Source organism: Hylobates moloch, unplaced genomic scaffold (assembly GCF_009828535.3).
Source record: "Hylobates moloch isolate HMO894 unplaced genomic scaffold, HMol_V3 SCAFFOLD_11, whole genome shotgun sequence".
In the NCBI taxonomy this organism is placed as follows: Eukaryota; Metazoa; Chordata; class Mammalia; order Primates; family Hylobatidae; genus Hylobates; species Hylobates moloch.
The window spans coordinates 13,895,187-14,033,633 of NW_026652286.1; the positions used below are offsets into that span (position 1 = coordinate 13,895,187).

The following is a 138,447-nucleotide window of genomic DNA, read 5'->3' on the forward strand; positions in this document are numbered from 1 at the left end:
CTCGAGGTTTGTGGATGCACCAATCGACACTCTGTGTCTGGCTGTTCTGGTGGGGCCTTGGAGAACCTTTGTGTGGATACTCTGTATCTAACTGATCTGATGGGGACGTGGAGGACTTTTATGTCTAGCTCAGGGATGGTAAACGCACCAATCAGCGCCCTGTCAAAACAAACCACTGGGCTCTACCAATCAGCAGGACGTGGGTGGGGCCAGATAAGAGAATAAAAGCAGGCTGCTCGAGCCAGCACTGGCAACTTGCTGGGGGTCCTCTTCCACACTGTGGGAGGTTTGTTCTTTCGCTCTTTGCAGTAAATCTTGCTACTGCTCACTCTTTGGGTCCACGCTGCTTTTATGAGCGTTAACACTCACTGCCAAGGTCTGCAGCTTCACTCCTGAAGCCAGTGAGACCATGAGCCCGCCAGGAGGAACGAACAACTCCAGACGCGCTGCCTTAAGAACTGTAACACTCACTGCGAAGGTCTGCAGCTTCACTCCTGAGCCAGCGAGACCACGAACCCACCAGAAGGAACAAACTCCGAACACATCCGAACGTCAGAAGGAACAAACTCCGGACACGCCGCCTTTAGAACTGTAACACTCACCACGAGGGTCCGCGGCTTCATTCTTGAAGTCAGTGAGACCAAGAACCCACCAATTCCGGACACATCTCGACCTCAGGTAATCCTCCTGCCTCAGCTTCCAAAGTGCTGGAATTACAGGCGTGAGCCACCGAGCCTGGCTTTTTTTTTTTTAAACTAAGCACAGTGCTGGATGTGGTGGCTCACACCTGTAATTCCAGCACTTTGGGAGGCCAAAAAGCCTGCGGATTGCTTGAGCTCAGGAGTTTGAGACCAACCTGGGCAACATGGTGAAACCCCGTCTCTATCAAAAATACAAAAAAAAAAAGTTTGTTCTTGTTTTTGTTTAAGACTAAGCAAAATAAAATAGTTTTCAAATATGGATGATGGCCTGACTCCTAAAGAGGAATCTGGAGTGGGGTAGGGGCAGAGAAAAAGGAGGAATTTTCTCTTAGAAGGCCGCTGCTATCAGTGCGGTAAGCAGTCAGCTTAATCATTTTTTAAAATTTTTATTATTATTATACTTTAAGTTTTAGGATACATGTGCACAACGTGCAGGTTTGTTACATAGGTATACATGTGCCATGTTGGTGTGCTGCACCCATTAACTCGTCATTTAGCATTAGGTATATCTCCTAATGCTATCCCTCCCCTCTCCCCCCACCCCACCGCAGGCCCTGGTGTGTGATGTTCCCCTTCCTGTGTCCATGTGTTCTCATTGTTCAATTCCCACCTGAGTGAGAACATGCGGTGTTTGTTTTTTTGTCCTTGCGATAGTTTGCTGAGAATGATGGTTTTCCAGCTTCATCTATGTCCCTACAGCTTAATCATTTTAAACTGGTTTGTGGGACCAGATTTCTGACGTGAAGCGTGAAGAATTGTGTGCCTGCTTCAGTTGGGGTCTCTTCTAACCAGTTTGTCCTTGCTAACATTGAAGAAATTGAGTCAGCCTTTTCATGCTTTAAGAACCACTTCTTCAGGGGGCTTTCTTATGTCCTGAAGCTCAGAGTGTCCTCATTCTTTACATCTTAGTGACACCAAGATGTGAAGTCAGATGGGCCTGGTTTATAAACAACGGTCCAGTCAGGCATCTGCCTCGATGCTTCAGGCAAGTTATCTGACCTCAGTTTCCTCATCTGTAAAATCTAGTTAATAAAATAACCTACTTGGATAATGTATGTGTAGTGGAAAATAAAAACAGTGTATTAAACCGACTGACTACAGCTACTTCTGCCTTTTAAGGGAGGTAGACACACTTCGTATCAGCGAGGAAATTCATTTTTCCTTTGTGCCTTTCCCCAGAAGTGATAGAGAGTACACATGACACAGAAGCACACAGGGTGGGAGGGAGAGAGAGAGAGAGGACATGTGCATGCACTAGCATGAGATCAGGTAGGTCTGCTATTTAACAGAGCACGGTCATGGTGTTTGGATGTACTGAAGAGGGGCAGCAGTAGAATATATGCATAGAAGCTGGAAAGAGCTGAAGTGCTCCACCCAGCAAAATAAAAGGAATACCTAGTTTTGGCGGTTTCTAGTGGTCAGTAAGTAAGGGAGAAGACAGGGATAACCTGCACGATATTGCGGAAGGCAGAAAGAACTTAAAGGTGTAGGAGAGCCCAGTTATTATTGGTTTACATGCTTATATATGTCAAATCACTTGGAATAATTCTTGGCACCAGTGAGCCCTTAATAAATGGCAACCAGTAGTCTATGAGATAGCAAAGCTATCTCGTTGGCCACATGTAGTATCTCTCCATGGACAAACAGTGTCGTGTGTGTGTGTGTGTGTGTGTGTGTGTGTGTGTGTGTGTGTGTGTGTTGGGAAAAGGAGGTAGATGGCAAACGGGGATGTAATGGGTCCAAATTCTGGCTCCATCAGGTTTATTTCTCTGTTTCTTCAAGTTATTTACTTACTTATTTAGATGGAGTCTCGATCTGTTGCCCAGGCTGGAGAGCAGTGGTGCAATTTCAGCTCACTGCAACCTCTGGCTCCCAAGTTCAAACAATTCTCCTGCCTCAGCCTCCCGAGTAGCTGGGATTACAGGTACGCACCACCATGCATAGCTAATTTTTGTATTTTTGGTAGAGATAGGGTTTTGCCATCTTGGCCAGTCTGATCTTGAACTCCTCACCTCAGGTGATCCTAGCCTCCGAAAGTGCTAGGATTACAGGCATGAGCCACCATGCCTGGCCCTTCATCTTTAAATTGGGGCAAGAAAATGGTACCTTGTCTTACAAGATTTACATGAAGTTTAGATGAAATAGTCTAGGCAATTCATAATCCAGGAATTTAGTTATTCTTCACTAAATATTAGCTCTTAGGAGTGTAGATGGTCCCTGACTTATGATGGTTCCATTTAGAATTTTTCAACTTTGCAGTGGTGTGAAAGCAATACACGTTCAGCAGCAACCATACTTCAAGTACCCATGCAACCATTCTGTTTTTCACTTTTGGTAATGTTAAAATGGAAATGAGATATTCAACACTTTATTATAAAATAGGCTTCATGTTAGATGATATTGCTTAACTGTAGGCTGATGTAGGTGTTCTGAGCATTCTGAGTAGACTAGGCTAAGCTATGATGTTCAGTAGCTTAGATGTACTAAATGCATTTTAAAATTTATTTATTTATTTTGAGATGGAGTCTCCCTCTGTTGCCCAGGCTGGAGTGCAGTGGCACCATCTTGATTCACTGCAAGCTCTGCCTGCTGGGTTCACACCATTCTCCTGCCTCAGCCTCCTGAGTAGCTGAGACTACAGGTCCCCGGCTAATTTTTTTTGTATTTTTAGTAGAGACGGGGTTTCACCGTGTTAGCCAGGATGGTCTCGATTGCCTGACCTCGTGATCCGCCTGCCTCGGCCTTCCAAAGCGCTGGGATTACAAGCCTGAGCCACCGCGCCCGGCCTTAAATGCATTTTTGACTTAGGATATTTTCAACTTAGTTTATCAAGATGTAACCCCATTGTAAGTAAGAAACATTTGCATTCCACAATAATAGTCATATGAAGATGGTATACTGTCCTAAAACAAGGGCTTTGTGGTTTTATTTTTAAATTTTTTACATTTTTAAATGTTTTTGAGATGGAGTCTTGCTATGTCACCCAGGCTCTGGAGTGCAGTGGCATGATCTTGGCTCACTGCAACCTCCGCCTCCAGGGTTCAAGCGATTCTCCTGCCTCAGCCTCCCGAGTAGCTGGGATTATAGGTGCACGCCACCACGCCTGGCTAATTTTTGTATTTTTAGTAGAGACAGGGTTTCGCCATGTTGGCCAGGCTGGTCCCAAACTCCTGACCTCAGGTGATCTGCCTACCTCGGCCTCCTAAAGTACTGGGATTACAGGCATGAGCCACTACACCCAGCCGGTGGTTTTATTTTAAAATTAACACGTGTTGTATGTTTATGGCAGAAAACTTAAAAAGCAGAGCACAGAAAAACAACCACCACTCCAACAAAAAGATCGCAGCTGCTAACGTTTTGGTTTGTGTCTTTTTGTTTTTTTATTCTCCCAAGTATATGTACATCTTTTTCTATCTTTTCAAAATGTGATACTGTTCTACACTGATGTAGGGACCATCCCCACAGGGTCGGTGGGTCTCTCCCCGTGTGCAGAGACAAGAGAGTGTAGAAATAAAGACACGAGACAAAGAGATAAAAGAAAAGGCAGCTGGGCCCGGGGGACTACTACCACCAAGTTGCGGAGACCGGTAGTGGCCCCCAATGCCAGGCTGCACTGATATTTATTGGATACAAGACAAAGGGGCAGGATAAGGAGAGTGAGCCATCTCCAATCATAGGTAAGGCCACATGGGTCACCTGTCCACTGGACAGGGGGCCCTTCCCTGCCTGGCAGCTGAAGCAGAGAGAGAGAGGAGACAGAGAAAAACAACTTACACCATCATTTCTGCTTATTAGAGACTTTTAGTACTTTCACTAATTTGCTACTGCTATGTAGAAGGCAGAGCCAGGTGTATAGGATGGAACATGAAGGCAGACTAGGAGCGTGACTACTGAAGCACAGCATCACAGGGAGACGGTTAGGCCTCTGGATAAGTGCGGGCGAGCCTGACTAATGTCAGGCCCTCCGCAAGAGGTGGAGGAGTAGAGTCTTCTCCAAACTCCCTGGGGGAAAGGGAGACTCCCTTTCCCGGTCTGCTAAGTAGCGGGTGTTTTTCCTTGACACTTAGACCATGGTCTGCCTGGCAACGGGCATCTTCCCAGACGCTGGCGTTACCGCTAGACCAAGGAGCCCTCTGGTGGCCCTGTCTGGGCATAACAGAAGGCTCACAGTCTTGTCTTCTGGTCACTCCTCACTATGTCCCCTCACCTCCTATCTCTGTATGGCCTGGTTTTTCCTAGGTTATGATTCTAGAGCGAGGATTATTATAATATTGGAATAAAGAATAAGTACTACTAATGATTAATGATATTCATATATAATCATATCTAAGATCTATATCTGGCATAACTATTCTTATTTTATATTTTATTATACTGGAACAGCTTGTGCCCTCGGTCTCTTGCCTCGGCACCTGGGTGGCTTGCCGCCCACACAGTATGCTTCCCCCTTCCTGGTTTTTTAAACTTAGCAATAGACTGTGAACCTTTCCCATGGATGAATTGCTTCTTAACATAGATGTTCCATTGAAAGTAGCCATATCCTGGGCCAGTAGATTTGTTACTATTCTTTTCTTCTTTTTTTTATTTTTAGAGACAGAGTCTTGCTCTGTCACCCAGGCTGGAGTGCAGTGGCGCGATCTCGGCTCACTGCAAACTCCGCCTCCCAGGTTCACGCCATTCTCCTGCCTCAGCCTCCCAAGTAGCTGGGACTACAGGCGCCCACCACCACGCCTGGCTGAGTTTTTGTTTTTTTTTTTTTTAGTAGAGACGGGGTTTCACCGTGTTAGCCGGGATGGTCTCGATCTCCTGACCTCGTGATCAACCTGCCTCGGCCTTCCAAAGTGCCGGGATTACAAGCGTGAGCCACCGCGCCTGGCCTCTTTTTTTTTTTTTTTTTTTTAAAGGTGCGGATGCCCATGGCTGTCCAAATCTGTGAAACTGCACACTGCATTTCCTTCTTGGAACATTAGCATGGGCATATTAGCATGTAGCAAGCTCTGCAAAGCTCTTTCGTAAGCAAGCTCCTCGACTTTGATTAGATCAGTGTTTTCCAAACTGATTTAACACTGGAGCCACTTATTCTCATAACTCCTATTAATGTCTCAGGATTCATTTGGGGAAACACTGTTGCAGGTTGAAGCTTCTTTAAGAGGAAGGAGAAGGTCTTGTGCATTTTTGTTGTTTCCACACCGCCTTACAACTGGGTTTTAAAGAAATTATGAAAAATGGGATTGGATTGATGAATTCACTTCTAACCAACAGCCTCACACGTGTGACTTGAGGGCCAAGGTTAGAGGCTGGGGCTGCACTCCGGAGTGCCTCTCGGTGTAAAGCTAATTGGCCCCTTTGGGGGGAGGATGAACCTGTGAACTTGGCCTCGTTAGTGCCGGCACGGAACAGCTGAGTTGGTTTATCTGGTGCCATGAAATTGTTCTCTCACCCAGATTCTCATGCTGTCCTCCAGGTGGCAATGCTGGTTTGTCAGCCTTCTGAGATAGCGCCTGATACTTGGGCCTAGCAAAGATGGAAATGGAAGGGAAGCAGATGCGGATAAGGAATGGAGTTGGGAGTGGAGTGATTATTGAAAATTAGAAGATACGCTGTCAGGTTTGCAGTTGCCATGAAGCTGAAGCACAGCCTCATACATTGGGTGTCCAGACTCAGATTTTAAAGACTCTTGAGGAACCAGTAAGCCACAAGTAACTATTACTAGCATTTATTGAGCACCAACTATGGGGCTTACAACATGCCAGGTCATTTCATTCATTGTTTCTTTTAATGCTCTCAACAGACCTATGAGGGAGGTCTTGGAGGTTGAAATAATGGAGCTGGAAATTGGACCTTGATTCCTAAGGCCTGGTATTGTTTATGAGAGCTTTGCTAGACTGAAATAAGAGGATATTTACCAGGGATGAAACATGCAAAATGTTTATCTATTATCTATCTATCTATCTGTCTGTCTGTCTGTCTATCTGCCTATCTCTCATCTATCTCTCATTTCATTAGTGTAGGATGGGCCTGATAACATTTCATGAAATTAATACTAGGGTTTTTTTTTAAGTTGGTGGCACCTGCTAAATAAATCAGTTACAGTTCTGGACTGCATCCTTTAAATAAAAACACTCAGATCAGGATAGTGGAGATGTTTATTTCCTAGCTCTTCTTTTCATTCTGGTGGTCACTATGCAAGATAAACATGGCCATGCTGAATGATCCCAGAGTGGTCGGCTTAAAGTCTAGTTGTAGCACTGAGTGGTTCTACTCAGTATAACTGTATCTCTATTACACTTGTCACCTAGGAAATGTTGAACTTATTTCCCTAAATGCCTCATTCTCCCAGTGGACCATGCATTTCTTGAGGGAAGAAACCATGGCCTTCATTTCTGCATTCATAGGGCCTAGCAAAGTACCTGGTGCATATTAATAGTAAGTCATTAGTAAAGCTTTTTTTTTTTGAGACAGGGTCTGGCTCTGTGGCCCAGGCTGAAGTGTAGTGGCACAATCTTGGCTCACTGCAACCTCTGTCTGCCAGGTTTAAGAGATCCTCCTGCCTCAGCTTCCCGAGTAGCTGGGACTACAGGCACACACCACCACCCCCAGCTAATTTTTGTACTTTTGGTAGAGACGGGGTTTTGCCATGTTGCCCAGGTTGGTCTCAAACTCCTGAGCTCAAGCGATCTGCCTGCCTTGGCCTCCCAAAGTGCCGGGACTACAGACTGAGCCACCGTACCCAGCCAGCATAGTTTAAATGAATGAGTGAGTAAGTCAGTGAAAGCTGTCTCCTGCAGAAATGTAATCAGAGCATGAACTGATGAAAGAACTGAGGAAGCTTAGTCTAGCCTAGAAGAAAGAAGACCTGAAGGAGCTAGAACTATCGTGCAAGATGTAAAAGGCTGTTACAGGAATGATGTTGAAGTGCAAGTTTGTGCTTCTTCAAGTGGAAGGCCAAGGAAGGCCAGTCTCTTAAACAGGAATCTAACAGCAATGGCCTTTCCGTCTCCTGAACCAGAGGTGGGATGGCCATCAGGTGGGATGTGGGAGAAGGAGTTTCTGCATCGTGTGTCAGGCTGAACAAGAGGCCACTCAGGCTTACGGCGGTCTTGTCACCACTTTGTGCCAGTGCCTAGAATAGTGCTGGCCACGAAGAAGGCACTTGATAAATATTTACTGAAGAAATGAATAAACAGTCTTCTACTAATTGAAGATTCATTCAACTAACATTTATTGAATTTTTCTGTGTGTTAGGTCTGTGCTTGGCTGCAGAGGCTGTTTCAGGTAAAAGGACTCAGTCCTATCCTAAGGGGGAGTGTGTCATCCTGGTTGGAGCACCAGGTGGAGCCAGACTGCCTGGGTTTGAAATCCAGCCCTGCCAATTACTTTGTTATGCCTCAGTTTCCTCAACTATAAAATGGGAGTGAAAATGGCATTCACCCGAAGGAATTATTTCGATAACTAAGTGAATTAACACTTGGCGTTAACCACTCAAATGTTAATGATTATCATGGTACAGACTTTCCAGCAGGGTCACAGGTAAGTTACTATTATGTGATGGATGCTTTGATAGGTGCATCCAGACTGAAATATGTGAGCACCTGGACAGGTTAATAAATAGAAATTTTATCGAATCAATGTGCTATAAATCTTTATTCAGTTTTGGGTTTTTTGTAACAGGGTCTCGCTCTGTCATCTAGGCTGGAGTGCAGTGGTGCCATCATGGCTCACCGCAGACTCAACCTCCTAGACTCAAGCGATCCTCCCACTTCAGCCTCCCAAGTAGCTGGGACCACAGGCATGCACCACCACACCTGGCTAATTTTTAAAATTTTTGTAGAGACAGGGTCTTGCTATGTTGCCCAGGCTGGTCTTGAACTCCTGGGTTCAAGCACTCCTTCCACCTTGGCCTTCTAAAGTGTTGAGATTACAGGCATGAGCCACCACACTTGGCCATTTATTCAGTTTTTATTACAGAAGAGGCTGAGCACTTGCAGAGGCAGGACTGCTGCTCACCCACCAGAGTTTTTTGGTGGTACTTTCCCTTCCTCTATAGCTTTCTAGCATATATGCTAGACATATATATTGTAACATATGTTGGGACCCTGTCAGGAGGGGAGGGTGAAGAAAGGATGCCTGCTGATGTCAACACTCTGCCTGACACTCAAAGTTCTGAGCAATTCCACTCTGGCCCCAAACTCGCATTCCCCACTGGACTAAACAACCACTCCACAGTAAAACAGAGGTGACACCCTTGGAGGGCATGCCCCTTGGGGCACATTACCCCCAACCCTGAGGGACTTATCAGCATATTATTTCTAACCACATAGTGTACTATCCTGAGGGGATTCTAGGAGATACAATTTTTCTAATCTTGTTACACCTCCTGTGATTTTTATTCCCCCTTGTAGATTTCTGCCCCAGATGGTTGATCAGCTGGTTACCCCTTAACCCCTCTCTGCTCATGGGGGCTATACAGAGTGCCCTGAGGTTGGTACCTGGTCCTGAATTGGAGGGTCAGGGAAGACTAAAGGATATGTAGGAGTTAGCTCTGCAAGCAGTTGGCAGGAATGGAATAGCATGTGCAAAGACCTGAGGTCAGTGGAGCATGGCACATTCAGGGGGATGGAAGTAGTTTAGTGTGGCTGGCACATAGGGCATAGGGTGTGTGCATGGGGAGGGAGAATGAAGAAGATGCTGGAGAGATGTGTAGGGTCAAGCTCGTGAGTGGTCATGGAAGTTGTGTTAAGGACTTTAAGCTTGATCCTGAGCCACAGTAGGTATCTCTGAAGGGTTTTAAGGAAGGTGGTGAATGGAACAGGTTTGCATTTTAGAGCACCCCAGCTGGAGAAGGGATCAAGAAGGATGGGTGTGTGTGGCTGCGTGTGCATGTGCGTGTGTGCACACTCCACCGCAAATGTGCTGGGGAAGGGATGGTGTGGTAGGTAGGGCTGGATGCAGGCAGAAGAGTTAGGAGGGTGTTGCAATACCTCCTGCAAGAGATGAGGGGACACTGAACTAAGAAAGCCACAGCATCGTGAATGGAGAGAGTCGTAAACACATTTGGGAAGAATTAACGACCTCTGGCTATGGGCTGGAAGCTGAGGATAATATTTTGGGAGTTCTCTGGTTCTTAACGACAGTATGTGCAAGATACTAGGCCAAAACCAAAGGGACAAAAATGTTACATATGAATGCCTGACCCCTCCTTCTTGACTAGAAGTATTGTACCTACAATTTCTTTCTGTCTTTCTCCTTTTTTTTTTCTTCTTAAAATGTCTCCTTATACAGTAAAGAGCTTGGGTATGAGTCAGGCTGTCATTAACCACAGCAGTAAGGCTTATTATGGTGTGTATTTTTACTTATTTGAACCACATTTATTCAATTGTAAATAGGGAAACTGGGTGTGGTTGTGTGCACCTGTAGTCCTAGCTAATCGAGAGGCTGAGGTGGGAGAATGCTTGAGCCCAGAAGTTAAAGGCTGTAGTGCTCTATAGTTGTGCCTGTGAGTAGTCATTGTACTCCAGCCTGGACAACATAGCGAGACTCCATTTCTAAAAAAAAAAATTAAAAAACTTATCAAGTTGTACACTTTATTTTTTTATTCGAATCGTATACCTTAAATATGTGCAGTTATTGCATGTCAATTACATCTCAATAAAGCTGTTTTATTCATTGATTGATTGATTGATTGAGATGGAGTCTCACTTTGTCACCCAGGATGGAATGCAGTGGCTGACCTTGGCTCACTGAAACCTCTGCCTCCTGGGTTCAATTCATTCTCCTACCACAGCCTCCCAAGTTGCTGGGATTGCAGGTGCCCGCCACCATGCCCAGGTAATTTTTGTATTTTTAGTAGCGATGGGGAGACGGGGATTTGCCATGTTGGACAGGCTGGTCTCAAACTCCTGACATCAGGTGATCCACCCGCCTTGACTTCCTGAAGTGCTGGGATCACAGGCATGAGCCACCGTGCCTGGCCTCAATAAAGCTGTTTTAGAAAATTATAAATGGGGAGAGTCATACCTACCTCATAGCGTTAGGATTATGATTCAGTGTGGGTTTTTCCATTTGGACCCAGACCTGAATTTCTTGCTGATGGAGGATGGGACATGGCACCACCCTGCACCCGTGTACCCAAGCCGAAACCCCATGATTCCCCCTTTACCGCTACCCGCACGTGAATCACTGTCACTTGTTGCTTTGATGGCTGCAGTAGCTTCTTTTTTTTACATTTAATTATTTATTTATCTTTTTTATTTTTTTAATTTTCCACCCCAGAAAATCCTTAATGCACCAGCTTCTTCTATGCCACTCTACTTCCACTTTCCTCCTTCTATGACCCTTTTTCCCTTTCCTCCATAGGGCAGTAAGGTGATCTATTTTGTTGTTTCAGTTCGTTGTTTTTGTTTGTTGTTTGTTTGTTTTTGAGATGGAGTTTTACTCATCGCCCAGGCTGGAGTGTAATGGCACAATCTTGGCTCACTGCAACCTCTGCCTCCTGGGTTCAGGCAATTCTCTTGCCTCAGCCTCCGGAGTAGCTGGGATTACAGGCATGCACCACCATGCCTGAATAATTTTGTATTTTTAGTAAGACACGGTTTTACCATGTTGGCCAAGCTGGTCTCGAACCCCTGACCTCAGGTGATCCACCTGTCTTGGCCTCCAAAGTGCTGGGATTACAGGTGTGAGCCATCGTGCCCTGCCTGGTTGGTTGTTTTTTGTAACAGCTTTATTGAGATATAATTCACGTACTATAAAATGCACCCATTTAAAGCATTCTTGAGTATATTCACAGAGTTGTGCAACCATTACTACTATCTAATTTTATAACATTTTAATCACCCCAAAAAGGAACCCCATACTCATTAGTAGTCACTCCTTATTCCTCCTTCTCCCCAGAAGGAGAGCAACAGCTAATCTATTTTCTCAGTTCTGGCAACAACTAATCTATTTTCTTTCTCTATGGATTTGCCTATTCTGGATATTTCATGTAAATACAATCATACAAAACTGGCTTCTTTCAATTAGCATAATATTTTTAAGGTTCATCTATGTTGTAGCGTGTATCAGGATTCTACTCATTTTCACGCCAAATGATATTACATTGCATGCATGTAATGCATTTTGCTTATCATTCATCAGCTGATGGATCTTTGAGTTTTTTTCTGCTTTTTGGCTCTTATGAATGATGCTGCTATGAACATTTGTATACAATATTTTATATGGACTTAGGTTTTCAGTTGTTTCAGGTGCATACTTAGAAGTGGAATTGCTGGGTCATGTAATAACTCCATGTTTAACATTTTTTATGGGCTGTCACATTGTTTTCCAAAGTGGCTGCATCATTTTACAACCTGCCAGCAACCCACCAATTTCTCCACATCCTTGCCAACACTTGTCATCCTAGTGGATATGAAGGGGTATCATTGTGGTTTTGATTTGCATTTCTTTAATGATTAGTGATGTTGAGCATCTTTTCATGTGCTTATTGGTCATTTTTATCTTTTCTTCAGAGAAATGTCTCTTCATGTCCTTTGCCCATTTAAAAGTTGGGTTGCCTTTTTATTATTGAGTGTAGGAGTTCTTTATATATTCTGGATACAAGTCCCTTATCAGATATATGATTTGCAAATATTATCTCCCATTCTTATGGGTACGTTTTTACTTTCTTGGTAGTGTGCTCTGAAGCACAAACATTTTTAATTTTTTGAGAACTCCAATATATCTTTTTCTTCTTTTGTCACCTATGCTTTGGTGTTGTAGCTAAGAAAAATCACCTGAACCAAGGCCACAAAGATTTATTTCTACATTTTCTTCTAAATATTTTATAGTTTTAGGTCTATTTGTTTACTTGGCTATTACCCGTTCCACTCATTTAAGCCCCATGAGGACCAGGGCCATGTCTATCTTATCGACCTTAATCTGTAACACCTACTATAGTGTCTGGCACATAATAGGTGCTCAGTAAATATTTTTTTAAAGAGCATCGTAAGTGTTTCTTCTGTTCCTAGCCTCCTTTCCACTTTTTGCCAATTCTGTTACCCCCATTTGATGTCACCTTTTGCCTGGATTTTCTTCCATTTCTGTTTTTCATGAAATATGAAACCATGGAGTAGAACATTCATTTTTGCTCTTCTTGGTTTTCTTTTCTTTCCTCTTATTGCTTTTAGCATGTAAAGAGCAGTGTCAGGATTCAGTTCTCCAGCCCACAACAATTTTATTTTTCTTTTCTGAAACCTTTGCAATGGCAGCTCAACATAGAGTTCTCTCGGTCCTGTGTTTTCATATGAGTAAGACTTTCCTCGTCAATGAAGATGCAGGCTCTCTAAGAACAGAAGTTGTCTTCTAACCCAGAGAGTGGTCGGTTGAATTCTGGACAAGTAAATCTCAATAAACACTAGGGGGTTGATCAGCAGCCCTTTTAAAAACCCAATAAGACTCAGGCGTGCTATGCTTAAAAGGTCATAAATTCTGAATCGGTGGATTCTGAAATCGTTAGAACCCTACAGCATACAAAATTTAATTAACCAAGCACTTTTTGTGAGGAAATTTTATTAGAAGTAATCACATAATACTACTGGCCATTATCACATAATATTATTGGCCATTACTTTCAATGGCAAAGACCGCAATTACTTTTGCACCGACCTAAAAATAATATGTATTCTCAAAAATCCTGCAGAACAATTCTTCCACGTACCTCTGTTTAAACAGAGAAACGGGGCCCTTTGTTTGGTAATATCTCTGCACACGTTTCTGCTTCATATCAATTCAGCAGGATTATAATCATAAAAAAGAAACACCCCTTCATCTTAATGTTAAACTCTACTCCCCCTGCTGATAGAAATTCTTTTGATGAAGACCACAGCCGGAAACATGGCTAAAGACCATTTTACCTGAAAGCTCCTCTTCCTGGATTAAATTTTCAGTTTGCCATCTTGCTTAGCATTTATAGATATCCCAATACCTGAGAAGTAAGCTCAAAAGATGATTGAAACTTTTGATCCAAGAAATAACTCACATTTGTTTTGCTTTGCTCTAATCTTCAGAGCTGTGCATCATGCTGACAAGTCCTCGATTTTTAAAAAACATATTTTCCTTTGGGCTTTCCCCCGCTTTCATTGTAGTAATATTTTCTCCTATCTTCCATCTGCTAAAAAAGTAGGTGTAACAGTCTAATCAGCTTTTACCAACTTTTCTGCAAGAACAAGGCAGAAAATATGAAGATATAAATCAAGAAGTGTTAGTATTGTTTATGTAGTGGTGATATATAGTTCCACTGGGCTTCGTGGTTTACGTGGCCACTTTGAAAACACAATGCGCTCAGGCACCAGCGATTTGTTTCTGAGCCCTGTGCTTGGATATTTCTAATAAATATTATTCTGTCTCTGATTTTATGATATCAACAAGACACCAAAGCAATAAAATATTTTTAGACTCCTCATATTAAGTCTATGTTGTCAAACAAAGATAATGACCCTGAACTTCAAGAATGGTAGGCAGACAAAACATTAGGCATAAAATAGCTAAATTTTTATAAATCATAATGATGATGATAGTTTTATGCATGGGACAAGGATGTATATAAACATATTAAGCCATATACTATTTCTTAATAAAGAAATCATAGGTGATTTTAATTTTTTTTTGTTTGCTTATCGGTATTAATTTTTCTCCATGAGTGAATATTACTTTTGAATTTAAGAAAATCTTTTTCTTTTTTTTTTTTTCAGACAGGGTCTCACTCTGGTTCACTAGGCTGAGGTGTAGTGATATGATCACAGGTTATTACAGCCTCAACCTCCTGGGCTCAGGTAATCCTCCCACCTCAGCCCCCTAAGTAGCTGGGACTACAGGCATGTGCCACCACTCCTGGCTAATTTTTTGTATTTTTGGTAGAGACAGGATTTCATAATGTGGCCAGGCTGGTCCTGAACTCTTGGGCTTAAGTGATCTACTTGCCTTGGCCTCCCCAAATGCTGGGATTATGGGTATGAGCCACCATGCCTGACCAAAAAAGATCTTTTTCAAAGAAGAGTACATAGGAAGAGTTGATAGAACTAAAGAAAAATAGAAAAATTAGCATTCTTTAATGGAAAATAGAGTAGTTTCTGAGAAAGTGAAAATCTGATGAACTTCTATTAATTTCTGAGTTCATATTGTCTACATTTTCTGTTAGCTTTGATGAAAGCACGGACTACCTGTTATCTACCTCCATCCTTGTATCTAAGCCAACATATCTACTTGCCAGATACCAAGAGAAGCAAGTAGCAGACTCCCTTCCAGTGGGAAAATAGGTTTCTCATTTGATTCCCAATTGGCTCCCACTCCAATCCTATTTCCACTTGGCTCCTGATTCCTGGCTTTTTCTCCTGTCTAAAACCCTTTGATTACAGGCTCATGTCTGTAATCTCAGCACTTTGGGAGGCCAAGGCAGGAGGATCACTTGAGGTCAGGAGTTTGAGACCAGCCTGGCCAACATGGTGACACCCCGTCTCTACTAAAAATACAAAAATTAGCCGTGAGTGGTGGTGGGCGCCTGCAATCCCAGCTACTCGGGAGGCTGAGGCAGGAGAATTGCTTGAACTTGGGAGGTGGAGATTGCAGTGAGCAGGGATCACACCACTGCACTTCAGCCTGGGCAACAGAGAGAGACTCTGTCACAAACACCCTGTGATTCCCTCATGACACCCTAAAGACTTGGTTTAAAGTTAACCTTCCAGCTCTTAAGAGTGGTGACTTCTCTCAGCTCACAATCCCATGTCCTAGCTGTCATGTCCTCTAGAACCACCCTAAGCCATTTTCCCCTCTTCCTTGTCTCAAGATCATCAAGGAAGACAAGATCAAGAGCCCCCTCTTTATTATCATAACTCACCATCTCTCAGGGCCTCATCTTATGGTGTTACTTGGGAACAGAAGAGCTTATGTGAAGTGGCAGAGAAGGACCCAAAGTTACACAGTTGTAGTGTTGAGAGTAGTGGCTTTGGGTCAAACATCTGGGAGATATTCAAATACATGAATCAGAATGGCCACATCCACTGTTTATGGCTGGTGTTTGTCCTGACTGGTCAGTACCCATACCTTATCGGTTGTTAAGTATTTTGATATTCTCAAGGTAAAGTTTCAGTGTTGTAAATTGACAGTACTTAATGAGACCTGAACTTGAGTATGACTTAGGGCCCGCCATTTACCTTTTCTCTAAGCCTTGGTTTACACTTTGGAAAAATGGAGATTCTAATGCTGCTGTGTCCACGTCAAAGAGTTAGTGTGATGATCCGGTTGTCATAGCGGGTGCAGAAGTTCTCTGTAAACTGTGAGAGACTGTGCACAGGCCAGGGATGATGATAAAAATGATCGATAATGATAGCAATGTTGACGGTGAAGGTCAAGGTAATGGTAATAATAAAGAATATAAAGAAGACAAACTTGGGAACACCATGGACAATTCTTTTTCAGTTCAAGATGCTGCAGACATTGCTCCCTGGCTCCCAATTCACAGTAACACTTAGGCAGAAGCGGATAAACTGGCAGCATCAACCCTCTCTGGTTTACACTCTTGTGGCTCCCAGGTTGTTCACTGGCCTAGTGCTGATAGGCACTTTCCTTTGTCTGTGGGCATTCATTCCATGATTTATTTCACTTCCTAGCTGGGAAACTCTTCTATCATATAATTCCCAATGCCTGGGACAACTCTTGATGTCCATTTAATGATCTGCTAGGAACTAGAGCCAGCAAAATGAAAGTGTGGAATTATCCCACTGGGCTCCACCCCACCACGGCAGAGCCGGAGCTGGATTTTCATGTGCCTCTTTCTGAGATGTGTTCTGTGATTCCAAATCCACTCTGCAAATGTCTTGGGTGAGTTGTTGGTTGTGGCCAGATAGAGTTAATAAGTGGCTCCAGACCGGGTATGGTGGCTCACGCCTATAATCCCAGCACTTTGGGAGGCTGAAGCAGGTGGATCACTTGAGCTCAGGAGTTTGAGACCAGCCTGGCCAACATGGCGAAACTCTGTCTCTACCAAAAATACAAAAATCAGCTGGGTGTGGTGGCAGGTTCCTGTAATTGCAGCTAGTTGGGAGGCTGAGGCAGGAGAATTGCTTGAACCTGGGAGGTGGAGGTTGTGATGAGCCAAGATTGCGCCACTACACTCCAGCTTGGGCAACAGAGGAGTCTCAAAAAAAAAAAAAAAAAAAAAAAAAAAAAAAAAAGGTTGGTTCCATTCCTCTGTTCCTCTCTCCTTCACTTCCTTTCTTGTCCTTGCCTGCCACCCCTCTCCCTTCTCTTTATGAAGACTTTGGGTCTTCATACAGTCATATAGGATGCTTCTGGCTGACCTTGGCAAGATCCCCCCACCCTGACCTTGTAGAAAGGTACAGAAAGCACCATGGAGTCTGTTCCAATAGAGGAAACACGTGCTCACGGGATAATTGGCCCTATAATTCATTCAAAGCAATGGTGGTGTGGCAGAGAGATTTAAATCCTGTGGCCTTGGAGGGCAAAGCACACTCCAGAAAGGTTTCCCTTTCCCTTTGTAAACTGCGAAATAAACGCACTTCCTGCAGAGAAGTTCCCCTCTTTGTGAGGCCTTTGCTGTTCCTACACATACCGTAAATGGACTCTTGGGTTTTCTTCTCACTTTCCCCATGCTTTGGGCTCAGGTCCTAAAAGTTACACAGGGACAAGGTAGTGGGGAGAAGATAAGATGAGCCAAACCTTAAACACTCCTAAAGCCTTCTCATATACAAGGAGAGATCAGGGCCTCAGGGCAGGGTCACGGGTAGGGTGGAGGGGGTCAGTCATTTCCCAGTGGCCTCACGTTCACGAAAGATTTCAAATTTGACTTTATACGTTATCTCTGAATAAGTGTTGGCATATAGTCACAACAATAGAACAACAGACTTTAACCATTAAGTCGGGCGTGGTGGTTCACACCTGTAATCCCAGCACTTCGGGAGGCCAAGACAGGCAGATCACTTGCAGTCAGGAGTTCAAGACCAGCCTGGCCAACATGGTGAAATCCAGTCTCTACTAAAAATACAAAAATTAGCCAGGTGTGGTGGCGCAGGCCTGTGGTCCCAGCTACTCAGGAGGCTGAGGCATGAGCATCACTTGAACTTGGGAGGAGAAGGTTGCAGTGAGCCGAGATTGCCCCTCTGCACTCCAGCCTGGGAAACAGAGCAAGACTCCGTCTCAAAAAAAAAAAAAAAAAAAAGAATTTAACCGTTACAGCATCACAATTTCTGTTTGACCCAGTTTTGGCATTTTCTAATATATAGTTATATACCTAATAATGACACTTTGGTCAATGATGGACAGTGGTAATGGAGCTGAAAAATTCCTATCACCTAGTGATGTCTTGATGATCCTGACCCTGTGTAAGCCTAGGCTAATCATGTATTTGTGTCTTTGTTATTTTTTTAATTTTTAATTTTTTTTATTATACATTTTTTAAGGACAAGGTCTTGCTCTGTTGCCCAGGCTGGAGTACAGTTGTAACATCACAGCTCCCGGCAGCCTTGAACTCCTGGGCTCCAGCGATCTTCCAGCCTCAGCCTTCCAAGCAGGTGGGACTATAGGCAAGCACCACCATGCCCAGCTAACTTTTAAAAAATTTTTGTGGAGCCTGGGTCTCGCTATGTTGCTCAAGTGATCCTCCCTTCTCAGCCTCCCAAGTTACTGGGATTACAGGCATGAGCCACCATGCCCAGCTCTGTGTCTTCATTTTTAACAAAAAAGTTTAAGGCTGGGCGCGGTGGCTCATGCTTGTAATCCCAGCACTTTGGGAGGCCGAGGTGGGCGGATCACGAGGTCAGGAGATCGAGACCATGGTGAAACCCTGTCTCTACTAAAAATACAAAAAATTAGCCGGGCGTGGTGGCGGGCGCCTGTAGTCCCAGCTACTCGGAGAGGCTGAGGCAGGAGAATGGCGTGAACCCGGGAGGCGGAGCTTGCAGTGAGCTGAGATTGCGCCACTGCACTCCAGCCTGGGTGACAGAGTGAGACTCCGTCTCAAAAAAAAAAAAAAAAAAAAGTTTAAAAAGTAAAAAATTTAAAAATAGAAAAAAGCTTATAGAATAAGAACATAAAATATTTTTGTATACCCATACAAATATTTTTGTAAGCTAAATGTTATTATACAAGAGCCAAAAAGTTTACAAAATCTAAAAGTTTATAAAGTAAAAGAGATATAGTAAGCTAAGGTTAATTTATTATTGAAGATAGAAAAGTATTACTATTTTTTATTATTTTATTTTATTTCTTAGAGATGAGATCTCACTATGTTGCCCAGGCTGTTTTCAAATTCCTGAGCTCAAGTGATCCTCCTGCCTTGGTCTCCCAAAGTGCTGGGATTACAGGCATGAGCCACCGTGACTGGCCTAGAGAACAATATTTTTAATAAATTTAGCCTAAGTGCACAGCGTTTATAAAGGTTGCAGTAGTGTACAGTGATGTCCTAGGCCTTCACATTCACTCACTCACTTACCCAGAGCAACTTCTAGTCCTGCAAGCTCCATTTATCCTCAGTGCCCTATACAGGTATACCATTTTTAATCTTTTTTTTTTTTTTTTGAGACACTGTTTCAATCTTGTTGCATGGGCTGAGTAACTGTAATCCTGAGTAACTGGGATTACAGGTGTCTGCCACCATGCCTGGCTAATTTTTTGTATTTTTTTTTTTTTAGTAGAGACAGGGTTTCACCATGTTGGCCAGGCTGGTCTTGAACTCCTGACTTCAGGTGATCCACCCACCTTGGCCTCCTAAAGTGCTGGGATTACAGGTGTGAGCCACCATGCCTGGCCAGGAGAATCTCTTAAGCCTGGGTGTCAGAGGTTGCCGTGAGCCAAGATGGCGCTCAGCCTTTAATCTTTTATACCACATTTCTACTGTACCTTTTCTATGTTTAAATGTGTTTAGATACACAAATACTTACCATTGTGTTACAGTTGCCTACAGTATTCAGTGCAGTAGCATGTTCTACAGGTGTGCAGCCTAGGAGCAATGGGCTATAGCATGTAGCCTAGGTGTGTAGTAGGCTATGCCATCTAGGTTTGTATGAGTATATTCTATGATGTTTAAACAATGATAAAATCGCCTAATGATGCATTTCTTAGAACATATCTCTGTGGTTAAGTGGAGCATGAGTGTACAAGGAACCTCTCTTGACCTCTGAGAGACTCCGGGTATGACAATGAAGCAGCCAGGCTGTATGAGGAGAAGCTGGTTTGGGTGTCCGTTTACAGGAGGAATTATTCTTTGTGGTTGCTATATTTGACCATCTTTACAGTCCTGTGAAGTTGGTACTGTTATCAGACCCATTGCACAGATGAGGAAACTGAGGTGTTCCTCAAGGTCACATAGCTAGAAAGTAGTGAAGTTGGGGTGCAAATCCAGGTTGTTCTCAGCATCTTTCCATCCTTCCATTATTGACAACACAGTCCATCATTTTATGGCTAACCCTACTTGTTGTGGTGCACTGGGCACCTCAGACCATCTTCCCAGGGCCCCCACCTCCTCCCTGGACCCCTCCCTGGGGTATAACTGCAGGAACTCTCAGGAGCTTAGGCTTATGTCTGGGTTAGGATCCTCTAAAATATGCTCCTGAGGGAGTCCAAGGCATCTGATGCCTTCATTGCCCCCGGTGACATCAAGTTTCAGTTAGTCTGACCAGCCTGAGCAAATTTCTTTGTTCTAGTCACCTCTGCTTCCATCAAAAATAACAGGTTGCTGAGAAGTGAACTGCACTCAGAGCAGGCCCTTAAGTTTAAAGAAGCCCTCGTGTTCTGTATTTTGACAGGTCGAGAAATCTGATCCATTTATTTTGAAAACCCAGTAAGCCCAGCCAATATGGGATATTTAGAAAGGCCAGAATTTTGCTTTTGGTCAGAAGGTCAGTGCTGTCATAAAATAACAGCTAAAGGAAGTGAAACAAAACATAGTTTATCGTAGGGCTATAATTCCCAAACATGCTTTAAAAATACATTTTCAGTTAAAATAAAACAAAACAAAAACACAGCATATTGAATTGGCGGAAACTGCCAGCACTCTACACTCTCTTTGTTCAGAGGACTTATTCAATTTTGTATCTCTAGTTCTCAGAGCAGTGACAGGCACATAGTAAATGCTCAATAAATGTTTGATGAATGAGACTCAAAATAGTTTACTTTGCTATTTAATATTTTTTCCCAGGTAGTAGTTTCTCTTGTTCCCAATGGTGGTTAAATCGTCCTTAAGAAAATAACATCTGATTTTAGTGCTCTGGGGTTTTGGAAATGAGTGTCAGGATAAGTAAGTTTGATTCTTCTTGGCACCTTGAATTATGTTATTGATGATACAGATAACAGGGTCGTACGATCAGATTCTCTAAAGATAACGCATTTGACCCTTTCAACCTTGTGAAAGGGGCATGGGAGATGTTATTATTTTTATGTTACCCCCAGGAAGGGTGCATAGGTACAGACCATTACTTAATAGAAAATAACACTCCTGATGTTCAGAAGATGGTGCAAGACCTTCTTTTGTTTTCCCTTTAAGTCACTTTTCAGTCCACATAATGTCCCCTTCTGATGGGTATCCAGGTGTCTCTCTTTTTGAGTCTTCCCTCCCTCTTTTTTTTTTTTAAAAAAAAAAAAAAAAAGAGTCTCACTCTGTCACCCAGGCCAGAGTGCTGTGGTGCAGTCTCAACTCACTGTAACCTCTGCCTCTCAGGTTCAAGCGATTCTCCCGGCTCAGCCTCCTGAGTAGCTGGGACTACAGGTGCCCGCCACCACGCTGGGCTAATTTTTGTACTTTTTGTAGAGACACGGTTTCACCATTTCACTCAGGCTGGTCTTAAACTCTTGGACTCAAGAGATCTACCCACCTTGGCCTCCCAAAGTGCTGGGATTACAGGTGTGAGCCACCATGCCCGGCCTCCCGTCCCTCTTCTCCTACCTCCCACAATCTCCTCAATCCTTTCTACCCCCTCCCTCTGAGCTCCATCCTGGAGAATCACCAGAAGACCCTCAGGGTTCTAAGCATGGCTCCTGGCTTCACCATGGTGGGATGATGGCAGGCCCTAATCCTGCGTCCAAAGATTTGATTCGTATTTAGAGGGAGCAAGTTGACACTGAGACAAGAGCTGACTCTTGGAGTCTTGAGGGAGGCCCAGTTATTAGAGGTTCTTTTCTCTGCCTAAGTTGTGAACCAACTGATAAATAAGAGGAAGAGCCAACTGATGGAGGCAGGGTTTCACCTTAGTAAGAAAGTGGATATTGGAGAATACAGCTTATAGCTACAGGCAAATAGGGCCCCTAACACAGAATCCCAGAATTAGGCATTCTTACCCATGCTGAACTGTGGGAGGCTGCCTTTCATCACGGCAGAACTTGTACCCCAAAGGGAAAGGGAGGAAAAGGCACTCTCTTATGAATGCCCAGTTTCTCCCTCCAAACCCATCAGTCATAAGGTACTTTTCCCATCAAGGGAGGAATGAGTGAAGAGTAGGGAGAGGCTAGGAGTATTACTCTTAGAGATGTCTCTTCCCGTGAGGAATCTTCAAGAAGGGGAGTGAGTGTTTCCCTTTAACATGTCATGTGACTTAGTAGGTAATGCTTAAAATTAAATAATTTTTTTGCATAAAATCAGAATTTCTGGCTTTTTTCACAAAGCCAGAAGGATGTGTCAGCACTGAGCCTGTGCTCCCACGTGGCACCACATCCTGGAGCCGAGTTGCGCCCACCCCTCTCAGCAGGTGTGTGTGATCTCGCTCATCAAGGCCCTATTGTATAGCTCTGGCTCTCTGATTGTGCTTATTTCTATTACCTGTCTGGTCCGTCTCGGCGTTTCGGTTTACTGCCTCTGCTTTAAGTCGAGTGGAGTAGCTACAAGACCAACAGACCTGTCTCTGGCTACTATTGCCCACTCCTACTGATCACTGTCTCATTTTGATGTGTTATTAGCTTAACAAAGTTTCAATGTGTTTATTCTGTCTTACTAGAGTTCTCTTCTATACCATGGACTTTGTGTTGGATAAGATTAAGGAGGTGAAGGAAAAAGAAAATCCTGTTCTACTCGCCTATTAAATAAAGGAAGAAATGGAAGCCGGGAGATTAGGGAACTGATCAAGAAGTACTGCAGAAGGAAGACACCCAAGCGGTCCTTTGCTGTCCTCTCCTGCACTGCAGCAGTGGCCGGTTTTGCTTCGCTGGGCTCCACGGATCCGGAGGAGCAACAGATCTGCACATCTGAATGTGAGTTTCGGAAGCATACTTTGTCTCCTTAGGGTGACAAATTCAGCAGAAGCTCTGGGCTGATTGGACTCACAGCTGAAAAGGAGTGGTAATAACAAGAGGAGGTGTTAAGAACCTGTTTCTATAGCCTGCCTGCCACCACTCCTCTGTTTCTTCTAAATGGGCAAAGGGGTTAATTCAGGGAAGGAGCAGGGCAGTATGAAGCAAGCCAGACCTCCTTCACACATTTCCTCTGTCACCCCACCCACTGTCTGTAGACATACTTGGACCTTCCTCAGAGACTTGGCATAAATCAGAGGGGAAGGTGGTTGCTAGGATAAATGGATGAATGGATAGACGTGTAGACCAATGGACTAATGGTTAATCCCAGAAAGTTTTGCAGTGATATTCTATGTGTTTGCAGCAGAAAACATTTTTTTTTTTTTCTCTTTTGAGGTGGAGTCTTGCTTTGTCACCCAGGCTGAAATGCAGCAGCACAATTTCGGCTCACTGCAACCTCCACCTCCCAGGTTCAAGAGATTCTCCTGCCTTAGCCTCCTAAGCAGCTGGGACTACAGGCATGCACCACAATGCCCGGCTAATTTTTGTATTTTTAGTAGAGGCAGGGTTCCATCATGTTGGCCAGGCTGGTCTGGAACTCCTGACCTCGGGTGATCCACCCGCCCAGCCTCCCAAAGTGCTCGGATTACAGGTGTGAGCCACTGCGGCCAACCCAGAAAACATTTTGATTTGTTCTTAGAATACTACTTTTAACACCTGAGGTTCATATATCAAGGCTGGAAAAAACTTTCTGTCTTCAATAAGAAGGAAGTATTAATACAATGGAGATTAACAGTATGGGTTTAGGGAGTTACTTGCTTCTTTTTAAAAATATGTATAGAACAGCTGAAATGTATCGTCTGCTTCTTTTTAACATCCCTGAGCTTCCATTTCTTCATGTATAAAATAATAATAGTAACTTTCTCAAAGATGGTTGCTATTAGAATTAACTAAAATACTTTTTAGAAAATACCAATAACTCAGTGCCTGGCAGACAGGAAGCACTCAGGAAATGATAACTCTAATTCAGTAGAAAGAATTTTGTTTTGGCTGGGCGTGGTGGCTCATGCCTGGAGGCCGAGGCGTGCGGATCACTTGAGCTCCAGAGTTTGAGACCAGCCTGGGCAACATGGCAAAACCCCGTCTCTACAAAAAATTAGCCAGGCATGGTGGCTCACATCTGTAATCCCAGCTTCTTGGGGGGCTGAGGCAGAAGGATCACCTGAGCCCCAGAGGTCAAGGCTGCAGTGAGCCGAGATCGAGCCACTGCACTCCAGCCTGAGTGACAGAGTGAGATCTTGTCTCAAAAAATATATAAAAAATAAAAATAAAAAAATTCTGTTTTACATTAAGCACTTATTACATGCTTAGCTCTATCACGAGAATTAGTGTGTGGTGGTGGGTACTAACAAAATTTGGGGGGAATGGGCATCTGCAGGGTATGGTGATGAGATAAAATACAAGGACATACTGATGTAATCATAATTAAGCACACTGATGTGCATTCTGGCGGGTGGTTGGAAGAGGAGAGCGCTCCTGTGGCAGGAGCTGTTGAGAAAGGGATTGAGTAGGAGGAAGGAAAGGGGGTGGGGGTGAGGGGATTCCAGGTAAGGAACAACACACCCAAAGGGAGGAAAGCAGGTATGACTGTGTGGTTTGCTGGCCACAGCAAAGGAGGAGATGGATAGAGTTATAGCTGCTTGTCCATTTAAAAAAAGAAATCTAATTTTTAGTTCTTGTGAGTATAGAGTAGGTGTATTTATTTATGGGGCACATAAGATGTTTTGATTCAGGCATGCAGTGCATAATAATTACATCATGGAGAATGGGGTATCCATCCCTTTAAGCATTTATCCTTTGTGATACAAACAATTTAATTAGGTGTTTGTTTGTTTGAGATGGAGTCTCGCTAGGTCACCGAGGCTGGAGTGTAGTGGTGCAATCTCTGCTCACTGCAAGCTCTGCTTCCTGGGCTCAAGCAATTCTCCTGTCTCAGCCTCCCGAGTAGCTGGGACTACAGGCACATGCCGCTATGCCCAGCTAATTTTTTTGTATTTTTAGTAGACGGGGTTTCACCATACTGGTCAGGCTGGTCTCGAACTCCTGACCTCAGGTGATCTACCCACCTCGGCCTCCCAAAGTGCTGGGATTACAGGCATGAGCCACCGGTCCTGGCGTAATTAGTTATTTTTAAATGTATAATCAAGTTATTATTGACTCTAGTCATCCTACTGTGCTATCAGATAGTAGGCCTTATTCATTCTTTCTAAATAATTTTTTTTTGTACCCATTAACCATCCCCACCTCTCCCTAACCACCCCGCCCCCCAACTATCCTTCTCAGGTTCTGGTAACCATCCTGCTACCCTCTATGTCCATGAGTTCAATTGTTTTGATTTTTAGATCCCACAAATAAGTGAGAATATATGATGTTTGTTTTATTGTACTTGGGTTATTTCACGTAACTTGATGACCTCCAGTTTCATCCATGTTGTTACAAATGACAAAATCTCATTCTTTTTTGTTGGTTTGTTTTTGAGACAGAGTCTCACTCTGTCGCTCAGGCTGGAGTACAGCGGCATGATTTCGGCTCACTGCAACCTCTGCCTCCCAGGTTCAAGTGAGTCCCCTGCCACAGCCTCCCGAGTAGCTGGGATTACAGGCATGTGCCACTATGCCTGGCTAATTTCTTGTATTTTTAGTAGAGACAGGGTTTCGCCATGTTGCCCAGATTGGTCTCAAACTCTTGGCCTCAAGTGATCCACTCACCTTGGCCTCCCAGAGTTCTGGGATTATAGGTGTGAGCCACCGTGCCCGGCCTATAGTTTTCATTATAGAGATCTTTCACATCTTTGGTGAATTCCTAGATACTTAATTTTATATGTGGCTGTGGTAAATGGGTTACTTTTAACATTTCTTTTTCAGATTGTTCATTGTTGGCAGACAGAAATGTTACTGATTTTTGTATGTTGGTTTTGTATCCTGCAACTGTACTGAATTTGTTTATCAGTTCTAATTGATTTTTGGTGGAGTCTTTAGTCTGAAAGCCTAAAGACTCCACCAAAAAATCATATATCATATCATTCTGTTGATATGATGTATCACTAATTGATTTGTGTATGCTGAACCATCCTTGCATCCCAGGGATAAATCCCACTTGGTCATGATGAATGATATTTCCAATGTACTGCTGAATTTAGTTTGCTAGTATTTTGTTGAGGATTTTTGCGTGAATATTCATCAGAGATATTGGACTGTCATTTTCTTTTTTTGACATGTCTTTGGTTTTGGTATCAGAGTAATACTGGCCTTGTAGAATGAGTTTGGAAGTAGTCCCTCCTCCTGTATTTTTCAGAATAGTTGGGTAGAACTGGTATTAATTCTTCTTTAAATGGTAGAATTCAGCAGTGAAGTCATTGTAGGCTTTTTTATGGCTTTGATCTCGTTACTTGTTATTGGTCTGTTCAGGCTTTTTTTTTTTTTTTTTTTGAGGTGAAGTCACACTCGGTCATCCAGGCTGGTTGCAGTGGTCGATCTTGGCTCACTGCAACCTCCACCTCTCGGGTTCAAGTGATTCTCTCGCCTCAGCCTCCCAGGAAGCTGGTATTACAGGCTCACACCACCACACCTGGCTAATTTTTGTATTTTTAGTAGAGATGGGGTTTCATTATGTTGGGCAGGCTGGTCTCCAACTCCTGAGCTCAAGTAATCCGCCCACCTTAGCCTCCCAAAGGGCTGGGATTACAGGCATGAGCCTCTGTGCCTGGTCTGTTCAGGCTTTTTATTTATTCCTGGTTTAAATCTTGATAGGTTGTATGTGTCTAGGAATCTGTCCATTTCTTCTACATTTTTCTGTTCAGTTCTTTTTAATCCATATGCAGGAAACTTTTCCTAGGAAGCTGCCTCCTCGCTAGGTGCTTCTGATTGAGTCCTGCCACCTGCTGACATTGTATCTGGCTTAATCACTTAAACCTCTCTGAGCCTCAATTTCTCCTCTGTAAAACAGGAAGAATTCTATCCATTTCATTTGATACTGTGATGCTAATGTGATCGCAAACATGGAGGTCTGTGTAAATCGTAAAGCACTGTACAAATGCAGGTTCCAGTTGTTGATGGCTTCTCAACTACCAGTGGCAGGGAATTGTTTAAAACATGAAGCAAATTATTCCCCTGCTGAAAATCCAGGCCTCTTACTATGGCTTACTAGACCTTATACAACCTGGCCCCAGGCGCCTCCTCTAGCCTCATACTTCTCTCTCCTTTGTTCACCACCTTGCAGTCACACTGGCCTTTCTGTTCTACCAAGGGCTAAGCCATTCCTACTTCAATGCCTTTGCATTGTCTGTTACCTCTCCCAGGAGTCCATGGCTGGCTCCCTGTTTTAATTTAGGCCTCATCTGTGATGCCATCTTCTTAAAGAGCCAGTCCTGGGCCATCTGATCCAAGGTACTGTCTACCCCATCCCAGCCCCCACTCAGCTTGTTTCATTTTCCCCATGGAGTTGATCGCTATCTGAATGTGCCTTGATCATTTGTCATTTACTTGCTCATTAGCCGTTTCCCTCTCCCCACAACATGAGTTCCTTCCGAAAGGATTTAGTGAGTCTTGGTCACTACTCTACCAGTGTATCGAATAGTGTCTATCACCAAGAGGTGATCCCGAAATATTGATTGGGTAAGTTTAACTACAGCCCCCGTCACCTCCCAACACTTTTCAACAAAAGCTAACAAAGTTTCATTTATGCGAAAAATGTTTACAAGTCACCACAGACTTCTAAAATGGGAGAGTTTTGAATTATGTCACACTCAACTCCTGCTACATTTAAGAATCAGGAATCCTGAGTCAGAATATGACCAAGAACGGGCCAACAGAACAAGTTGGCCTGTCCATGGTAACACCAATCAAAGCAAAATGCCTCAAGCTCACCGTTGCAGGGGCAGACAAGGATGGGGCCGTTGGCATTTAAGAGGAATATGGTGGGAGGCAAGTGGGACTCTTAGGGCAACAAAGCCAAGGGGGGTCCAAGGAGGCCTTTGCTGGAATTGGCAGGCAGTGACTGTTTAGTGAGGTAATTTGTGCCTGACTGGCTCTGCCCACAGAGATGTCTGTCGGAGGGAGGTGTTGGCAGATCCACGATGTCCCATGGCTCGGCAAACTGCTGCCACTGCTTAATGAGCCAGTCAGCCATTAAAGTGCCTCCCGTACAATGGCAGCATTTGCAAAGTGAGCAGCTGAAGGAACATTCTGGAGAGCAGAGGAGTTGAGTGTTGACCAAAATCCTCCATGTCCTGCCCACTCCCCCCGGCTCTTTGCCCTTAGCTCCTAATACTCTCCCCTTGTTCACTCTGGCTCCAGCAGGGCTGGTGTCCTTACCTTCCCTCCAACCCACCAAGCCCATACCTATCTCAGGGCCTCTGCACTGGCTGTTCCCTCTGCCTGGAACTCTCTCCCTCAGACGCTTGCCTGGCTGACTTCTTGACTTAATTTATGTTTTTGCTTCAATGTGACCTCCACAGAGCGGCCTTTTTAGCCTCTCTAAAAAGAGCCTGTCTAAAAAGAGTACCTTCCCTCCAGCCACACTCAAGTTTCTTTCCCTCATTTATTTCTCTTCAAATAAACCTGACAGTTTATTGTAATCTATTTGCTTATTTGCTTATAGGTGATCCCCAATCCACCTGCCACTCTGCTACTCTCCACAGTCCAGTGTAAGTTTCTGGAGGGTGGGGACCAGGTTTGTTTGTCCTGCTTAGTGCTGTATGCCCTGAGAACCATGCTTAACTCAGAATATCAATCGCAAGTATCTGTTGAATTTGTTGAACAAATGAACGAATGAATGAATGAGATAAAGTGCAGAGCAGGATGGGCTGGGTAATGGGGGGCACTGAATACCATAAGTGGGTACAAACGGGCAAGGGGCTTTAAGAATTTGTTAGGACCCAGGCACAGCCACATCCCACACTAAATATATATGTATATATACACACACATATATATGTATGTGTGTATATATATGTATATACTTTTCCCTTTAGAAAAAGTAGACAAGATTTTGATAATTGTCATCTTTAAAATTATTTATTACACAAATACTGCATGTTCTCACTTGTAAGTGGCAGCTAAATAATGAGAACACATGGACACAAAGAGGGGAACAACAGACACTGGGGCCTACGTGAGGGTAGAAAGTGGGAGAAGAGAGAGAATCAGAAAAAAAAAATTTATTGGGTGTAGGTCTATTACCTGGGTGACAAAATAATCTGTACAACAAACCCCCGTGACATGAGCTTACCTGTATAACAAACCTGCACGTGTACCCCTGAACCTAAAATAAAAGTTAAAAAATTACTTGCTTACAAATACATTTATTTTACAATTGGCTGGAATGATGCAACAGTCACCATGCACATTCAGAAATTCTTTCAAAGTGATTTAAAAAACCCTGAAATTGCCGGGTGCAGTGGCTCCCTCCTGTAATCCCAGCACTTTGGGAGGCCGAGGTGGGCGGATCATGAGGTCAGGGGTTCGAGACCAGCCTGACCAACATGGTGAAACCCCGTCTCAATTAAAAATACAGAAATTAGCTGGGCGTGATGGCGCGTGCCTGTAATCCCAGCTACTCAGGAGGCTGAGGCAGGGCCTCAGGAGGTGGAGGTTGCAGTGAGCCGAGAACGTGCCACTGCACTCCAGCCTGGGCAACAGAGGGAGACTGTCTCAAAAACAAACAAACAAAACCCTAAAATTATTTTCTATTGAGATGAAATTACAAAGTTTAACAAATTATTTTTTTAAGGCATCATTGGAATATTTATTAATTTCAATTCTTCTTTTCATATTTTGGTATCAGTTAAAACATATTTTTCAGGCCTAAACTTTATCCTGGGACTTAATCCGAAAGAGCATGTAAGCCCTGGGCTTTGTGCCTAAAGCCTCTGGTGACTGAAGGGGCCTGGGGAGGGAGGACCTGCGTTTGGGGAAGATCCTGACTGGTGGTCAGGAGGGTCTGCAGCTATGGGAACCCCTCAAGTGATATCACCTCCACCCAGAGGGAGGAAGCTGGGGGTCTGGCAGTGGGTACTGGCAGCTGGAATGAAGGGAGGGAGGTGAATGCAGAAAAGAGTCCAAAGACAGGGACACTTCCAGTCCAGGAGATAAAGGAACTCTAGGAGAACAAAAGGATGGTTGGTTTCGAATCCAAGGGGGGTGGGGTTGGGGGAAGAGGATAGGTGGGGTTTGGGATATATTAATGCGAAGGACTGGGGTGTCATTTTCCTTATCTGTAAAGGGGATATATGAGGGCTCTCTGGAGAAACAGAACTAATAGAAGATCTGTCTGTCTATCTATCTATCTATCTATCTATCTATCTATCTATCTATCTATCTATCTATCTATCTATCTAGTCTGTCTAATGAATGAGATAAAGGCCTAAAAAGAATACAGGTATATATTAAGGCCTGAACAGAATATATGTAGATACCTATACATATTGAAGGCAGACAGGCAAGCGTTCCCTGTTGCTCTCAGGATGGTCCATCTTTTTGTTCTCATCCGGCCTTCAACTGATTGGATGAGGCACACTCGCATTGGGGAGGGCAATTTGCTTTCCTCAGTCTACCAACTTAAATGTTAATCTCACCTAGAAACACCCTCACAGACACACTCAGAATAATGTTTGACCAAATATCTGAGTACCCTGTAGCCCAGTCAAGTTGACACATAAAGTTTACTCTTGGCTGGGCACGGTGGCTCACGCCTGTAACCCCAACACTTTGGGAGGCCTAGGCGGGCAGATCATGAGGTTAGGAGATCGAGACCATCCTGGCTAACACGGTAAAACCCCATCTCTACTAAAAATACAAAAAAAGTAGCCGGGCGTGGTGGCAGGTGCCTGTAGTCCCAGCTACTCGGGAGGCTGAGGCAGGAGAATGGCATGAACCGGGGAGGTGGAGTTTGCAATGAGCCGAGATCATGCCAAAAAAAAAAAAAAAAAAAAAAAAAAAAAAAAAAAAAAAATTAACTCTCATGAGTGTTGGGGGTTGGGGAGTAATACCACCTATCATGTAGCATTATGAGAATTAACTATGGGTATTAAATACTTAGCACAGCATTTGGTACAAAATGAGGGCTCAACAATTGGTCACTGTGGTTATTAATTTTATTAAAACAGAAATTTCTGGAAGGTGATTCCCCTACTAAGATACGAAAGCATATTTATAGCAGTGCAGTGCCTTTTCTGTGTAAACACAGAATAAATATTTGTTGGATTGTTGAGTTTACAGAAAGTCTTGTCAAAAGTTGAAAAGCTTACATTTTCCTTCCTGGGTTACTGACATTGCTCCGATCATTTATTTGTGTAGGCCACGAGCAAGCCCAGTTCTCACAAGGCCCTAAAAAAAGCACAAGATAATCATTACTTTGGGCCCTCTAGTGCAAACCTCAACTCAGGAAAGCACCAGGCCCAGGGAAAAATGTGGCAAAGTTGTTGAACTCCATGTTTGATTACAGGCCTCTCACAGCTGATAAGATGCAGAGCTTATTCCAGGACTATAGGACTCAAAGAGCAAGATTTTACCCACTATACTTCCTTCCTATGACATAAACTTAGTTTTGTCAGTTCTCTCACCCATCAAACTAGGAGAACAATATCCATCTTTTCCACTTCTTTGAGGGCATTCCGAGGACAAAAAAATTATGCACATGAAGCATTATATAAACTCTGGAGAGCTACATAGTTAAGAGATTCCATTTAGGGTATTATTCTAATCAAGGGCAATGTGGTCGACACATGCATACATTCCTGCATTCACATAACTTTATTAAGCACCTACTATGTGCTGAGGACCATGCTAGGCCCCTAGGCAGTGTGGGGTGGGGGCTGGGGAGTAAACACCCACTCTCTCCTTGGGTGCTTTCTCAGCAAGGCCTTCCCTGCTTCCCACAGTCCTGGATGGGATTCTTAGAAAATCGCTCCTTCAGAACTTTGCTCCCTTTCTTTATAACATTTGATTTGGTTTGTTGTTTTGTACATATTTTACTAATTCTTTAATTAATGTATGTCTCCACCATTTAGATCTTAAGCTCAGCCAGGGCAGGAATCTGCAATCTGCCTGGTTTTGCTCACCATGGTAGCCCCATGCCTACCACAGTGCCTGGCACACAGTAGGAACTCAGACACAAGTTGTTGAATGAATATATGGATGGGTGGATGGATGGATGGATGGATGGATGGATGAACAAATGCTTTCTAAGTGCCCAGGATATAAAAAGCTAGACAAAGTAACTTAAGGCTCAAATATGCGTGATAGTCATGACTGTTCAATATGACTTCGGACCAAGGAATTTGGACTGAAATTCTCATTAGAGAGCAACTAAAAGCCAAAGTCAGCTATTCCCTTTGAACTAGGTATGACAAAGTTGGGACTGGATATTATCTTCTGAAGGAGCTAACTGTTACATGAAGACAAGGGAGTGGGAGGTCTCCTGGGCCCAAATCAAATGCATCAAAGACCATAGTGTCCCTTCCCCAGATCCCAGATGTTCACACAACATGGCCAGAGAGATTAGTACTGGTCTTCCTGTGGCTCCCTGATGTTGCTATCCAGCTGTTATCTGGCCCAACCTGCTGCCAGGCCTTGGGGAGGCTGAGCCACAGCCCTGCCTCAGAGGGGCCCTGTCATCTTTCCATTAAAGCTATCTCCATTACTTCTAGTGACGGAAATGTTCTACCAGCTACAGGGCATTGGGGTGTGCTTAGTCTCCAGAACCACCTCTCATTAATCAGCCACCTCCAACCATTTTGGTGCCATAGGGGCAGAGATTCACCTCCATAACAAAATATATGAAACTTGGAAGGTGTTTCCTGTTAAACGAATGAGTCTTCTGATTTCTTTGATCTCACCCTCCTACCAGACAGAAATTGATAAATGGGGACATGTTCCAATGAGAGTGACCAGCCTCATGGACTGGACTCACAAGCATTCTGGATGGCGACATCTCAGAAGGAATATACCAACTGTCTTGTAATATTTGACGAGTTTCCACACAGAAGCAATGTTAGACCTAAATTTTCTATGGTTCTGGAGAGCACAGCAAAAACTAAATGATGGCTCCAGAGCAACAGCATTTAATTCAAATAAAAGAAGAAATCTCTATCAACCAGAACGATCTGAAAACAAAATGGACTACATAGTTGAGTAGTGAGTCTCCTGTCCAAGCCTTGCCTGAGTATGAGTTGTATATTTCATTCTATTACACATATAATAAGGGACGTTTCATAGGTGGGCTATTCCTGAGGAAGGTCTGGACACTGAGAAGCAGGGAAAAGGGATACTCTAATACAAATAAAAATTAAACATCATTAGTAGCTCACTATGTGGGTAATGAGCACTTCCATGTACCAGCACAACAATCCTGTGCAGTGAGTCCTATAATTACCACCGTGATACAGGCAAGGAGACTGAGATGGAGACAAGTGTGTAACTTGCCCAAGGTTGCACAGCGAGGAGGTGCAGAGCTGGAACTCAAATCTTAGCAGCCAAACTACCACCCATTATGCCAGAGTACCCACTCCATTACCTACTTCCTCTCTACCTCCCCAGTCCCTTCTATTATAGCATAAAACGACTAGAGCTTGAAAAAGATTTCTGGCCAAGAACGGTGGCTCACGCATGTAAATCCCAGCACTTTGGCACTTTGGGAGGTCAAAACAAGAGGATTGCTTGAGCCCAAGAGTTCGAGACTAGCTGGGAGCAACATAATGAAACCTTGTGTCTACAAAATAATAATAATAAAAATGCCGGGCATGGTGGCTCACACCTGTAATCCCAGCTCTCTGGGAGGCCGAGGCAGGTGGATCACTTGAGGTCAGGAGTTCGAGACCAGCCTGGCCAACCTCGTGAAACCTTGTCTTTACTAAAAATACAAAAATTATCTGGGCGTAGTGGCACACACCTTTCGTCCCAGCTACTCAGGAGGTTGAGGCACAAGAATCGCTTGAACCCAGGAGGCGGAGGTTGCAGTGAGCCAAGATCCTGCCACTGCATTCCAGCCTGGGTGACAGAGCAAGACCTTGTCTAAAAAAAAAAAAAAAAAAAAAAAAAAAAAAATTCTACCAAGAAAATTCATCAGAATGGGCCCCAAACTCAGAATAGTAACTAACAATTAAAAAAGACCTAAATCAGGGGAAATGACCATGCTTGAGTACAATTTGCAAATCACCTTGAAAGAGAGAGTATGTCTTCCAGAAAATCAAAAGCCAATTTTAAAACACCCACATCCTCTGGGCCTCTCCCTCCTCCCCAAAGGTTCTTCTGGCCTTACTCAGGCAAAAATCCCTTTGCCTTCATTTGCATTGTTCTTGGGAGGGGGAGAGTGAGCCAGCTCTGAAGTCACTCCTCTGAGAAGAGAGCCAGAATCACACCACAGTCAGCGTGACCAGTGTGACCTCCCTGGGAATTTGGCTGACGCATCCAAAATGAGTCAAATGAATTAATCAACTCTTCCCCTAGAGAATGTGGACACTTGATCCTTCACAAGAAAATGAGGATGCCCCACCCAGTGGCAAGAAATTAGGGCACTAGTTACCAAAAGGAAAATAGAAAAATGGGAAGAATAGTGTTTTAAAGTGCATCTACCTTGTTTGACCCTGAGCCTGGGTGGCAGAGCCAGGTGGGTCTGCCAGGCCACCATCATTTGTCAAACTACATTCACCCTGGACATTCAGGAAGGCCCTAAAACCAAAACAGCATCTCCCAACAGCATCTGGAGGACCACAAAGAATTTCTGTGGGGCTAGGCCATTTTCCCCAGTGTTCCTCTATGCCCTGCAAAGTAGTTGATTATGAGGATCCTAGGCTTTTTTTTTTTTTTTTTTTAAGGGATGGGGGTCTCACTCTGTCTCCAAGGCTGGAGTGCAGTAATGCAATCATAGCTCACTGCAGCCTCAAAATCCTGGGCTCAGGGGACCCTCCTGCCTCAGTCTTCCAAGTAGCTGGACTACAGGTATGCACCACCACGCCTAGCTATTTAAAAAAATTTTTGGAGAGACGGGGTCTCACTATACTGCCCGGGCTGATCTTGAACTCCTGGCCTCAAGGTATCCTCCCACCTCAGCCTCCCAAAATGCTGGGATTGCAGGTGTGAGTCACTGCCCTCTGCCGAGGATCTGAGGTTCGTGAATATCCCAGAGCCCTGATACGATCTAGAGGTCGCACTGTATTAACTTTTTCTAACTCCTTCTTTCTTTGAGCCACCTCATAAAGTGCCTACTTATTTGGGGTTTCCATTCTAGGCTGCGGGGGTCCTACCCAATCCCACATCATCACCTTTCCACCAAGGGATCGGAGGGTGACCTGGATAGTCGTGATTTTTATTTAGCAAGACAGTGAAAATAATTTTCATCTCAATGAAATTTTAAGACCAAGCAGATTGTGCATAGCCCTCCTTGGCCTCCTGGGACCCCAGGCCACTGTGGCCCCGCTAGCAGGGAGGAGAGGATGACTTTGCAACGTAAGGGCTATTCGTCATTAGAACAACAAGGCCAGCAGCAGCACGGCTCTGGCCTTATCGGGGCAGGAGGCCTCGCTGGATTCTATTAATTGCCGAATGCTGTTGGGTTTGGCAGATACAGGAAGCAGTTTACATGGCTACACAGTGCCCTGGCTCACAGTGTCTCTGAAATGGTATTATTGTAGTGGGATAATTGTGATTAGGGACAGTTCCCCGAGGAAGACCAGGCCTTTGATGATTGAGTCACTTCCTCTCTACTCTACTTCAATGTGATAGCGTGGCTCGCCCCACAGACACACACACCCTTTGCTGGCCAGAGAGCCCTGAGTCCCACAGCAGGGTTCCCAAACCAAGAGCCAAGAGCTGCATCAGAGCCAGGATCATTGGAAAAAGGGAAGCAGGCCAGAGACCACCCCCCACCATTTTTTTTTTTTTTAGGTCATGATGACAAACAACATGGTTAGTGATCTCAGTTGTAAATGTGTCCCCAACTTCTGCAGCATGTGCTTTGGAGCTGGAGGAACCAGGCTGTATGTTTACTGGCTGTGTGACTTTGAGAAGTCCATTCTTTGAGCCTCAGTTTCCCCATTTGTAAAGTGAGGATGATAAGAGAATCTACCTCAAATGATCATTGTGGGCGTTAAATGGGATTACTTTAATGTTTGTAAGCACCTGATAAATGGTAACTCTATTATTATTATTGCCATTGTTGTTATTGCCAATAGTTACCGCCCCCAACCCCAAGCAATAATTTCCTGAAGGCTGGATCGAGGTGCCTCCACTTGGTGGAAATGCAGCCACCTCAGAGATGAAGGCTGGGGAGGGATGAAGCTGGCCTGATGAGAAGGCCTGGAGTAGAGCCACATCCCAGTCTCAGCTTCCTTAGGGGCCATTCCCCAGGCCTGAGCTCCCCGGGAATCGGAACCCACATCTCTCTCTCTGCACTTGGCAGGCAGTCTCCAATCCTGCTGGGTGCTACCGTATCACCCACTCTGCCCAAGGGCTTTTTGTTTGTTTATTTGTTTGTTTGTTGAGACAGTTTCACTCTGTCACCCAGGCTGGAGTACAGTGGTGCGATCTTGGCTCACTGCAACCTCCACCTCCGGGGTTCAAGCGATTCTTGTGCCTCAGCCTCCCTAGTAGCTGGGATTACAGGCATGTGCTACCATGCCAGGCTAATTTTTGTATTATTAGTAGAGACAGCATTTCGCCACGTTGGCCAGGCTGGTCTCGAACTCCTGATCTCAAGTGACCCGCCCACCTTGGCCTCTCAAAGTGCTGGGATTATAGGTGTTAGCCACTATACCTGGACTGCCCGGGGGTTTTTATCCAGGACAGCCCCTAATGAGCTTCGCTGAATCATGCGTATTTCAGCCTCAGTCGGGCTTCTGGGAGGAAAACACCCATCTGTGCTCCTGGGTGGGAACAGCATTTGCCTAGACAAAGGACTTTGCCCTATTACTGGAACCCCTGAGTGGGCCGTGCACCTGCCTTGAGGCGTGAATGGGGCTGGGGTGAAGCAGGGTGGGGTTGGCCTGCCTCAGACCCTGCCTTGCAGAGGTTGGAACCAAAGCAGAGTGGATGACAGCATGTGTGAGCTCAGAGTCAAAAGTCTTGGGCTCATACCTGCCACTTACTAGTTGTGTGCTCTTAGGAAAGTCACTTTTCCTCTCAGACCCTTAGTTTCTTCATCTGGTAAATGGGGATAAAAATACCTCTCTCAGAGCATTGTGGTCAGGATGAAATTAGATTTGTATGCAAAACACTTAGTATAGTCACTAGCACATAGAAAATGCTCAATATATGGTAGCAAAAGGAGGTAAGTCTGCCAAAGAGCATGAAATACCACTGACAGGCTCTCAGCCCCAGAGAGGGCAGATCTCAAACTGCCCCAGAAATGCTTCTGGGACCCAATGTGTTTCAGGAACTGTCTGCCAGAACCAGAGTCCCCAGACATTGGGAATACTCAGCAAGCTCTATAAGGGCAGAGACCATGCTGATTTTGTCCTACGACCGGTACCAGTGTATCAGTTCTTATGGCTGCTATAACAAATGACCACAAACTTAGGAGCTTAAAACTGTGCAAGTTGGCTGGGCGCAGTGGCTCACGCCTGTAATCCCAGCACTTTGGGAGGCCGAGGGAGGTGGATCACCTCAGGTCAGGAGTTCGAGACCAGCCTGACCAACATGGTGAAACCCTGTCTTTACAAAAAACACAAAAATTAGCTGGGCATGGTAGCGGGTGCCTGTAATCCCAGCTACTTGGGAGGCTGAGGCAAGAGAATCGCTTGAACCCCAGAGGCAGAGGTTGCAGTGAGCAGAGATTGTGCCATTGCACTCCAGCTCGGGCAACAAGAGTGAACTACATCTCAAACAAACAAACCCGTGCAAATGTATTATGTTACAGTTCTGCAGATCAGAGCCTAAAATGGGTGCCATGGGGCTAAAATCAAGGTGTTGAAGGGCTGCATTTATCTGGAGTCTCTGGGAGAGAATCCAGAGGCTATCTGAGCTCCTTGGGTCCTTGCTATTGTATAACATAGCATGTCCACAGGTTCTGCAGATTGGAATATGAACGTTTTGGGGGAGCCATTATTTTGCCCCTTCCTCCAGCTTCAAAGTCAGCAGTATATATCTTCCAACTGGACTCTGATTCTTGTTTATAAGGACTCTTGTGATTGTATTGGGCCCACCTGGATGATCCAGGATGCTCTCCCTATCTCAAGGCCAGCTGATTGGCAACCTGGTTCTATGTGTAAACTTACTTCTCCCTCACTGTTGTAAAACATAACATATCCACAGGTTCTGGGGATTGGGATTGGAATTTTGAGGGAACCATTATTTTGCCTACCACACCTAGTATGAAGGAAAGTGGAGAAAATGCCAAATCAGAACACTGTGCACTTATTTTGGACTGAGCTTCCTGCCAAGGAAGGCAAGAGGATCTCACAGTCTACACCAGGACACAAAGCATTCACTTGTGAGGATAGTCATGAGCACATTACAAGCTGTTATGACTTAGAGAGTGCTGACATTTACAAAAGTCCTTAGCACGCAAAGAATCTCTGGTCAGGGCTCAACAAATCGTTATATTTATTCAACAAATATTCTGAGCATCAGTTAGGTGCAAAGTGCCAAGGAGGCAGAGATGAGTAAGATTACTATCCCTGCCCTCAAGGAACTTGTAGGCTCAGGAAAACCTCCTGGAAGAGGTAAGGATGGAGCCAGGATTGAATACAGGAGGAGGTTCAGATGAGGGGAGAGCATGATGGTTGTGTGAGGTAGTATGCATGGTGGTTTCAAGTGCAGAATCTGTAGCCAGGACTGCGTGGGTCTGGAGTCTGGCTGTGTGGTACACTGACTGTGTGACCTTTGGCGAGTTTCTTAACTCCCCTATGCCCCAGTTGTCTCATTGAAAAGTGATAATAATAATAGTATTGTCACAGGGTCATTTTGAGGATTACAGGATTTAATATACGTGAAGGGCTTAGAGCAGTGCCTGGCACATTGCAAGCACCATGTAAGTGTTAACTAATATGATTATCTCCCTTTTATCCTTTTCTTAGTCTTAAAATAGCAAGGAAGGAGTGAGGGATATTTCAGCAGGTCCTGGAAAGGAGACAGTTATGACAACTCACGGTCTCTGGTAAGAATGTTAGGGGTAGAATTTTCTGTTTTCAAATCTCCCAGCCAGGTGCCATGGCTCATGCCTATAATCAAGCATTTTGGGAGACCAAGGCAGATGGATCATTTGAGCCCAGGAGTTCGAGAGCAGCTTGGGCAACATGGTGAAACCCCATCTCTATTAAAAACACAAAAAATTAGCTGGGTGTGGTGGCATGCACCTGTAGTCCCAGATACCTGGGAGGCTGAGATGGGAAGAGAGCTTAAATCCGGGAGGCAGAGGTTGCAGTGAGCCTTGATCACACCACTGCATTCTGGCCTGGGTGATGGCGTGAGACCCTGTCTAAAACAACAGCAACAACAACAAAAACCTAAAGTGGGAAGAAAAAAACAGTTTTAACTTTTGGCTGTTGGGTAACAAATTGTCTTCACGCAAATTTCCTTATGATCCTCTCATATAAACGGACCAAGAGACACCGAGTTTGATTTGAGCAGCTACAACTTGCCCCAAGTAGACCCAACCCTAGGGCTGTGATGTGTGGGGGTTGTTGTGGATTGGGGAGAATCAGGAGAGCCAGGAGCTCCAAGCCCAGGCTGGAGGAGGGGGCCCAGATTCCCTGGGAATACATCCCCTTCGGCCACTGGAATCTTTTACCAAACAGATCTGGAAACATCAACCTGGTCCTAAGTACTCACTCTTCCTTAAGCTCAGGGCTAATGGTTGATGAGTGAGCAAACGTCTCCGTTATCACAGAGGGCTAAAACTGGATTTGTTTAAAGCGTTTTCTCTTCGAGGGTGTAGTAATTGCTCTCCGATCAGACAGGAAGTCCTATTGCTCGAAAGGAGCCAGTGTTATCAAGAGAAAACACATCAGCGCCCGTCCTCTCGGGAAGGGAATTGTGAGTAATCAACAAGGCTCCTCTCCAGCTGGCCGTGGGGCCTTTGTTCAGACGCGACAGGTCAGGGAAAGTTTGAGCAGGCAGTGCTTTCAAGGGGCGGTGGCAATTCCAGTTCTTTCTCTTCATATTTTCCTCCCCAGGGGACAGGCTTTCCCCAGGGAAAGGGGCTAACCTGGTACATTGTTCTGAAGCCATCAGACGAATCTGATTACATCACTCTCCCACTTGAAACTCTTCAAGGGCACCCGTGTTGCCTTCAGGATCAAGTCCAGTTCCTTAATCTGGTCTATGAGGCCCTTTATCACCAGGGCTTGAGGGCACACCTCTCCCTCCTGCTGTATCTATCATCACTCTCAACCCACTCTCTTCCTGGTCCCCAGTCCACTCAGTGCCTGGAATGTACTCTCATCATGCCTGGAACACCATCTCTACATGCCGTGGTGTGCTGGGTCTAAGATACTGCCTATTCATTCAGAACACACATGCAGACATGAGAGGGAAGTCTTGTAAAAGTGGAGAAATCAATGAGACAGACCTGACTGTGGCAAACTTCTGCAAACCAGCCTCCAAAACCCTAGTAGCTGATCTCAGCAAGGCTTTTTGTGTGTTATTATTCTAGTCTGTATGCTTCTTGAGGATAGGAGAAACTTCCAAGACCCCCATGTCACTCACCAGAAGATACTACTGTTGGTAATAATAAGACTGACAGTAGATGTTTTGTAAGTGCTACAACTAGTATCATTCACTGAGCACGTACCATAAGCCAAGCTATACTGACTGAAGAACTGAAGACTTCACGTGTGTGCCTTATCTTATTTAATCCTCGCAATGACTCTATAAGATAGGTTTTTTTTTTGTTTTTTTGTGTGTTTTTTTTTTTTGACAGGGTCTTGCTCTGTCACCCAGGCTGAAGTAAAGTGGTGTGACCATGGCTCACTGCAGCCTCAATCTCTCTGACTCAAATGATCCTCCCACCTCAGCCTCCCGAGTAGCTGAGACCACAGGTGCGTGCCACCACACACACTCAGCTAATTTTAACTTATTATTGTTATATTTTTTAGGGATAAGGTTTCACTCTTTTGCCTATGCTGGTCTTGAACTCCTGGATTCAAGCAATGAGTTAGGCAAATATGCCCATTTTATAGATGAGGAAGTTAAGGCTTACCAAGGTGACCATTTGCTCAGGGTTATGCCACTAACAATGGTGGAACTGATACACATATCCAGGTTTGTCTAAGTCCAGACCCACCTAGAAGTTGAATACCAGACCCATACGGCTTCCTACATGTAGACACATGCGTGGAGGGTCCAGGAGGCAGAGCTGCTGCAGGGCTGGGAGGCCCCAGGAAAGGCAGGACAGCCATGATCAGGGTAGGATGTCTTTTGTTTGGCTTTACTTCAAACAAAGACAACAGCAGGGAAACTGAAGCCCCCAGCTTCCCTTCTCTGAAGACCAAAGCAAGGCCAAAAATAGGAGAGACAGGAAACATTTGATCCCAAAGTGTCAAACAAACATAAATATCCTGCCAATTTTGCCATCAGGGAATGTCTGAGAACAGCTGCCATGCAGGGGCTAGTTAAGAGGTCGGCCTGCCGAGCTGTGCCCAGCCAGGCCCTCTCAAATTGCCATGGGTCCGGGGTCTGTTGTCACATTGAACAGCAGGGCATCCAGGATGCTTAGAGATTGCTGTTGCCAAAAGAATGCACCTTGCTGCCCTCCAACGACAGGAGGCCCCAGCTGCTGGCTCCACAATCCATCACTGTGTGCTCCAAGGCTCGGCCTCCCGCAAGCTGCTTCCAGATGACAGAATGCAGCAGAGAGGCTAAAGCAGGCCTGTTCCTGGAAGACACCGGACTCCTCTGATAGCCAACTTTGGCTCAAGGACTCTCTGATAGGCTCTCTGAGCCTTCCTTAGACTGCAGTACAGTCTAGGGTGCCTCCGTTTCACCCTCCTTCTCACTCTTCTTCACTCAGAGTCAGACCTGCCTCATGGGGCCTCGGAGGCTCTCTCAGCTTTTCCCAGCTCCCTCACCATTTTTCTCACAGGCATTTCTTCTTGTTAAGTCCTCGCATGTTCAATCCTTTCCTGGGATCTGCTTCTTGGAGAGCTGCACTAACTCCGAGAACACCTAGTGGTTGCCTCATTTTATAGTTGAGAAAACAGAAGCTCAGAGAGGCAAAGGGGTCTTTGAGATGTCACACAGTAAACTCATGCAGGGCAGGAAATAGGTCTCCCAGCTTGCAGGCTAGACCTACTTCCTTTACATCACCTGTGTTTGGAATGGGGTAAAGGATGGGAGAGAAGTGATGAGCCATGTGTGAGCGTTTCTTCAAAGTAAGGCCCCTCACACATTCACTTGTAGCTTCCTCTAGATGGAGAGCCACGGAAGGCAAAGAAAATGTCTGTCTTACTCACTCATTTGTCCCAGACACTCTAGTCTCCAAAGCTTGGGCCCTTGCCCATACTGCTGCCTGACATAATCAATGAGACAGCACCATTCAAATGAGAGGGGTTTTTATTGCTTTTGCAACTGGGGAAAGGCAAAGTAGACAGACAGACACCCACAAATGAGTGTGTGGAGAGCACATCAGAAGATGGCTAGGAAGGGGTAGGGATCTTCCCAATGGGAGAAAAGCCAGCATCAGCATTGCCCAGGGACCTCTTCCTGTTGGGGCCTATGCTGACCTGTCAGTTAGGAGGCCTCCTACTAATTTCTTCTGCACCTGCCTAGGAGTGGGGGCTGTTTCATGGCTTCCATCATGCTAATTGCCACCATCTCCCCAGTGACACTGAGCTCAGTTCCTGATAAGGTGCTTCCTTAATAGTCTCCCATTTCCCTGCTGACACCAGAAAATAGGCCTGACTTGGCAGTGCGTTAACAGCAGTGAGCAAGGCAGAGCTGTCACACCCAGCCTCGCAGCCTGAACCATTAGTGGACCTAGAATCAATAGTGTTCAAACAACCCTTGTTTCCCTGAAAGCATTCGCTTGGCACGTTTGCTGTTTATCAGGCAGTTCCTTTCTCAAATGTCCCACGGTCTGTGGCCCTGGCACCCAAGACTCTCCAACTTTCAGAAAGTGCTGAGGGGACTTCACAAATTTCAGGCAGCATCAGCTTTCTCTCTTTGGAACAAAAGGAGAATAATACGGTTTGTGTTTGTCAGCACCAGCTTGTAAGTAATGACAGTTTTGGTTTAGTTTGTTGGTTGCAGGTACCAGAAATAAACTGATGGACTTAAGCAAAGTGAGACTTAAAGGAAAGTCTCTTTGGAACTCAGTGGTGGGCTAGGTCAGCACCAGCCAAGCTTCTTAAGATTCAAGTTCAAGGGAGTTCAATATCAAGTTCAAGTTCAAATTCAATGTCAGTTGGGTCTCATTTCAGTCACTTGCCTACCTTTTGGTCAAAGGAGGTTGGGGCAACTAGATGGTCTGTATCTAGCAAAGGTGAATGATGATACCAGAAAGAGGAGAGAACAGATGAAGGTCTGGCCAAAATAATAGAAGCTCATTGGGTAGACAGCTGAGAATGTAGACTCAAAGGAGGGGCTAATGGCCTGGTGTATGGTAACTCAGGCCCCTTCTGGCCTTCGGACTTCTCTTCCAGACCTGTGTGAGGAGTAAATGATATACCCTGTGGAATGTGCCCGGCACTGGAAACATGCTCAGTAAGCAATAGCTAGTAGCCTTGGTGCCTGAATTACTGCTTTTGTAGCATAATTTTAAACACTAGACAAAGTTAAAGCACCTGGTGGAAAGCTGGAGGCATGACCTAATTATTGTCTTGAAATCCATGAAGAATTCTGATAAGTGTTGTGACCAGCACTTTAAAAATAAATAAATAAATAAATAAATAAAGATTGCTGCTAATTTTAACATGTAATAGGAACAACCTGAGATTTTTGAAGACTTGTGTGAAACACTAAGGAAGAACTTGCAGCCTCTGAAAAGAACTGTAGAAGAGCATCGCGGGCCCTGATTCTCAGCAGATATTGTTGAACAAAACAGAATTTTATCCACTTGGGATACCTTAGCCCTCTGGCAGCACCATCATACAGAATTTGCACTAACTGCTTGTTTAACAGCCTGGATCACCTTCTAGACGACCAGCTCCTTGAAGACAGAGGGTAGGGGCTGACATCTGCTCATTGCTATATTCTCGGGGTCCCACACAGGGTATGGGACATAGATGTGCTCAGAAAATATTTGCTGAATGAATAACAGAGGGTTGATAACCTTTCAAAATCACTGGTTTTTGCAAAGGGTTACTACAGCCACTGCAACCACATCTACCTATAGAAACAAAATAAAATCAACATGGTGGCACTTTTGGGGCTGTGGAGCTGACCCCATAAGGTTTTCTTATCTTAAGCCTTGTACTGCTTATTAAAGTGGAGGGGAGAGAGAATGGAGGTGCTATCAGGGCAACTCATGACAGAGGTGGGGCCTGGAGGAGAGGAAATGGAGGGCAGAGGGCGGGGGTGTTAACAGGAAATTCCTGTGGGGACCCAGGGGGCGGGACTATTACCAGGAACTTCATTTAGTTCTGACCTGGAACTGTGGACCAGGGTCCCTTCCTGACTCAAATGCCCATAGGCTGGAGGGAGGGAGGGAGTCTGACCCTATGCCACCCTCTCCCCCTGCCAAAAACATTCCATAGCAATGCAGGACATGTCAAAAGCCATTCTTGACTAAAGGCCACGCACAGGATGAGGGAATAAATGCTATAGGCATTCAGATGAACAGGAGATCACTGTGGCTGGAAGTGGTCAGAGATGTCTTCATGGTGAGAAGTGGGGTTCAAGTTGGCCTTATATGATGGGAGAGATTTGCATATGTGGAGAAAAACGAGCACAGGCAGGAGACAGAGCCCAAACAAAGCATGAAAGTAGAAAAGTACAGTGTGTGCCTCTGAGGCCAGAGGTTCTTGGCAAACTCAGGAAAATGAGTAGTCAGAGAAAAGGTGAGACGGGAGGCTGGGGTCAAGCCCAAGAGATCCATTAATGTCAAGTTAAATTGTTTTTGATTCATACATGTTGGATACAGTGAGTCCTAGATGTCTCTTCGAAGAATCAGTATGTCAGTATGTTCAGTTCTTTGTCCTCCATTTTAAAGTTTACCTTCTTCATAGTTTTAGTAAATAACCTTTTCCACCAGTTTTAATCAGTAGTTCACATCTGTTCCCCTGGTCACCTGCTCTGTCCTGACTCATCCCGGTCACCTGCTTTGACCTGAGTCACTCCTGGTCACCTGCTCTGACCTAAGTCACCTTTAGTTACCTGTTCTGTAACTGTCTTTCCCACCAAACTCTTCACCCCACCACTCTGGCTCATATGCCTGCTCTCTTTAAAATAGCCAGTCGGAATTAGCTTAGACTGTGCGGTCCAACCCTAGCCAATAGGGGAACAACACAGCTGTAGGGGCTACCTGCGTCAGAAATAAGAACCCCTTCCCCTCCCTTGTTCAGGTGTGCTTTTGCCATTACTCCATCCACGAGTCACACCCTTCTATAGAAGTAAAAATTGCCTTGCTGAGAAAATTAAATTTATGTTGGAGTGCTATTTCTTTGTGGCACCAGGGAACAAGCATTTTGTTTCTAACAATCATATATTTATAAGTACTATCTACATATGAAGTAATGAACGAATGAGTAACTTATTATAAAAAAGAACAGAGGGTGAACAGGAAGGAAGGAGATGGCTCCTCTGCTGTTTGAATAATTCTGTCCAATCCAGCAAGGATAAAAGGCTTTAATAGCCTCCCAGGTGCTCCCCTCAATGCTCTGGGTTGGGAAGCGCCTGTGAGCTGCCATACACAACTCTGGCAGAGGAGGTGGCCAAGCTCAGACAAAATGTGCAGTAGCTTCTGGGGCAATGTTAGCACTGAGTGGAAATCTCTAGAAATCTTCTCTCTCCTATCAGCCAATAAAGGGGTTCAACCAAGTGGGTTAACCTGGTAACTTAAGTAAAATAGGCTATTTATCTTGGGCTCATTTGGGGAGAGGCTGAGAAGATCCCTGCCTCCAAACTGCCCACACCATTCCTTGATCCAGTGGGGTAATGCCTGGAATTTCATAATCACAGCTTCATGTCTTAGCTAGAAGCTGTGATTGCTAGCATTGAAAGCTGTTATCAGACTATTCTATTCTACCCTACTGTAAATGAAGAATCTGAAAGCAGGTTTTGACAGGAAGGCTGGAGAGGGAAAGAAAGATGTAATCTGAGTACTTGAGGTGGAAGATTGTCAGGGTCACAGGGAGTCGGGGAGACAGCAACGAGAAGAGCTGGAATCGAGACAAACCTTGCCAAGGGCAATTTTGCTGAGTTCTAGCAAGGAATCCTAACACCAGAGTGTCCAGTTATTAACAAAAATGTTTCATATACTCAGTCCGATTATGGCATCAGCCAGATGATTTAAATGACTGCATTAGGCAGCTAAATCCATAATCGTTGGCCCTGCTAACACATAGGGGAGCTTGGCTAATCTTAACATTAGCAGGTTGCAGCGCCTCGTCAACAGCTGCCTGCTACAGAGTGTGACTGATGCTGTTCTCAAGATCCCAAGGAGGCCCAGGGAGTTCAGGAGGATGGAAGTGTTCATTCTTATTATAAAATCCCCTGAGAACAGCAGGCTGTTTAAAGGATCAGTGTGTGGGCCATTTTTCTTCTGAGGAACTTGCCTTACAGTCTCATGCTGCATATTTCCCGGTCATAATAGTTTGGAGAAAAATATTGCTAAATGGCTGCATAAACAATTTTAATTGGCCTGGGCTCCCAAAATGTGCTATTTTTGTTCTGCTGCCAAGCTTGCTTTTTTACTAGCTAATTATGCCCAGCATTTAACTTTCAGCAAAAAAACAGGAAATAGGGCATTCATTACTCGAGTGACAACTTTTCAACAAGCCCACATTTCAACATCCATTGTGTAATTTCCTCTCCCTAGCTTACAGTTAGTTGTTCCACCAGGCCTTTGGAAACAAACAGCTCCTTCAGTGGGGGCTGGTAGGGGCTTTGTTCAGGTCTAAATGCTCTCCTATCTCCAACGCAGGCAGAGGGACAGGCTTCCATGAGCCACCAGTGCCTATGGGGTGGGTCTCTTTCCTTGTTTGGGCTCCTCACAGAAATCCCCCAACTGGGGTTTCTGCTAGTCTCAATTTGCTGCCAGATTGGGCTCTATCGTCAGGAGCTCGGCTGTGCCTGTTATTTATGCGGCACCCCAAGGCGCCTGGGGAGTCAGGCGACACTCAGAGGGACGCTCTCTTGTCCCTTGAGGAATTCTAAAAAGACAGTCAATCCCAGTTTGTTAGGCATTAACTCCTAGAAAGTGCTGTAAAGCCATGTCTTATTATATGATCCATTTTAAATTTATTGTATGAAAACATTGTATTGTAAAGTATATCCCATACCTAGAAAGTACACAGCTTATAAAGTGTATAGCTCATGAATTTTCTTTCTTTCTTTTTTTTTTTTTTTGAGAGGTCTCTGTTGCAGGCTGGAGTGCAGTTGCATGATCTCGGCTCGCTATACCTCTGCCTCGGGGGTTCAAATGATTTTCATGCCTTAGCCTCCTGCACAGCTGGGACTACAGGTGCCTGCCACCTTGTCTGGCTAATTTTTGTATTTTTAGTAGAGATGGGGTTTCACCATGTTGGCCAGGCTAGTCTTGAACTCCTGATCTCGAGTGATCCACCCACCTCGGCCTCTCAAAGTGTTGGGAGTACAGGCGTGAGCCACCGCGCCCGGCCTCATGAGTTTTCATAAGGCAAACACCATGTGACTACCATCCAGATCAAGAATAGGTTATTACCAGCACCACAGAACCTCCAGCACTTCAAGAGTTCCACCTAATCACTGCTTCCTCTCTCCTCCCCAAAGTAACTCCTATCCTGACTTTTAATACTATAGTTTAGTTTTAGGTGTTTAAACTTTATATAAATGGAAGTATATAATACAGTTTATGAGTGGGTATATATTTTAATATTTGGCTTATTTTGTTCCACTTTGTTTTGTTGCTTGTAGCTATACTTCATTCATTTTCATTATGACGGAGAATTCTCTGTATGCTTATAACACAAGTTATCAATTTTATTACAAATGGACATTAACAATTTTATTATAAATGGACATATTGATTGTTTCCAGTTTGTGGCTGTTCTGTTTTTTTTGTTTTGTTTTTAAGAGAAAGAGTCTCACTCTGTGGCCGTAATGCAGTGGCACAATTATAGCTCACTGCAGCCTCCAACTGTTGGGCTCAAGGGATCCTCCCACCTCAGCCTCCCAAGTAGCTACTACTACAGGTGTATGCCACCATACCTAGCTAATTTTTTGTGTTTTGTAGAGATGGTGTCTCACTATGTTGCCCAGGCTGGTCTCAATCTCCTGGCCTCAAGCAGTCCTTCTGCCTTGGTCTCCCAAAGTGCTGGGATTATAGGTGTGAGCTACCACATCTGGCCCGTGGCTGTTCTAAATAATGCTGCCACAAATATTCCTGTGTGTATATTTTAGAGTACATGCACACACATTTCTGTCGAGTGTCAATTAAAAGTGGGCTGCTGGGTCATACACACAATGTATAAACACTCAAGTTTTACAGCTTCAGCAAAACTAATTTCAAAAGTGTGTATGTGAGTTGCCATTGCTCCACTTCCTCACCAACACTTGGTATTGTCAGTCTTTTAAATTTTAGCCATTTGGGTGGGTGTGTAGTGGTATCTCAGAGTTGGTTTGATTTGCTTGTCCTTGACTATTAATGAGGATGAACACTTCATATGTTTATTAATGATTGGATTTAGAATGTGATGAAGATTGAAGAACCAACTGGTTGAAGTCAAGAAAATGATACTTCAGTGGAAGAGGAGATTGCCTAAACGTCCGCCTTCCTGAAGTTCTGGTATTGACCAATAAGGAATTATAGAACCCTCATGCTGCACTTACAGCTGTGCTAGGCAATGTGGGAGAATCAACAAAGCCCGTTACCCTATGTGCAGTTCCTTGCTCTTCTCTCTAAGCAACATATCATCCGCATCTTTCTATGTAATTAAATATCCTACAACATCGTATTTAATAGCTACATTGTATTCAGTCATATAAGGTATTATTATTTAGCCAGTCTTCTGTGGGTTCCAGTTTTTCACCATTATTCGCAATAATATGCTGAAAATTCTTGTGGCTAAATCTTTGGCCACATCTGAGATTATCTGTGAATGCCAGCACACTTCAAAACTATGATACTTTGGGGGCAAACTGGAAGGCACATAGGGACATATACTTAATTAATTGCTATAGAGACTGATGCTTTTTTTTTCCTTTTATGAGCCTACCTTTACCAAAACTTGGTGGCATTCCTGAGGGTGAGCTAAATGGATTGAAGGTGATGACAGTATCAGGGTGAATCCAGACACTCCAGTTCCTGCTTTGGCACCTTATTATGAAACTAATAATAATTATCATCGCTATTTATTGAGCACTTATTATGTGGGAAGCCATGTGTTAGGCACTTTATAACAGATATTACCATTTAATCTTCACAACCTTATCCTATAGATGGTATTATTTTTCTCACTTTGTAGGTGAAGAATCTTAGGTTGAGAACTTTCCCAAGGTCATCCAGGAGTGGTAGAGGAGGAATTGAAACGCAGATGTCTGACGCTATAGTCCCAATTCTTAACCAGTATGCTAATGGTTCTCAACCTGTGTACTTTGGCATTCTGGAGTACTACAAACCTTTTCTGGGCATGCTTCTGAATTTTATGTATCAAATGTATTTTGCTGTTGGATGGGAAATGCTATGTGGTAGACTGATCTCCAGAGTGGCTCTCCTTCTTTCCTTTCCCCTATTCCCAGGTCTTTTGCAATTTCCTTTGCAGCTCCTCCCATTGAGAGGTGAAGACTGTATCCCCACCCCTTGAACACGGGCTGACCTCGTGGTTTGTCTTGGCCAATAGAAAGCGGTGTAAATGACAGTGGTGCTAGTTCCAAGCCCAGCTGTCTCTTGCTCCTGTCGTGGTGGATGAGACATCAGGAGCAAAGCCAGGTCAAGGCCCCAGATATGTGAGACAGCCCAGCGCAGCCAAGGTCAGCCAAGCTCCCTAAGCAACCGACAGTTGACTGTAGATGCATATGTGACCACTCTTAAGCCCAGTGAAACTGCCCGGCTGACCTGCAGACTCATGAGCAGAATGTTAACTCTTAGATGTTCCTGAAGTGCTGTGTTATTTGTTTCGCAGCACGATTGTGATGATAGATAATACATACTGCCGTGGCTATGTCCACTGCATGGACTACTAACCTGGTAGGTCATGAAATGATGGATAAACTCGGGCACGACTAGGCTTCAGCACAGTAAAGTGTCATTTTGCCACTTTGGAAAGTGTGTGTTTATGGAAGCATGTGAGACTTATGCTCCACGAGCATATGGGGACACAGTTTTATTCAACAGCCAGCCTTGTGCCCTTGGGCCACTCAGGAATAGTGTGATGTCACCATCCCTTGCTAAATAAACTTTAAAGGGGCTGAGAGAAATAAAGTTTCATTTTGGTCACAAGTTACATGTTGTGTTGTTCGAGTGCTGGTTTTACTAGTTGAGTTGGATTTCTGTCCCCTGCAACCCAGAGTCCAGGTTCCACAGGTGGGAGCATTTGAAAGACTTCAGTGGCTCCCCTGCCACTTAATGCTTGTGACTCTTCTGTGACTGACATGGGGCTGAGAAAGGACACTCCCAGGGCAGGCTGGTTGTTTCCTATGTCAGCCTCCTTATCTTATATGAGGGCCTCCTCCCGGAGCTGGCCCGAGTGTAGACCAAAAGAGGCAATGTTTCTCTGCAACAGGCCACCTTTGCCAACACCCCTGGGCTCCCAGCCTCTGGAACCTACAGACTGCAACAGCATTCCACTGTCCCCCACTGTACACCCCAGCTAAACAATGCTCCATACTCTTGGACTTTTTCTTATTCCTTTACACTCTTCTGTTTCAGTTATATATTATTACCATGTAACAAATTGCCCCAAACTTAGTGACATGAAACAAGCACCATTTTTTTTCTGTTCATGTATTCTGCAGATCAGGAATTTGGAGAGGACATGGTGCGATGGCTTGTCGCTGCTCTCAGCTGTCTAGGGCTTCAACTGGGAAGATTTGAATAACAGGGACTGCAATCATCTGGAATCTTCTTCTTCCACATGTGCCTTGTCCCCGGGCTGGCTTGGGCTCAGCTGGAACTGTTGGCAGGATGTCCAGAGCATAGTGGCCTCAGGGTAGTCAGACTTTTTTTTTTTTTTTTTTTTGAGACAGAGTTTCGCTCTGTTGCCCAGGCTGGAGTATGGTGGCATGATCTTGGCTCACTGCAACCTCTGCCTCCTGGGTTCAAGCAATTCTCTTGCCTGCTTAGTAGCTGTGATTACAGGCACCCGCCATCACGCCCAGCTAATTTTTATATTTTTAGTAGAGATGGGGTTTCACCATGTTGGCCAGGCTGGTCTCAAGCTCCTGACCTCAAGTGATCCACCTGCCTTGGTCTCCCAAAGTGTTGGGATTATAGGCCTGAGCCACCGCACCTGGCCAGACTTGTTATATGGTGTCACGATGCTCCAAGAATGAGTGTTCTAGCAGTACCAGGTGAATGCTGTGTGGTCTTTTATGTCCTATCCTTGGAACTCATATATTTCTTCACATCTCTTTTACTCTATTGGTTAAGACAGTCAGAAACCTGCCCAGTTTCAAGGCGGAGGGATGTAGACCTCATTTCTTGAGCAGACAATTATTAAAGAATTTGCAGCCATGTTTTAAGCCTGCCATATCTTAAATGTATCTATCCATTTTTCCCAGTTGCTAAGATCCTTTATTTTGTGTAAGAATCTTTTCATGGCAAATAAAGAACAACTCATGCTAGCTTGGGGGGAAAAAAGGCATGGATAATTTATTATAAGGATGCAGTGTTATCTCACAGAACACTCCCAAAAATGTCACTTAAGTCCTAATGTGTGCTCAGCGCCAGTGGGTGCTGAGGGGTTAATGAGGCCAGCTCTTCCCTGCTGATACATCAGCACACCTGGGCAGTGATGCTATTGCTCCAGAGGCCCTCAGGTGGTGCCACTAATGGGAGGGACTGGAGCACTGCGGCAGGCCTGTCACAGAGCAACTGAAGAGGCCACAGTATGGAGCTGCTTGTGCCACTCCCAGGTAGGGCCTGGAAAGCTGGAGATCTAGGAAGGGCTGTTTGGAGCAGTGTTTTCCATCCGTATGCATTCCATCCTCACAGAAGGAATTCCTATTTCTTTCTAGAGGATAAGCTTCTTAGACCTTTCTTCCTCTTCTGTCAGGCCGCCTCTGGCTATTCCAGCCTAGTAGATTTAGTCATTCATTGGTTTCTTGAGTGTGCCTCGCATTGTGACAGTGAACAAGACATTCAAGATCCCGATAAGATGGAAAAATGCTCTGACCTGGGATCCAGCAGCCCTGACTGTGTCTGTTACTCTCCAAGTGACTTTGGACATACAGTCAATCCTGTCTCTCTGGGCCTCAGTTTCCCCATATGTCAAATCAGGGCCTTGACCTTGAAGAATCTCTAAGATCCCTTCAGAACCCCCAGAAGAAAGATGATTCTGGCATATCGAGAACTCCTAAAATTTCAATCCTCGACTTCAAGTTTATTTTCTGTCTTCTGCCTTACTGCTGGCTGGCTTACTCTTGCTGTAATTTATTTAACTGAGCCGTGCTGAGCAGTTTAGAACTGAGTTTGCATGAATCACTGTCCATAAAATCAAGTTAAGTGGATTTCATTCCACACGGCACACCTGTGTATCTACACAGGGAGAAGAAGCTGGATTTTCTTGGCTCTTCCAGCCCACTGTTAGAATTGCTTCTTTACAGATACAGCATTCACCCAGTATTTATAGTCCGTTGTTATAACAGCCTCCTTTGGAGAGCTGAAAGTAAAGTGTTGGATGCAATTTTTCCTACAGATCATTTTATATAGCTGTCCTGTTTCTCTATCTAGCTGGAAAAGCTGACATTGATTTTCTCTATTTTATCGCAGTCGGCAAATATCAGATTCAACTTCATTCAACAAATTTTCAACAAATTTTTGTTGAGTGTTTTGTGAAGTCATACTGAGCTAGGTATAGGGGTGGAGGTTAAGGGAAAGTATCATACTCTTCAAAGACCCTACAAGCGGTATGAAGTGTTAGTAACAACTCAAATATTAAACAATGCAGGAGAATGTAGCTAGGCAGAAAATGGGAAATTCAGTGTGTTTGGTGGAAGGAGAAACCAACCAAGGTGTGTGATCTGGGGAGGATTATGGAGAGTCTGGGAGTGATGTTGAGCTTGTGAGGCTGATTTCTGTTTGCACCACTGCCCACATCTCCCCTCTCCCCATCCCCATCTGATATAACCTGCACAAGAATCATTTCAGTTCACTATTTTGTAAAAGGATATGATCAGAAAAAAAGAGTTGGAGTAAAGATGAGCATTTCTAGGAAGAAATGCCCAAAGGATCTGCTCTGGTGCTTGTGAAAATATATTTTGGAGCCAGAGTGAGGGATTATAAAGGGATTTATTTCATTTTGTAACCCAGCCAAAAGCTCAGGCAGACTATGACTAAAATGGTGGTTTGGGGGACTGTCTGTATGGATCTTTGTTCTTATTTTCTATCCTGTTAGAAAATGTGCAATCTTTACTCTGCCACAGAAGAAACATTGCATGGTTTTTCTGGCTATTTTCAAGTGTTTTGAAAATTCTATTCCATCTACCCTTTCTGGGACTCTGGGAGACATATTAGGGGGTCAGGGAGGGGCATGGTGAGGACTCACCCCTCCACTGATGCTATTTTTATGGACATAGGGTCCTTTTGAGAAAATTGAGTTGCTTTAAAAGACTTTAAGTTTTGGATGCAACTGTGTTTGTATCCAGGACACAAGCAAAATTTGATTTGCTTAATAGATTCTGTGGGTTGTGCTGTGTTGGGACAAGATATGCCCACATTTTCCCAGCAACCATTTGGGAAGCTTTAATGCCCACATAGTGCTTTAGGCTGGGTGGTCTCTGCCTCTAAAGCCCCTGGATAACACCACCTCTGCCCTTGAGGAGCAATGATTCAGTAAGCAGTGCTGTCCAACAGAAATACAATGTGAGTTACACATGCAATATAAAAACTTCCAGTAGCCACGTAAAAAAGTAAAAAGAAACAGGCAGGATTAGTTTTAATCATATATTTATTTGACTCAATATATCTAAAATATTATTTCAGTATACAATCAATATAAAATGGTAAATGAGCTATTTTGCATTATTTTTTTCATATTCGGTCTTCAAAGTCTGATGTGTATTTTACACTATAGCATATCTGAATTCAGACTAGCCACATCTTAAGGGCTTCATAGCTACATGTGGCTAGTGGCCACCGTATTAGACAGCACAGGTCTAGAGTTCTCGACCGGTCCTTCCCTATCCCTTGGATCCCTGGAGGGTCTCTTGTTTTAACCTTTGTTGGCAACAAAGAGCCCAACCCTTTGGATTTGACTAGAAATAGCTCACAACTTAATCCTCCAGCGATATAATTGTCTTCGTTACTCCCAGTGATGGAGTCTGGTGAATTTCCAGGGCCTTCCATTTTGGCACCATCAGTACCCACCCCTGTTTATGCCACATTTACACTTTGTCTGTTCCTTCCTGTAGCCCGTGCTAACCATTAATCTGCTTTCTGTCTCTGTGGATTTGCCTGTTCTAGGTATTTCATATAAATAGAATCATGCGGTATGTGACTTTTTGTCTCTGGCTTGTGAGACTTAGCATAATGTTTTCAAGGTTCATCCACGCCGTGGCACCTATCAGTACTTTATTCCTTTTTATTGCGGAATAATATTTTATTTTATGGACATACCACATTTTGTTTATTCATCTGTGGATGGACATTCAGATTGTTTCTACCTTTGGGCTATTGTGAATAGTGATGCTATGAACATTGGTGTACAAGTTTTGTTTGAATACCTGTTTTTTTTTTTTATTATACTTTAGGTTTTAGGGTACATGTGCACAATGTGCAGGTTTGTTACATATGTATCCATGTGCCATGTTGATTTCCTGCACCCATTAACTCGTCATTTAGCATTAGGTATATCTCCTAATGCTGTCCCTCCCCCCTCCCCCCACCCCACAACAGTCCCCGGAGTGTGATGTTCCCCTTCCTGTGTCCATGAGTTCTCATTGTTCAGTTCCCACCTATGAGTGAGAAGATGCGGTGTTTGGTTTTTTGTCCTTGCAATAGTTTACTGAGAATGATGTTTTCCAGTTTCATCCATGTCCCTACAAAGGACATGAACTCATCATTTTTTATGGCTGCATAGTATTCCATGGTGCATATGTGCCACATTTTCTTAATCCAGTCTATCATTGTTGGACATTTGGCTTGGTTCCAAGTCTTTGCTATTGTGAATAGTGCCGCAATAAACATACGTGTGCATGTGTCTTTATAGCAGAATGATTTATAGTCCTTTGGGTATATACCCAGTAATGGGATGGCTGGGTCAAATGGTATTTCTAGTTCTAGATCCCTGAGGAATCGCCACACTGACTTCCACAATGGTTGAACTAGTTTACAGTCCCACCAACAGTGTAAAAGTGTTCCTATTTCTCCACATCCTCTCCAGCACCTGTTGTTTCCTGATTTTTTAATGATGGCCATTCTAACTGGTGTGAGATGGTATCTCACTGTGGTTTTGATTTGCATTTCTCTGATGGCCAGTGATGATGAGCATTTCTTCATGTGTTTTTTGGCTGCATAAATGTCTTCTTTTGAGAAGTATCTGTTCATGTCCTTTGCCCACTTTTTGATGGGGTTGTCGAATACCTGTTTTAACTTCTTTGGGGCATATACCTGCTAGTAGACTGAGTGGGTCATATGTTAATTCTATGTTTAACTGTTTGAGGACCGACCAGACCAATCTTTTCCTGAGTGACTGAACCATTTTACATTTCCACCAGCAATGCATGGGGGGTTCAACCAATTTCACCACATCTTTGCTAACTCTTTGGTTTCTATTTCTTGTTTTGTTTTTTTAAGTGTTAATTATAGCTACCCTAGTGAATATGAAGTGGTATCTTATTGTGTGTTTTTTTAATGCTTTTTTAAGTTTTTTGTTTTATTTTATATTATACTTTAAGTTCTGGGACACATTGCAGAACGTGCAGGTTTGTTACATAGGTATACACGTGCCGTGGTGGTTTGCTGCACCCGTCAACCCATCATCTACATTAGGTATTTCTCCTAATGCTCTCCCTTCCCTTGCCCCCCACGCCCCGACAGGCCCCCGTGTGTGATGTTCCCCTCCCTGTGTCCATGTGTTCTCATTGTTCAACACCCACTTATGAGTGAGAGAACATATTGTGCTTTTTTTAATTGGTAAACTTAATTTTTTTAGAGCAGCTTTAGTTTTACATAAAAATTATGTGGAAAGTACAGAGAGTTCCCAAATACCCCCTGTCCCCACACATGCACAACCTCTCCACTGTTGACATATGCACCAAAAGTGGTACATTTGTTGCACTTGATGAACCTATATTGACACAGCATAATCAACCAAAGCCTATAGTTTACATTCAGTTTCAGTCTTGGTGTGGGATATTCTATGAGTTTTGACAAATATACAATAACTTGTATCCATCATTGTAGTATCATACAGAATAGTTTCACTGCCTTAAAAATCATCTGTGCTCTGTATCATTGTGGTTTTGATTTGCATTTCCCTAATGACTAATGGCCTTCAGCATATGTCTAGCGGTTTTTAAATAGTGCCTTGAGAAGCCCCCTGAGGGGCCACTGTGGAGAGGAAGAGACAGCTGAACGGCAGCAATGGTGTTCAAGACTCCCACCCACTCCCCTACCACAGTCACGCCACTTGCATCTATTTGACATGTTTGACTTCTCATGAAATATTCCATTTGAGCCAACGGTTCCGAGGCTTTCATAAGTTTGGCAGTCACTTCCTTGGGCTTGTGTTTTCCACATCTTCACTTGGCTAGTGAGATTGGAAGAGTGGAACCCTATTTTTCTGACTTCTGGTTCCATTCTCTTCCAACTATACCACGCTGTCAGTAAAAACAACAGTAATGACAATTGCCATGTATTAAATGCTTATCTTACGGCAGGCACTGTGGTAAGCACTGTCATGTAACCCTCTCATAGCTTTGCGAGGGTCACGCATTTTGAGGCACAAATCACATTTAGAAATCTTCACCATAGGCTGAGCACGGTGGCTCACGCCCGTCATCCCAGCACTTTGGGAGGCCGAGGCAGGCAGATTGCTTGAGCTCAGGAGTTCAAGACCACCCGGGGCAACATGGTGAAACCCCATCTCTACAAGAAATACAAAAATTAGCTGGGAATAGTGGCATGTGCCTATAGTCCCAGCTACTCTGGAGGCTGAGGTGGGAGGATCACTTAAGCTTGGAAGGTTGAGGCTGCAGTGAGCCGAGATCACACCACTGCACTCCAGCCTGGGTGATAGAGTGAGACCCTGTTTCAAAAAGAAAATAAAAGAAAAATCTTCACCATCACCTGCAAGACCCCTCTCCAACCTCATGCTGCTCCTCTTCCACTCAATGACTCTACCCCAGCTCCACGACATTCCTGCTGTCCCTTGTGAAGACCCGCATGTTCCCAACCTCGAGATCTTCTCATCACTCAGCTCTCCTGTCCTCCTTCACGATAAACCCTTATATTGTATAGTTTTCATGGATCTTTCAATAACAGATTATTGAGTTTTCTCAAAAGCACCTGTAGTAGGAATTTATACCTTCTTTTGAAATTAAGAATGCCGAGTCTTGGCTAAGTAAAATCAATTGCTCAAGGTCACACAATTCCACATTTATATGCTCATTCATTTTTTTGAAGAAAATGTTTTTAAACCTATATTTTGTGCCAGGAACTTAGATAGATGTTATGTGGGGTAAGAAGATAAAACATTAAACAAACAAACAAACAAACCCTGTCCTCAAGGAACTTACAGATTAATAAGAGGGGTGCGATAGGAACATAAATATCTGTAATACAAGGTAATAATTTGAAGTGCTACATACAATAATCATGCACACGTGCAAAGATTCCATTAGAACTAGATTCACTTGCATACCAAGGAAAATTCCAGTAACAGAGGCTTAAATAAGGGAGACATCTATTGCTTTGTCACATAAAGGAGGTCCGGGGTAAACATCCTGACTCTGGGGACATCAGAGATCCTTTCTTTCCTTTGCTCAATCACCTTGAGCAGAAGAAAGTGGAATGTGCAGAATGGAAGTGTGGTTTCCATTTGAATGGTTCAAGATGGCACTGGACTGCTAGCCACTCTGCGTGCATTCCCAGCAGTAGAAAGAGGAAGGGGAGGGCAAAAACAGAGCACTTCCTGGCTGAGTCAGTTCTCTCTGAGCAGCCTTCCTCGAGGTCCCACTTACATGTCTACTTAGTTTTCACTGGCCGATGTTTTCACCTGGCCTCAGTAAATTGCAAAAGAAGCTGGGAAATGAAATTTTTTAAGCTTATCTTTTGTCACACCAAGTAAAATTGGGGTTTCATTCCAAAGAATAAGAGAAGAATGGATATTTGAAGACACTGAGCTGTCTATCACAGACATTTATTTGAAGCACTTTTTAACGTTAAAAATGTGGAAATAACATAAATATCTAAAATAATGATTGGCTCCATAAATTAATTGATTTATTGATATCATGCATGCTTAAATATCACATTTTAGAAGAACATTTAATGACATAGGAAATGTTTATGATACTATGTTAAGTGCAAATAATAATTACTATTCTAAGAAAACAATTAAGATATTATGTAAGAACCATAAAAAAGGAGCAGCTACATCTTGATATAAAAAATTTATAGTACTGTGGTTATCTTTTTTTTTTTTTTTTTTTTTCAGACAGAGTCTCACTCTATTTCCCAGGCTGCAGTGCAGTGGCATGATTTCAGCTCACTGCAACCTCTGCCTCCCAGGTTCAAGTGATTCTCTTGCCTCAGCCTCCCAAGTAGCTGGGATTACAGGCGCCTGCCACCACGCCCGGCTAATTTTTGTATTTTTAGTAGAGATGGGGTTTCGTCATGTTGGCCAGGCTGGTCTCGAACTCCTGACCTCACGTGATCCACCTGCCTTGGCCTTTCAAAGTGCTGGGATTACAGGTGTGAGCCACTGTGCCCAGCCAATTGTGGTTATCTTTAAAAAAAGAGTTCTTGGCCAGGTGCGGTGGCTCACTCCTGTAATCTCAGCACTTTGGGAGGCAGAGGTGGGCAGATCACCAGGTCAGGAGTTCAAGACCAGCCTGGCCAACATAGTGAAACCCCATCTCTACTAAAAATACCAAAAATTAGCTGGGCATGGTAGCAGGTGCCTGTAATCCTAGCTACTCGGGAGGTGAGGCAGGAGAATCGCTTGAACTGGGAGGTGGAGGTTGCAGTGAGCTGAGACTGTGCTGCTGCACACCAGCCCCTGCGACAGTGCGAGACTCCATCTCAAAAAAAAAAAAAAGAGTTCTTATCATTTACAGATATATTTATGGATGAAGTAATATGATGTCTGGAATTTGCTCTATAGTGGAAGAGAAAGAGTGAGGGAGGGGAGTATAGGTGAAACCAGAATGGCCATCTGTTGATAATTATTGAAGCTGTGAATGGATAAATGGAAATTTATGGTCTTATTTTCTTTTCTTTTATACATGTCTGAAAATTTTCATAAGAAAAGATTTTTTTAAAAATGGATTAAGTACCAATCACTCATCCTCTGTCTCTTTTTAAATAGACTAATAACACCTATCGCACAGGAAGAGTGGAGATTAAACAAAATGATAGGGTATGTGAAAATACTTTGAGATGAATAAAGGTGGTCAGAAATGCCTGTTACTCCCATCAGGAGGAGGCTGGCATAAAGCAAGATTAGGGTGAGAAGCCAGGATCTCTGACTCTTTACTCTGGGGTCTTGCACTCCCCACCTTGCCTTCCCTCCTCATTCCCCCAAGGGTGGCAGGGAGTGCCAGCGTGGCTGGATGCAGTGCACAGCCAATGATGAGGCAGGTTCCATTATCAGGCCTCTCAGGCCTCTGACGCCACCCCTGCAGGTACTAACAAGGCTACTGTATGCACACAGGCTGCCCTCACTGCAGCAGGCTGGGTCACAGTCAAGGTGCTCCATTAACTGGCTATGTGGTCTCAGGCAAGTGAGAGCTTCAGTGCCCCTTCTATTCAAGGAAGGGATTAGATCCATTGGTTTCCAAAGAATCTTTCAACATTGATTTTCTCAAGGAACCCAGTTCTTTGGTTCTAGGACACTCTGCCCTGGATGTTTTTAGAAGATAAATATTAATAATATTAGTAAGAACAGCTAGCATTTATTGAGTGCTAACTATTAATAAGGCATAAGACTAAGTACTTTATAAGCTTTAATTTATTTAATTCTTACAACATTTATGAGGTAGGCTGTATTAGTCTGTTTTCATGCTGCTGATAAAGACATACCCGAGACTGGGCAATTTACAAAAGAAAGAGGTTTATTGGATTCACAGTTCCACGTGGCTGGAGAGGTTTCACAATCATGGAGGAAGGTGAAAGGCAGGTGTCACATGGCAGCAGACAAGTGAAGAGAGCTTGTGCAGGGAAACTCCCCTTTATAAAACAATCAGATCTCATGAGACTTATTCACTATCACGAGAATAGCATGGGAAAGACCCACCCCCATGATTCAATTACTCCCACTGGGTCCCTCCCACAACACATGGGAATTGTGGGAGTTACAATTCAAGATGAGATTTGGTGGGGACACAGCCAAACCATATCACAGGTCTACTATTAGCTCCCATTTATACATGAAAGATAGGCTCAGAAAGGGTAAACTGATCAAGGTCACAGAGCTGGGTTTCAAACTCAAGCAGTCTGGCTCCAGAGTCCAACGGGCAGGAGAGAGTAGTAGACTGCATGGCATAACTGCAGCCCTGTTCAGAAGGCTAGCTCCATCTGACTGTTCCCACACGAAATTCTGAAGTCACTGACAAAGCTCTGAGTCTGTGAAACTCAGGAAAGAAGAACCCAGTACTTCTCCCAAGGAAAGAGAAGCCATTCTAGACATTCATTGTGCAGATCAGAAGGAATGGGCTTTCAATGCCCTACTTAAGTTCAGGAGACACTAGACTGATGGTCAGTGGCATGGACCAGTTTGGTCTTCTGTGCTCTTTACAGCTGTTCTTTTGATTAGTCCATGCCTATGGCATGCCAGTCATCAAATATTTCTAATGTCACCCTGGATAGACAGAAGAATGCCTTGTTTGTAAGGAGTTAGAAGTGGACAATCTTCTCAGAGGATGCTGGGGATAGTCTTAGAAAACAATAGCTCCCTGGCTTGGGCACATAAACAGGCTATGTGCTTGATGGTCCTTCAAAGTCCTGCATGGACCCCAGGATCTCATAAATACTCATATATTCTGCCGAATTGGCTGCTCTCGTTTGGAAAAAATCTAACTCTTAACATCAGGAGTGTTCCTTAGTAGAAACGTGTTTGGCAGTCCTGCTTCACCATCCTTCCTCAGTAACTCCCCACCTTGCTCTTCTTCTCTTCCCACTTACATTCTTGGTGAGACTTTCCATCGGGCACCTCTCCCCTGGGGCCAAAGAAGGCCATGACTGGAACCCAGTGAGGCTGCTCAGATGTTTACTTGGAATACGAATCTTGAATCAAAAGACACAAAGAGAGAAAGCAGCGCAGATACATCCCTAAACAGCACCTATGAGAAAGCAGCCCTGGTTGCTAATATAAGACCCAGCAATTTGGCTTTTTTCTTCAATTACACCCTATAGAGTGGCATTATTTTTATTTTCTAAAGTTATCCAGAATCTATTTCTGTTTTCTGCAATCCAAAACCCCCCAACTCACACAGGGTTCAATATCTAATGTCAGTATTTTTTTCTTAGAAGCTTTTAATCCTAAAAGACAGATCTTTCCTTCCTGGCCCAGCCTCCTCCAACCCCAGGACCTAAGTCCTTTCTCTTCCATTTCCTTCCAGAGCTTCCTGAGCCAGGGCGGAAAAGGGCTCTTGTCAATGTGCTAAGCTTTACCTTGAGGGATGAGTGAAGACACCCTTTAAATTACCTATAAAACTCTTTGATTCACTCAGCAGAGGTTGCCATGGGCAATTTGCTAAGCTTATTGATTATTTTCTGTTTAAATTAAAGTTTGATGTCCTGGAACAGGCTGTGCAGTGCATGGAGTTAATGGAAAAGGTTGAGATCCAGGGGAGAGACACTCGCTGGGGAAATGGAGGGTATTCAAGGGGAAAACAGGGAGTCTATGAAGAGGAGATTGTCAGCACCAAGTTGTAGTAAATATGATGGCTATAAAAAAGATAGAGAATGGAATTCTTTTATGGAGAAGGGCAGCTTCCCAGACATTTAAAGCCTCAGGGAGACAGTGGAAAAAAATATATTCATTCCACAAATATTTGTTGAATGCCTATTATATGTCAGACACTGTGCTGGGCACTGGGGAACAATAGTGAAGGCACCATCCTTGACTCTCAGCTCTAAATCAGTGGTTCTCAAAGTGTAGTCCCTGGTGCCACTGAATCCCCATTGCCCGGGGCAGATGTTCAGGCCCTACCCCAGACTTACTGAATCAAACTCTGGAAGAGAGGCTCAGTCTCTTCCAGAGGAACCTGGTGCATGCTGTAGTTTGAGAGCCACTGCTCTAGATCTTAAGCCTCTGAGGAGTAAACCCAGGCTCCTGAGAACCAGGAGCTCAGTTTGAGTCAGTGTCATTATCACAAACATCTGTTGAGAATTTATTATTGCCAGGTATTATGCTAAGCATGACATGGGTTCTTTCTTTTTTTTTTTTTGGTGACAGAGTCTTATTCTGTTGCCCAGGCTGGAGTGCAGTGGCATGATCTCAGCTCACTGCAACCTCCACTTCCCACGTTCAAGTGATTCTCCTGCCTCAGCCTCCCAGGTAGCTAGGATTACAAGCGCCCACCACGACGCCCAGCTAATTTTTTGTATTTTTGGTAGAGACAGGGGTTTCACCATGTTGGCCAGACTGGTCTCAAATTCCTGACCTTAGGTGATCTGCCCGCCTCGGCCTCCCAAAGTACTGGGATTACAGGCGAGAGCCACTGTACCCAGCCTGACATGGGTTATTTCATTGCGTCCTTACAACAACCCTTCAGATGGAGGATGAAATGGAGGCGTGCTGGAAGCAGGCGGGTTAGGTAGAATTCAAACACAAGAGTTCAAGTGTTCTGTCTACCGTCTCCCAAACACCAACCTCCCACAAGTTCTGTGACTCTTTCTGCCCTGGTTAAAGCTGACCTTCAGATTGACCCAGAACCATGGATTCCCCCAGATGAGCTATATTGTGAGGCTGGATTTATTTATTTATTTATTTATTGAGACAGGGTCTCATTCCTCTTGCCCAGGCTGGAGTGCAGTGACACAATCACAGCTTACTGTAACCTTGACTTCCCCAGGCTCAGGTGGTCCTCCCACCTCAGCCTCCTGAGTGGCTGGGACTTGACAGGTATTTGCCACCACACCTGGCTTATTTTTTGTATTTTTTATAGAGACAGGGTTTTGCCAAGTTGCCTAGGCTGGTCTTGAACTCCTGGGCTCAGGTGATCCACCCATATTGGCTTCCCAAAGTGCTAGGATTACAGATGGGAGCCACTGTGCCTGGCAAGGTTGGGTTTTAGATGCCTGAGGAAGAAGAGGAAATAAAAGGGCAGGAAGTGTAGAGTAGACTAGGAAGGAGACAGAAGAAACGTTGGCGGTGAGAAGGCAGGCCAACAGTTCCACCTGCACAGTTATCTTCATCTTTATGGGAAGCTAGAATGCAAAATCACCATAGACTGATTAGGTATGGAAAAATCTCATGAATTCAGTCAAAAAGGGTTTTCACATCCTAATGCCTAAATGTCAAGCCCTTTAAATCTTCCACTTGCAGTGTGTATCAGTTTTGTATTGCTGCAGTAACAAAAACAGTGTTCATTTGCCATGGCTGTTGTAACAAATTACCATAAAGTTAGTGGCTTAAAACATTACAGTTTTATTCTCTTATAGTTCTGGAGGTCAGAAGTCTAAAATGTGTTGGCAGCACTGCATTTCTTCTGAAGACTTCAGGGGAAAATCTATCTCCTTCTGTTTTCCAGCTTGCATTTTCCAGAGGCTTCTTGCATTCCTTTGGCTTGTGGCCCATTCTTCCATCTTTAAAGCCAGCAGCTTCTTCTCTCCTATCTGACATCTGCTTCTGTTCTTACAGCTCTCTCTACTCATAGACTTCCATCTCCCTCTTATAGGGACCCTTGTGATTACATTGGACCCAACTAAATGCTCCAGGAGAAACTTCCCATCTCCAGATCTTAATTTAATCACACCACCAAGGTTGTTTTGCATCTAAGGTAACAAACGTATAGCTTCTGGGGATTAACAGTTAAACATCTTTGGGAAGGGTAGCACTATTCCGTTTGTCATACCCTTCTGTCCTTAGGAAAGTCATTTTTCTTTTGGAAAGCTTCCATTTCTCAAAAAAAAAAAAAAAAAAGGTTTCGGGGGGGTTATTAGAATTCTTCTTGGTCCTAATCTTATAGGAATATGTACATCATTTCAATTATAGGTGTAAACATTATTGTTGCCTCAGTGTCCTCATCTGACAAATGGGATAAGAATGATGTTTCTTCCTCATTCGGTTAAAAATCTGTATTGCTTACCTACTCTGTGCAATGTTGTGTTCATGTTCCGTTGGAAAGGCCCCAACACAGTGCTATAGTAAAAAAAAAAACTGTATAAGCAAAAGGTAGCTGTATAAGTTAGATGTTATAGCCTTAACTATGTGTCAGCAACAGACAGAGATGAGGCCAATTCTCTTGAGGAACCAACCATCTGATGTCTCATATCATCATGCAATGTTTGGAAGAGAAGCAATAAGCTGAGGTCTCAAGATGCTTTGGTGATCATGAACTTGAAGGCCTGTCCACTGAGCTGAGGTGTCAAAATGAGCCTCAGTATTTCCCATGGTAGGTGACAGGCTGAGGGCTGTTACCACCAGAGGCTGTTGCTGCCATTCCCCTGGAACCACGTTTGTTGATGATCGGGGAACAAAAAGCAGCAGCCGTGTCCACCAGAAGAGAGACATTAAAGTTGATTAAGTGAGTGGGCCAATTAGCGTCAGGCTTCATGCAGTGTGGAGTTAATTAGCCTCTACAAAACAACAACAGCTGCCTTGATGGTAGGGCAGGAGGCCCAGCAGAGAGGAGCCACGGGAAGAGAAGTGATAGACCTAGTGCTTAATAACTTGGCTGTAGTGGGCCCTGCCCCACTAAAATGTAGAACAAAGCCCAGGGCAAACTTGCTTGCCTGCTTCCAGACCGTGCATGGGGTGGAGAGCCACAGTCTCCGCCCCTTAGGGAGAGGCCAAACTCAGACCTCAGACTTGCATTTCTTTTTGAGACTAAGTCTAGCACGACTTAGTTTGCATTCTAACAAAAATCACTGCTCTACACGTCGTCTTGATCCTTAACTCCCTAATTCACAGTTTCCTAATGGTGATATTTTTTCCTTATTACAAAAGTCATACATACTTATTGGGGGGCATTTGGAAAGTACAGAAAAATACCTAGAAAAAATAATCCCTTGATCCTGAAATGGATTATTTCATTCATTAATCATTTATTGTTTACCTACTAAATACCACTGCTGTTCAAGGTGTTCAGAAAAAGCATGTATCAGTTTAGTTTTTTCTCCATGCAAATATATATGCTGTTTTACAAATTGAACTCACTGTGCATGATCTTTAATTATCTGCTTTTTAGCAATGCATCACCATTTTTCCTATCCTGTTTTAAAATATATTTTTTTAACTACTTAGCCTCTATGGTTCCGCTAATTACACATCATTGTATTGCGCATTTACTTATGCCTTCTGCCTCCTCTTCTAACAAAGTTCTTCAGGGTAGAGACAATACCTTTTTACCACTATGTCTCCAATAGCTCAGAGCCTAGATCAAAGGCGAGCATGTGGTGGGCACTCATTAAAAATGCGATAAATGAGTAAGCAAATGAGTGAACGAATTTAGCCAGTCCTTTCTTGTGGGCCACTAAGGTTGTTTCCACTTCTTTACCATTGACAAAAGCTGTTGTACCAATTAAGATTGGTACAAATACAAGTGACAGAAACTCCTCCAAAGCAGTGGCTTAGACAAGATAGAAGTTTCTTTTCTTTCTTTTTTTTTTTTTTTTTTTTTTACAAAAGCCAGGAAATTAAGACCAGGTGCCATGGTTCATGCCTATAATCCCAGCCCGTTGGGAGGCTGAGGCAGGAGGATTGCTTGTGTCCAGCCTGGGCAACATAGTGAGACCTTGTCTCTACAAAAAAAAAAATTATTTGGGTTGGGCATGGTGGCGCATGCCTGTAGTCCCAGCTCCTCGGGAGGCTGAGGTGGGAGGATTGCTTGAAGCTGGGAAGTCAAGGCTGCAGTGAGCTGAGATCGCGCCACTGCCACTGCACTCAGGCCTTGGTGACAGAGTGAGACCCTGTCTTGAAAAAAAAAAAAAAAAAAGGCAGAAAATTAGTCCAGAACTTGTATGATGCTTTGCTATTCATTGGTGTGGATGCCATTTTCGAATGTCACCTCATTGTTCCAAATGGCTGCTAAAACTTCCAAGCAACACAGAAGGGAAAAGAGAAGGACATGGACCTTTCCTAGAAGTTCCAGATACCACTTCTGCTTGCATTCTTATTAATGAGGATTTAGTCACATGACCATATTAACTGCAAGGGAGTCTGGGAAATGTGGTCTTAATTATGCAGCTAATACCCAGAGCTACTGTAAATTAGGAAGAAGGGGAAGAAAACTGGGGGATCATTAGCTGGGATGGCTCTTTGACCCCTGGGTTGACCCCAACCTCTAGCTAGCCCTTCTGTAATGCAACCCTTAGTTTCTCTAGATGGGGAGGTCTGGATATCTGTCGGGTCAGCCTGGCTTATTGGCCTCAGGCCTGGGACCAGTGTACTGGGAGGGTTTTAGTGCCTTCATCTCCCTGCTGTAAACTTCATCTTGCCAGTTGACTTAGTCATCGCCAAAGATTGACTCAATAAAGATGCCCCATTTCCCAGAGGATGGTTTTCTAATTAGTGTGAAGAGAAAGTTCCAGCTGTGAGGACAGGAATCCGAGTTTCTGAAATGCAATGATTATTAGTAACAATCAATCAAACAGCTTCACAGGACAATGGAGAAAAAGCCAGCTCTCAAGGATGCTATGTGGAGCAAGAATGGTGGCTGCCTGGAACAGGAGGCAGTGTGGCTCAACTGCAATGTGGCCAAGCCCCTGAGACAGAGAGAGACTTTGTGACAAGGTTTTACTGCCTGCAGGAAAAATCCTGCCAAAACGCATTCGGGAACGTGTGGGGAGACGTGTATTCATTATTATGCCCCTAGCAGCTATCGCAGGAAACCATCTGGGCTCAGTTGGCCTATAAATTTGCAACTTGCAGTTGGGTGGGCTACAGGGAATCGGCCAAGCAGGAAGTCAAGGTGTGAAGTGGATCTGGCAGGTTCTATACACAGGGCTAGCTCAGAAAGTTGCCACTCCTCGCAGTTATGTTTCCTTTTAATTTTTTATTGTGAAAAAATCACACATAGAGAAAAGTGCATACAACATAAATGTACACTTCAACAAATTATCATAAAGTGAATACAGATGCTATAATCACCCGGGTCAAGAAATAGGACATTGTCAGCTCACTAGAAGCTTCCTATGTGCCCATTTAAACACAACACCCCTTTTCCTCCCAAAGATCATAATCCTGATTTTAAATATAACTTCCTTGCCTCATTTGACGGTTTTGCCATTTAAGTGCTCACTCCAAAACAATAGTTTGTGTATTTTTGAACTTTATATTGTTGTACAGAATCATAGAGTTCATATTCTTTTGTGTCTGGATTTGTTTATTGATTTATTGATTTTTTTAAGAGACAGGGTCTTGCTCTATTGCCCAAGCTGGAGTGCAGTAGTGTGACCATAGCTCCCTGCAACCTCGAAATCCTGGGCTCGAGTGATCTTCCTACCTCAGTCTCCTGAGGAGCTGGGACTCCAGGTGTGTGCCACCACATCTGGCTAGTTTTAAAATTTTTTGTAGGATAGGGTCTTGCTATGTTGCCCCAGGCTGGACTTGGACTTCTGGCCTCAAGTGATCCTCCTGCCTCAGCCTCCTGAATGGATTTTTTTTTTTGTGCTCAACATTCTTTAAAAGGTTTATCCATATTGCATAATATGAGCATAAAGCCTACTTTCTGTATTTTCATTACTGAATATTATTTGGTTTACCTATCTTACTGCTTTTAGACATTCTACTGTTCCTGGACATTTGGGTTGTTTTCAGTCTGGGTTTATTACAAATAATACTGCTAGGAACATTGTTGTACATACAGGCTTTTGCACATATGCATGTTTGAGAACCACATCTGTAATTCTCAAACTTCAGTTTGCATAAAAATAGCTGGTGAGCTTGCAAAGATAGAGATTCCTGTTTGTTTGGTTTTTTTTTCCCTGATAATCCTGATTAAGTAATTGTTACTGAGCTACTGAACCCTGGACCACCCCTTGAGTAACATTACAGAGCAGGGGTTGGCAAACCACCTCCCATAACCCAGAATGGGCCCACTACCTCTTTTGTACAGTGCATGCACTAAACATGATTTTTACATTTTTTAATGGTTGGAAAAATCCAAAGAAGATACATTATATGAAATTAATTATGTAAAATTCAGGGCTGGGCACAGTGGTTCACACCTGTAATCCCAGCACTTTGGGAGGCTGAGAGGGGAGGATCACTTTAGTCCAAGAGTTTGAAACTAGCCTGGGCAACATAATAAGACCCTCATCTCTACAAAAAGATGTTTTTAAAAGTAGCTGGGTGTGGTGGTGTGTGCCTGTAGTTCCAGCTACTCAGGAGGCTGAGGTGGGAGGATCACTAGAGGCCAGGAGGTCAAGGCTACAGTGAGCCATGCTTGCACCACTGCACCCCAGCCTGGATGACGGAGTGAGACCCTGTCTCAAAATAACAATAAAAATTTTAAAAATCTCAAATCTTGGTGTCCATAAATAAAGTTTTAGTGCACGCAGCCATGCCAGTTTCTGTCTGCATTGTCTGTGGCCGCTTTCATGCTCAGCAGAGCTGAGTAGTTGCAACAGAGACCACATAGCCTGCAAAGCCTAAAATATTGACTTTTTAATCTTTTACAGAAAAAGTTTTCTAATGCTTGATTTAGAATATATGCTTTTGAGTTGGGATTACTGTGTCATAGGATAGGCATTTCTAACAGTTTTAGTAGATAACGTCAGTTCTTCAAAGTGGCTGTGCTACTCTGCATTCCCATTGGCAGTGAATGAAAGTTCCTATTGCTTCACGTTCTTACCAACACTTGGTTTTGTCAGATTTTAGACCGGGTGTGGTGGCTCATGCCTGTAATCTCAGCACTTTATTTATTTTTATTTTATTATTATTATTAATGTTATTTATTTATTTATTTATTTTGAGATGGAGTTACGCTCTTGTTGCCCAGGCTGGAGTGCAATGGCGTGATCTTGGCTCACTGCAACCTCCACCTCCCGGATTCAAGTGATTCTCCTGCCTCAGCCTCTCGAGTAGCTAGGATTACAGGCACATGCCACCGCGCCCAGCTAATTTTGTATTTTTAGTAGAGATGGGGTTTCACCATGTTGACCAGGCTGGTCTCAAACTCCTGACCTCAGGTGATCCGTCTGCCTCGGCCTCCCAAAGTGCTGGGATTACAGGCTTGAGCCAGCATTATTTATAATAAGGGACATTGAAAACAAATGTCAGGCAATAGAGGAATGGATAAGAAAATTATGGTTATGTTCGGATGATAAGATACAGTACAGTTATGAAAAGAAAGATTACAGCAATATGAATCAATGATTTTAATAGAATTTTAAGTGAAAAAGAATGGAATGCAATGCTACAGAAAAAAGTTATATATGCGGGAAAAAAATAGATTCATTGGAAAAAAGTACTGGAAGGAATATATTGTAATGGTAATAGTTGTTACGAATATAGGTGATCTTTTCTTCGGTTCTCCAAACTTTCAGTTCTGTGTTTATATAAGTTTATAGTAAAGACATAAGTAAGAAACCACTTCCTATTGCTGACTAGCTTCTGTTTTTCAAAGTACTTGCCATGTGCTGGTCAGTATGCTAAATGCTTTACATGTGTGATCTCATTTAATCCTCAGAACCCTTATGGGGTAGTGTTTTAGGTTATCATCTTCTTACGAATAAGAGGAGGAGAAGGAAGCTTGGAGAGGGGAAAGAACTTGCCTCAAGGCACACAGTGGGAGGCAGAGTTGGGGCGTGGATGTGAATCCGTCAGGCACCACAGCCTGTGATCTTAACCCCTGTGCCAGCCTGCTTCCACTTGCTACAGAACTGTGGGGTCTTTCCGGGGAAAGTGGGTTCAAGGATGGCTAAAGTGCTATTCTGCCTAGAAGAAAGCAGGTCATTTAGTCTCTAGACCCCTCCAGTCTTCTGACTCTGATTCTCAGCCCCATCTGACACTAACTAGCTGGGTGATCTTAGATAGCAAACCTATTCCTGCAGAACCTCGGCTGCTGCTTCTGTCAAATGCAATAAACAGACCTCTCCTCATAGGTTGTTGCATTGATTAATGAGATGATATACAAACCCACATCCTACAAAAAGGAGACACTTTGTGAATTTATTTTTCTCTACTCAAGGACACAGGAAACTTTAAAAAGCCCCAGCCTTTTCCTGTCACTTGGCCTCTGGTTATTGTCCTGGGTGTAATGGAGTGGAAAACTCTATACACGGCTCCCTCTGACAGTGAATTTCTAATCTCAGAAAACTTAATGGTTTTTGTCAACTTGATTGTCCAGTGAGAGCGGATTAGGAGAATGACTTCTCTTGTCACTAGAAAGTTGACTTGCTTCACAGCATTTTTCCTGATGCCGGTGGGAGGCATGATCGATACAACACAGACCTAAATACTTACCTGTGGTTTCGGAAGCTGAGGACAAAGGTTGGGAGTTCCATTTAAGTGCCTTCAGCCATTTCCAACTAGACCCAGGCGTGATGTGCATTAAGCGGTTCAGGCTGGTGACCCGGAGCTCCACGGTCTGAGGGGCAAACCAGAAACCTAGCAGTTGCTTTTTCCTCACCAGCGATGCAGAGGCCTCTTGGCTCAGGCTGGATTTGTCTTCTCTGCTCCAGTTTTTCCGTCTGCAGAAGAAAGGCCCATTAGTTACTGTCTGTGCTGCGAGGGAAGGATGGCCTTGCTGTCTTCTATATCAGGACTTACCAGAAACAGCGCACGGGAGCAAAAATGGACAGGGACTACTAACGGAAACTTGGTTCCAAATCCCGTTACACACGGCCAGCCCAAGGCCCGGAGGCCACACGTTGCCTGGGGCAGCTCTTGCACCAGGCTACACTCTGCGGCAGATGGAACCGAGAGACAGACTTCAGTGTCCACCAGAATTAACTCCTGCCACATCCAGGGTAGCCCCCTCTGTCCTGGATGGCAAAACAAAGCCCTATTTTACTTGAGGCACTTAAAATCATGTTGCTTCCTTGAAAAGGTCTTCCCGGGCTTTTTAGGCTAGGTCAGGTCCCCCCCTAGTACTTTCTCTTCACTACAGTCATTATGATTGGAAACAAATGATGATCTATATCCATTAGACCCTAAGCTCCATGAAAGCAACGGTCTTTGCTTGCCTCATTCACTGCTGATCCAAAGCATAGAAACATATTCAGGACCATAGTATGTGCTCCATAAATATTTGTTGTATGCATGGTATTAGTCTGTTCTCACATTGCTATAAAGAAATCCTGGAGACTGGGTAATTTATAAAGAAAAGAGGCCTAAATTGGCCCACAGTTCCACAGGCTGTACAGGAAGCATGATGCTGGCCTCTGCTTGGCTTCCAGAGAGGCCTCAGGAAACTTACAATCATGGTGGAAGGCGAAGGGGAAGCAGGCTTGTCTTACCTGGCCAGAGCAGGAGCAAGAGCGGGTGGAGTTCTCACAAGAACTCACTATGGCCACGATAGCACCAAGGTAGATGCTGTTAAGCCATGAGAAACCACCCCCATGATCCAATCACCTCCCACCAGGCCCCACCTCCAGCATTGGGGATTACAATTTGACATGAGATTTGGGTGGGGACACAGATCCAAACGATATCACATATTAATTAACAAACCTATATAATTACTTGTTTATGGTCTGTCTCCCCTATTTGAGTAGAAGCCCTATGGGGGAAGGAACTGTGTCTTATTCATCCTGTATCCCTAGCACCCAGACAATGCCTGGCATGTAGTAGGTACATCACAAACATTGGAGGAATAGTAAAGTACTTAGAATTTTTATGTTGATTTAAGGTAAAATTAATAGTATGAATTTTAGTTATTTAAGTACTAACGCTACAATAGAGTTATTGTAGAAAAAGAGAGTAACAGACCCGTCTTCCACTAACGTCACCACTCTTAGCTACTTTAGTTATTTTGATGTTTCTTTTTCAAAGTTTTTCATTTGTGTATTTTACACATAATTTTAATCGGGTTATTTTAAGTACACATGTGCACACACATGCACACACACAGAGAGAGAAACATACATCAAACTGCCCAGGTGGCAGGGAGTTTTGCGGATTTAAGGGGAGGAAGGGAGGCCTAGTTGAATAATGTCTTTCTCATTGTTATAATTAATTATTGGCCTTACAATGGAATTGATAGCATCATGGGAACCGCGACTGAGAAATATTGCGCTCTAAATGTTCACCCCAAGGCAAATCTGGCTATGGAAAAAAATGTGCAGGTTAGAAATAATCCACAGGAAAATGCTCAGAAATCAGGGAAATTTGCTATGGCTGCGTCTCAACATAAACCACTTACGTAAACTGCAGTGGGCTTCGTGGTTCAGGATTCATTCCTCAGCCTTTTTTATTTGGATCATTATGTGGAAATCAACCTGGTTTCTGTCTTTAAGCCCCTAGTGACGTGGTGCCAACAGTGACTTCTACTGTGATTATAAAAGTGAGGGAACCACCGTATAATTGAAAAAACAAATCTAATCAAAATTCTGGTCTGCTATATTCAAAACACAATTCTAAAAGCTAGGAAAGAAAGGGGTCTACTTCCCGTAAGGGGCAGCCTGTAATAGAAGAAAGACTCTTAGCTGACAAAGAGAACTTGTGCAAACTTGTTGTTGATAAATAAGGTAGGCAGAAAGTTGAGTGGACAAACAACTCATCCATTGGTGGGGGACCACTTCTGGGGTTGGATAGAGGCTTTGTGTTAGTTAGAGGTAAAGAGGTATACTTTGATCTTGCTCTTTTGTCTTTTTTGCATTTTTCTGACCTGGAATAGAAAACAGGAGTAAGGGGTGAGGAGGGAGCCGATCTGAGGTCATTAACACAGCACTCCTCCAGGAGATGGTTTACATGGCAGGCAGAGGGACCGGGTGTTAGTTCTAGCTCTGCGCTCACCTTCGTGTGTGAACCCTTCTCAGTCCTAGGGGTGATGATGACCTCATGCCACCTTCACAGACTTGTAAGGACTGAATCAAACCCTGGCTATAAAAGCACTTTGAAAAGCACATAAGCAAATGTTTTTAAATGAGAAGTGACGTGCCAATGTTGCAAGAGGAAGCCATACTATTGAAAAGCCCTCATGAGGACTTTTAATGTCCAAGCTCCAGCAGCCTTATAGGAGATTCGTAAGTTGAGAGCTCAGGGATTTTTGCATTCTGGAGGCACCAAGAGATAAGAGAGTATGGTTTTTTTTTGTTTTGTTTTGTTTTTTAAGCATACAAAGGAATGCAGAAGTTAACAGGTACTTGATAATAGCTGAGTTTAGTGGGAAAAAACATCAGTATATGTTTCTACTTCCTGAAATTTTCCTTTCTATGATATTTATGTATTTATGAAACAAAAATGGTAAAAGAAGACGGCTAGTCATACAAACATTCTAAGAAAGTCTTCTAAGGCTAAAGAGTGATCTAATAAACAACATATTTTAACGGGCTCAATTTGTTTTTACCTAACGAATTCACTTATTCATTTAATAAATATGTATTGAGTATCCACCTAAAGATATAAGAAGGAAATAATTCACTTCTCTAGGGTGGGGATTATACTCTCAAATCTACTGGGCATTGCAAAGATGTACAGAAGAGACTAAAATGAAACTGCAAGCTCAAAGTGCCATTCAAATTCAGAAAGGAAACACTGAATGGTGTAGCAGGGACTAATCGTTGCTCACCAAATCCATGTTTTCCTCTCCTTCCTGGGCACAAAGATAAACTAGATTTTTCAGACTCCCTTCCTTTTTTTTTTTTTTTTTTAATAGATGAGGTCTTGCTCTGTTGCCTAGGCTGGAGTGCAGCGGTGCAATCATAGCTCACTGCTGCCTCAAGCCATCCTCCTTCCTCAGCCTCCAGAGTTGCTGGGATTACAGGTGTGAGCCACCATAGCTGACTCCGACTCTCTTGCATTTAGCTACAGCTGCGTGACGAAAGTCTATCCAATTGCACGAGATTGGAAGTTTTGTTCATCACTTTCAAGTCTGGCCCATAAAGATTTCCCACACACTGCTCCTTCATGCTCCTTCCCCATCCAACTGGCTGGAATCGAGAGGACCTCACACACTGAGGACGGCAGAGCCTCCCTCTCCCTGGATCTTTAAACAGTTACACAGGAGAAGCCTGCCCTGCCAACTGTTCACCTATCCAGTACTATTAGGGGAACAAGAAGTGAACTTCAAAGATGTGGAGTCATTATATATTTTGAGATCCCTTGTTTAAGCAGCTATTCTAATTTAACTAAGATAGCAACTAATTCTTCAACTTTTACATCTTCAAGATGGAAGGAATGAGGAGTAGTGACAGATATTTAACAGCAGTGGATGCTTTTGCTATTTGTCATAGACAAAAAAGTTCAAAGGGTTTGGGATTCTTTTTATGATTGTTCCAGGCGCTGTCTTCTGGGACAATTGGTAGGATCATCTTTACACTTTTCTTTGCCTTAGTTCTTCCATGGCAAGATAGATAGATAGATAGATAGATAGATAGATAGATAGATAGATAGATAGATAGATAGATAGATAGATTTTTTTGAAGGTAAAGTATAACCATTATGCTCTCTAAAGTGGTGGCAACCAATTGAACTCCTTCAATGGCAGATGGAAATATTAAAGCAGGATATAAGGTATCAGGAAGAACCTGGTTTTCTGTATCCCTGGTCATTGCTCTGCCAACTCACCCCTGCCCAGGCATTTATAGTAATGTCAGGCATCTTTAGCCTGAGCCTTATCCAGACACGAGGCCAATGGTATCATGGCTTCATGGTACCACAGGAACTTGCTCTTTATTAATGAGCACATGAGGTCTGGAAATAGGCTATTTTCAGCTGCTTTAGCCTTTGATTAGGATGCTGTTGGTTAACAGTGATAGACAACTCAAATCAAGCTGATTTAAGCCAATAGAGAATTTATTGATCCATGTAACTGAAAACTCCAGGGTCAGGGGCCGGCTCCAGGCACAGCTGGATTCGAAGGCGCCAACGATGTCATTAGGACTTGGTCTTCCTGGGCCTCTCCTCCTTGCCCTACTCTATTTCATCCTTCAGTCTTGGCTCCATACGGTGGCAAGATAGCTGCAGCAACATCAGCTACCCAAGGTGACCCTTCTCTGAACCAATCCCAGTGGCCTGGGAGGCACCTTGCTTTGATTAGCCAGGCATGGTCACGTGGTCTACTCTGGAAGTTGGATGTGAGAACTCCACCAAGAACACAGGGACTAAGAGTAAGGAAGGAATGGCTTTCCAAGGGACTATCAAGGGGGAGAGATGGGTGCCAAGGAGCCAACCATGCTGAGTACCAAGAGATGAGGCGGTGCTATGTTCAGATTGTAGCTTTGTGCTGCACCTTTACACCTCCCTGCTCTCGTGGTGCTAACCCACCTCCCTGGCCCTTCTAAATCCTGGGAAGGGGGACTTGAGTCCTTATTCAGAACTCCAGCAGCAGGCTATAAATCCTGTCCCACTTGCCTGAGCCCTTTCAGCCCCTTCACTCAAGGTTAGTTTCCAGATTACCCTAATCTGGAGCTGGCGCCATGTCCTGCAGGAGACGGGAGAGGGCAGAGGGCAGCTTTGGGCTCTTAGGTAGAATTTCTTCTTTTTAAATTTTAATTATTATTTTTTTGGACGGAGTCTTGCTCTGTCTCCCAGGCTGGAGTGCAATGGTGTGATCTTGGCTCACTGCAACCTCTGCCTCCCGGGTTCAAGTGATTCTCCTGCCTCAGCCTCCTGAATAGCTGGGACTACAGTCACACACCACCACGCCTGGCTAATCTTTGTATTTTTAGTAGAGACGGGGTTTCACCATGTTGGCCAGGCTGGTCTCGAACTCCTGACCTACCTTGATCATCCCGCCTCGGCCTCCCAAAGTGCTGGGATTACTAGTGTGAGCCAAAGAGCCTGGCCTTATGTAGAATTTCTGCCTATGGATCTCACTTTTCTCTGCGTTAATACTTACCTCTCTGTTTTCTGACTCTGTTGCCATCGATTCCCCATGCAACTTCCTGCCTATTCCATCAGGTTGGGCTCCGTGGTTATTGTCACCTGCCTAAATTGCACTTGGGTTTTACTCACACTCCTTTGGACCTAACTGTCAAGTTCTCAAGAGAGAAGGTCCCATCTCTTTGGTCTTATCGCAGTGAATCCTTACAACACCACCATGAGATGGACATTATAATTCCTATCTTTTACAGGTAACAGAATAGAATAGAATAGAATAGAATTAGAACAGAGGCATGGCAAGCTAAAATAACGAGTCCATGGTTACACATCTAGCAAGGGACAGAACTAGGACTCAAACACAGCCGGTCCGACACTAGGGGCTGTGCTCCTAACTTCTACATGGTAGTGCTCAGTTTTAGGAGGAGAGGCTCAGGTCTTACAAAGGGCTTAACCAGAGTTGGGGAACAGTCCCAGGTAGACTATGCCAGACCAAAACAGAACCATCACCAGGAGTTGGCAATGGGTTCTCAGGCTGTCCTAACCTAGAGATTAGGCTCAGCCAATGTCACCAACCAGGAGGAACTCAGACCAGGAACACAAGGGCTCAGAATCCAGTTGCTAAGGTCAGAATAACAAGTGCAGGTGCCCAAATCTGGGGAGGGCAGGGCCAGGGAGAAAGGTCATCTGCCAGGAGGCAATTGACCTGCCCCTTTAAATGCGGGTGTTTCCTTCCTCAAGTGCATATCTTGGCTCATGATTCAACCCCTTTATACTCATAGAATCTGGACCTCAAAACATTAAACAGAGATGTTTACTGTGGGTTGGGAAGGGGGACAGAGGTGGAGAGCTAGAGTTCAAAGACCGTATGAAGATGTTTTCTGAGCTGAATACCCCCAGTAGGGCCACACGATGCCCAGGGGACTCACTAGGAGATTTAAGGCATGTACAGAGGTAAGAGAAAATGAGAAACAAGAACATGAAAACTAGAAGAGGAAGGAAGACAAGGCCAAAAAAAGAAAACCGAGGCTACTCTAGCGGGAGGTCAGAGACTTGTGCTTTGGCAATTACTGGTGTTGCCCCACAGCGCTGCCCCGCAGAAACCTACACCAGGGTTGGAGGGAGCCATGGGTGGACAGGCCATACCTGATAACTTGTGCTTCCTTCCCCCAGTTTTCCCACTCTCGTTAATGAGTTTTGAGTACAAAATATCTCTCCCCAGGCTAGAAGAGCTTCAGTAACAAGATGTCCAGAGTTAGTTGACACTCAAACGAAAAGCCTCTTGCAGAAAGGAATTTTTTTTTTAATGCTGTCATAAAACTTCCCAGCTCACCTAGCCCTGCCGTGGAAATGGTGCCTCCAAGGACAGAGAGGAGATCAGAGCATCTGACCTGAAGCCGAGGCATAAGGGAAAGTTGGGGATACACGATCCTCTCCCAGACAGAATCAAACTTGCCTTTCTGCAACATCCCATTTTGCAAGAAGCGACAGACTGAGAGTAGGAGAGGAAAAGGAGAGTTCAAACAAGGTCACTTGACCCGCCCAACCCTGTCCTGAGGAATGAAGCCTGAGAAAGCCTCCCAGAGACCCGTCCTCAATTTCGCCTTGACCTTTTCTGGGTTTATCCGTGTGCAGCAGGGGCAGCTGCCCCGAACGAATCCTCTGCCTAATTTGAGCTCTTCATCCTCCATTCTGCCTCAATTAAACAAGTGCAGGTCTGCCAGGCCGTTTCCATAGACCCCTCCCTCAGATGAGAGGCATTCCAGGATCTGGGCTCTGGAGTCAGGAAGAGCTCTGTCCAAATGTCACTCTGCCATTTCCTAGCTGAGTCACCCTGGATGACTGCCCATCCCTGCGCCTCTGTTCTCTCAGCAGTGAGTTGGGGAAAATTGTACTCATCTAGAAGGGCTCAGAGAAACAACAGGCAGAGAGTGCTGAAGGCATTGTGATGAAAAATATTGCTGAATTATTAAACATTAAATTATCAAAATTATTAATCGCATTAAAATATCGTTACACAGTTATCTGACCCAAAGTCTTAATGATAGGGTTCAAGAGACTTTTCCTCCCAGAGGTACAGCTTTGAGGGGCTTTCGTACACTGGCCCTAGAGACACAGGGGTGAATAAGACAGGTACCAGCTCTCAAAGGCACACAGTGAGCAGGGGCCACAAGACAGCCTAACGCTCGACTAGAATCAATGCTAAACATACTATGACAGATAAATGTACAGTGTGCTCTCAAGAGATAATCGTGCCCACCTAGGAAACTTAGGGAGTTGTCATTTGATCTGGGCCTGGAAGAGCGAGCTGGATTTGATTGGATGGATTGTTCTTGGCAGAGGAATGACATTTCAGGAAGAGGGAACAGCAGGAGCAAAAAGTATGATGTTTGGATTCCACTCGGGATATTGGGAACACATGAGAAGGACTAGAGACTGCAGTCTGTTATGTGGGATGGCAGGGGAGGAGATGAGAAAGGTAAGCTAGTTAAGACTCGGAAGTGGCTAACACAACTGAAAGTGGTCCCATAGGAAAATGGGAGAACTTTCAGTGATGATGGAAATGTTCTACATCTGCCCATCCAATATGGTAGCCACTGGCCCCATGTGGCTATTCAGCACTTTATTTATTTATTTTTATTTTTTGAGACAGAGTCTCACTCTGTCACCCAGACTGGAGTGCAGTGGTGCAATCTTGGCTCACTGCAAGCTCTGCCTCCCAGGTTCAAGAGATTCTCCTGACTCAGCCTCCTAAGTAGCTGGGATTACAGGCGGACGCCACCATGCCCAGCTAATTTTTGTATTTTTAGTAAAGGCAGGGTTTCACCATGTTGGCCAGGCTCATCTCAAACTCCTGACCTCAAGTGATCTGCCTGCCTCCACCTCCCTAAGTGTTGGGATTATAGGCGTGAACCACCGTGCCCGGCCTATTGAGCACTTTATAGGAAGCTAGTAAGACTGAGCTGTGAAATTTTTAGTTTTATTTAATTTTAATTAGTTTGAATGTAAATTTCAATAGCCACATGTGGCTAGTGGCTACCATTCTGGACAGTGTAGCCACAGAACTTATGACAATGACTCAAGGCCCTCATCTTGCAGTCCCATCCTCAGCCTATAAAATGGGAGCCCCCGCCCAAGCTGCTGCTGTGGTTGTGCAGCAGGGTAGATGAGTTTTGGGCTGAAATATAATTTATTTCCTGCTTGCTAAGCCACGCACTCCGATGTGGCAGTGTCTGCCCAGAGGAAGAGGCAACTTTTTCTAATTCTTACAGAGGCGTCATTTGGGCTAGCAGTAGCCCTGCTTCCTCTGAAGTTTGTTGCTCAGTGATCTGTCTGCATGTAGAGTCAGGTTTCCTTTCATCTCCTGCTTCCTGGAGTCACTGGGCCAGGTAAGCACACCTGGAACATGGCCCAGGTGGGATGTGCTGGGCACTGACTGTTAGTGATGCTCCCATAATGTGAGAAGGCCGGGTCCTCAGTATGGCTGTCGGTGTAAAGTTCTATTCTGCATCCCAAATTCTAGATCCTTTGGCCTGAACTTGAGGAGGAGATAATGATCTCTACTTTGACCACAGATTGAAAGGCAGTCACTATTCCGCTTTGCCAGCAAGAGAGCACATATTATAGTTTAATTCTCACTTGGCTTCCTGGTCTATTTCTCAGTTGTTTCTAATACAAAGAGGAAAGGTAAAGTCATGATACTTTTTGGAACCTCCTACCTCCCAGCAAAAAGGACATGCACACACTTTCCAATCTTGAATGCAAAAGCGGTGACATAGTCACAAGCCAACAAGTACACACATGACATTACTGCTCTAAAACACAGGCACAGACTGTCAAGAGTTGGAAGGAATATTGAATTCTAAAATCTCATCATAAGATGAGGAAACTTGAATCTCAGAGAAGTTTGATGATCCGCTCAAGCCAGGTAGGAGCCAGATATGGCTGGATCCCATTTCTCCTGAATCAACCCATACCTAATTATTAAAATTAAAGGTTGCAAACTGGTAGCCATTAGTTAAAGTCAGCCTGCTGATTTTTAATTTTTTGTCCTCAATGTTGGCTCGGGCACAACTTAAAAAATATTTTTGCCAGCCTGGCCAATAAAGCAAGCCCCATCTCTACAAAAGAAAAAAAAAGATTTTTAAAATATTAGCCAGGCATGATGACTTGCATCTGTAGTCTCAGCTAATAAGGAGGATGAGGCAGAGGATTGCTTGAGCCAGGAGTTGTAGTCTATGGTGGGCTATGATCGCACCACTGCACTCCAGCTTGGGTGACAGGGCAAGACCCTGTCTTGAAAACAACAACAACAAAAATATTTGGCTTTATTTAAAAGACGAAAGAATTCACTTTGAAATCCAAATTAACAAACATTTCTGGGCCTGTAAATCTACATGGTAGAAGGGGCTGAAGCAATGTCGTGCCTGATCCTACCATAGAGAGGATAAAGGGGAGGAATGAGGGATGAGGATCATTTCGGACACTGATAATTCACGAAGTCAAGCTGGATCACAAAGTAATATATACTGCTTTCAAAATGTCTAGTTCATGATTCATTATTGCTTATTATGAGGACTTAGAGTTTCAATCTGTAAAAGTTTAAATGAAATGCAGATCTTAGAGATCATGCAGTCGAGCCAATTCATTTTACAGATGAGCATCACAGGTCCCAGACCACACACGCCTTCAGATAAAAACAGGGCCGCAGAGGTAGTAACCAGGCGGGAGTTGGTGGATTCCCCTGGCTCCTGCACTATGGGGGCACTAGATCCGTCACATTCCTTGCCCCTTTACAAATAGTTTTGGGAGCAAATCCCCAGGAATGTTTCTTGTGGATTCACATGTATCAAGGATACTCATTTCTACACCAAAGGCATTGATGCCCCACCTGGCACATAATAGCCACTCACTAAATGTGTTAGATGAATGAATGAATGAATGAGTGAATGTGTAAGTGTGAATGACCTCAAAAGTGAGTGATGCTGCCTAAACCAAGGTCATCAAAACTGGCCCTTAGGGCATCATTCCCTGAAGCCACCAGTGCCATCATCTTTATTCACAGCCAAGCAGCTGGCCCCAGAGCTTTGTGTCTTGCTCTTCCCCAGAGATCTCAGTGAAAAACCTTTGATTCCATTTTCACTCCCTCTCTTATAGCTCTCTTGCTCTAGGACTCCACTGGGGGTCCGAGAGCTGTTCTTCTTCTGCTATTTCCTGTTGTTCTCGAATCAAACAAATGCCCCTTCAACTTTGCTTCTCCATGGGACACGTTGTTCTCTGAGAGGCTCCTTGATCCTGCAAGTAATTAGGTCTGGGAGGGGAGGGTGTCCTATTGGTCTTCCAGACTGGTTCAGACATGTCTAGACCCAGCTTAAATTACCTTGTCTGTTACACAAGGATGGTAACATGTTGGAAAGAAAATGAGACAAGCACTTTGCTGCTGTCTAGTAGAGCAGGTGGGGCCCCTGTTTAACATTTGCTGATCTCCACTTAAGAGCAGGACATCATTAGCCTTAGTCGCCATCCTGAAATGGGCTCTGTCACTTGGATAGCATCTGTCAGTTGAAAGCTTTCTCTCCATAAACATCAACAGACTGGAAACTCAGTGAAAACTTCATTTTTAATATTTAAAAATTAAGTCTCCACATGCATTCTGGGACAGAAGGGCAATAAATTACAACTTGCTATGTGCCAGAGATTATACTAATTGTATATCTGATTAAATTCTCACAACAGCCTTAAGAGGGTTTTGTAAGCCTCATTTGCAGATGAAAAGTGGAGGAGGAGAGAGTAAGTGGCTTGCCTGAGTAAGGCCCAAGACAGAATTCAAACCCAGATTTTTCTCGTCACAAAGCTAGTATCCTGGCGGGGCGTGGTGGCTCATGCCTGTAATCCCAGCACTTTGGGAGGCCGAGGCAGGCGGATCACTTGAGGTCAGGAATTTGAGACCAGCCTGGCCAATGTGGATAAACCCCGTCTCTACTAAAAATACAAAAATTAGCCGGGCGTGGAGGCAGGCGCCTGTTATCCTAGCCACGTGGGAGGCTGAAGCAGTAGACTTGCTTGAACCCAGGAGGCTGAGGTTGCAGCGAGCCGAGATCACGCCCTGCTGCACTCCAGCCTGGGCGACAGGAAGGAGACTCTGTCAAAACAAAATAAAGCAAAAGCTAGTATCCTTCTCTTAGTGTTGCCCCTTGCAGAGGAACTGGTTTTTTCTTTGTTTTTTTGTTTTCTTTTAAAGCACCCTACATCACATAATGTCAGCTGGACTTTTCTGTGATATTAACACTGGGATCCTGTAAAACACTATATTCTGACCATAGTCTGACACTCTGCATAATGCACATACAATTAGCCAGAAAAACATAGTGTTTGAACCTCCTTTGCAGAGAGGAAATTCTCACAACTCCAAAGCAATAGTCAGCCCACGGTCAATGCCATCTCATCACCCAGCCCAAGGCTCAGCCTAAAACCTTCTAGAGGGTCTCACTCTAAAGATAACCCAGAGGTCTCACAGCTTCCTGGTTGCAAAAACAACAATAGGAGCAGGAATTGAGACCTAAAGATCATTCGGGTAGAAATGAGGAAGGAAATGACATGTTAAATGATGATTTTTCCCTAACTTGCTTTATTCTTTCTAGATGTGGCTCAAGAACTTGCAGAGTTATGGTGGAATAATTCAACTGATCAAATGCTGAAAGTTTTCCTATCGACTTCAAGGCTGTTCAAATCTCTATGTACTTTGAAGTCTGAGGCGCAAGAGAATTTCCCAGAGATTCATGTTTCTATCGATGCTAGGCTGGGGTGACACAGATAACCCCTCAAGAGGCCTTTCCGAACCGCCGTATAAACTGTCCTAGGTCCAGCAATAAAGCAACTATGTCATTATAGTTCTCTGCCCTTTAGAAGATCTGATCTTGATACCCTTCTCTTCTTTTTGTCCCTCTGATTTCATCAGATTTGTTGCCATTCTAGGTGTTTCTCCTTCTCTCCCCAACTTTTTCTACTTCAGATCAAAGAACTTCCCCTTTTTCCCACTTTTGGATTTGCGCCCTGGAGGACAATGCAAGATTAACTTCCCTCCCACCTCCTCTTTAGGCACACAGGGTGCCCCTTAGCCAGCGAAATCTCCGCCCCCGAGATCCTCTCACAATTTCAGGCTGGTGAGTTGTAGTAGGAGACATGGTTTAGTTTGATGTGGTTAAGTCAGTCATCATGGCATCTTCATACCCTCAGCCCCAAACCGCTCTCCTACTCATCACCCTCACTTTCATTTCTTTGGATTATCTTTCATCGGTTTACCACCAGCCTTCACAGCCTCACCCAAGGCTGAAGCAGGGCTAGCAGCGTGGTGCGTTTCCTTCCCTGGTTGAGCTGGTGACTGCTGTGGGTAAGCAGGTCCAATGTGAACTCAATTTTACATTAAGAAAGAGAAAGCAAGAGTGAGTGGGCTGCAAAGACTGTTGCTTCATGGTTTCCCCTAAGCCCCAGAAATAGAAAGGCAGACTTCCGACTGGCAGAGCCCGTATGCTAACCACCAGACCACACTGCCAGATAAGAAAAATGTTCGATTGTGTCATACTTCCCTCATCGGCTCCAGTGTCTGAAAATGGCCCTGCATTTCAGAGAGCCTTACCATGACCCAGGGATTTAGAGAGGATCGAAGCGGGAGGACAAAGGAATCAGGCGTCTTCTCTCCCTCTTTTCTGGGGTAAATTTATTTTCAACCACAGAAGTAAAGGAAAGAAAAAATCACAACAGATGAGTTATGAGCTAACTTTCTGATTTGCACGTGTAAGAGAAAGAAATGAACTGGATATCATTAGACATTGAGAAAGGGAATCTGCAAGCTAGCAATGTGTCTTCGGCCTTTTCGATTTACACGTGTTTATTTATTAGTACCTACTGTGTGCCAGGCATGATGCTTGGTGCTGCCAATTCAAAGTGAGAAGGCAGAACTAGATTCAGATTCACCTAGATTTCAACTCTTGTGCTCAGGCCACCACCACCATGGAAATAATTTTGCTTGACTCTTCCGGAGGAGTCGTGGCAGGCGTGTGTGTTGTCAGCCACTGCAGGAAGAGTGATGGCCTGGGTGTTGACAGGCTCCTAATTGGAAGGTAGGAGGTGCCACCAGAGATCAGCTATAAAAGATATCTTTGGACTGGGGTGGGCTGCTAATGCTTGGAAGAGACTTGTGGGTGAGGCCCGGTGAGCTGTCACCTTGGAATAGGGCCATGCCAAGCAGACAGACAGGCATGCGGGGGAGGTAGCTGACAGACAGGGGCACATGGGGAAACAGCCATTCCAGAGAACTGCAACAGCAGATTGCAAACCAGGACTTCAGGACTCAGAGGGGGACAAGGAAAGGAGAGCCTGTAGTGGCCCCAAAGCCCAGGGTCAGAGGCAGGGCCAGGAGAGCAGCTGATAAGAGCTTTACGGTAAGGACAAAAGAGAAGAGAGCTGGAATCTCCTTTTATTCAGCTCATAAAGACCCAACTCTGTGCACTTATAACTGTTCAGACCCTGAGGGGTTCAAAAAAAGAACCATGTTAGGAGAATTCAATATTTAATTAAGAAATGATCAGATCCATGCACCGAAATTATTGCTGGGTAAGACAATACTGTGTGTGTTACATAGCATTGAAACTTAGGAAAGCTCTTTCCTTGTGTTGTCTAATTTAATCCACTCAACAACCCTGCAAAGTGGGTACCATTGTCCCTGTTTTTTATGAATGAGGGGGTGAGGTGCTAAGAAGCTGTGTACTTATATGAGTTTGTCTGGCTAGTCAGTGGCTGAGCCAAGTTCCAATCCAGGTCATGTGAGCCTCTGAACTTTCTGATACAACCTGCAGACCCCCTTAACTGGGATAATATAGTAATGCATTAAGCAAAAAGGAGAAGTAAATACAGGCTGATGGTGTAGGGGAGAAATTCAAAGGGGGAAGGCCTAGGAGGGAGAGGGAGCTATGTGTGAACAGAACCAAAGATGACCTCTTGGAATTGGAAGGCCTCTTGGAATTCGTCCACACTGAGGATCACAAGTCTCCACGTTCTGAGTAGGAGGATGAGGGTCTGAGTTAGGATTTGGGCCCTGCAGGGCTTGCTGAGGAATGCCCTGACGGCCTAGGATTCCACACGGAGCACATCTGGTGTGAGAGAGCTCACTGCAAAGGTGAAGGCTCCGCCCTACCAGATAGACAACCAGGCCACCGAGAGGCCCAGCCCTCCAAACCCTGGCTTTGCAACATCCTCAAAGAACAGCAACGGGCCTTGAGCAGCATTGAGAAGGAAACACCCCCACCTGCCCTCAGCCGTGAAGTGGGCTTTGCTATTCACAAGGGCCTGTGGGTGTCCTGGCGGAGAGGGGAGATGGCACAGGCACCAGGTGCTAGGGTGCCAGGGCCTCCCGAGAAGGAACAGGTGCAAAGCAGGCAATTAGCCCAGAAGGTATCCACAGGGCAGGCAGCCTAGATCTGATGGGGGAAGCCACCAGGATTACATCATCTGCTGGTGAGTAGGCTTCATTAATTCTCCGATGAATGGAGGATTGCAAGGGAACTTTTTTCATCTTCAAGGAGCCAGAAGAAGTGGTAATTAAATCGGTCTTTTAAAATAAAAAGACTCCAAAGGGGTACAAGCCTTCGAGCTTCCCCTCTGGTGTTCCGGGCACTCTGGCTTCTCTTTCGGAGGGAGGAAGAGCGTCTATTCATAGGCTGTGGCTTGGAGAGGCCCCACGGTGAGTCAGGCGCTTGCTGTGTGAGCCGCTGGTTGCTAATGTCTTCAGGAACTGCTAATTTACCCATCTAATTTGTTCCTGTACACTGGCCACAAAGGGAGACCACTCAATTATTCTGATCCAAAAGAGAGGCTTGTGTTTACCATGATCTCCCCAGCAACTGTGTGAGTGTGTGTGTATGTGTGTGTGTTTGCCTAACAACCTTAGGCAATGAAGAAGAGGTGGGGCTGCTGCCCTTGTTAGCATTTTCAAACACATTCCAGTTCTGAATTGAGGGCAAAGATTGTAATGGGGTGCTTCAGAGAAGCCTTGGCTCCCAAGGAGGTTATAACTTCAAGGGGTGTTTTTGAAAAACCAAGGTGGATGGGGAAAGTGGCTACAAGTTCCTTCCATCAGAGAGGATCAATGAAGGGGAACAAAGATTTGGGAGTATCTACTTTGTGTCAGGTACTGTGCTTGGGTTTTACACGTCTTCTCTTGTTGATTTTGCATAACTCCCCTTCAAAGCAGATAGTATTCCAGGTTCTTGCCCTAATGTTTCAGCTTAAAGAAAACCCATACTTCTTTAGGTGGCCCTGAAAAGGTGAATCTTCTGTGAAGCCTTTTCTGTCTTCGTTAAAATTAGTTAAGCTCTTGTTTGTGCTGCCAGAAAATCACTTTAGACCTTAGAAAGATGGCAGCCTCAGTTTTCTCATCTGCAATGTAGGTGTACCCATAGGGTCATTGTCAGAAATAATAGAAATAAATCATGGAAGTGCTTGGATAGTAGCTGGCACTTAGCCCTCATCAGTCATCATTGTCATTGTTAATAAGAGTAATAATAATAATATCACTTATTATAATTACTCACCTCTAGGTTTTTAAAAAACTTACAGGCCAGGTGCTGTGGCTCACGCATGTAATCCCAGCACTTTGGGAGGCTGAGGCAGGCAGATCACCTGAGGTCAGGAGTTCAAGACCAACTTGGGCAACATGATGAAACCCTGTCTCTACTAAAAATACGAAAATTAGCTGGGCATGGTGGCAGGCACCTGTAATCCCAGCTACTCAGGAGGCTGAGAGAGGAGAATCGCTTGAACCCAGGAGGCAGAGGTTGCAGCGAGCCAAGATGGCACTATTGCACTCCAGCCTGGGTGACGAGAAACTCCATCTCACAAAAACAAAAACCAAAAAACTTACATAAATTTATGCGGAACAAGTACAATTTTGTGACACACGTAAATTGCATAGTTGTGAAGTCAGGGCTTCTAAAGTATCTATCACCAGAATAACACACATTGTACCTATTAATTAATTTCTCATCATCCTCCCCCCACTCTTCTGAGTCTCCACTGTCTATTATTCCACACCCTAATGCCATGTGTACACATTATTTAGCTCCCACTTATGAGTGAACAATGTGATATTTGTCTTTCTGTGTCTGACTTTTTTAACTTAAGATAACAGCTTCCAGTTCTACCCATGTGGCCACGAGAGACATGATTTTGAGAGGTGACAGCGTGCTGGCAGTCCTCACAGCCCTCGCTCGCTCTCGGCACCTCCTCTGCCTGGGCTCCCACTTTGGCGGCACTTGAGGAGCCCTTCAGCCCACCGCTGCACTGTGGGAGCCCCTTTCTGGGCTGGCCAAGAGCGGAGCTGGCTCCCTCAGCTTGCAGGGAGGTGTGAAGGGAGAGGCGTGAGCCGGAAATGGGGCTGCACATGGCGCTTGCGGGCCAGCTGGAGTTCTGGGTGAGCGTGGGCTTGGCGGCCCCGCACTCGGAGCAGCTGGCTGGCCCCGGGCAATGAGGGGCTTAGCACCCGGGCCAGTGGCTGCGGAGGGTGTACTGGGTCCCCCAGCAGTGCCAGCCCACCGGCGCTGCGCTCGATTTCTCACCGGGCCTTAGCTGCCTTCCCGCGGGGCAGGGCTCGGGACCTGCAGCCCGCCATGCCTGAGCCTCCCACCCCCGCCGTGGGCTCCTGTGCGGCCGGAGCCTCCCCGATGAGCGCTGCCCCCTGCTCCACGGTGCCTAGTCCCATCGACCACCCAAGGGCTGAGGAGTGCGGGTGCATGGCATGGGACCGGCAGGCAGCTCCACCTGCAGCCCTGGTGCGGGATCCACTGGGTGAAGCCAGCTGGGCTCCTGAGTCTGGTGGGGATGTGGAGAACCTTTATGCCTAGCTCAGGGATTGTAAATACACCAATCAGCACCCTGTGTCTAGCTCAGGGTCTGTGAATGCACCAATCGACACTCTGTATCTAGCTACTCTGGTGGGGCCTTGAAGAACCTTTATGTCTAGCTCAGGGATTGTAAATACACCAATCGGCACTCTGTATCTAGCTCAAGGTTTGTAAACACACCAATCAGCACCCTGTGTCTAGCTCAGGGTTTGTGAATGCACCGATCGACACTCTGTATCTAGCTACTCTGGTGGGGCCTTAGAGAACCTTTGTGTCAACACTCTGTATCTAGTTAATCTAGTAAGGATGTGGAGAACCTTTGTGTCTAGCTCAGGGATTGTAAACGCACCAATCAGCACCCTGTCAAAACAGACCACTCGGCTCCACCAATCAGCAGGATGTGGGTGGGGCCAGATAAGAGAATAAAAGCAGCCTGCCCGGGCCAGCAGTGGCAACCTGCTCGGGTCTTCTTCCACACTGTGGAAGCTTTGTTCTTTAGCTCTTCGCAATAAATCTTGCTACTGCTCACTCTCTGGGTCCACGCTGCCTTAAGAGCTGTAACACTCACCGCGAAGGTCTGCAGCTTCACTCCTGAAGCCCTGCAGCTTCACTCCTGAAGCCAGGGAGACCACGAGCCCACTGGGAGGAACGAACAACTCCAGACGCGCTGCCTTAAGAGCTGTAACACGCACCGCGAAGGTCTGCAGCTTCACTCGTGAAGCCAGCGAGACCACGAGCCCACCAGAAGGAAGAAACTCCAAACACATCTGAACATCAAAAGGAGCAAACTCCAGACGCACCACCTTAAGAGCTGTAACACTGTGAGGGTCCGGGGCTTCATTCTTGAAGTCAGTGAGACCAAGAACCCACCAATTCCAGACACAATTTCATTCTTTTTCATGGCTGAATAGTACTCCATTGCATATATATACACCACAGTTTTAAATCCAATCATCCATTGATGGACACTTAGGTTGATTCCACATCTTTGCTATTGTGACTAGTGCTACGATAAACATACAAGTGCAGGTATCTAGTGATTTCTTTCCCTTTGGATGGATACCCAGTAGTGGGATTGCTGGATTGAATGGTAGTTCTAATTTTAGTTCTCTGACGAATCTCCATACTGTTCTTCCTAGAGATTGTACTAATTTACATTTCCACCAACGGCGTATAAGAGTTCCCTTTTCTCCACATCACCACTAGGTTGTAAGTTCCTTGAGTGTAGGGATCATGTCTCTTTTCTTCATTGTTTTATAACAAGAGCCTAGGAGTGTTTGGCACGTGGCAAGTACTTGTTTTCTAGATGACGGATGAATGAATAAATGAGTGAAGGATGCCTCCTCCTCGTTGCTGTGAGCTGCTGAGAATGGACCCTTGTCTGACCTGCTTCTGTATCTCTAGTGCGACTACTTTGTCTGGCACAACAGAACTGCTCAGCGATTCTGTTGAACAGATGCACAGCACAGTCAGATGCTGCTACCCAGCCCGTATCTGGCCTGGAGAGTCTGGCTGCGAGCTCATCTCTGTGCTCTGGTCTGGCTATGGTTAGCTGCCACACCAGGAACTCAGAGAGTGTGTCCTGGACACATCACCCCTAGTTGGTGAGCTCCTCAAGGGTAGGGACGGTGTCTTGTTTATTTTTAAATCCTTAGTGCCCTGCACAGTGCCTGGCACACAAGAGATGCTCAAATGGCTACCCCTAGCCTCTGAGGTCCCACTGCCCTCAAAGAAGAGCAGAGCTCCAAATGAACTTGTCATCTTTCCCCTATTACCCAAACCTGTTCAGTTTTCCCATTTCTGTTTATTAAAGAACGATTTTCTCAGTTACAAAGATCCAAGACTTCTCGAGGGTATTCTACCCTAACAGAAATAGCACAGGCTTTGTAGTCAGACTTGAACCCTGGCTTTGGCAACTACTAGCTGTCCTGCCTGGAGAAGTTGCTTACCCTTCCTGAGCCTCAGTTTTCCCTTTCATCGAATCAGGATGATAATACACACTTCATTCATCCACTCAGCAAGCGTTTACTGGGTGCCTCGTACACAGCAGGAACTGTTCTAGGCACTGCGAATACATAGATGTCAACAAAACAAACATTGCTCTTGACTGAAAGGAGCTTACAAACTTGAGATGGGGAGACAGACACCAATCAAATAAGCAAGTACACATGTAGTATGCCAGATGGCAATATGTGCTAGGGAGAAAAATAACACAGACAGAGTGAGGGAAAATGGAATGCGCTGGCCTGGGTTATTAGTGTCTTACTCAGGTGATGAAGGAAGACCTTTCTAGTAAGAAGAACTCACATCTGGGGAAGAATGTTTCCAGAAGAAGAAGAGCAAAGGCCCTAAAGCAAGAGTTTGGAGAATGACAAGGGGGCCCGTGTGGCTGAAGCAGAGGGAGGGAAGGAGGAAGGGAGTGTAAGAGAAGGGGACACAGAGATGGCTAGGGCCGGAAATGCAGGGCCTTATAGGACTTTGGCTTTTTACTCTGGGCAAGAAGGAAACCTTGGGAGAGCTTCAAGCAGAGGACCCAAATGATCTGATGCAGGTTATGAAGGGATCCCCCTGGCAGCGGCACAGAGTATGGCCCCTGACCTGTGTGGATGGGGCAGAAGCATAAGGCTGGCCATTTGCATCCCACAAATGACTTCAGTGTGAGGGATGAGCAAGATCATATACGAATGCGCTTGTGTGAGTATGCATAGAGCAAGTGCTCAAGCCATGGCAGCTTCTATCAATGGCCCTGCAGCTGCCTGGCTATAGCTCCCTGGTCTCCTGCAGACAAGTCTTGGCCAGTCATGTGAGTCCCTCTGTCATTGCCCACTCAGTCATTCCCACTGCCCCCACCTCCTTTCTTCAACCCTTCACTGGTGGTTAAGCTCCTAGCACAGTAGCCTCACCTCCAGCCTGCCCGCATCCCAACCCAAATGCAGCTCCACTCACATCCTTCCCCTGTTCAAGAGTCTTCCATGGACTAGTGGCTCATTAAATCCACATTCTTGGCTGGGTGCAGTGGCTCACACCTGTAATCCCATCACTTTGGGAGGCCAAGGCGGGCAGATGGCTTGAGCCCAGGAGTTTGAGATCAGCCTGAGCAACATGGCAAAACCCCATCTCTACAAAAAACAAACAAACAAAAAAACAAAACAAAAATTAGCCAAGCGTGGTGGTGCACACAGTTGCTTGGGAGGTTGAGGTGGGAGGATCACCTGAACTCAGAAGGTCAAGTCTGCAGTGAACCACAGTATCACTACTGCACTCCAGCCTGAGCAACAGAGCAAGACCCTGTCTCAAAAAAACAACAACAACAAAAACCACATTCTTGGAGACTTGCAACTAAGGCCTTCCACAAAAAGATGTTGCATTTACGTTTCCCACCGATATTCAACTGCTATCCCAAACATATTGAATATCTGTGGAGAAATATGAGTGGGTGCAATATGTCACTCCTAGCAGAATCACTGAGGGTCAGGAAACTGACCCTCATGATGACCACACTCACGATGGAAAATTGGTGGTAATAGGTCCTTCCCTCAGGTTCCCCAACAATATGCCCTAACCATGGTGGACAGGTATTCCTGTCTGTCACTGGCTCACTTCTCCTACCAGGCTACCGCAAACTCCACAGTGATGTATATTCTCTTAAAGCTACAAAATGGCTTGTGGTTTCCAAATCAGTTTTCTCTTACTGCTCTTATCTCCCTTGATACTTGCCCCTATGGGCCCCTCATCCATAATAAAATGCCCTCATTTTACACTTACTAGTTCTGACAAGAGTCCCAGGTTCCAAGTCACGGATTGCCATATGGGATTGCTCCTCTGATCCTTCATTTCTCTCTTTTTTTTTTTCAATCTATCCACAATTCACAAGGCATCGGTGTCAGACCAGTGGCAAATAATAAGTGGGACCTTCTGGCTATGGATGGTACAGCGAAGTCCCTGACAACATGTTTCTACCAGCCTGGAAATGAGGCTCTCCCATCCCCTAACACATCTACCAGTTGCGATGGATTTAAAGGCTGGCTAATGTTGAGCTTGTTCCACAGGGGATAGAAGTATTGGCCCCTGGACTGACATCTACCACCATGTGGATCTTGGAGCAAGACAAAGGAGCCCCCCAACATTAATGTTCTAAAATAGCAATGCCTGAGGCTGTCTTTTCCCCACCACAGATGCCAAAGCACAGACAGCCTCTCACAGCTGTGGGATACAGATGCCCCTGTCATTATAAAAGGCCAGCCCTAAATGCTATTACAGAGTCTAAAAACTGAAAATGTTATTGTGAAATCTTTAGGTTTTTTATAGCTGGCTATGCCTGATATGGCTGGCGGCCTGGGACACAGTTTCCCTACTCAGTGCTGGGACACCTGGGGTGCAGTGTCATCCCTATCTGTTTGGAATATGCAATTCTTCTGCAACACCATGGGCCAGGAATATCACATCATCCTGAGCAGCCATCAGGACAAACAAAAAGGAATGTGGTCCTGTATGTTTAGTCCCACCTCCCCTACAAACTACTTTTATCATAGTGATGATGCCCAATTGGCAGCCCAGCGCATGTGGTGTCCTCCAGCACCCCTTCTAAATGTGCCCTCCAGCACCCCTTCTGCTTTGTGCATCTTTGTGACACCCTTCCAGATGTCAGCCTGTATCTCCATGACCCAAACCTGACTTAAGAGTTGTGGCCAGGCATGGTGGCTTATGCCTGTAATCCCAGCACTTTGGGAGGCCAAGGCGGGTGGATCACCTGAAGTCAGGAGTTTGAGACCAGCCTGGCCAACATGGTGAAACCCTGTCTCTACTAAAAATACAAAAAGTTAGCCAAGCATGGTGGCGGGCACCTGCAATCCCAGCTACTTGGGAGGCTGAGGCAAGAGAATTGCTTGAAACCGGGAGGCAGAGGCTGCAGTGAGCCAAGATTGTGCCATTGCACTCCAGCCTAGGTGACAAGAGCGAAACTCTGGCTCAAAAAAAAAAAACTTAAAAAAAAAAAGGTGTACCGGCCCAGGGAGACAATGGCGACATTGCAGGTGATGACCACAGCCCAGCCAACCACTGCATCCTGGAGGCTGCCCACCAGTTACCCACATCATCTACCAAGGGACCCCCCCTGCTGGAGCACAAACAGCTTCCCTTGAGGGATCCCTCAATCAGCATTTGTCACATACCTGAAAAGGGTGGCCACCAGACAGGCCACCAAAGTTGTAACTCTCTCCTCCCACTTCCTCCCCATTGGGCACAATAAACCTCATTGCCATTGTGGCTGGAACTTCCCTTCCTGGGCCTCCCAAAGCAATTCTACTGCCTTAGGCTATCTCCAGGCTAACTTGTATGTACACAGAGATAAAGCCACATCCCAGCCGCTGGACCTCATGCAATGTTGGGCCTCCTATCTGCCCCCATGAGCAGGCCACTCCCTTATTTGCACCACAAAGCCACCAACACCAAACACTTCTGGTCTAGGCTCCTAGGTCTTGCCCTGTCCTGTGTTGGCTCAGATGTTATCCAGTCTGGTCCCTGGCTCATGAGTCCAGATCATGCATCTATCCAAATGTATAAATACATGCCTATGTTTGTATCTTCCTAGGCCCACATAGCACAACTAGTGTCACGGCCCACCCCAGATATTAAAGCAACACAAGAGATTGGAAGCCCCAGAGGGAACCTGCTTCACCTGTTCCACTCCTAGATAACTTCCTCCTGACTTCCCAGCTACCTAAACTCACCTGCACACTGCTAAGTCTGACAACCCCCTTCACATTTTTCTGACTGTTCTGCAATTTAACCCTGCTGGTCACAGTCCCCAGTCAGAGGTGATGGGCCATCTTCCTACCCATTGTCCTGGGTATAAGCATGACTTGGGGTCAGAAGAGTGGGACTAAGGTCTTACAATATGATCACACCAGGAAAGCTAGCAGATAATTCAGAGAAAGGTCTGAGGTTCTGTCAGCCCATGTAACACAAAAAACAGCAGCACTGGAAGCTGTCACTGAAGGGCAAAAACCCCTAACTGCCAGGGTGGCAGATAAGAGACTAGCTCCAGATGATATGCCAGCTTCCCAGAAGGAGTATACGCTCTCAGAGGACATAGTGTATCCTGCTGGATGTGGATAAATATTGCAGGCAAAGTAATCCAAATAGCCCAATGGATGTACCACCAAACCGAAACCAAGTGCTACATGTGGTACTCTGAACTCCCTAGGACTTGGATGTCCCCTATAGCCTGGGGTGACCTTATTTTAGGAGCCCTCCTGCCCACAAGTAGACTTACATACTGCACTGGCTATGTAAAATTGGTACAGCCTGTATACAAGTATATTAGCTCTTTGGATGGTGAATCAAATGTTAGGGAGTGAATTTTGAAGAAATTGAGTTGAGTGCGAAAATTGCTCCCAGCAAAATGTCATTTGGCCCAACACTTAACACCCACTGGGGCAGAAACCATCAAGGCACCTCTCACCTCTCACCACCCACTCAGCCCCACTCACCTCTGCAGCACCTAGTAATCACATGCAAGAAAACTCACTCTTGCTCTTTTTGATTGACCGCCCCCAGCCTGACCCCCACCAGAGCAGATCACTCAAAATTAATCTTCCCCCACTATCTCCTCTCGGCATTATTCAACAGGTGGGCCCCTGTCCTATATCTACGTGGGTCCCCAGCACCAGGCTCTTTCTCCTCCCGAGAGGTCAGGGAGTCCTCTTCTCAGTGGGGCACTCAACCAGGGGCTCCCCTCGCAGCCTATGCCTGCATAAGTAATACACCTTTGAATTGCCTGTGATCAACGGGTCAGGTGTGGTGCGTTTTGGCATCCGATGCTTTTAAATGGGAGAGAACAGCAGATCTGGTTCCTTTCACTGGAATATTGTTATGGTCCAATTCTGCAACCAGTTGACTTCATTACTACCTGTGAACTGCACCTCCAGCTCCTCCAACTGACCCCATACCCAGATCCTTACTTGGGCTGTTTCCTACCAGACACACCTGCTCTGCTTAAGAAAACCATTATTGAAATCACTGGCTATTAATTCCTACTCAGTCCTTAGTAGCTCTGTGAGCTGGAGCAAGTTCTGTAGCCTTTCTGTGACTCAGTTTCATCACCCATAAAATTATGATTACAATACTTACTTCATTAGGGTGTTGCAAGGGCCTAAAAAAACACTCTATGTATAGCTCATAGTACAAGCCTGACAACAAAGGAAGTTTCCAGATAATCGCTCATCAAGGGGCAACTGGATTTTCTGCTTCCTCCAGAAAGCCTTCCATGCTGATGTCCACTCTGATCTCTCCCTAATCCGATCTGATTGCAGTTTTGATCAACACCTCACTGTTGACCGTGGATTTCTTCTCCATTACAAATGTGTTCATTTTGACTTCCAAGTAAGAGATAAAGGTCTTGGAAAGAAGTGATTGCATTTTACCTGGCTCTCCTACTGACTTGCTGTGTCATCCTCCTCTTAATTTTGGGGAGACTGAGTTTCTTTCTCTGGGATGGCAAATACATGGCATATGTGCCAACATTTTCCCATCCTGAAACCTCAGGACACACACTAGTGTTCTCGTCTTCTCTCCAGAACCTGGGTCCAGACTCACAATTCTTCTTAACACAGTACTTTGGACAGTGTCTACTAACTTATCTAATAAATATGTATTGAGTACTTCGTAGGTACCATCCCCCTTGGTCAGTTTCTAGAAGTTAAAACTTTGGATATCTTGTATCTGCACTTATGGAACTCATCCCTTAGTGGAGAAGAAAGACAATATGCAAATACACAAATAAGAGAATATCAAGTAGTGACAAATATAATGATGAAAATTAAATAGCGGTGTGTTAGTGCCTGGGAGGAGGCTATTTTTTAGATCAGGTATCCAGGGAAAGGCCTTCTGAGGTTTCTGCCTTGATCTGGGAGATTGGATATGGGCCTAAGAATATGTATTCCTAACATGCAACCGTAGGAAATTTGGGAAACACTGGCATAGCGAATGAGGTGAGGGCATACAGTCAGAAGACCTAGGTCTAAATTCCATCTCCTACATTTATGCAACTGTATGACCCTGGGAAAGTTATTGAAATTTCTCTCTCAGTTTCCTCCTCTGTAAAATTGGAATAATACTACGATCTCAGGAGGTTTTTTTATCAGGATTGAATAAGATCAAGTATTTAAAATGCCTGGCACATAGTAAGTGCTCAATAAAAGGTAGGTATTATTTGCAACAATTAGGTCTATCTATTTATAACCTAATCTTTTGTTTGAATCACTCAAGAGACAAATCCAATAAATGCCACTAGGTAATACGGTGTCTGTGTGTTGGCTTTTGCCTCATGAAGCTCTTCCTCTTGAAAAATAAATTCTCAAAAGACATTCCTGTGAGCAAGAATGCCCGAGTCTAAGGAATAAGGGTCATCCAGTTCTCTAGTTTAGGCATGTTTAAGATTTGAAAGGGCTTTGGCCTAATTTCCTCTCCTATCAAATGGGCACCAGGCTACCTGCCCTTTCTCACTCAAGGGGGATTTCTGAGACTCAGAGGGATAAGAGGTTTGCAAAGCGTGAGACACAAACAGTTGCAGACACAGACAGAACACTTGCTTTCTCAGACCGGCAGGCGCATCCAATGGCAAGGCCACCTGATACACCAGTCCTGTTCATTTGGAAAAGGGACAACTCCTTCACATTCACAAGCTGGGCTGGTAAGTGAAGAATAAGAAGAAAAAAATAAGAAGTCGGCAGGAAGCAGCCTCTTCAACCAGCAAAGAAACCGTTAGAATCCATCCCTACGCCGATGCCAAAGTTCCGCCTGCCCCACCCGTCACACTATCAAGGACACCCGCCTGCTATCAGAAAGCCCTGGGGGTCTTTTTCCCTAGTTTATCAAGGACCTGTGGAAACATTTCTCTAACTGAAGATAAGAATTCTTTTTCTTCTCTCTCTCTCTTTCTCCTTTCTACTTCTAGCTGTCTAAACCAGAGGGTTCCTCTCATTTTCTTTCAGTAAAACAACCGCTCTGAAAAGAAGCTATTTTTCAACCTGAACTTGAAGTAACTAGTGGAGAGGCAGGTAAGGTGGGTTTAATTAATTCATTTGTTCATTCATTCCTTCCTTCCATTATTGTATGCTTACTGCATGCCAGAAACTGGGCTAAGAAGGCTCTTGGATTTAATCCTGGGCAGAATGAGCTTGCAGTCTTTGGGGAAGCCAGACTGCACTTAACAATTACAAAATGCGGAATTGTAAATTGTGATCTGAACTTGGAGTGAGAGCATACATATGTGAGCTGAGAGACAGTGTGTGTAATAATTTTTTAGATTTGGCTCTTGCCCTCCAAGTGGACGTTTTCAGGGTTAAAAAGATGCCTCGGGGCCCAGATGACTTGCTACCATTCCGTGCCAGCCCCGTCTTCCATCCCGAGTCACAATTGCTTGACCCTTGTGAAGGTGAGGATGGAAATGACTTATTGGAGTGATAGAGAGGCTAGCATAAACCTGCCAAGACCTCCTTCAAGATTCGGTTCAGTTTGCAAAAGTTGCCAGATAAAAGATATTTCCAGATGGAGGGCCACGCAGGAAATACAAATGGAATATTTGTTAATAGCTCTTCCTTTATGAGATATGACCCAAGGCGGCCTTCTGCAATGTGATGGGAAGCACTGTAGCTTGAAAGCTTGAGAGGAGTCAGCAGGCCCACGGCAGTCTCGAAGTCTTTGGAAAGCGGCTCTGGCCTGAGCAGGCATTAAAGATGCTCTGCTCATCAGAGACGCCCCCTTTTCCACCACCGCCACCCCAAATGGAGCTGGGACCTGCTATACTCTAAGTATTGGATTCTCAGACAGGAGAGGAGATATCTAGAAGAATGTTGAGTTCGTTAATGCTGTGGCTTTGCGTAATTAACAACCTGCACTCTTTTTTTCTGTCCTTGGAGCCAAATGGGCTTCTGCAAAGAAGTTTATCCAGAAGTCAGGGATGAGCACTATTCGAAAAGGCCTAAGTGGATAGGGATTGCCATTGAGTACACTGAAGAATGTGTTGGAGCTCATGAGACTGGCCTCCCCATAACATTTGGTTGTCGAATGGGTCCACAGATGAGTCTGAGAAGACCGTGAGCTCCCTGGAACAATATGTAAGATTCTGCATGTAGGAACAGAGCTACACCTAGGGAATGGTCTTTAACTTTTGTCAGATTTTTTTGGGGGCATGTGGGGGTTAAATACACATATCATAAAATTTAACATTTAACCACTCCCAAGGGTACAGTTCAGTGGCATTAAGCACATAAATATTGTTCGGTGACCATCACCACTATCTAGCTCTAGAACTTTTTAGTCTTTTCCAACTGAAATGTTTTGTCCATTATACAATAACTATCCCCTCCCCCTAGCTCCTGGCAACCACCATTCACCTTTCTGTCTCTATGTATTTGTTTAAGTACTTCACAAAAGTAGAATCATATAGTCTTTTTCCTCTCAGGACTGGCTTATATCACTCAATGTCTTCAAGTTTCTTTCATGTTGTAGCTTATGTCAGAATTTCCTTTCTCTTTAAGGTGGAATCATATGTGTTTGTATGTATTTTATATATATATATCTCATATGTATATATATATATATGTACACATATAATAGTATGCATATATCACTTTAAAAAATCCATCTGTTGATAGACACTTGGTTGCTTCCACTTTTTGGCTATTGCGAATAGTACTGGTGTGAACATGGGTGTACAAATATTTGTTTGAGTTGCTGTTTTCAATTCTTTTGGGTTTATGTCCAGAATGGAATTGCTAGATCATATGGTAATTCTGTTTTTCATTTTTTGAGGAACCAGCATACTGTTTTCAGTAATGCCTGCACCATTTTACATTCCCACCAGCAATACACAAGTGCTCCAAACCCTCCAGATCCTCACCAGTACTAGTTAACACTTGTGCATTAGCCATCCTAATGGGTATGCAGTAGTATCTCATTGTGGTTTTGATTTGCATTTCTAATAATTAGTGATATAGAACATCTTTTCATGTGCTTATCCATTCGTATGTCTTCTTTGGAGAAATGGAGATTCAAGTTCTTTGCCCATTTTGAAACTGGATTGTTTAACTCCAGACAGAGCCTGTCTTGCTCTGTCGCCCAGGTTGGAAACGTGATCTTGGCTCTGTCACCCAGGCAGTGGCACGATCTCAGCTCACTGCAACCTGTGTCTCCCTTCCTGGGCTCAAGCGATTCTCCTGCCTCAGCCTCCTGAGTTACAGGCACACACCATCACGCCCGGCTATTTTTTTCTTTTTTTTTTTTTTTTAGTAGAGACAGGAGTTTCACTATGTTGGCCAGGCTGGTCTTGAACTCCTGACCGCAGGTGATCCACCCACCTCGGCCTCCCAAAGTGCTCGGATTACAGGTGTGAGCCACAGTGCCCGGCCTATATGTTCTAGATCTTAATCTCTTATCAGATATATGATTTGTAAATATATCATTCCATTCTGTGGGTTGCCCTTTCACTCTGTTGATGGTGTCTTTTGATGCACCAAAGTTTTAAATTTTGATGTAGTCCAATTTATCTATTTCTAATTTTGTTGCCTGTGCCTTTAGAGTCATATCCAAGAAATCTTGCTAAATCCAATGTCATGAAGCTGTTCCCCTATGTTTTCTTTAAGAATGTTATAGTTTTAGTTACCGGGTTTTTAAAAGGTTTGTGACAATGCATGGGCTATCTTGAACAATGATTCTGGGGAGGCCTTCCTCACCAATGCAAAGACACTCAGGGCTTTGTAAATATCAGTGTGAATCTAGGAACTGGGCAACTGATAACATGGATGTGATATTTGAAGGCTTCAATTCAAAAGGAATGATTAAGTATCTCCATATTTATATCAGTATCCTGGGAGCTAGTGAAGATGAAAACCATGGTCTCTCTTCTCCAAGGACTTAAGGCAAGATGTTGCAGGCACACATGTGAAATTATTGCATTGCAAAGCAGAATCTAATGAGGCACCTAGCTAGGCACTAGGACCAAGGGCTATAGGAACTCAGAAAGGGATCACCACCATGAGCTTCAGGGGACAGAGAAACCTTCAGGGTAAAGATGTAGCTGGATCTGGGTCCACATTGGACAAGATTTGGAGAAGCAGAGAAGACTGCAGAGGATTTTGTACTAACTGCAATAATCATTGCCATTTACTGAGCACCTACTATGTTCCAAGCACTGTGCTCTGCCCACTGCATACATTATCTCAATGACTGCTCCTACCCCTACGTTTATCATTGTCTCTATTTTATCATTGTAAGCACTGAAGCTCAGAGATTTTCCTAAGATGACCCAGATAGTAAGTTGTAAAGCAGAGACTCGAAGCCAGGTTTATTTATCTCAAAGCCTCTACTCTTAATCACTCTACTATTCTAGTATCAAAGCTTTAGAACAGGGAGAAAGCAGGCATCCCCAATAGAAAAGAATAACAGTGCACAGAAATGGCACAGGCAGGATATTTAAGATCAGAGAGGAGAACAGACTGGATGGGAAGTTTCAGGGTCCAGGACTATGGGATATAAAGTTGGATCAATGGAGTGAGCAGGATTACAGGGTGCCTTCAATGGAAGCATGGGAAATTTGGTCTCGACCTGCTAGAATGACAGAATCACACATAGAATTTCAGCTCTAACCTTCCAGTCTGCCTTTTTTCTCTATAAAATGAGAAAATTGAGGTCTCAAGAGGTTAAGCAACTTGTGGATGGTCATGGATGATAGGGAACCATTGCAAATTCTTGAGCATGGTGTTGACAGGGAAGAAAACAGTATTCCAGATTAGTTAGTGTGGCAGTAAAACACATGAGGGGTGACTGAAGGGAAGCAGCAAAAACTGGCAGAAAAAACAAGCAGCTCTTTCTCTGTTTTTTTTTTTTTTTTTACCGCCAAAGGGTATCTCCCTCAACAATGGGTATTTCTAGGGAGCATCATTGACGAGATTCCAGCTCTACTCCTTCCTGCTGAGGTTTGTCGCTTAAGAATCTGGGGCCGGGCGCGGTGGCTCACGCTTGTAATCCCAGCACTTTGGGAGGCCGAGGCAGGCGAATCACGAGGTCAGGAGATCGAGACCACGGTGAAACCCCGTCTCTACTAAAAATACAAAAAATTAGCCTCTCCGAGTAGCTGGGACTACAGGCGCCCGCCACAAAAAAAAAAAAAAAAAAAAAAATCTGGAGACAGGTAGGGCGCAGTGGCCTACACCTGTAATCCTAGCACTTTGGGAGGCTGAGGCAGGTAGATCACCTGAGGTCAGGAGTTCAAGACCAGCCTGACCAATATGGTGAAACCCTGTCTCTACTACAAATACAAAAATTAGCCAGGCATGATAGTGTGCACCTATAGTCCCAGCTACTCAGGAGGCTGAGACAGGAGAATCACTTGAAACTGGGAGGCAGAGGTTGCAGTGAGCCGAGATCACGCCACTGCACTCCAGCCTGGGTAACAGAGCAAGACACTGTCTCAAAAAAAAAAAAAAAAAAAAACAAGAATCTGGAGACAGTTTGTAGGGGCAAGTGCCATCAGAAAGGTCAGAATTACCTTCCCCTGCCAGGCTCAGTGCCCTTTGATGGCCCAAATGCCAGAAAACATAGCTTCCCCAGCAGCGGCCTGTCCCCATCCTCCCCACTTCCTCCAATAGAAAGCCTGTCTGGGGTGCAATGTCTTGGATCAGAGACACGTGACTCTGAAGAGCCAATGGCCAGGAATGGCTTCTGGCACCTTCTTTATGTTGCCTTCCTGAATGTGAGCCTGGGCCAGGCCTCTGTGAACCTAACTCACCTGTCCCGTGGAGGCCACCATACCAGGAGAGGTAAGACAAGACACTGTGTTCCCCAGGCAAGAATGTTGACCCCACCTTACTTGAACTAAGCCCTTGTAGGGCAGAACTCCACTTATCCATCTATGTCCAGCCAAGAAAGCCCTGCCCTGGTTGACTATGGTCCTCTGAGGTTCTCTTTGCTTAGTTAATTCTAATAATAGCTGCCATCCGTTGAGCATTTATTCCATGCTGATCACTGGGCTCAGCATTTGGCATGCATGATTTCATTTTATTCCTACAACACTGTAATGAAGATATTATTATCCCTGTTTTGCACATGATGAAACTGAGGTTCAGGGCTGTTAAATAATTTGCCTAAAACCATGTACTTAAAGGAGCCAAGACTCAAACACAAGCCTTTCTCTCTCCAAAGCCTTTGCTTTTACTCAATTGATTGACTGCATTCTACACTTTAGTCCTTGTAGAGGGTAGAGGTCCTGCAGTGGAGAGTCAGGCTTCAAAGAGTGGCCTTGTTGATTCCAGACACCACCCGTTTCTCTGTTCCTGGGAGCCAAGAGCCTGATCTCTTTCCCAAACCAAACTCTTGGTCCCAAATATAAATGGTATCTGGGCCATTATTCTTCTCCCAGTAATGATGCTCAAGAAAAACAAAGGATCTTGAAGTTCCTTCTACACTTTCACCCAGAGGGCATCATGCAGGCATGCTTTGGCCAAGGGGAATGGTGCTGCCATTTGTACAGTCATTCTTTTAATGAATATTTATTGAGGGCCAGCCACACATTAGGCACATGCTAGGTGCTGAAGACACAACTGGGAACAAGTCAGAAAGAGTTTCTACCCTCACAGAGTTTACATTCTAGCTGGGAGGAAAGGCCGAAACAAAACACACACCAAAACCCTGCACATACATCTGTAGTAAAGAGCAAATAGTGATGATGCTAGGAAGAAAAAGCAGGATAACGGGGATGGAGAGTGAGGAGAAGCAGGATTTTATAAAGCCCTCTGAGGATGAAATATTCAAACAGAGACCTGAATGAAGTACATGGGAGCCATGGGGGATCCAGGGGAAGAGCATTGCAAGCAGAGAAAAGGGCAAGTGCAAAAGCCTTCCTGTAGGAGTCAGCTTGGTTTGTTTTAAGAACCAGAAAGAAGGCCAGTGTGTTTCAAGCAGACAGAGTGAAGCGGCATGCTGGAGAAAAGGACAGCGGGGCAGTAGAGGTCAGATAATAAGGCCTTCCAGGCCACGGTGAGTTTGGCTCTCAAATATGCTGTGTCGGGGTCCCAGGCACTGTGGTGTGTCACTCAGGTGTGGTACCTCTGCATAGCTACAGAGAGGAGACAGACTGCATAAACAAAGAGCACAAAGACAGCTCAGTGAGTCGGCTTACCTGGCTCTGACTCACACCTTGAACTTGAAGCAGCAAATAAAGCCCAGGTTTTGGTACCCAGAAGAGAAGGTGGGGGAAGGTTTGACAATGGCCTGAGGCGGAAGAAGGAGCTGTTGACCCTGTATGTCTCATTTGCTTTGTCCATCAAAGGGTCTGAATTATCAATGGGTGCTCAAACTTTTTTTTTTTTTTTGAGGAGTTTCGCTTTTGTCGCCCAGGCTTGAGTGCAATGGCGCGATCTCAGTTCACTGCAACCTCCGCCTCCCAGGTTCAAGCGATTCTCTTGCCTCAGCCTCCCAAGTAGCTGGGATTACAGGCGCCAGCCACCTCGCCTGGCTAGTTTTTGTAGTTTTAGTAGAGATAGGGTTTCATCATGTTGGCTGGGCTGGTCTCGAACTCCTGACCTCAGGCGATCCACCCGCCTCAGCCTCCGAAAGTGTCAGGATTATAGGTGTGAGCCACCGCGCCCAGCCGCCCAAACATTTTAAAGTTAGAATCTCTTTTCATAAGCAAAATTTTCCATAGAAGCTGACTGTGTGCCACTTTCCTCTCCAAGCACCTGATCTGCTTCATTTCACAGAATCCTTAGAACAGCTCCATGAGTAGGTACTCTGAATACTCCCACTTTACAGATGTGGAAGCTGAAATGCAGAGAGGTTGGGCTACATGCCCAAGGTCAATGAATGCAGAACTGCTGCAGTGGGAGCAGGGGTGGGTGACGCCCACTAGGGAGGCGCTTTCAAACTCCTTCTGCTCCAAGGAGCAAGCTAGAAAATCCCACTTCTCAGGCCCCTTCCACTAGGACACACTATGAGTTTAACACTGCTAAGAACTCACTGAGGAATGGTGACATTTGGGGGTGGCTCCTTCAGTGCTTTGTTTGGCTTCTTTTTTAAATTATAAATGGTGGCTTGAAAGTTGTTGGAAGGGGGAAAATCACATGAAGAAATCAGGGATGTGGCTGAAGCAGTTAGTGTAGCAGAGAAGCAATGCAGCTGTCAGCAGCCTACCCAGGCCCCAAAATGGGCACAGCCCTGCATTTCTGGCCTGAGGCTTGCCGAGGTCTTAGGTGAACTTCAGCTCTTTCTACAGCACCCCAGTCTCAGCATTCTTTGGTGGATGTCCTGATTGGCTGGGAGACTGTTGCTTCCTGATACAGTGGTGATCACTTCTGAAAGATGGGGTAATACCAACAGCTATCATTTCTGACCATTTACTGTGCAGCATCACTGTGCAAAGCATTTTTATACATATCCTATTGACTCCTCTCACAACTCCTGTGAGGCAAGCAGGCACCCCAGTGGCCTCATCCTAGTTCTGGTCCTGGTGACCTTATGATTGCCTCCATCCTCCATTTGATAGGTACAGAAACTGAGGTTCAGAGAGGTGAAGTAAATTCCCCCAGGTCACACAGCTAGCAAACACCTGAGCTTCTATGCTCATCCTAAGGCTCAGTTGAAATGGATTTTTTAAAAGATGTATTTTGGGCTCTTTACTATATAGAAAACCGAATTTGTTTATCACTAAGGTTACTAATAGGCCTAACATCTGTGAAAACTTATCTATCAGCTGGCCCTGAAATGTTCTGAAATGAGTCTGAGCACAAGATGCCTGTGACAACCGAATAGTTCAAAAAATTCTCCATGGGAGCCGAAACCCTATTAAGACAGATCTTTATTTTTGTTCCTGAATGCCATATTTAGAAACAAAATGTCATATTTTTGTATATGAACGTCATAAGTGACAAAGCATATGTTGCAACTTGGCTTCTAATAGTTGAAAAAAAAAGGGAGGTAAATTATCATAATGTTGGGATCTTCTCAATTATATTTGCATTTTCATTTCTATCAGAAGTCCATTTTAGCAAAGGAACCTTAGTCACTTGAAACTGCTCCTCCCTTAGAAAACAATTGTAAATGTAATAAGCAAAAAGAATAGAAAATGCTCACAGGGAAAAAAAATGATCCATCTGGGGTCACAGCCATCATGTAGATTGATTCATTCTTCTTCTAGCATTCTTATTCAGGAAGGAAAACTTGAACATTTTTTAGACTTTAGGATATGTAAGATTTGCAAGGAATTGGGGGAAAGGGAAAAGGAATGAAATTTCAGTCCCACTGGCAGGGATCAAACAGAGATTTCCTCAACTTTTAAAGAACCGTTTTACATGTCCCAGTCACCTCATAGTTCCTGAGTCTCTCTTCTGCATAAGGCATGTACTAGTTGTTATGGGAGGATACAATAAGGTCATGATTGCTTTAAAATTATTCATAATAAAAACACATTTTGAGACTTGATTCTAAATGTTAAACTTAAATTTGAGCGATTTAATTGCCCATTGAATAGGAATGAAATCCCACCGGTAGGCAGTTATTTCTTACAACCACTATGTGTGAAATTGAAATCTTAAGATACCATTTCAAATATTCACCTTCTCTAAGGAAGTTCTCCCCAAAGAGTTGTGAAAGATAAGAAACTGACCCAAAGTCATATGCAGTAATCTCTTTTTCTTTACACACTCAGTTCAAAGTAGAAGCATATTATTAAAAAGAAACTTTATGCCCTGAATTTGGCTGTTCTGAGGTTACCTCTTGGAACCCAAGGATATATTTATTTTGACAACTGACTTGAGCCCCATGCAAAACTATGACAAGGAAAGTAATAATTTATCAGATTAAATAAAAAACAAGCAGATGTGGCCAGGCACGGTGGCTCATGCCTGTAATCCCCAGCACTTTGGGAGGCCGAGGCAGGTGGATCACCTGAGGTCAGGAGTTTGAGATCAGCCTGGCCAACATGGCAAAATCCCATCTCTACTAAAAATACAAAAAATTGGCTATGCGTGGTGGCGAGCGCCTGTAATCCCAGCTACTCAGGAGGCGGAGGTAGGGAAAATCGCTTGAACCGGGGAGGCGGAGGTTACAGTGAGCTGAGATCACACCATTGCACTCCAGCCTGGGTATCAGAGCAAGACTCCATCTCAAAAAACAAACAAACAAAAAACACCCAAGCAGATGCAAACAGGTCATTTAGTCACCACGATAATTAATGTTAAAATGGAAAACACATGTTTTATTTAGGAGAAGAAGGGGGTGAGGTGAAGGGATCCTGTTTCCTGCTTTTAAAAAACAGGAAATAGTTTCCAAATTTGGGTGGGCAGTTCTTATTTTAAACCCCCATTTCACCTTTAAACTTAATTTCAAGCTCTTTTAAAATTATCTTAATGATGCCCTTTGCTATAACATAGCAGCTGCCATTTATGAGTGCTTACTATATACCAGTTGCTTTTCAGGCAAGCAACCTCATATCTGTTATTACCCCCATGCCATTACAAATCTATGTGCCACCTTTTGTGCTCTAACTCATATAATCACCACGATAACTTAGGCAATAGGTTCTGTTGTCTCCATTTTACAGATGAGGATACTGAGAGTTTATTTTATTTGTTTGTTTGTTTATTTATTTATTTTGAGACAGAGTCTCACTCTGTCACCCAGGCTGGAGTGCAATGGCGCGATCTCGGCTCACTGCAACCTCTGCCTCCCGGGTTCAAGTGATTCTCCTGCCTCAGCCTCCCAAGTAGCTGGGGTTACAGGCATGTGCCACCACACCCGGCTAATTTTTGTATTTTTAGTAGAGATAGGGTTTCACCATGTTGGGCAGGCTGGTCACGAACTCCTGACCTCAAGTGATCCGCCCGCCTCGGCCTCTCAAAGTGCTGGGATTACAGGTGTGAGCCACCGAGCCCCACCGGGATACTGGGAGTTTAAATTCCTGCTGTGAGCCCAGGTTCACACACGTGGTCAAGGATGGGTTAGAATCCAGGTAGTCTGACTCCAGAGTTACTACCACATACTGCCTCCTCAGATTAAATAATTTTCCTAGGCCATGCTAACTGATAAGTAAGAGTCTAAATCAAACCCAGGCAGTTGGGTTCCAAAATTCCAGCGTTTAACCACCACATTCACTGGTTATAAGTAGGTAAACTGTTCATCACAACCTATATATTTATTTTCATTTCTGTTAGAAATGAAAGTAGTGTGGTAGGTTACATATTTATCGCATAGTTTAGGCTTGCCTAAAATTCTAAGTATTTTCTTTTTTAAATTAAAAACAAGGGTCTATCGGAAAAAAAAAAACCAATTTTTTTTTTTTTTTGAGACAGGGTCTCACTCTGTTCCCCAGACTGGAGGGCAATGGTGCGATCATGGCTCACTGCAGCCTCAACCTCCTGGGCTCAAGCAATCCTCCCACCTCCGCCTCCCGAGTAGCTAGGAGTTCAGGCAAGCACCACCACGCCCAGCTAATTATTTTTATTTTTTATTTTTTGTAGAAACGGGGTCTCACTGTGTTGCTCAGGCTAGCCTGGGCCTCCCAAAGTGCTGGGATCACAAGCATGAGCCACCGAGCACAGCCGAAAAAGCCTTTTTGTATACTGAAGTCTCCACTAGGACAAAAATTTGCTCTTAAGGCTTCCTTTGAGACACACACACACACACACACACAGCTTTTGATTATACCCATTAGGGACCCAAGCCTTGGGACACAGGGACCAGAAAATGACAAGAGCATGCAGGCAGTAGTAAACTCTAGTTAAAATGGGAACAAAAATGTATGCCTATGATCCGGACTGATCATATAAAACCATGGATCCTGAAAGTACGTTCCCTCTTTGCAAGCCTTAATGACTGGCATCACGCACAAATAGGCCTTTCAGTTTCTGAACGCAGATATTTTCAAGGAACTCCGAGGCCCAGGAGAGCCAAAGTTTTTCTCCATGAAAGGGCAGACTACTAGCCTCCCCCGCTTCCCCTCTGCGTTCTTGCCTCTTTCTAGAAGGAGGCTGAGAGGGGGAAGCCTGAACCCCCAAGTCAAGTCCGCCTTCTTTCTCTGTGCCTGACCCAGGGCAAAATAATCTCTCTGATCCTGTTCTTGACCATTGAAAAAGCACTTTCTCTGGTCGGGGTACTACTGGCACTTTACCTGGGGGGCAGTTTAACCGCAGGAGTCCGCTTTCGGAAAGGTGCAGAGGGAGGGGATTCCGCCACCAGCCGACTGAGAGGAGCCCCGGCCCCGCGTGGTCCCTCCCAGCCACCCTCCCTCTGGGATTAGCTGCCCTGGCTCTGCTCTAGGCGTCCCCAGCCCGTGCACTCGCGGCTCGCGCACCACCATCGCCTCTGCAGAGAGCGGCCGCAGCCTGGAGCCCGTAGCCCGCAGAGCCGCGCTGTCCAGGGCATCCCGGTGCACGGCGTCCGTGGACCTGGGACCTCGAACCTGGGACGGGCGCAAAATCCACCGGGAACACTTGCATTTCTGTAGGTGCTTATTTCACATTCTTGTCTTTTCTTGCTTGCTCGAGCTGTTCGTGGGTTACTTTCTGCCTTAGTTAAACCAAAAGGGAAAGGAGGAAGAGGGGAAGCCCTGAAGAATGATTTAGTGGTTGCCCAGCCTCCTCTCCAAGGAGAGGTGTCCGCTGAGCGGCTCTCCCCGTCCCCGACACTGGCCCCTTTAAGAAGCCAAGTCACTCCTGATGCTGCTGTTTGTATTGCTAATCCCCTGGAGCCCCGTTTAAAAAAAAAAAAAAAGGAAGAAAAAAGGGGAGGTGGGGGGACCGGGCAGCTGTCTCTTTAAATGTGATTTCCTTCTATTGTATTTGAATCGTGATCAGGAAAAAGGAAATGAAACCAGAGACAGAGGGAAGCTGAGCGAAAATAGACCTTCCCGAGAGAGGAGGAAGCCCGGGGAGAGACGCACCGTCCCCTCCCCGCCCCCAGGCCGCCGCCCCCTCTCTGCCCTCGGCGGCGAGCAGCGCGCCGCGACCGGGGCCGAAGGTGCGAGGGGCTCAGAGCGGCCGGGCGGGCGCGCACCATCCCCGCGGGCGGCGCGGAGCCGGCGACAGCGCGCGAGAGGGACCGGGCGGCGGCGGCGGCGGCGGCGGCGGGACCGGGATGGAAGGTTAAGTCCTGAGCAGCAGCAGCAGCTGCAGCCGCCCGGGGCCAGGCTGCGCGCCCCGGCCCCCGCCTCGGCCGCGGCGCGCCCGCAGCCCGGTGATTCGCTCTCTCTCTTTGGCGTTTGAAGGGAGCGCGGTGACTGTCCTTGAGCGCGGAGGGGCGAGCTCGCCGCCGGAGCGCCGGAGCAAGCGGAGGCGCAGGAGCGGCGGCGGCGGCGGCGCCCGAGCACCCGAGGGGGTCCGAGCCCCGGCAGCCGGCCAGCCCCGCGCCACAAAGGGAGCGCCCCCGCCGCCCGGCACCCCGCCTCCCTCCCCAATGTCCTCGGCCATCGAAAGGAAGAGCCTGGATCCTTCAGAGTAAGTGCGGCGCCTCTGCCCCTGCCACCCCCGGTGTCCACGGCCTCGCGTCCCGGAGCAGCGGGGGGACCCGGGCGGCCCGCGAGGGGGCTCCAGGTGCGCGCTCGCGGCGTGCCCTTGGCCCCCTGTGCCGAGCGCTGGGCTCCCCCTTCCTCCCGGGTGACTCCGGGGGCGCTGGGAGAGGGACTGGGCGGCGGGCGGCAGGGAGAGGGGTCGGCCCGGCGCCTCTGTGGGCCACTCTAGGCTACTAGGACGCTCCCCAAAACCACCACGGGCCAGAAAGTTTGCACGGGAGCAGGCACAAGGGTAGCCTGGAGGCGCGCAGGTGCAGTCCGGAGAGCGTTCCGGGCTTGACTCTGCTCCCTTCTCCCCTCTCCTTCTCGGCCCTTTCTCTTTGTCCATTTGGTCTTGGAAAGGGGAACATTCCAAGTGGCTGCCTCCGGGGTCCCCAACGGCCGCCTTCCCGGTCCGCAGGTGGAGCCGCTGCCAGCCTCGCGGGTAACGGGCGGGTGAGGGGTCCGACCGTCCACCTCGGAGCTGGCTCTGGGCCTCCAGGGATTTCTAGAGCAGCGAAATCCGGAGTAAATCTGAGTATGTGTACCCCTCCTCGGGGTCCACCGATGGGGGCCTGTGAACCTCGAAAGTTAGTGCACCATTTTGTGTATAGGTGAATTATTCTGGGGAGTAGAGTCTTGTAGTTTTTAGCAGAGTCTCAAAAGGGTTTGGGGTCAGGGAACCAGAGCTCTAATGAGCATTGGCCACATCTGTTTTCAGAGCCTCGTACTGGTTTGGAATGTTTTTCTATCCCTCACCCATTCTTTAGTGTTAACATGGGGAGTAAGGGGTGTTTAAGATATCATTTTCCTGTCAACGCAAATGCCCTTTTAAGAGTCATTAGCTGTCTGTTTTTGAGAATTTTTATTCCTTTGAAGTCCCCCTCTAATCCTTTGAAGGGATTTGTTACACAAGACCAAAGGAGCCGGTTAATGACTTGTCCATTTGTGCTTTTAAGAGACATTTGTTTTTTCTTTTCCTGCTTTAAAAGAATTGTGCTTTCCTGCTTGAAACACCGCACGCACACACACACACACACATACATACACCCTTCAATTTCGGCTTTCTATGGTGTTTATTTACCTGGGTTTTACCCTCAGTTACCAGCATAAAAGCTCAGCATGTTCTCATAAAACACAGGAAGTACCACCATCCAATGAGAATATAAACATCACTATTCAGTCTTGAAGGTTAAGACACCAGTTCTGTAATGAGCTAGGTTTGTTGTAGCAAAAACCCCCACTTCCTTCAACAAATTCTCAGGAGAAAAATAACATTCCTTTTTAAAAGTATGTTTATGCAAACAATGGGTTTAAAGGGTGGTTTGATCACTTTTTAAAAATAAACTTACAACTGAGCTCTGAGTTTCAGAGCCTGGGCAAGATCATGGTAACACAATAAGGGAGTGAATTGGATGAATTGGTGCCTCATGCCTTTTTGATCAGCAGAATTTAGTCACTAATCCTTTCAATAGAAGATAAATCTGAAGCTTTCATTTCCCTGAGGGAAGTTTGCTTCTTTCAGAATTTGTGCTTTTTCACTGAGGTTAGAAACTGAAACATCCTAACTTCCTAATACAGCAGATACCTACTGCTGGAGGCTCACCAGCTCCTTCCTTCACTATTTGCCCAACGAAGACAGGTTCTGATCAAAGAGGGACAAGCCAGTTGAGAAATTGCTGCAGCACATTCTCCCCACGCCCTTAGAAATTGTTATGATTATCCCAGAAATCCAGGCTGAAATGATACTCAGGTATAATATTCAAGATAAGGGTCTGGGAGAATATAAAATATTAATTTGAGGGTGAATCAATCTAATTCAGTCATTGTCTTGGATTGTCCACTAAGTATAATGTGATATTATCATTAATTAAGTATAGAAAGACAGAGCCAGTATCTTATACTTTACTTCTCCATCTCATCTCAGGCCATCACCGTAACTCTTTTACTTTACATTCCTCCTGTTTTCCAGTATCCTACTAGATGCTTCGTTGTGTACTTCCTCAAATCCAACTGGGGTCATTACAGTCAGCATCTCCAAATTACAGATGGAGACTTGCCTAGCTATATGCAAATGAAACATTTGGACAGAAAGCCAGCCAGAATTCATGAACACAGAGATTCCCTTGCTATGCCACTGGTGGCTCCCACTGCCTCCCCTGTGAGTAACAAGAGCCGTTCATTTGAATTCCAGGCAGTTTTGCACCAGCTAAGGGCAAATTCTCTTCTTTCACAGTCCTTTGGCAGCATCAACATCGGGACATCCAATGTGCATCGAGGTGCCATGAGTGGTTTTGAAAACCCAGAGTAAGACCATGGGCTGTGGAAAGAAAAGAGATGCAATTCTGAGTTGATGCACATGAAAAAGCTAGGGTATTAGTTATTAGAAGGGGAAATGGCAGTCCTTATATACGATCTGTAGAAACAAAGGAAAGAAAGCAAGGCTTCAGTGAATGAAACCTCGTCTCTACTAAAAATAAAAAAAATTAGCTGGGCCTGGTGGTGGGCACCTGTAATCCCAGCTATTCGGGAGGCTGAAGCAGGAGAATCATTGAACCCAGGAGGTGGAGGTTGCAGTGAGCCAAGATTGTGCCATTGCACTCCAGCCTGGGCAATAAGAGTGAAACCGTATCTCAAAACAAACAAACAAAAAACTATAGTTTTGAATTTTTTTGAGCTAGGGTCTCACTGTGTTGTCTAGGCTAGAGTGCAGTGCTCACTGCAGCCTCAACTTCCTGGGCTCAGATGATCCTCCCATCTCAGCCTCCTGGGTAGCCGGGACTACTGGCTCATGCCACCAGGCCTGGGCAATTTTTTTTTGTATGATTTCATTTATATGAAATGTCCAGAATAGACAAATCCATAGATACAGAAATATTAGTGCTTGCCAGGGGCTGCAGGAAGGGGGAATGGGGAATAGTAGCTTAATGAGCCAGATTTCTCTTAGGAGTGATGAAAACATTCTAGAATATGATAATGGTGATGATTTTTTTAAATTATACTTTAAGTTTTAGGGTACATGTGCACAATGTGCAGGTTTGTTACATGTGTATCCATGTGCCATGTTGGTGTGCTGCAGCCTGGGCAATTTTTTATATTTTTTGTAGAGACAGGATTTTGCCATGTTGCCCAGGCTGGCCTCAAACTCATGGGCTCAAGTGATCCTCCTGCCTTGGCCTCCCAAAGTGCTGGGATTACAAGTGTGAGCCACGGTACCTGGCCATTTTTTTTCCCCAGATAAACTAACTTGAGCTTCCCATTTTCTTGTTCCAAAGATGATAATCTCATGAAGTGCTGTTACACTGCATCTAGAAAGTGTGGGCATGGCTTTAGCACTCCTAAAGCTTCATACTTCACATGACAGGATCACCTGAAGTTGTCAGAGTGTTACAGACATTGAGCCACCTAGCCTCCTGTCCCCAAGTATAATGGCTGCTGGGCTTTATGGGCACAGACCAATTAGGACACAAGGTCACCTGGTAAGTTAGTACCAGTTAGAAAGAGGAGACATGGATTTATACCTGCAGGGTACCCAGGAGGAAGCTCCCTTTGGAAATTTTTTTTTTTTTTTTTTAGACAGAGTCTTGCTGTCGCCCAGGCTGGAGTGCAATGGCGTGATCTTGGCTCACTGCAGGCTCCGCCCCCCGGGGTTCACGCCATTCTCCTGCCTCAGCCTCCCGAGTAGCTGGGACTACAGGCGCCCGCCACCTGGCCGGCTAATTTTTTGTATTTTTAGTAGAGATGGGGTTTCACTGTGTTAGCCAGGATGGTCTCCATCTCCTGACCTCGTGATCCACCCGCCTCGGCCTCCCGAAGTGCTGGGATTACAGGCGTGAGCCACCACGCCCGGCCTCCTTTTGGGAATTTTACAGTTGGAAGAAGGTCTGTTTTGTGAAACATAATCGATTTTTAAGAAATAGATTTGTGTTCAAGGTTCCAGAGAACACTTGCTAATTATTATAAATCAACAAGTATTAAGCGTTTGCTGTGTCCCATTTGGGGGACACTAGAATAAGTCCTTCCACTCCTTTATTTTCTTTTAGCAAAGTTATTTATTTTTAAATGTAAAAATGTATTCAGATTCCAGGGAAGCAAAGTGAACAGGAGATGCTATGCATGGCGTATTAACGAAAGAACACGTGTCACAGCCTATTAACAATTGCTGGATTGAGATGTCAGTGTCTGTTTAATTGCCTTCCACTCTTTTTGAAATAATCATTGCCCCCACTTCATTTTCTTCCTCAAATCAACTTTATCCAAATCAGTTTTACTCTTATAAAAATGTTCAGGTAAGGAAAGAAAGGCCTATTTGATGTCCTTCATAAGTGCAACAATGGCCTTACGATACGGGATTTTCCTCCAAGTATTCCTTCAGTAGGAAGAATGGAAAATGGAATTTCTGTAAAAAAGGAAAATTAGGAGAATTCCTGTTATATCCTGATGGAATTTTTATTTTGGAAAGAGAAAGCAACCTAAAATAATTTTTGGTCTCATTCTTCTTTCTTCCTCACCTCTGCTTTTGTGCGGTTGGGAAGGGCTGGCGGGAGGATGGCACTGGGGATTTGCAGATTCTTAGCACTCTGGGTCATCTGCTGCCCTGGCGGTGAGCAACTCTTTTAGTCCAGAGTGCCTCCTCTGAGGTTAGGCAGTGCCCTTGGGTCCAGGGTATAGGAGGAGGAAAATGAGGGAGATCTGTGAAGATAGAGAGGGAGAGTCAGCAGGGAGAGTGGGAAAAAGCAGAAGACCAGAGGTGCCCAGGTAGTGCTGGGCATGGGCACGGGCACAGTGCCACCTGCAGTTGCCTTTGATGCCTCTTGGTGCCCTGTGTTTACTTCTTAGAGATCTAGGGAGTAAGGTCTGGCTCTTTCCCATCTTAACCCAAGGTTGGTTGGGACTCTGCAATCTGGCCAAGGGATGTGTTGTCGTGTCCCTTCTCCCTTAGGTCACTGAAAGGCAGTCAGGTGAGATGCCTTGTCTGACCCAAAACAATCTCGGACCCTCGGTGCTGGTCTCACTCTGGTGAGGCTGTCCCTGATGCTTGGCCTTCTCTCCAGGGAACCAGTGGACGAGGTGCTGCAGATCCCCCCGTCCCTGCTGACATGCGGCGGCTGCCAGCAGAACATCGGGGACCGCTACTTCCTGAAGGCCATCGACCAGTACTGGCACGAGGACTGCCTGAGCTGCGATCTCTGTGGCTGCCGGCTGGGCGAGGTGGGGCGGCGCCTCTACTACAAACTGGGCCGAAAGCTTTGCCGGAGAGACTATCTCAGGTACCCTCCCCGGCACTCCACTGGGGCCCTCGGAAGGGAGGCTGGGAGGTCCATGGACATCTGCAGTCTGTGTGTGTTGCCCCTGACCCTGCTCCAGGCTCGGACACCACCTATAGAAAGAGGTCAGGCTGCAGTGGCTGAGTCTCAGCTCCCATGCTGAGAAGCAGAGGGCATTTCTTCCTGTTTGAGAAGCATGTTCTCAGGGTTACGTTCCTATGTGGTAAAATACTAATGTCTTTAAAGGCAAGAGAATTGTACACCCAAAATTCAGAAAAGTGGTTCCCTTGGGGAGCGGGAGAAGCTAGGGGATGGGGTTGAGGAGGAGTACGCACGGAGGATCAGAGGGACTGGGAGTGTTTCTGTTTATAAGTTTAGAGGTGGGCTCTGAGGACCTCATTTGAATGCTTCAGAACATTAAATATTCTTTTGTATGACTCCAATATTATACGATGAGAAATTTAAAAATAGCATATGGAGCTCCAAGCATTGACTCATAGCAGGAAGGCAGTCTTCGAAGAACAGAAAGGCAAAGGCCCTGCAGGCAGTTGGAGGTTTGAGTCCCAATACCATTGCTTCCCAGCTTGGTGGCCTTGGGCGAGTTACTTAACCTTCCTAAGCCTCCATTTCCTCATCTGTAAAATGGGGATGATAATAGCACCTACCTCTAAGGATGTGGGGAGGATTTGATGGAATAATGCAGATAAACTACTTGGCTTGGTATGGATCAAATAGATGTTAGCTGCTCTTATGTAATCATTATTTTCCAATCTAATGAGCAAAGGGATGGAAGAATGGAAGAGTAAAATAGGAACTCGACAACGCCCAGTAAGACAGGAGCTGAGGACATCTCCCATGCTCTGGGCCGTCCCATTGGCCATCCGAATTTTCCAGCACTGGGTGAATGCCTTTGCCTAGAATGTACTAGCGTTTCAAGTTTCCGAAGAGCTGCTGTGGAGGTAGCTGTCTCTGTGCCCTCTACTGTCAGATCTGCTCAACTGTGTAGCTGTCAGTATTTCTCCATCTTCCTGGAGCAGAGGGTCTGTGAAGCATGCTTCCCTGATACACCAGGACCATCCAACCCATGGATGCTTGTTGAGACCTCAGCGCCCTTGGCTGCTGGGCCAGTTCTTCCTCCCAAACCTGCCCTCAGAGCATTTTACATTATAGAAACAAAACAAAACCAAAACAACTGCAGGCAGTTTCACGGTGAAGGAAGCTTTATCTGAAGACTGATAGAAGCTTTTTGTCCTTCTTGAATTCCCAGATAACGTCCTTGGCAGTCCTTGCAGATATGGTGGTTCCGAGAAAATAAGTAGGGTTTTGCAATGATCATGCTTATAATTTTGGTCAGTTTTCTTTTTTTTTAAGTCACAAAAAATAGAATTGGGATAAATACAGACCTGGTTTTGCTCACTCCCAGTTTGCCAAGTCAGTGAGAAGGCAGACGGGTGAATGATTCCCATCGGACCCGTGACTCCATCCCTGTCAAATCATTTGAATCTTATTAACTGAAGTGCAGATAGAGTAAGGTCAGAAGAGCCCCGGCTTCTCCCTATCTCTACCGTTTTATATAACATTCAGGAATAAAACCCGTGCTGCCTGGGCTTGTTAATCCTTTCCATTTTCAAAAAGGAGAGGAAAAAAAAAACAGTCTGGGAGAACCCAATGTTAATTAACTTGTGTCTTGGTGACATAATTCTTCTCCCTGCCACATTCCTAGGCAACATGTTAATTAACTCTGCGTTAGTGCAGGCATTTCCAGCCATTCTTTAATATTTATATTATTGTTATTAAAATGGGCAGCAGAGAGCTTAAGACGGGACATCTCTTGACAGAGGGGAAAAATTGTCTTTTGCATCAGGGATGGTTCTTTAGCCAAGATCTTGTTGACTGGCCTTCTTAGTATATCTGGCAGGATCTTTTAACAAGGCAAGTTGGAGGAGTGACTGAACGGGCCCTCCAATGGGGTTGAGTTCTGCTTCACCACTAGGATAACTTGTCCCCGTGAGGATTTCCAGTGGCTGAGTTGCCTGTTACAGTTCTTTTCCGACATTTAGCTTCAAATATTCATGAGACCCCCATGCAGAACCTCAACTCTGCTGCTGTGTTGTATTGTCGGGAACCCGAGAGCAGCTGTTCGTGTCTGTGCTGAGCCAGATCTCCTTGGATCCGTTTTCACTAATTCTTGTGTGCTGGGAGTGGTGGGGTGGTGGTGATGGCAGTAGTTTTGCTTTTAACAGCCAGCACCTGAATCTGTTAGAGCCAGAAGTATGCCTGCCCCCGCTAGACCCCCAATAGACCTTAACCAGTGACAGACACGGTGGGAGTACCAAGCCCTGCAGCCTTGTCTGGAGCCAGGCATAACTTATATTCCAGGGTCCCTCCCCTCTGAGGGACTTTGCCTGAGGTTACAACTTGGCTTGGCTTCCTCCCTTTCCCTCCAGCCTCCCCTGCTGCCTTCCAGGTTTTTCCTGAGAATGCCTCATTCATAAATCACTGGCACATCAATCCTTGCCTCAGGGGCTGCTTCTGGGATATCCAGCCTAAGATACCAATTCTTGGTGCCAGAGGTTAATGCTCAAGTTAGGTGTCAAGTCCTGGCGTATTTTTTACTAATATTAGAATCTCCGAATCCCAGAGCTGGAAGGGGCTACGGGGACCTTCTCTTTCAGTTCCTTTGCTTTACAGCTTAAGTCACAGAAGCCTGTACAGGGGACTCCATTTGCTCAGGTCACCTGGCAAATTAGAGGTGATGCTGGGACCTGAACTTGTCTCCCACATATTCGTCCTTTGTCCTTCCCTTCGTTAGCTGCCTGATGTGGATTGTAATTTACCCCCTGACTTCCCTTTAATAAGCTCCCTCCTTCCTTAAGGATCACATGCCCCAGGCAGTTGGATTCATTCCATGCACACTGTTTTCTCAGTCGTTCATCCTTGCCCAGGCCCAAACTTAACTTACAGAACAGTCAGAAAACCAGAACTGTCTTTCCACTCCGTGACCTCCAATGTGGCGGTTACCTGCAGCTCCACCATCTGCTACGTTGGGATAAAATGTTCTCCCTCAGTAATGAGTTTGCTCCCAGGCGGTGCTTTGAAAACACTCGGAGATCTTCAAATGGAAAGCAGGATTCAGAGACAAATTAGCTGGCCCTGGCCCGAACAATGAGCTCTCCACTCACAGACCACCTCTTGTCAATTCCATTAATCTTGCCCAAATATTGCAAAATGTGTCAACTGTCCTTGCGTCCCCTACAACCTCTAAGAATGTACCCACTGATTCTCTGATATCCTGAAATCAACCAGAACTTCCAATAAGAACAAGCATTCACCTAAAACTGTCCTAAAGGTTTTATGTAGAAACCACCTGCTGACATGCTATGTTTTCAGCCACGAGTGAAAATTACTTCCTGTGGCAAGACTGGCGCAGCTGGGAATACACCCAAGATGTGTTAAAACATAACCAGCGATGGCTTAGCCCTTGACCATGGGTGCCCTGACATGCTTCGTTTGGTTGTTTTAACAGCCGAGTGAGGTGGAGCCTATGATGGCTGCCATTTCACTGAGGCTCAGAGAATCAGAGGTCTCTCCAGGGTCACTCAGGGCTGGTCCGGGACATTGAAGCTGGGTCTTCTCTGCTTCCGGTACTTGCGTTACTGCACTTTTGCTGTTGATTCTCAAATGTCAGCCTGCCTCCAGTCCCCCGGTAGTGTTCATTAACACACAGACTGCTGGCCTTCTCCCCAGGGTGTCTCAGTTGGGTAGGGAGGGAGGAGGGCTGAGAATGTTTTGTTTGTTTGTTTGTTTAATTTTTGCTTTTCTTTTGGGTCAGGGTCTGGCTGTGTGGCCCAGGCTGGAGTGCAGTGGCATGATCTCGGCTCACTGCAACCTCCACCTCCCGGGCTAAAGCCATCCTCCCACCTCAGCCTCCCAAGTATTAATAGCTGAGACTAGAGGCATGCACCACCGCACCCGGCTAATTTTTGTATTTTTTGTAAAGACACAGTTTCACCATGTTGCCCAGGGTGGTCTCGAATTTGTGAGCTCAAGTGATCCGCCTGCCTCAGCCTCCCAAAGTGTTGGGATTACAGGCGTGAGCCACTGCACCCAGCCTGAGAATTTGTATTTCTAACATGTTCCCAGGCAGTGCTGATGCTGCTGGTCCCAGGACCAACACTTTGAGAACCACTGCACCGAGCCCTGCCATGTTCTGTCTCCCACCTTGACACTGAATACTGCCGGAAATAAGTGACTGATCAACTGAGGTTTGGGAGAGTCTTGATTTAAATGTCAGAAAAGAAGTTTCCCTTTTGATTCACGCCAGTGGGCAGCGAGGGCCATGAATTAAGATCTTCCATTCATGGTGGAGAGATGCTGTTTGTCCTCCATGTCTCAGAGGCACGATTAGCTGCACCGCGTGTTTTCTGTGGAACTCCTGTCTCCCAGCAGCTGGAGCCCCAGCGAATAATCAGGTGGAGATGTGCTTTGCAGCTTATGGAGATATTCAAGGCCAGCTCTCCCCATGGGTAGAATCAGTGGCTATTGACATGATAGAGTTTGGGAGCCTCAGAAGAATGCCCATTTTATTGCATTCCTGGTCAGTACCCTCTCAAAGGGGCCCCTAGGGTCTCTCTCCAGCTGCTCTTCTGAAATGAGGGTTCCAGCACCTGAACCTGGGAGGGGACAGTTAATACTTGCCTAACTCCTTATCATAGATCACATCAGCTGAGAGTCTTGCCCACAGAGGAGGAGCCAGGGGGCAGCCTAGAGGAATGATGAACAGTTGCTGCAGACAGGGAGAAGGCTCAGAAAAGGGAGGAGTTATGCCAGATCCAAATGCCAGTTTCATCTGAGTTCCCTTTTCCTGCTGGGAAAGACTGCACTAGCCGGCCCTCCTTCTGGAGCTGACCTTCCCTGGCTTCCTGACATCCTGAAAAGTTCGGCCTCCTTTCTAGGGCTCATCACCGAGCCCTGTCTTCCAGGATTGTCCCTTTCACTGTCTTCTTAGCTTTTCTTTCTTTTGCCCCAGGCTTTTTGGGCAAGACGGTCTCTGCGCATCCTGTGACAAGCGGATTCGTGCCTATGAGATGACAATGCGGGTGAAAGACAAAGTGTATCACCTGGAATGTTTCAAATGCGCCGCCTGTCAGAAGCATTTCTGTGTAGGTGACAGATACCTCCTCATCAACTCCGACATAGTGTGCGAACAGGACATCTACGAGTGGACTAAGATCAATGGGATGATATAGGCCCGAGTCCCCGGGCATCTTTGGGGAGGTGTTCACTGACGACGCCGTCTCCATGGCATCTTCGTCTTCACTCTTAGGCACTTTGGGGGTTTGAGGGTGGGGTAAGGGATTTCTTAGGGGATGGTAGACCTTTGTTGGGTACCAAGACATAGCATCCAAGTGGCATAATTCAAGGGCTGACCCTTCAAGGTGACAGAAGGACCAGCCCTTAAGGGAGAACTTACGGCCACAGCCCATCCATAGTAACTGACATGATTAGCAGAAGAAAGGAACATTTAGGGGCAAGCAGGCTCTGTGCTATGATGATGGAATTTCATATCTACAGATAGTTGTTGTGTGCAGACTTGTTGTGACTTTGACGCTTGCAAACTAGAGATGTGCAATTGATTTCTTTTCTTCCTGGCTTTTGTAACTCCCCTGTTTCAATCACTGTCCTCCACACAAGGGAAGGACAGAAAGGAGAGTGGCCATTCTTTTTTTCTTGGCCCCCTTCCCAAGGCCTTAAGCTTTGGACCCAAGGAAAACTGCATGGAGACACATTTCAGTTGAGAATGGAAACCACAACTTTTAACCAAAACAATTATTTAAAGCAATGCTGATGAATCACTGTTTTTAGACACCTTCATTTTGAGGTGAGGAGTTCCACAGATTGTTTCTATACAAATATAAATCTTAAAAAAAAGTTGTTCAACTATTTTATTATCCTAGATTATATCAAAGTATTTGTCGTGTGTAGAAAAAAAAAACAGCTCTGCAGGCTTAATAAAAATGACAGACTGAAATGCAGTGTTGTTTATTTGATTATGACTTGTAATTTGGGATGGCGGGGAAATGCTCTGCTTTTTCTCTTCTAAAGGAGAAGCAAATAAGCAATTTACTCTTAGGTCAAATAAAAACTTCTATGTATTGCAAGGGTTTGTATGAGGCAGGCACATTTCTGTATTACCGGCAATTATATAACAGGTCATCATGTAGCTCAGAGGAATGTAGAATAATTAAATTGTTATTGTAAAATATGCATTTCACTTCAGCATTGTATAGAGTGAGTGGAAGGCAAGATCATTGCCTTTGGGAAACTTGTAACCTAGAAAGGACACAAATACATAAAGCAGTTCCCTTTGGGAGAGAAGGTAATTACCTAGTTTGAAATGTGGCAAAGATGCTGAGCTTGACACTTCGATTTTCCAAGACGAGTGTCTCAGGGTGTTTTATGACAAGTAGTTAAGAGGACCTTTACTTTGAGGATTTAAAGCAGGCACCTTGGTTTGTGTGTTTGCCTTCCCACGAGTCAGGCCGCCCCCATGAACTGATGCAGAGCGCCACCTGCTGGCCATCACCTCGAAGCGTGCTAGCCCAGGAGGGTCCCGATGTAGGACAAACCTAGATGAAGAAGAATACGCTTTTCGATGATTTCCTTAGAGTACTGGGAAATGCATGAAGTCTAAATGTGTTCATTTATTAAGACACAAGAAACATGCAGCCTTAGCTGCGTGTTAACTATAAGATTCCTTTAAATCTTCCTAAGGTTTGTGATCTTTGTTATTTTTAATTGTTTTAAATCCCAGGACAGAGAGACAAATCGTTTTTTTTCTTCTAGAGGAGAAATAATGAAGTGATGGCTCTCTTGGTCTGTAAAATGCTAAAAGTAGTTGGGAAATTTGACTGCTTAAGGTGGCCTATTTAAAACAAATCCAGTTACGTTGCATTCCAGCTCAGGTGGTGGAAAGGCGTTACCAGTGAGGGGATGTTTGTTCTAACTCAATGATTCTCAAACTCTTCTTGGGACCAGCAGAATCAACATCACCTGGGAACTTACTATAATAAAGAAACAGATTCATAGGCTCCACCCCAGTTACCCTAAATCAGAAAATCTGGGGATGGGGTTCAGCAATTTGTGGGGTGTTTGTTTCTTTGTTTCGAGACAAGATCTCTCTCCGTCCCCCAGGCTGGAGTGCAGTGTTACGATCCTGGCTCGCTGCAGCCTTGACTTCTTGGGCTCAAGCAATCCTCCCACCTCAGCCTCTGTAGTAGCTGAGACTACAGGCTCACACCACCATGCCCAGCTAATTTTTGTATTTTTGGTAGAGATTGGGTTTCCCCATGTTGCTCAGGCTGGTCTTGAACTCCTGGACTCAAGTGATTCACCTGCCTTGGCCTCCCAAAGTGTTGGGTTACAGGCATGAGCCACCGTGCCCCACCTGTGTTTTAATATGCCTTAAAGATGATTCTGACGCATGCTCAAGTTTGAGAATGGCAATTCTAAAACATCTCCCAGTTAGGAAGATCAAGCATTCTAAGTTATTAATATTTGATGCAAAGGTTAATCACTGAAACTCTTCCACATGTAGATACTGTCTACCCTTGGTCCCTAAACTGAAAACTTTCACATACATTCATCACTCATTTGTTCTGCACATCATCTTCAAAATCAATCACAATTTAATTCACCATTTTAAACCGTATTTACAGTAATAATAATGGTAATAGATTTTATCCATGCGATTATCTTATAAGCAGTCTTAAGTAAAAATACAAATGATCATTGCTTTGGAAATGTAAACTTTATTCTTAATCCCCATTGTAGCACAACACACATTAAGATTCAAGAAATCAGCCAATGTTTTTCTCATGCTCAACAAAGCAATAATTAACCTTTTCCATTTGTCAGTGGCACCATCTTGGAGAATTGTGGATGCGCAGGCAGTCTTTGTAGCACGTCACCGCAGGGGCCCAAATATCTAACCCACGACTGACTTAAGAGGAAAGACATGTGAAGGAACTTAGAGGGACCAGCTCCCAAGGTCTACCCTGGTGGTCCTTGCATGAATGTGTTACTGTGTGTGCTGTAGACCTAGGGTCAGGAGAACTGACATCTGCTCTCTTCCCTGGTCCATGCCTTCATTAAAGCAGTTGGCTGGAACATTTTGCTTCCTCTTATCTCTTGAATGTCTTTTGCCCCAAACCAGCTTCCTTTTATTGCTGCTTCTAAAATAACTACTACTTTTCAGGAAAACTTGGAGTCCTACAAAGTTAAAATAGAACAAGCATCTAGGAGCTTTATCATCTGAAGACTTGGATTTGAATTCCAGTGACATGACTTTAATTGCTTAATAACCATTTACATAGCACTTAACCGTTTGCCAGGCACTCTTCTAGTTTTACATATATTAACTCCTTGAGGCCACATAACCTGCCTTGGTGGCAGTTGCTACTTCTTATCACCTGCATTGTGCTGCCAAGGAAAATGAAGCACAGATGGTTAAGTAACTTCCTAAGGTCCTGCGGCTGAGAAGTGACAAAAGTCGCTTTAACCAAGGTGCTTCACCCTGTGCCCTGCTGCTCTCTCAAAGTCTCACCTCACTGAACAGCAGGTTTCCCATCTGCAAAAGAGGGAGAATGAACACCTTCCATCCCAGATTATTTGGGGATATTTGAGTTTAGTCTAGGCAGAAATGTAAACAAAGCACAATGATACAGGATTAGCACCACAATAAAGCAATGTAAAAAGTGCTCTGGAAATGCAGATAAGGGAACAATTAAATTGGCCCAAGCGTATCTGTCTGGAGTAAAGAGGAAGTGACGTTTGAAATGGCCTTGGACCTGGAAGAGCAAAGACTTGGGGACCTTGACTTGCAGCACGAGTATTTCAGTGAGCCCAGTTTGTGTATGGGCGTTGGCTGGAGGCCAGCCAGTGAAGGGTTTAAATTTTGATGCTGTCACTTTCTGGTGGGGCGCCCTTAATTCCCAGTTTCTACAAGATCTGGGCTCTGTGGACATTGCTGACCTGTGACTTGACCTTGGACCCTCAGCTCAAGCCCCGCCTCTTCCAGGTAGCCCCCTCAATCTCTCCAATTTACAGCTGCTCATCCAATCATTCTCAAGTACTAGAAATCTTCTAATTAATAAGAGAAATTATTAATATGCTGGCTCCTGGACCAAACTGCAAATCTATAGAATCAGGATCTCTTGGATGAGACCCAGGAATCTACACATTCATCAAGCAACTCCTCTTCCTTTGTTGTCCCCTGACTTCAATAGAACATTGCTGCTAAACCCTGAACCCTGAGTTCCACAAAATCAGGGACACTGTCTCTGGTTTACCCTTTCCAGACTGTAGCACCTGCCTGGCACATAGTGCCCAATATATTTCCTTCCTTCCTTCCTTCCTCCTTCCTTCCCTCCTTCCTTCCTTCCCTTTTCTTCCTGTCCTTCTCTTCTTCCTTCCCCCCTTCCCTTCCCTCTCTCTCTTTCTCCCTTTCTTTCTTCCTCTAGACAGGGTCTTGCTATGTCTCCCAGGCTGATTTTGAACTCCTGGGCTCAAGCGATCCTCCTGCCTCAGCCTCCCAAAGTGTTGGGATTACAGGTTTGAGGCACCATGCCCAGGCTGATTGTTATATTTTGTTTTATTTAAAACTTTGTTCTCTACTTTTTTCTTTCTTTCTTTCTTTCTTTCTTTCTTTTTTTTCTTTTTTTTTTTTTGAGATGGAGTCGCACTCTGTGGCCCAGCCTGGAGTGCAGTGGCATGATCTTGGCTCACTGCAACCTCCACCTTCTGGGTTCAAGAGATTCTTCTGCCTGAGCCTCCCGACTAGCTGGGATGACAGGCATGCACCACCACACTAGGCTAATTTTTGTATTTTTTGTAAAGACAGGGTTTCACCAGGCTAGTCTTGAACTCCTGACCTCAGGTGATCCGCCCACCTCGACCTCCCAAAGTGCTAGGATTACAGGCATGAGCCACTGCGCCCCACCTATTCTCTACTTTAAAACTTGATTTAAGAAGAAGGCCTTTTCTGAAACTAGCCTTTAAGTTCTTTATCATCGCCCACAGCATTTAGGCCAATGTAACACATGTGGAAAAGCAGGAACAAATATTTATGGCATGAGTAGCTAAGAGGGAGGGCCAGTAAGTAAATAAATAGGGGAGACGAGGTTTTCTAGGAATTTTCAGGGAAGGGGCAAGGAAAATAGAAGATAAGCCTGCAGCATCTTGTTATGCCAGAAAGTAAGGAAATAGTAAAAACTAAATAAATATGAAATGAAATGAAATGAAGAAAATGATGTAAACATGTCATAAAGACAAAGGAGCCAGCTTAAAGGGGCTCTCAATAGCCAAATCTAAGACAATTTGATTATCAAAACAATTAAGGACAGTAATGAATTAAGGATAGTAATGAGTGTTAAGCATGGCAGGGGGCAGAATTCATGAGTTTATACCAGTGATAAATAAATGAGGGAGAAGGAAGGACTCATGTTTACAGCAGAATCTTGGATGCCAACTGGTAAATGGGAAGACAGCATGAGAGCTGGAAAAATCATTTTGCAACTGTGACAGTTAAGATAGAATCAAGCAAGCATTATCAATAGATGCTGAATTTCAACAGAGAAACAAACAGCAAGATAAGGATATTTGGATGGTCTTCAAGTACCTTCCCATAGATTCCTCACTAGTTATAAGAAGGAAAACCGCTAATTACACAGTAGAGAAATTGGATAGCACCTTGACCAGGTGATCTATGTGGGGCAGATGAGCATCTCAGTCTTCCAGATGTAATATCCTGAAAAGGACACAGGATCACTCTTTTTAGTAGTTCTACTGAGAATATATAACATGTCTAATTATGAGACAAATCATTAGACAAACCCAAAATGATGAACATTCTAGTTTTAAAAGTTGGTGGAGGGGAGTGTGGACTCTATTCTTTGGAAATGTTCATGTCGTGAATAATAAAGAAGGCTGTGGGAATGTTTCAGGTTAAAGAAGGCTAAGGAGAACTGACAACTAAATCCAACACCTGGCCCTGTACTCAATCCAGTGCTGGAGGGAATTCTACAAAGGGCATCACTGGGTCAAGTGATAAAGTGAGAATATGAATGGATAGATTTGTTAAAAAGTATTAGGTGTTAATGTAAATGTTACTGAAATTGGTAATTGTACTGTGTTTATGTAAGAGAATGTCCCTATTATTAGGAAATGCATCCTGAAATATTTAGGAGTAAAGTGATAGAGGCAGGAAGCAGAGAAATTCTAGGCAGACAGGGGTGGGTCCCTGGCAAAACCCCACCTTCCAGCCAAAAACCCTGCAACCCTCTGCCCAAAGTGAGAACTTCTATCCCTGTTTGCCCACTCTCTCCCCATTGGTTCTTTCTGATTAATGTCTTTCTACCAATCCAATATTGCCTTTTCCAAAACTACCTATGGCCCACCCCACCCCCCACCATCCTGTGCCTAGTCGGTAGAGGAGAGAAGCAGCTTGACTGGAGAGAGTCGACTTGACTTCAGAGGGAGAGCTGGACTTCACAGGAGAGATGGCTTAACTTCAGAGAAGAGCTGGCTGGAGAAGGCCAGATTTCAGGGAAGATTATCTGCCCATCCCATCCCCTCTCCAGCTCCCCTCTCCACTGAGAGCCATCTCCATCAATAAATACAATTCTCCACCTCCACCATCCTTCAAGTGTCCGGGCCACCTCATTCTTCTTGGATGCTGAACAAAAGCTCGGGACCCACTGAGTGATGGTACCCAAAAAAGGCTGTCACACTGGCCCTTTGCCCTCACTGGTGGAGGGCAGCCTCCCCATGCGATGAGGCAAGAGGCCCACTGAGCTGACAACACACCACTGTCCACAGACACTGGAGCTAAGAGAGCATTGTAACATGCCCTCTGGGGCTTCGCGGGTCACAGGCATTCCCACCTGGGCACCGCTGCAGGGCCTGCAGGGAGCCTACTCTTGCCGGTGCCCAAAGCAGCTGGCCAGATCCTGCACTCGTTCACCCACGCGCTCCCCGCAAGAAGAGCTTGAGCATGGCGGGCCGAGTGAATAGGGCACGCCTATCGCAAGTCTGATGAAGGGGTGGAGAAAAACTCCTGCATCAAAGAGCTATTATATATGTAACTTAAATAGTTGAGAAAACAGTTGTCTCTGTGTGTGTGTGTGTGTGTGTGTGTGTGTGTGTCGAGAGGGAGAGAGAGGAGAGAGGAGAAATGATAAAGCAAATGAGATTAACATATTAACAACAGGTGGGTCTAGGTAAAGGCTGTACTGGTACACTGTTTTTATTCTTGCAACTTTTCTGTAAGTTTGAAACTATTTCCAAATAAAAAGGTTTTTTTTTTTTAACTCACAGATCTTGGCTTTTTCTTGTTTTGGGCTTTTTGGTTTGATTAGGAGAACAACAAGGCAGATAAAGAGAGGAACAAATATAGTGTAGCATTCAGTAATGTACTACTGTTCATTTGTCACAACTTTAATGTACTTTTGACCTTACAAATGCACCTCCAGCAAGTAATTCCCCTCTCCACACCCACTCCCCATAATGGGAAGAATGTGTTTAGAAGGGTTCACTTAGTGCTTAAATCTGAAGCAGGTTATTTCTCAACCTTATAAAATGAGATTACCAGAAATTCTGCATTTCCTTTGTAATTAGGATCAAGATGTAATCATCTGGCCCTGAAATGTGTGTATTATAGGGGTAGGAATCGAAGCTATAATGTTTTGTATGTACATCTAAGAATTGAGTTAAAAGATGTTTCAAAGCAATGAAGAAGTCACATCCATTCTCTACCAGTGGCCATGTATTAATTCTTCCGGAAAATCATTTCTCCGAGTTAATAGAATCTTTGAAGCTAAATCAAGTCAATTTCCATTGTCACATTGTGATGCTTTTGAACTGGGCTCACTGAATTATCCTATTTGATGACCACTTTAAAGATGGCTTTGTTGTGAGCCTCAGCAAACCCACAGCAGTATCTCTGTGTCAGCCTCCCCCACCCCCCCATTCATTCTAATTACTTAATGAGCAGCTCAAGGCAAATGCCCCCCTGTAATTACATCCCAGCCAAAATAGATATATAGTAGGTAAAATAGCCTATGTGATGTGAGTGAAAGAACACTGAAATCAGGAAACCTGATTTTGCCACTAATTAATGGAGTGTCTTTAGGTAGGTCTCAGTTTCCTCATTTGCAAACCGAGGAGCTTACAGTAGATGATCTCTAGGAATTTGGTAGTCAGACTTTGGTTTACAGACAAGTAAGTATGGAATTTGGGAGGAAGCATTTGTGGTAGCCACTCCCCAAGGTGACCCTAGTGATTCTTGCTTCCTGGCTTCACCTCCTGTGTTGTCTCCATCCAGATGGAATAGGGCTAACTTGTGTAACTAATAGGATATTGCAGAAATGATGGAATGTGCCTTCTGAGGCTAGATCCAGACTGTTGCTTCCACCTTGCTGTCTCTTGGATCACTTGTTCTGGAGGAAAAAAAAACAAATAGCTGTCATGCCTTGAAGCTGTTCAGACAGCTCTACATGGAGCTCCATGTGGTGAAGAGGAACTGAGGCCTCCTGCCACCAACCAGCACTCATCTGCCCATCTTGTAAATGAGCCACCTTGAAAGCAGAGCCTCTGGCCCAGTCAAAGCTTCAGACAACCGCAGTCCCACCTTATATCTTGAATATAACCTCGTGAGAAACCCCCAAGCTGGAATCAGTCAACCAAGCTGTTCTTCAATTTCTGACCTACAGAGGTGATACAAGATAAATAATCGTTGTTGTAAGCCACTGAGTTTTGGGGCAATTTGTTATGCAACAAGCTTTTATTTTGTATGCATTTTTAAATTCTTATTTTCACAGTCATCCACTTTTTATTATATTGTACAAAAGTATCAATCCATGGTAGATTGAAAGTTAAAAATTTCAGAGTTTGAAAAGCGCTGATCAGAATAATACAATCTTAGTTGAAAGCTGAAAAAGTTTTTGAAATTATCCAGCCCACCCTGTCACTCAGTGAATAACTTGTCTCTTACAGTTTTCTAGCAATAAAATTCTGATTCTTGGCAGCATTATCACCATCAATGTTATTAAACATGACTTTTATTGAGCATTTGCCAGGTAGATGCACTATCCTAAGTATTTTATGGTCTTTACAACAACTCTACACAGCAAATATTACTATCTTAATTTTACAGAAGAGGAAACTGAGGCTTGGGATAAAGCCGAGACTTTAATTCATCGAGGTCATCTCATCCTAGACTATATTGCCTCTAGCTTCATTAATTTATCTCCCAAAACTTAATTTTATAGAACCAAATAATATATATATTTTTTCGGACTGCTGGAAATTACTTTCCCACTTATTTTAGGGAAAAAGAGACAGAATTCAAATCCTAGGCCAGGTGCACTGGCTCATGCCTGTAATTCCAGCACTTTGGGAGGCTGAGGTGGAAGGATCACTTGAGCCCAAGAGTTTGAGATGAGCCTGGGAAACATAGCAGGACCCCTGTCTCTATAAAAAATAAAATAAGGGCTGTGTGCGGTGGCTCATGCGTATAATCCCAGCACTTCGGGAGGCCGAGACGGGTGGATCACAAGGCCAGAAGTCCAAGACCAGCCTGGCCAGGATGCTGAAACCCTGTCTCTACTAAAAATACAAAAATTAGCTGGGCGTACTGGCACACGCCTGTAATCCCAGCTACTCAGGAGGCTGAGACAGGAGACTCGCTTGAACTCTGGCAGCAGAGAGGTTGCAATGAGGTGAGATTGTGCCACTGAACTCCAGCCTGGGCGACAGAGCAAGACCCTCTCTCTCAAAAAAAAAAAAAAATTAATATAGCCAATGTAAACAAGGTGTTAAAAGCATTTGCCAACAATAAATGTTTTCATTGCATTTAATGTTACCTAACAAAATGGGAGGGAGTGTAAATGTGTAAGAGTCATCTTTGGAGACAAATGGATGTGGTTCTAGTTAGTCTTCTCATTGGTAAATGAAGATAATATACTTACATTAGCATATCATTGTAAAAATTATGGGTAATCTACATGAAGCAATGAGAACAGTTGCTGGCATTCATGCGATATGTATTGAGCATTTTCTAGGGGCCAGGCACTGTTCTTGACAATGGAAATACAGTGGTGAGCAAGACAGCAAGGTCCTCGTTACCACAACACTTACATTCTAGTGGGAGGAAACAAAATAAATAAGTACACAAATAAATGAACAGGTTTATTTCAGAGAGTGATCAATGAATTAGGATAAAATAGAGCAATGTGATAGAATGTCAAGAGATGCAGAGAGATGTTTTAGAGGAGGGAGGGCGTGGTCAGGGAAAGCCTTTGTGAGGCAGTGGCTTTGAGCTAGGACTGAATGTCAGGAAAGATTCAGTCATACAGACATTCAGAAACAGAGGAAACAGGCAAGTGAAAGTCTTAAGCCAAGAACCCACTTGTCGAACTCAAAGAACATCAAGAAGTCCAAAGTAGCTGGAGGAAAGGTGATACATGAGGCCAAATCATATAGGATCTTACAAGGCTGACGATGAGCTCAGATGTTATTCTAACTGCAGTGGCAAGACTTTGGAATCTTTTAAGCAGGAGAGTGGCATACATACTCTGATTAGTGTGTTGCAAGATCACTCTGTGTGTGTGCATGGAGGACCCTAGAGAGACGAGCTGGGAGGCTGTTGCATGATCCAGGTGAGAGATGATGGTGGCTTGGATTAAGGTGTTAAAATGGGGATAGAGAAAAGTAGGCAAGTGTATTCGGCCATTTTTGCATTGCTATAAGGAAATACTTGAGACTGAGTAATTTATAAAGAAAAGAGGCTTAATTGGCTCACAGTTCAGCAAGCTGTACGGAAGCATGGTGGCATCTGCTTCTGGGGAGGTCTCAGGGAGCTTTTACTCATGGTGGAAGGTAAAAGGGAAGCGAGGCATTTCACATGGCCAGAGCAGGAGGAAGGTGGCAGGGAGGTGCTATACACTTCTAAACAACCAGATCTTGTGAGAACTCTATCACAAGATCAACATCAAAGGGGTGGTGCTAAACCATTCATGAAGGAAGCGCCCCCATGATCCAATCACCTCCCACCAGGCCTGACCTCCAACAGTGGGGTTTGCAATTGAACAAGAGATTTGGGTGAGGAAACAGATCCAAACTATATCAACAGATTCCAGATATATTTCAAAGGTAGCTAAAATGACTTTGTTGGCACTAAAAAAAGTTTTTATCATTACTACCAATAATAGGGACTTTTTTAAACCATCTCGTGCATGATTTTTGTTGAAGCAATATTGTCTTAGTTGTTTATTGCAACACAATTTGCTGTGTTCTCTAAAGTTTTACTTGCTTAGCGTGATCAGGGAATTGAGTTACTGAGAAAAGAAAAAAATTCATTTGAACATAGACAGAATCTTTCCTGTATTACCCAGTGATTAAAGAGAAAAGATGGCCGGGCACAGTGCCTCATGTGTGTAACCCCAGCAGTTTGGGAGGCCAAGGCGGGTGGATCACTTGAGGTCAGGGGTTTGAGACAAGCCTGGCCAACATGGTGAAACACCGTCTCTATCAAAAATACAAAAAGTAGCATGAGCCACCCTGCGCCCCGCCCTCAGGGACACTTTCTAGGCCTCTTCCCTTTGTTCAGACTCACTCAAGAGCCTTCTCAACAGCCTCAAAACTACCTCCTGGTCTAGCTTGGCTTCCCTCCTAGTTTCCCTGCAGGAGGAGTTCCCTAGGAGTGTCCAGTTGCCTGGGTAATCATTTGGTTCATTTTGTTTTTGTTGTTTGTTTGTTTGTTTGTTTTGTGGGCCTTTTTTTTTCTTTTTTTTTTTTGAGACAGAGTCTTGCTCTGTCACCCAGGCTGCAGTGTGCAGTGGCATGGTCTCGGCTCACTGCAACCTCTGCCTCCCAGGTTCAAGCAATCAACCTCTGCCTCCCAGGTTCAAGCAATCCTCCCACATCAGTCTCCTGAGTAGCTACCAGTTGCTTGGATAATTTAATTTCAGAATGTTGACATCGCATTCTGGGCTATAATTTAACCTTGCTTGAGTTTGGTTTGTATGGGTTGCCCTCCCATAGCCTGTCTTCTCTGGGACACGGATAAGATCATACATCTAGACTTGCAAGGCTGGGAACCTGACTCCCTAGATTGTGTGGAACGAGAGAGGCCCAACTGAGTAGATTCTCCCCTGGCACCATTTCTGGATCACTATGGTCAAGTGGTAATACCAGATGGTAGCAATAACTGCCAGAGGGCTGACCTACCCATTACTTTTGGTCTTTCAAAGTATTTTTGGGTACAGGAAGTACAGTTTACCTTGCTTGGGACACACACACACACACACACACATACACACACACACACACACATACACACGAAAAAGAGAGAGAAACCCTAAGTAAATATGATTTCATTTTCTTGAAGAAACTTTAATATTGGAATAGGCATAACTCTGGATTCTTTTGAGTGGCTATTCTGTTTTATACATGATTTTCTCTTTTTTTGTTCCATGAGGAATTCCTGACCTTGAAGTGAAATGGATATTTTGGTTGAATTCTCATTCTCAGTGACAGCAAATACGAAAGAGAGAATACATTCTCTACTGGTGTTTCCCACTCGTTCCCGTAACTTGGCACATACAGAATGGAATGCAGCAGTGCGGCGGGGAAGCTGCTGGGGCCCAACAACCTTGCCAAGGGTGTCGGTGATTTAGGCTCGCTGTAACCCCTTCTAGGCACGCCAGTATTCCCCTGTGCACCGGTGGGTTGCTCTGGCTCCAGAAGCAACAGCTGCAAAGGAAGCAATTGCTAATTAGGAAGGAATCCTGTTCTCCATGCAGGCCGGTTGCAATCCTAACTCTGTAGCAAGAAAGACACCTTCATCCAGACAGGTCAGTGTGAACCTGTGACCATGTTCCCAGACAGTCTTCATGAAAGTGAACAGATACCACTGCTGAATTTATGTGTGCTCCTTGGACATTGGCTTTTTGTCCAAGGTTTTACCCTGAATTCTTGAATCTAGGAGAAAATCTGGATCTAGGGGCATGCCGTTGATGATTTTTTTTATCTGCTACTTCTGTAGCAGAAACAGGACATCTTATACATTATTTCTTAGCAATTGTAAAGCTAGAAGAATAATTTTTATCTGTCTACATACCTCACAGTGTTGTTGTGAGCTAAATGAAGCATTGGAACCACACCCATTACACGGTAAATGCTATGTAATTGGTTGCCATTACTGTTTACATGTTCACATTCTGAGAACTAAGTATTTATGAGGTTAAGAAAAAGTCAAAATGTTGTTTTCCAAATTCTTTTTAAAAGACTGATTTTTTCAGGAAAGGTGGAGTCAAAATACCTGGCAATTTTGCCAATGCTGCCATTAGTAATAAATTATCAAATCAGATAACAGAATCAGTGAATTGGGGATCCGGAGAGGAAAGCCCAACACTTTTCCTTTTCTAGATGGAAAAAAGGAGATCCAGAGATAGCAAGCCACAAGAGCAAATCTGAAATCATAACTAAGAGCTCACCGTTCTTGTCTAGAGCTTTTCTCCAGAATGCTATGGCCTAGACAAAAAAAAAAAAAGACTTAAAAAAATAAAGTGCTGGCAGGGGATGGTGGCTCACGCCTATAATCCCAGTACTTTATAGACCGGGGCAGGCAGATCACCTGAGGTCAGGAGTTCAAGACCAGCCTGGTTCCAACATGGTGAAACCCTGTCTTTACTAAAAATACAAAAAGTAGCCACGCATGGTGGTGGGTGCCTGTAATCCCAGCTACTCAGGAGGCTGAGGCAGGATAGTTGCTTGAACCCAGGAGGCGGAAGTTGCAGTGAGCCAAGATTGTGCCATTGGACTCCAGTCTGGGCGACAGAGTGAGACTCCGTCTCAAAAATAAATAAATAAAGAAATAAAGAAATAAAATGCTTCAGAGAAACTAAATGCTCTACCAACAAGAGCACTATATTTGGGCAAATGAAGTCAGAATCTGCTTATCAGTTCCTCTAATGGAAATGACAACCAACACAAGCAAAATGCCTTACGATTTGGAAGATAAAAGAACGCAGTGCTCGCCAGATCTCCTGTTATTCCTGATGGAACCCTCCCAGCTATTACACCTTGGAAAAATATTAACGTGTTCAGCCAACAAAGACAAATTTAAAAGCAAAGAAAGCAAGTGATGCTGTACGTTGCAATGCCACCCGATATTCAAATTGTACCCTCCTGAGCTGTGTCTAATGTCAGCATCATTTTTTTAAAGAGACATATCAGTTTCCGTCAAGGTTTTTATTTCACTTTACCCATTCTTCACTGCCTGAACTAGGGCAAAAGAAAGGAAGAATTACCAGCTACATTACTTTTTAATTTAATGCCCTTGAGTAAGGGCAGTAGCAGTGAGGCATAATAGAGATTTCAGGGGGACAGCAAAGGGAGAACAGTTGTTCGCGCAATCTCTTCCATGGATGCTGGTTGCAACAGCTGTCTCTGCCATCATTCTCGCAAGGTAATGCCTTGCTTCCCATTGTCATTGTATCTCAGAATCAAATTATTTGAATTCCAGACACATCGACAGCACACTGAAGGGCCCTTGCCAATTTTTGCAGCTCGCTCGGAAAAGAGCATCATGAAGCATTATTCATTTATACGACTCCCAGGCTCCTGTTGTAAATCCAGCGTGCAGGACTGCCTCCAGGTGCATGCCTTCAGCTCAGCTCTCTAATCCTGTAACCCTTTACCACCAGCTCCTTCCTGGAAGCAGGTGCACCACATCCCCGTGCCAGGCCTTCCCCCTCTTGGAGCCTGTGTTCAGTGGATGGAGTCCCGGCGGCCAGAGCTGACCTGGAGACAGAAACCAGCTATTTTTTCTGTCAGGTCTAGGGGTGAAAAACCCCAGGCACAATACGGTGAGTTGTGCCCACAGCTACCCCTCCAATATAGTCAGACAGATGAAGTCTGGTTAAAATCCACATCTGTCCTACAGTAGTGAAGTTGCTGATAATAGCACATCCCCTGTTGGAAGATGAGGGATCTAATTAGCAAAAGTGTTTATGAAGAATTTTTTTATCACTTGGAAAAAAATCTCACAAAATAAATGAAAAAAAAAAGAATAGTGTAGTATAATCTCAAATGTTATATATGTTTTAAATATGCATGTAAGTACACACACACACAAACATATATATGTATATACATTATATTTAGAGAGATATAGATATTTTTTGAGACAGGGTCTCGCTCTGTCACCCAGGTTGAAGTACAGTGGCACAGTCATGGTTCATTGTAGCCTAGGTTGCTGCCCAGGCTCAAGTGATCCTCCCACTTCAACCTCCCAAGTAGCTGGCACTACAGGCATGCACCACTACACCAAACTAATTTTTTTTTTTTTTTTGTAGAGATGGGGTTTCACCATGCTGTCCAGCTGGTCTCGAACTCCTGGGCTCAAGCAATCTGCCTTCAATGGCCTCCCAAAGTGCTGGAATTGCAGGCGTGAGCCACCATGCACCCAGCCACAAACATATTTAACTAGAAAATACAACAAAAATGGACAGTGATTATTTTTCTTCTTTACTTCTTTCTATATTTTTGTAAAACAAGCAGATACTACTTTTATAGTCAGGAAAATAAATGCTGTTTATAAAGATAATTTCCATCAGGAGCGTTTTAAACAAAGAACTGTTCTCAAAAGTTTTGCTACGCAGTCAATTTTTATCCCCAACCCTGTAAGTGAAGGGTCCCCAACCAGTGTCCCCTGGTTAGAAGAGTTTTCCCAAGGGGTTCTTTTAACACAAGTCTGGGGTTAGGAGAGTTTTGTCCAGCAGGAACAAGAGTGACCTTATTAATCCAGTCAGATTCTCTCACTAATTGAGCTACACAGAGATCGGTAGTAGAGGCAGAAAAAGAAGGAAAAGGGAAAGGAGGAGGGAGAGGATGGGTTATTTGGATGGCTAGAGTGCAGACTACTGGGGAGGGAATAAAGAAACTCAATATAATAGCTGGAGCTGCCTTGGACTCTGGACAAGCTTGCAATTCCAGGGTTCTATGCCACGCAGGTCCATAGTTCCTATTTTTCCCATGGAGACTTGATAATTGGTCTTCCTGAGTACCCCAGGAGGCAAATCCATGGCCAAGAATCCTGTTTCCTTGGTACCACAGGTATCCTTTAACAATCTATCTGGTGGCCCATTAAAATCCCCTCCTGGGTCAGACTAGATTTGGATTATTTGAACCACATGAGCAATTTCAGGATCTCAAGAGCTTGAGACTGGGCAGATGAGTTCCATTGGTAATTTTATTCTTTATTTAGTAAACTACCCAAACCAAGGCTATCATTAGCCCATATGGCATTTCGTACAAATTTGAAAAAGCTAATCTTTCATCAAATTAAAAAGTTATATTATTTATTTATCAATAATAACAATGACTGACAGTAATTCCATGTAAATTATGCAAGCAAATAATTCATTATAAAATATTGAAAAATTCAAATGATTAGTTATAATATTAAGAACTCAAAGTTACTTGGATCTAATAATTGGTTGTAAAAAAGACATCTTGTTTTTGTGAAAGTAAAATTCTTTTTGACAGTTTTAATGCTTACTTGTTTTATTGCTCATATTTTATGGAAATGATCATCAGATTGGTGGATTTTCTTATTGATTGTAGGCCTTACATTGGTTGTTTTGTTTTGTTTTTGAGACAGGGTCTTGCTCTGTCCCCAGGCTGGAGTGTAGTGGCGCGATCATGGCTCACTGCAGGCTTGACCTCCTGGGCTCAAGAGATCCTCCCACCTCAGCCTCCCAGGTAGCTGGGACTACAGGTGTGCACCACCAGAGCCAGTTTTTGTTGGTTTTTGTTTTTGTTTTTTGTAGAGACAGGGTTTTTGTAAGACACATTTGCTCAGGCCTGTCTTGAACTCTTGGGCTCAAGCAATCTGCCCGCCTCAGTCTCCCAAAGTGCTGGGATTACAGGTGCGAGCTCACGGCACCTGGGCTACATTGGTTTTAACGTATTTCAATTGTTTGTTTATTTGTTATAGAGACAGGGTCTCTCTATGTTGCCTGACCGGATATGAACTTCTGGTCTCAAGTGATCCTCCCCACTCTGCCTCCCCAGTAACTGGGACTATAGGCACACGCCACTGTACCTAGCTTAATGTATTTAATTTTGATAAGCCACATTCTCCAATATTTTAGTGAAAGAACATTAGATTTTAAAAGACAACTTCAGGTTTTTAGGGCTTCATACGTTGATGAATGATCTATAAAAGCCTTTAATATGCTTGTCAGTCAATTTCAATTGTACATTTTTAACGCAGCCTTGGTACTTCATATTCACAGCAATTCTTCAAATCACATGTGATATCTGGAACCTTCCTATTCCACATACCCAGCATCCGAGCATCATCAGGGGCTTGTTAGGAATGCAGAATTTCAGGTCCCAACCCGGAGTTACTGAATCCGAATTTGCATTTTAATAAGATCCCCCCTGTTCTATATGCACAGGGACATTTGAGAAATACTGATCTAAGACACAGAAAAGATCATATATTCCTTCTGTAATATAAATCTTTCCTTTAAAGAAAATATGACTGTAACCTATATGGAGAAAAATAGAAATAAATTTGGGATCCCAGGTGGATTGACTGTAGAAATGACATTTGAAATTAATCTTCCTGGCCGGGTGCGGTGGCTCACACCTGTAATCCCAGCACTTTGGGAGGCTGAGGCAAGCAGATCACCTGAGGTCAGGAGTTCAAGACCAGCCTGGCCAACATGGTAAACTCTGTCTCTACTAAAAATACAAAAATTAGGTGGATGCAGTGGCACACTCCTGTAATCCCAGCTACTCGGGATTCTGTTTCTATGGTCATCATCTGTAACAATGGTATTACAGAAGAGTGAAATCAGGGCCCGGCGCGGTGGCTCACGCTTGTAATCCCAGCACTTTGGGAGGCCGAGGCGGGCGGATCACGAGGTCAGGAGATCGAGACCACGTTGAAACCCCGTCTCTACTAAAAATACAAAAAAATTAGCCGGGCGTGGTGGCGGGCGCCTGTAGTCCCAGCTACTCGGAGAGGCTGAGGCAGGAGAATGGTGTGAACCCGGGAGGCGGAGCTTGCAGTGAGCCGAGATTGCGCTACTGCACTCCAGCC

General features: G+C 44.7%; 1 protein-coding gene across 1 annotated transcript; it reads left to right on the top strand.

Moving 5' to 3' along the window:
- The first annotated feature begins 22,739 nt into the window (after window positions 1-22,739).
- On the top strand, window positions 22,740-121,500 carry LMO2 (LIM domain only 2). The gene is made up of 6 exons (XM_032166299.2): window positions 22,740-22,928; window positions 97,460-97,525; window positions 109,313-109,599; window positions 109,723-109,951; window positions 115,059-115,274; window positions 120,301-121,500. The coding sequence occupies exons 3-6, from the start codon at window positions 109,593-109,595 to the stop codon at window positions 120,518-120,520; spliced, it is 672 nt and encodes a 223-aa protein (XP_032022190.1). The 5' UTR covers window positions 22,740-22,928; window positions 97,460-97,525; window positions 109,313-109,592; the 3' UTR covers window positions 120,521-121,500.
- Window positions 121,501-138,447: the final 16,947 nt, after the last annotated feature.

What these genes read in the sequence shown, in the direction of transcription:
- LMO2 (XM_032166299.2), top strand. An exon ending in AAGAGCCTGGATCCTTCAGA is followed by an intron (nt 109,952 to 115,058) that starts GTAAGTGCGGCG and finishes CCTTCTCTCCAG; the next exon opens with GGAACCAGTGGACGAGGTGC. An exon ending in TGCCGGAGAGACTATCTCAG is followed by an intron (nt 115,275 to 120,300) that starts GTACCCTCCCCG and finishes CTTTTGCCCCAG; the next exon opens with GCTTTTTGGGCAAGACGGTC.